Here is a 144179-nt window from a genome sequence, read left to right as displayed (position 1 = left end):
AGAAGGAAAGGAAAATAAAGTTTTCCTAAAATTTTCAGTTATTCTTGTTTAATCTCCCAATTTATATCGATTACTAACAAAGAAGCCACATAAAGGCCTCTGAAGAACTAGATGTTCTTAGCTTGAAATATTTTTCCATTTGTACCCACTCTTCCCAACTACCCAAACAAAACTGCATCTGGTTATCATTCATGAATAGATGGTGAAATCATAGAGGGCAAGAACCATGCTTCTCTTTTCTTCTTTTCCACCTTTCATTGACCTCTTCTTTTTTTCCTTATTTATCTTAAAGCTTGTAGATGTAGCAATTAGGAGGTCTTCAGTTAAGTTTGGATTTAAGACTTTGCTCCAATGATACCTCCTTTGGTTATACTGTCTGTGGGATAATTTATCCTTGAGGGGGAGCAGAATACGTGACCCCAAAATATGCCACTTTGGCATATGGTTGATTTTGAGCTTAAGACAATAAAGACTCAGCAGACAAATTTTTACCTCTCCTTTAACTACCTAAAGAATTTAGGTAGGGAGCCTGGCCCGGAAATGACTGTTATTTGAATGACCTGTCTGTATGGCAGGACGGACATCTACTAGTTACCAAATACCTGCTCTTCTTATCATGCTGTGAGTTACCCTCTTCCCCTTTGAAGCCCAGCCCCCATTCATTCTTTAGCTCAAAATAATATATAAGCATTATTGCCTGGCTGGTCCTTAAGTCCCATATCTATGGGGCCCTGTATATATGAAATTAAATTATTTTTTTTCTACTATTAATCTGGTTTATGTCAATTTACTTATTAGACTAGCCAAAAGAACCTAGAAAGGCAGATTCTTTTTCTTCCCCTATACCCTAAATACAGTACCTAGCATAACTACAAGTTAACTTATAGTCAATACCTTAAAGAGAGTTAATTAGTAAGTAAGTTTCTTATTCTAAATACATGCATAGACATTCTCTTCAACTGTCACATATTTCCCTGAAATCTTGCTGTGCTTTGCAACAAATATGTAAAAAAGCCTTTGCTCTAAAAAAGCCACTCCTTGAGTAGGAGTATGAATTCAAATGTTAAGGTCTATAAATATTTCTCTCTTTGCAGCGTCCAGCGCGACTAGAGAGCAGTCTGGTTTCTGAGTAGGGGCGGCTGGGTTTGAGAAAATGAAAGAGACAGTCAGAGATAGAAGGAAAAAGAAGTGGCCAGGTGGGACAGCTGTCTTCTGAGGAGAGACAGTGACCTGGAGCAGATACAGGGCGTTTACTTTATATAGCAAGATACCAGAAAGTTTTACTAAAGCCCAAGACAAAGGAGATTATGTGCATTCTTGTGACTTAATTGTAATCATCACTTCTGGGTGGGCCAGGATAATCGTGTTTGTTCCTGGTGCTTGGCTGGATTTAGATAATAAAACCCATCCCCTGGCACCTAAGCTGAAGGTCAGGTTGACAGCACACCTGCCTCTGGCAAAGTATGTTTCCAGGGCATGGCTCTGCTGGGCACTACTGGATTCAGATGACAATAAGCTCAGGGGCCTTTTCAGGTGCTCTTTACAAAGGTCACAATGGGATACCCTAGTTATTCAGCTCAGTAAGATCTCTGTGACATCACACTTTTGTTAACTATTTTAGGGAGGAAAAAAAGAAAGAGAAAAAGGCCAACACTTGCTGCCTTTATTGAATAAACTTTTGTTTCCTTTGTCTAATTCTCTTATTCACTCTCCCCACCTCTGACCAAGGCCAAAGGAGTGTTTCCCAGCATATTAAACTTATGTTATATAAATATGAGACTGATTAATCCATCTCTCAAGTGTAAATCACTGATCATTGCACCGTGGAGTGGCCTATTTTATAGAGATTTTTCTCTAGTGTACTTTTTCTGGAACACTAGTGAGACAGGTATGAACTTAGTCCTTAAAAAAGAATCTTGTAAAAATGCATAATAAAATTTATTATATTAACCATTTCTAAGTTGTACTCAGTAATGTTAGCTATATTCACATTGTTATACAATCCCCAGAACTTTTTCAACTTTTAAAACTGAAACTATATGCCCATTACACTCTTCATGTTCTTCTTTCCTAAATCCTGGAAGTCATTCTACTTTCTATCTTTATGAATTTGATTACTCTTGATCCTTTATTAAATGCAATTATACAATATTTGTCTTTTGTGACTGGCTTATTTCACTTAGCATAATGACCTAAAAGTTCTCCATGTTGTAACAGGTCAGAATTTCCTTCCTTTTAAGATTGTATTATATTCATTCTATGTGTAGATGTGTGTGAGTGTCTATTTCATATCTTATTTATCCATTCATTTGTCAATGGATATTTGATTTGCTTTTACCTCAGATATTATAAATAGTGATGCTATGAACTTAAATGTGAAAATATCTCTTTGGGATTCTGCTTTTAGTACTTGTGGATATGTACCCAAAAATGAAATTGCTGGAGTAGATGGTAATTCTTTTTTTTTTTTTTTTTTAACATTTGAGAAACTGACATAATGTTTTCCATAGCAGCTGTACCATTTTGCATTCCAACTAACAGCTCACAAGGGCATCAATTTCTCAACAGCCTTGCCAGCAGTTATTATTTTCTGTTTTTTTTTTTAATAAAACAAACTAATTGTTTCCCCAGTGATTAGTATGTTAAACATCTTTTCATATGTTTGTTGGCCATTTGGATATCATCTTTGAAGAAGTGTCTATTTAAATCCTTTGCCCATTTTTTAGTCAGGTTATTTTTATTGTTGTTACTGAGTTCACTAGTAAACTCCACTCTTTAGAACCTGTCTGAAATCCATGAACTTTGCAAATGCAGGTCTTACTCTTTAAAAAGAGACTTCACAGACTCTATGTGTTACACTTCCTGTGCTAGTACAGCAAGTACACCAAGTCCTTGGCCAGAGCATATTTCCTCTTAACACATTAAGTAGAATTGTTTATTGCTTTCTTTAACTGCTTGTTAGAAGCAGTTAATTAAAAAAGGAAGGCTAGAGGTATTGCTAAACACAAATATATTGTTAGCAACAAACAGGACTTCAATGTGGGAAAAGATTTTAAAAATTAAAATTTTAAACATCATTTAATGTTAAACAGCAGGGAGGTATCATTGTAGAAAGAATGTGGCTTTTGGAGACAAACAGTCCTGTGTACAAAATCTCTGTCTACCTCCTGCTGATTAGCTCTATAAACCTAGGCAAGCTATTTAAAATCTCACTGCCCATTTTATCATGTATAAGATGAAAATAATATAGTCTAATTTGTAGAGTGGTTGTAGGGATTAAGTGAAATAACTGCAAAATGCCTGGTCAACTTTTGTTTCATTCTCAGACCTAAAAGCATATTTCTGTGTACACTTCCATAGCTTTCACAACTCACTGGCTTCTAAAGTAGTTCATGCTCATAATGATGACTTATGCTGGACTGTTATGAAAATATTAAAGCTATAGCCAATAAATTTAATTAAGAATTTATGCTGATATGTAATTCATGTTAGAAAAACACATCAAAATGGTTATATGTTATGTATTTCTGGAATGGGTTACCCAGTCCATTTTTCTCTTTGGCTCTCAGAACCACCCTTTAGGGACTTGTACGCCACACTGCCCTCCTTTCAGGACCCAAGGTTGCCAAGCCACCAACACTAGGGGAGTCTTATAGTAGCATCTATAGTCTTAGACGCTTAGCTCAGAAGTCACATATTGCTTCCACTCAAAGAAATATTAGTCTTTCTTTGATGTATTTCACTTAGCACAATGCCCTCCAGCTTCATTCATATTATTGCAAATGCATCATTGGCATATGGTCTTAGCCAACCACAAGGGGTTGGGTTAGATGTGCAGCTTTGCCCTCTTCCCAGAAGGAGGAGGACTAAAAACATTTGGAGAACAGCTGTATGACTAAATTCAAAAGAGATTGATATATAAACCAAATTGCCATTCTACTTATTTATAAGGAGAAAATTCAGGATGGAACAGATTGGATACAAACATTCCTCTGAAAAAATTAGTCCCTTTGCCATCTTATATTTTGAAAATGGGGAAGATCTATTTTCAGCCTTGGCATTCTTAATGTTGGCTTTTCAAGGAACACTCTTACTGGTATCAGAGTTGAGAAGCAATAATCAGGAAGTTGCTTCCTGGGTATAGAATCAGACTACAGGGGTTGGGTAATTTAGAGGAATGATTCAACCATTTTTTTTTTTTTTTTTGTAAAGTATAATGAACTCATTGACTCTCTACAAGAGAGTTGTGTTTCTAGATTCAGTTTCTCTCCTTGATAGATCATGATGAATAATCATTGCCAAATTTTACAATTCTTACTTTGTTTTTAATCTCTTTGATCTGCCTCATCTTTTTTGGACAGTTTTCCTTCAAGTTTATTAATAATTTGGTCAGACTCCACTCAGGCCCTGTTATTTCTGTTAAACCAGTTTTATTTCAATTTATTAACGTATAATTGACAAATGAAATTATAATATATTTAAAGAGTACAATGTGATGATTTGATACAAGTATACATTGTGAAAGGATTCCCACTGTAGAGTTAATTGACACATCTGTCACCTAATATATTTATTTACCTTTTTTTTTTTTTTGTGAGAACACTTAAGTTTTACTCTTCAGCAAATTTCAATTATGCAATACAGTGCTATCAGCTATAGTCAGTATGATATACATTAAATCCTCAGACCTTATTCTTATAACTGAAAGTTTGTATCCCTTATCTGTTTCTCTTCTCCCCACCCTCCATTGTTAGCTCCTGGCAATCACCACCATTATACTCTCTGTTTTTATTGAGTTTGACTTTTATTTTTTTGTAGATTCCACATATACTAGTAAGTGATACCATGAAATATTAGTCTTTCTTTGATGTATTTCACTTATCACAATGCCCTCCAGCTTCATTCATATTATTGCAAATGCTAAGATTTCCTTATTTTTAAAGACTACATAATATATTCTCTTTCTCACTCTCTCTGTATGTATCTACATTTAAAAAAATATTTATTGTCTAAAGTTTTACATATGTCTCCTTTTTCCTCGCTTGACCCCTCTCCCCAAGCCATTCCCATCCCGGGCAAGCCCCCATACATTTTCTTTTTTAGAATATATTTTTATTGATTTCAGAGAGGAAGGGAGAGGGAGAGAGACAGGAACATCAATGATTAGAGAGAATCATTGATTGCCTCCTGCATGCACCCTACTGGAGATTGAGCCCAAAACCTGAGCATATGCCCTTGATTGGAATCGAACTTGAGACCCTTTAGATGGCAGGCTGACACTTTATCCACTGAGTCAAACCAGCTAGGGCTCTCACATTTTCTTTATTCATCCATCTGCTGACAGAGACTTAGATTGTTTTCATGCCTTGTCTTTTGTGAATAATACTGTAATTATTATGGGTGCATCACATCTCTTTGACATAATTATTTAATTTTATTTGGATATACACCTAGAAGTGGGAATGCTGGATCCAATAGTACTTTTATTTTTAATTTCTTAAGGAAATTCCATACTTTTTTTGCATAGTGGCTATACCAGTTTACATTCTCACCAACAGTGTGTAAGCATTCCCTTTTTCCACATCTTTGCCAGCATTTGTTATCACTGTCTTTTTGATAATTGACATCCTAGACATTGTGAGATAGTATCTTATTGTGGTTTTAATTTGCATTCCTGACAACTAGTAATGTTGAGCATCTTTTTGTGTACCTGTTGGCCAGTTGTATATCTTTTTTTGGGGGGAAAATGTCTATTCAGATCCTTTGCCCATTTTAAAATTATGTTATTTGTTCTTTTACCATTGAGTTGTATGATTTATTTTTATATTTTGGATATTAACTCTTTGCCAGAAATGTGGTTTGCAAATATTTTCTCCCATTCTGTACCTTGCCTTTTTATTTCATTGATGGCTTCCTTTACTATGCAGAAGATTTTTTGTCTGATGTAATCCCACTTGTTTACTTAGCTTTTGTTTTCTTTACTTTTTGTGTCAAATACAAAAAATCATTGCTAAGACCAGTGTCATGGGGTTGCCCACCAGCTTTTATATTTTAATTGTTGGTTGTTTTGTTTTGACCAAGGTATATTTATTTCACTTCAAAGTTGGCTCTTGAATATGTCTGATACTATTCTTCATGTTTAATTTAACTAGTCTTAATTTAGCTTTGGGATATTGCTCTATTTGAGAGTAATGAAAAAATTAAATTGATTTTTAATAATTTCACATGATGGATCTGTTTACTAGGTCATGGGTACTGAAATTATTTGGTTGAAAAGGATTCTTTAGTCTGATCTAGGATCAGATGGATTATTATGAGGCCATGAAATCAAAGGGGGTGATGACTATATAAAGGCCTCATATTTGCCATGTCAGGCAAATAATGGAGACAGATTAACTGTGTCCCCACATCATGTCTCCAGATAATGATGGTATTGTCAGTCACCAGAATTGTCAGCTCAGGAGGAGGAGAGGTAGTATAATTTTGGAGCAGAAAGGGCATTATTGTCACCACTCAGAATTATTGTGAACATTTTTATGTTCATGACAATGATTAGTAAAGGACAAAAGACATGCTGATTAAGTACATTTTATTTTGAAAAACAAATCATATTTAACTTACCACATTTAGTTATATGATTGTTAAAGAAATTTAGAATGTTTCTTCTTGTATAACTCCAGAGATGAAATAAGATCTAAAAAGGAACCCAGTACTTACAAGGTCAGTACTCATTGATATATTTCCCCAAAAAATTCTCAACATTATTGCACAAGAAAAAAGTTTTTACATTTCATTGAGAAAAAATAAACAAACTGCTCTCTTGGGAGCTGATTGTCCTTGACTAGGGAACACATTCAAGGATAGAATGATCTGCACTCAGCTTTCCTGCTGACACAAGGGCTTGAGGTATGGGATATGATAGGATATTGCCAGTATCCCATACTGTATATCCCATCCTCAAGCCCTTGTGTCAGTAGGAAAGCTGAGTGCAGATCATTCTACCTTTCTTGAGGTCCACCAGCTGAAGCACCTTATATAGGGCAAGCTTCTACCTCTGTGCCGGAAATGTTGGGGAGTAGGTGGTCAGGATATTTGACTCACTTCACTGAAATTGTCATGAAGGAGGTTATATGCAAAATTATTGTGTGGTGAAACTGAAACAGTGTCAGTCCTAGTTCTTAAGTTTTTAAAAACATTCTCACTGTCAATGTATAAGAATAAAGTGTTCGTAAATTATCGAACAAATATATATATACTGCTTCTTCAGGGATTTGATTGTCCTTGGATAGGGGGAGATTTTCTGGGGAAGAATTGTTTCTTTTCACTCTAGGAGTTTCTTGTTTCCAACAGTTCTAAAGACAACTTAATGTGAGGTTGAACAGATACTGGATCAATTAATCATTGGCTGAAGTTTCCACCTTTAGGCATTCAAATTCATTACCCTGTCATGTCCTATGAAGAAAGTAAGAACAACAGTCTCAGATTTCCCTGAAATGGCTTAGTCATATGGGTTTATAAAAAATCATATTCTATAATTTGCATGTGAACCAGCCTTCTGATGAGGCTGCAGGAAGAGCAGAAGCCTAAAATTTTGAACCAAATGATAAAAACCTCAGGGTGTGTTCTCTCTCCAGCTTTCTTTGTTCACAATGCCTGAGTCCAATGTGATGTTGGACAGCACTGTGGGCTTCATTGTCATTAATCCTACCCTAAAACTGATATGGTCCAAGTCTATTTTGGGACTAGTCATTCAACCAAAATTTATTTAACATGTACTTTGTGCAAAGCCCTACTTAGAATGTATTGTAGAGATTTTTAAAAACAAAAGAAAAAGATGCAAGAGTATAATGATTTATTGAGGGAGAAGGACAGACATAAGGAAACAACTATAATAAATCAATTTATTTAGTTAGGTTCACAATTTGGTGGGAATCCAGGTAATTGGGATGTTGGGCAGGTTTCCATGGGAGAGGTGATGAAGATGAGTAGGTGTTTATCAGCAAGAAAAGGTGGAAGACAAATTATATCCAAGAGCCTGGAGTACTAAAGAAGAGAAAATAGGAGAGAGGTCAATGAACATTGGAAGCACTAATGGGAGTAGTTGAGGAGAAACAGGGGCTAGAAAAAAGGTTCAGATCATGTCATAAAAGCTCACAGTTCCAAGGGAAGGGTTTGGACTCTATTCTATTATTGTTCTATTGTCAGCGATGAGGGAGCCAGTGTAATTCTGAAGCAGAAAAATGGCAAGAACAGACTTTATCTAAAAACAACCCTCAGATTTACATGGAAGGTAGACTGAAGATGGGTTGGAGCCTGAGTCAGGAAGATGGGTTAGAGGCCATTGCAGTATTTCTGTGAGAGTTGACAGAAATTTGGTAATTGGCTGCTTAGAATACTGAATTGGCAGGGCCAGATGACTAAGGAATAAAATACAGCCTTATATTCATCCAGTAATTATTCAAAGAACTCTTATTCTGTGCCAGTAAAAAGACAAAGTCCTTGCTCTCGCAAAGTTGCATTCTGGTGAGAGAGTCAGAAATAAGTCCACTAATGTATATCATCACATCACATCAAGAGATGTTAAGTACTATGAAGAAAAATAAAGCCCTTGGCAGAAATGACATTATGCAACTTCTGAGTTTGGAGTACCTGCTTTTGGCCTATGGGACATTGTCTTAGATGGCCATGTAAGGAAGCCAGTCTGGCAGATGGGAGGATCTAAGGGTATAAGGTAGGGTTGCCTGATAAAATACAGGCTATTTAGTGAAATTTGAACTTCAGAAAAACAATAAGTCCAATATGAAGTATAACTATGTTTCATGTAAAGAAAAAAAAAATCTCTATTTGAAGTACAAATTTCATTGGACATTCTGTATTTTTATTTGCTAAAGCTGGCAACCCTAATGTGAAAACTATATACTGGCCCAGCCGGCATGGCTCAGTGGTAGAGTGTTGACCTATGAACCAGGAGTTGGTGGTTTGATTCCCAGTCAGGGCACATGCCTACGTTGTGGGCTTGATCCCTAGTGTGGGGTGTGCAGGAGGCAGCCAATCAATGATTCTCTCATCATTGATGTTTCTATCTCTCTCTCCCTCTCCCTTCCTCTCTGAAATTAATAAAATATATTTTTAAAAAACAACTATATACTGTATAGGTCAAGGTAGTGTCTTCTGTCCTGAAAGGTTTTCTCTGAGTTCAGGGCCCTGCTCCTGCTTAGGAGTTCTCTTTCCCTCCACACAGTGTGAGCACAATGCAAAAATTAGGGAGCAGTAGTTGACCCTCAGAGCCTCAAAGTTACTTTCCTACCTGGTTTGCTTTCTTATAGGAGCCATACAGACACCTTACTTGCATGGCTTTTCTTCTTGTACATATTTGGTCTCATAAAATATTACCTTATAAAGTCATTTCTACTGAAAGATGAATGACTGAGAAAGTTCAAATGTTATTTCTATCGGGAATTTATTCTATAAATGAATACCATCAAATAATTGATAAAAAAATAATTTTGAGTTGTAGAATTTCTTTGAGTTGTTATTGGAGGTGGTCTTAGAAGTAAAAATCATGTTCTCTTTAAATTAAGCATTCAGTGTATAACTACTATAACCTCTCAGGCATGTAACATGTAAATCTGGGGTTCAGGCTCCAGAATCCCGAAATTTTTAGGGGAAAGCAGTTACTCTAAATTATTCAAGCTTCTTTATCCCATGACCAGAGAGGAAAAACAGACTGTGTCTAACTAAAAATAAACACACTTAAGGAGTGCCTTCCCTTTGTTAGTGTTCCTTCTGCTAAGTGCTCTCACATGTCATTCTTGGAAAAAGTTCTGTGAGGTGGATTATATTATGTCCAGGTTTTAGATGAAGCAATTGATGGTAAATGGCAGAGCTGTGATTCAGATTCAGGCGTTATTTTAACATGAGGACAGTGATCTTTTTGTGATACAATGGTGGCAACCCACCTCCGTAGCCCCCTCTTGGGAAGTCCCAGGATCCCCCTGAAGCTGTTTAGGGTGTGAGCCTAGAGTGTGGTTGTTGGGTAGTAAATGCCCTGTGGTTAAATGACTTTTGATTGCAAAGTTTTAAGAAAAAGTAATAATGTCAGATTATTCAGTATCAGAGATGGGAAAAATGATTCAGAAACACATGCTATTGTGAAACCAAATTTGGTTGCAAGTTTTTCTTTTTAAGAAGCTTATTTGTTCTTTATCTGAATAAAGCAATCGTAGAGGGTAAACATGACACTACTATTGAGAACCATTTCCATGGCTGTTGGGCAGTTAAGGGGAAGTGAAGCAAAATTGTGATGTAATGGTACTTGGTCTTTGGTGTCCTCTCACTAATTCTTAAGGCAACTTTTAAATTACTTTTTTAGCCCAGAAGAGCCTGATTAATAGTTTAGGAAGAATCCAAAAGATTGCTCTACTATTGTGTTAGCTAGTGGAACTTTTTGGGATATGAGAACTTTAATAAGGATTACATTAAAAAAGGAATAAAGATTTGAATTTCTTAATGGCATCCTAGCATGTCAATGAGGAGGGTCTTTTAGGATGGGAAACCACTAAAACCATGCTTCCTAGGCAGTATGAAAGAAGAGTGGAAATTAGAATTAGATATATTAAGTGTTGGTTACTATTATTTAATTAGTAAGCGAAAGGCAAGGCTCCTTAATTAAAAGTTGTGGAAATATAGTGAAAATAAACAGAAAAATGGAAAATATGAGCTTAAATGGCATAAAGCATAGATTATTAGGATCAACATTTGGTCTGTGGGAAAGAAAAGAAAAAAATTCCCATATAAAGTAGTAAGAATTTGGTTGGTATTTTCATCTTTATGTCTGAGAAAAGGAAAAAAGAAAAAAGAAAAAAAAACATGAGTGAGATTTTGTGTAGAAAGAATTAATAGGGCATTTTAATGTTGGATTTTTTTTTTTTTTAATAGAAAATTCTCTGGAGACCCTGGAATTTGCTACTATACACTTATCACTTAGACTAGGAGGTGTGTGATATAATAGAAGCAGCCTGGTTTTGGAATCAGACAAATTTGGCTTTGGTTCTGACCTTACATCAATTACTTAATTTCTTTGAACCTCAGTTCCTTTTTGGTAAGATGAGAACAGTAATACATAACTGAGTTATTCTAAGAATAATCCAAGAACTAAATGAGATTCATAAGATATGTAGTAAATCCTATCTAATAAAAGAGTAATATGCAGCCAAAACCGGTTTGGCTCAGTGGTTAGAGCTTCGGCCTGTGGACTGAAAGGTCCCAGGTTTGATTCTGGTCAAGGGCATGTACCTTGGTTGCGGGCACATCCCCAGTAGGGGGTGTGCAAGAGGCAGCTGATCCATGTTTCTCGCTCATTGATGTTTCTAACTCTCTAACCTTCTCTTCCGCTCTGAAAAAAAATCAATAAAATATATATATTTTTAAAAAAATAAAAAAAAAATAAAAGAGTAATATGCAAATTGACTGTCACTCCAAGGCACAAGATGGCCGCCACCATGTGGTCAAAGATGGCTGCCCCCATGTGGTCACAAGATGGCTGCCACAAGATGGCCTGCAGGGGAGGCCAGTTGTGGGAAGTTAGGGGTAACCAGGCCAGCAGAGGAGGGAAGTTGGAGGGGCACCAGACCTGCAAGGGAGAGCAGTTATGGGGGATCAGGTCTGCAGGCAAGGCCAGTTGGGGGGGGGGGGGAGGGCAGGCCTACAGTGGAGGGCAGTTGTGGTGGGACAGACCTTAAGTGAAAGACAGTTGGGGGACCCAGACCTGCAGGGGAGGGCAGTTGTGGGCAATCAGGTCAGCAGGGAGGGCAGCTAGGGGTGACTGGGCCAGTAGGGGAGGGCAGTTGGTCGGGGACAAGGCCTGCAGGGAAAAGCAGTTAGGGGGGATCAGGCCTGCAGGGGAGGGCAGTTGGGAGCCAGTAGTCATGGATTGTGAGAGGGATGTCCAATCGCCCATTTAGGCCCGATCCCAGTGGGCAGTTGGACATCCCTCAAGGGGTTCCAGATTGGAGAGAGTACAGGCTGGACTGAGGGACAACCTCCCCTCCCCCACCACACAAATTTTGTGCACCGGGCCTCTAGTGTATAAATAGAACTTTAGTGTTATACTTCTCTTTCCCTTTATTTTAATAAACAATTTGTAAATAACTGCCTTAAATAATAAATCGATTAGGTGGTAGTTTCCAAATCAAAGCTATGACTTCTAAGAGTCAGATAACATTAAAAAGGCTTGGAAGTTAAGAACAGTGTGCACACAGAATTAAAAAGACAGAATTGTACTTCCAGTTGCAAAAGAGTTTCTACCTTTGTTTGGTCACACTATGTTTTTACATTGAGATAGGAAATAGGCATATCACTAGGCATGTTTCTCCTAAATATTTAGGAGAAATAAAATCCATGGACCTTCTCTCTCTCTCCCAAATTTTTTCTTTTGGGAGGCAGCTAAAATTTTTGGCAGCCTTGCTTTGACAAGGCTTAAAAAAAAAATAAATAAAAATCCATGGATCTTAAGTCAATAACCAGTAGTGCCAATATGAGCTATCTATATAAATTTTATGATTTTAAGTCCCCAAGATCAGCAAATGTTTATGCAATATTATATACATATATTGTAATATATTTTATGTTATATACTAGAGGCCCAGTGCACGAAATTTGTGCATGGGTGGTTGGGGGGGTTGTACCTCAGCCAGGCCTGCACCTTCTCCAGGCTGGGACCCCTTGGGGGATGTCCAACTGCCAGTTTAGGCCTGATCCCTAAACCGGCAGTTGGATATTCCTCTCACAATCTGAGACTGCTGGCTCCTAACCACTCACCTACCTGCCTGCTTGATTGCCCCTTAACCACTTTCCTGCCAGCCTGATTGATGCCTAACTGCTCCCCTGCTGGCCCGATCGCCTCCAAATTCCCTCCCCTGTGGGCCTGATAGCTCCCAACTGCCCTCCCCTGCCAGCCTGGTCACCCCCAACTGCCCTCCCCTGCTGGCTTGATCACCCCCTAACCACTTTCCTTCCAGCCTGATTGATGCCTAAATGCTCCCCTGCCAACCTGATCATCCCCAACTGCTCTCCCCTGCCGGCCTGGTCACACCCAACTGCCCTCCCCTGCCAGCCTGATTGCCCACAACTGCCCTCCCCTGCTGGCCATCTTGTGGTGACCATCTTGTGGTGGCTGTCTTGTGGCAGCCATCTTGTGGTGACGTAGGTGTGGCCATCTTGTGGTGGGCATGTTGTGATTACATGGGATAACCATCTTATGATGACATGGGGCAGCCATCTTGTGACAATGTTGCATGATGCCACCTAGACTTTTATTATATAGGATTGTATACTGTTGTTTACATGTATATGTATACTATTACATAAGAATCTTTATAGCTATATGTTTATGTAGTTAGCTGGTACATAAAGCAAATATACCTCAATAAATATGCTCTCATTAGATTCATATAGTATTAAGAGCAATAATGATAACCTATTTCCTGAATGAAGGAATCCCTTTTGGAATTGTAAACTTTGCAAACCCAATAAAGGATGTTGTACTGAGATGGGGAAGTCTGTGGAGGAACAGGACTTTGAAGGAATAGTGTGAGTAAAAAAATAAGGAATTTGATTTTAGTCAGAGTAAATCTGAGATAGTTATTAAAGTACTAGAGGCCCAGTGCATGAAATCCATGCATGGGTAGGGTCTCTAGTGGCTGCTGGCTGCCGGCTAGGGGGCCTTCCTTCCCCTGGCTGCCTGCTGCCATCGCCAGCTCTGCCCCCTGGTGGAACTCCTGGTTGAACTCCTGGACAGTTTGCATGTTAGGCTTTTATTATATAGGATTAACTGGGAAGTCAAGAGTCAGATGGATAAATAAACCTGGGGTTCAAGAACTGGAGGGAGAAATTTAACACTCTTAGAGAAACAAGCCATGAAACTGATTAAGATCACCCAAAAAATGAGAAAAGCTTTTAGGATTGGTCTTTGGACCCTCCAGAATTTAGAATCTGGGAAGCTTGGGAGGGGCCCTTAAATGAGATTGGGAAGAAGTGGCCAGTGAGGAAGGAGAAGGGTTAAGGGAGAGTTTTATTCTAAAACCAAGCAAAAATGTATCTCAGAAAGCAGGCAGAGAGGTCAACTGTGTCAAATGCTGCTGGTCAGAGGAAATGAGGACTCGAGCTTTTTTGATTTAGCAATGTGGGAATGATTTGTTGCTTTGATTAGTGGTTTCAGTAGAGGGATAGAGACAAACAGGCTCACGCTTAATCTTTGCAGGCTCCACAACAAAAATGCAATTTGAGTCCATAAAACATATACTGGTAGCTACATTTTAAGAATTACTGATCATTATAGCAAATAGTAGATATCTTCTGATCGCAAGGCCATTTTAAAAAAGGTCAAGAAAATAGTAGAAATTTTGGCCTGATGTAGTCTAGCCCCTAAACCAATGCTAGTAGCCACGCCCACATACCCAGTGTTGGCAAGATATGAGAAGGACCAGTTCTCATCTTCCCATAATCACACTTGGAAATGTGCAGGAGCCTGGCAATGTCCAGAACATGCACTATGGCTCTGTACTCTTCCTTTCCTGAGAGTACAAACATTGAGTGTAAACTTCTTAGTTGGATAGTAATCAGGCTAGTTATCTTTGAGGATGTCAGGTGTCATACAGGAGCCTCTGGGAGTAGAGCCGCCTTGAGGTTCATGAGATTAAGGAAACCATCTCATGGAGAAAGCCATGAGTTCTTTGTGGGGCCAAGACAGGGTACAACCCCTTCTGCTGATAAATAGGGGAGCCCCAGTCTCAGGTGTTTTGTTTTATAGAGTGAGCTCCCAGGTACTTTTGAGCTATCCTGATCTTGCACTATGAGATTTTCTGTTCCTCACAACTGAATGAAATCTACTTGATCTATAGGCATTCAATAATTATTCATTAAATGGCTGAATGAATAAGAAAACATACAGCCATTAATTATGGCAAATCAGAGCTATCAAATGATGTTATTGTTATTTCATTTATGTATGTGTGTTTATATATGTGTGTATGCATGTAATATATGTCTAGAATGTGTACATATTCTAGACATATATTATCTCTTTTCACCCAGTATAGTATTTTGCTGCTAGAATACTAAAATACTAATTCAGAGTCCCAATCTGAGAAACAGAGTAGGTTAGGATCCTCTTATCAACTACTAGGTTCACTCTAAACATCAACTTTTCCAGCCTGTGCAAAACACCTTTACCTTTAAGGCCCCAAATATTTATTCTAAAGTCTCTTTCCAAAATCCTGCTCAAAACTCTTATTTTGCATTTTTCTCTACCAGTGTTCATTAAGTGCTTCAGGAAGTGCTTACTTGTTTTCCAAATCCATTGAGATTTGTGCTTGCCAGGGCCGTTTCTGATGATGGCTCTGGACCTTTTTGCTCTTTGCATCCAGCTGCCTCCTAGGAGCCCTTCCACGCTGCTGTGACTCCCCATTCTCAGATCTTAATTCCCCAACTGACACTGAATTGTGGTTTAAACTTAGCTTTCATTAAGGCTTTAAGGACATCTGGGGAGTACAATGCAGAAGAGACGTTAACGCTGCCTTAGTAGTCACTGGTCTATGCAGGCTTCCTCAGAGAGCACCCTCTACTGGTTGTACTTCTCCTGAGTCCCTACAGATGGTGAGGGAACAGGCAGCTTCTCTTCCCCAAAAAGGGGAGTCCTCTTTAGATTTTCCCTTCTTTTCTGGGCCACATTAGAGCCCCAAAGTCTTATGCCTTTAGACTAATCCAAAGGAGGAAAGTATCACTACAAATAGCCAAACAAATAAACTAGAACAAACAACCTTGTAATTGTCATCAGCCATAAGGCATCAAATGAAAGCTGCCTTGTTATATTAAGGCACAGATGGATTAAGGATTTAGTATGATAAATTTGTAGCTAGATACTTCTTTCCTATGGATTTTTCTCTATGGTTCTTTTGTTGTTGTTGTTGGACAAATATTTATTGTTTTTCTATGTGCCAGACATCTGTCAAGTATTTGGGCCAAGAACCAGGACCCATTTTTACTCTAAAATGCAGAAACTACTTCCATCTTCCTAATAGCAATTTCCTAGCTTTCTTGCTCAGGTGCAGACACATCTCTAGCAATAGAAAATGGTTTCTTGCTACATTAGTAATGAAGAATACTTGTGAAGGCAAATGTCTGAATTGTGTCAGTAATAAAAAATTTTTAGTCTAAGTGAAGTATTTTTCCAGTCCAAGGTCCACAGACAGAATGTAACAAAACCACTTGGGAGTTTATACACACACGCATGCACACACACACACACACACACACACATACACACACACACACATCACATATATACCACACTCACACATACAACATGCATAAACCATCCCCCCTTTGCCCCCACAAATGACAGAGCCACATTGCTGAAGTTTCAAAAGATAATATTAGGCATGAGGTGGTGGTATGGAGGAAGAGAATCTATTATACTAAAAAAAGCGATTGGAAATAATAAAAATCTGCCAGATTGGGATACCAATCTAACATAGAGATCAATTGATAGGGAATTTGGAGAACTTGATTAGAAAGATGGTGACCATGTTCTCTGAGGTAGTTGATAGGGCTTGGTGAGCTAATACCCCTTGAGGTCCTCTGTCTATATAACTGTAAGGCTATCCCCACCCTGAACCATAATTCAGATATAATTACCATTACTTTCCCAGAAGGAAGCCTTGCTTGTCTCCCTCAGACTATATGCACAGAGTAAGTATCCTTTCACTAAAGTGCAAGAAAATCTTATGTCTAATACAGCATAGGAATTCCAGAAATCTTGATGTTTTGTAAATTGCATATTCTTATATTTGCTAAAATGTAATTCTAGCTAATAAAAGAGTAATATGCAAATTAATCATCACTCTGCTACACCCACAAGCCTCACCCACCAGCCAATCAAGAGCGAGTATGCAAACTAACCCAACCAAGATGGCTGTGGCCATGGAGCAAACAGGAAGCTTGGGTTTCTCTGGCAATGGAGGAAGCCAAGCTTTCCACACACCCTGGCGAGCCCAGGCCTCCACTCAAGGCTACAAAGTTTCAATTATAGAAGATAAATAAATACCAGATACCAGGGCTTCCGCTTGGGTCACTGGGGGGCATGGTCGGCCTGCAAACCACTACAGGCACCTTGCCCAGGCTGCCCCATGCCCCAGGGGAACCTCCACCCTGATCTGGGACAACCTTCAGGGCAAACTTGCCAGCCCCCACCCATGTATCAGGCTTCTATCCTATCTAATAAAAGAGTAATATGCAAGTTGACCATCACTCCAACACACAAAATGGCTGCCCCTATATGGTCAAAAATCCTGCCCCCATGTGGACATAAGATGGCTGCCACGAGATGGCTAGCAGGGGAGGGCAGTTGGGAGGGACCAGACCTGCAAGGGAGGGCAGTTGGGGATGATAAGCCTGCAGGGGAGGGCAGTTAGGGGTGACTAGGTCAGCAGAGGAGGGAAGTTGGGGGGGGGAACCATACCTGAAGTTGTGGGGGGACCAGGCCTGCAGGGGAGGGCAGTTGGGGGTGACCAGACCTATGGGGGAGGACAGTTAGGGGTGACCAGGCATGCAGAGGAGGGCATTTAGGGGCAATCATGCTGGCAGGGGAGCAGTTAGGCATCAATCAGGCTGTCAGGGAAGTGGTTAGGGGGTGATCAGGCTGGCAGGCAGAAGTGGTTAGGGGCAATCAGGAAGGCAGGTAAGCAGTTGTGAGCCAGCAGTCCTGGATTGTGCCTAAATGGACAGTCCAACATCCCTCAAGAGGTCCCATATTGGAGAGGGTGCAGGCTGGGCCGAGGGACAGCACCCCCCCCCCCTCCCTGGACGAATTTCATGCACCAGGACTCTAGTCTCTAATAAACCCAAAACGCAAGTTCGGAAAAACCTGCAGCATGCTTCTTGATCTTATAGATCTCTCCTTCAAATCTCCATTTGATATCTTTTCGCCATCTTTGGGAAAAACTAAGTGTGGACACAGGAAGAAAAGTTTCCACCCTTGATACTTTCTCTTTGCCAAGCAAATTCCAGAGCCTGGAGATTTGTTTGGATTCTAATAAGGCTCCTTCTACCCAGGCTCTAGTCCCAAAAGGAAAGAATTTGATTTTTCACCAAGAGGCTAAAAAGTAAGCATAGATTGCCAAAATGAGGGCCTTACTTTTTGCCCTGGAGACTACATATTAAGAGAGTGCAGTGCTGTTGTGTACAAGTCTTGGATAAAATTCTTGGCTTAAAAATAACTCAGGCATGACTATGTTATGGAGCATCTAATTCTTTTTTTGGGCCTGGCTTATTTCAGAAGTCACCCCATTAGCTGTGCTGTCTTAGCAATCCTGATGATGGCACCAGCTGTAGTGAAATTACTTTTTACGTTTCTAATTAAAAATCTTTTAATTACAGTGTACTTCAACATACAGAATATAACAGATGATTATTTTTCTGTCACTCAGATCTTACAGTTCTTTTAGTTTGCCCTCTTTTTCTTATAAAAATATTATAGACTAGAGGCCCCGTGAATGAAATTTGTACACTCCATGGCAGGAGTCCCTCAGCCTGGCTTGTGCCCTCTCGCAGTGCGGGAGCCCTAAGGGGATGTCTGACTGATGAATTAGGCCTGCTCCTAGGCTGTCAGTCGGACATTCTTAGCGCTGTCACGGAGGATGGAGAGGTTCCCGCCACTGCTGCTGCACTCGCCAGCCATGAGCCCGGCTCAGGGCTTCTGGCTAAGCTGTGATCCTCCTGTGGGAGTGCACTGACCACCAGGGGGCAGTTCTGCATTGAGCATCCGTCCCCTCATGGTCGGTGCACATCACAGGGACCGGTTGTTCTGCCATTTGGTCAATTTGCTATATTAGCCTTTTATTATATAGGAATACAGCTCAGGAAACCTCCATCTCCATAACATACATAGTAAAAATAATAAATCCCAATTATTTGATGTGTTAATACACAATATTTAAACCTGTTTTGTATTTTTAAAAAATCTTTATTGTTGAAAGTATTATATAGGTCCTACTTTTCCTCCCATTAACCTCTTCCAGCTTGTTCCCATTCTCCCCCGCCCCCAGGCCTTTACCACTCCATTATATGTTTTGTGTCTTAAAGTTTAAATAAATAAATAAATAATAAACAAGTTTAAATTTAATTAGATTTTCTTGAATTTGATTAATATATAAAACATAATGTCTAGTTTTTAAAAATCTCTATTAAAAGTAGCAGATTGGTCTTGATTTTTCCATTATATAGAGTATTTACTATACATTCAGTTTAAGGATGCCCATTTTCTAACATAAATGAATCATTTACAATATCATATTTGTGTATTTATAATGCCAGGGGGGAAATTCCATCCTCAAAAACCAGTAAAGAAAGGAAATACACTTTGCCTAGCTGCCCAAGACCTAATAGCATGATGGCTAAGACATGATGACAGCTGCACACAAGTAGGAAAGTGCTTCATCTGAAGGTGCCTCAGAAGTTAGCAAATAGGGATTTGAGTTTGGGAAACCCAAAATGCAAACTCGGAAAAACCCGTCATCATGGAGCAGTTACAATTGCCTCATGATCTTATTAGATTGCAAAACATGAAGCAAAATAAATTCACACATAAATTTTTCACTTACCCACTGGGAGATTTTGTTACTGTTAGACATATGAGCATTTTGGTAACATAAAAAGTAGATAAAATAATGTTAGAATAATTTGGAAATACTTGCATAAAGAATAAGAAATACTTGACCGATGGTTTGACTTTGTTTCCTCTTTAGTTTTTTTTTTTTCTAATTTTAAAATTTATGTGTATTCCTCATACAAAATGTAGAAGATATAGAAAATTATGAAGAGGAAATAAATTGTTCACAATGTTTTCATCCAGAAATTAACACCATTAATATTTTTTTAAATTGACATAGTATAATTGTTCACTTATGTAATTATTTTTTACAACTTCATTTCCTTTAGTAATTTAAAAATTATTAAATATATGATTATGATAAAAATTTCAAGCAACACTCACATGCACTTAAAAAAAAACCCCTATTTTTCACTACCACATCCCATGGAAATTTCACTTCACTGTTTCAAACACCATTTGTTTTATATTGATTGTTACAGATATAGTCTATGCAAACACTTTTAAGACAGTGGCTATCCTAATATACAATTCTGCTTTTTCACTTAATAATTGTGGTAAATTTTACATTAGTAACTCCCGATAGATTATGCTTCCTATAATTCATACCCTTGTGTACTAACTAGTCTTTCATATGTGTCTGGGCTTGACCATGTGTCTTGCTTTGGCCAGTGGGACATTAGTAAGCTTGATACCAGCAGTGCACAGTAGGGCTTGTCCTTTTGGCTCACTCCTTAGGACCTAGCTATCATGTTCTAAGGAAGCTGATCTATATTTCTAGGTGGAGAGAAGCTTCATGGAAGGGGGCTAAAGTGTTTCAGGTGTCAGTCAATACCATATGGCAGATATGTAAGTGAGGTCTTTTTGGATGTGCCCATCCCAGTTCACCTGGCAGCTGAATGCAGCACTGTGAGTAGCCCCAGACAAAACCTGGAGTAGAAGACTACTTTCAGTCAATGTACAGCATCCAGGGAAATAATGAATAATATCTTTATATTTGAGTGGTTTGTTCTGTACAAATTATTAACAATAATATATCAGTTTATTTTTATCCACCTCATTCTTTTGAATTTCCACTTAGTGTAAAATTATGTGAATATACAATCATTTATTTAGTTCCCACCTGATATTTTGTTTGTTTACACCAACAGTATAGCAGTGAACATCATATTTAACTTACTAAGGCAAATTTCTTAATATATAAATTTTTATGTATTTACACCTCTGAATATGTCCTTAGAATAAATTTCTAGATACCTCTGAATCAAAGGTTAGTCAATTTTTAAGGCTTTTGATAGATTTTTACCAAATTTGCTCTGGAGAAGAGTTGAGAACTCTTTAGTTTTCACGATGGGCACACTGAAGATAAGAGAAGCTACATTTAATCAGCTTTGACTCTGATCTAATTAGCTAATTACTTGGGTTGAAGGAATGAAACATAATTGTGGAAAAAGCAAACTTCTTTTAATGTATTCTAGAATGAGGATCCACCTAGAATCAAGCATTATTGGAGTTGAAATTTATGTTTGTATTATCTGTTTAAAAAGTTGAGAAGGACTGGCCAGTGTAGTTCAGTGTTTGGGCAGCAACCTATGAGGTCATGGTTCCAATCCCGGTCAGGCTCTATCCCCAGTGTAGGGCATGCAGGAAGCAGCTGATCAGTGTTTCTCTCTCATCATTGGTGTTTGTATCTCTCTCTCCTGCTCTGTTCCTATCTGAAATCAATAAAACTATATTTAAAAAAAGTTGAGAAGGATGTGAATTTGACCTCTTTTAAAACAATTTTTCAATATCTAATCTAGTTGAAGGTGTACATACCTTTTGATCCAGAAATTTCACTTCTAAGTGTAGCCTAGGGAATCTCTCATGTGATCACAGGTATAAAAACATTAGAATAATATTATTTGTAATGGCACAGCAATTCTTTTGTCAATAGGAAAATGGGTTATATTGATATATGGGTACAATGGAATCATGCAGTGGAAATGTTATTATAGATAGTTCTATATTAAGATGGGTGACTCTCACAACTGATCATAAAAAAAGAAAGAAAAAAGTTGCAAAAGTGTCAAGATTGTTTGAAACATTTAGTTTTAGAATCATGAAAAGTCTATGATATGTGTTGTTTAGGAATGCATACAGATGGAATAAAAGTATCTATATTAATAAAAGGGTAATATGCAAATTGGTCAGGATGCCCTCACAGTAATGACCGAATAGCAGGCTGCTTGGGGCGACAAGGTTGGCAGGGGAGTTAGTGAGGGACGACCAAATGACTGAACAGCAGACTGTGGAATGACCATATTGGCAGGAGGGTTAATGAGGGATAACCAAATGACTGAACAGCAGGCTGCATGGTGACTGGTCGGCAGTGGGGGTAGTGAGGAGCGACCAGGCTGCCAGGGGGGGCAGTTGGCGGCAACCAGGCCGGTGTGTGTGAGGGCAGTTGGGGGAAACCAGGCTGGCGGGGGGGGGGGGGGGGGGGGAGTGGTGTAGAGAGGAGGGGGATTGGGGGTGACCCGGATAGCAGGCAGATGCAGTTAGGGGTGATAAGCCTGGCAGGGTGGGCATTTAAGGGCAATGGTGAGCAGTTAGAAGCCAGCTGTCCCGGAATGTGCAAGGGATATATGACTGCCAATTTAGGCTTGATCCCGGGGACATCCGGCAGTCAGATATTTCCTGAGGGGTCCCTGATTGGAGAGGGTCCAGACTGGGCTGTAGGGACCTCCCCCATCCTCTGTAAACAAATTTCAGGCACTGGGCCTCTAGTCCTATATAATAAAAGGCTAATATGTAAATTGTCCCCATGGGCGGGAGTTTGATTCAGAGTTAGATGTACACTGACCACCAGGTGGCGACAAGGAACATGGTGGGCTTCAGCGATGTAGCACTGGCAGTGGGCAGCAGTGGAGGCACTGTTGGCCCTGATGGGCCCCGATGAGAGCAGGACCACAGTGGGATGGTGGAGCAGGTGAGTGGGCAGTGCCAGGCCAAGGCTGGTGTGAAGGGAGGCCCTAGCTGGCAGTTGGCCGCTGCTAAGGACTCTACTCATGCATGAATTTTGTGAACTGGGCCTCTAGTAAAAAATAGGTGGAAATAGCCCTGGTAGAGTAGTTCAGTTGGTTGGATCATCTTCCTGTACACAAAACAGTTGCCAGTTTGATTCTTAGTCAGGGCACATACCTAGGTTGCAGGTTTGATTCCCAGTACTGGTGGGTATGGGAGGCAGCCAATCTATGTTTCTCTCTTGCATTGATGTTTCTTTTTCTCCATTCCTCTTTCAAAAATCCATAGAAACATATCCGAGGTCAGGGGGTGGGGGGAATATATATATATTTTAGAGGGCTCAGTGCATGGTCTGGCTGTGGGGATCGGACTGAAACTGGCTCTCCGACATCCTCTGAGGGATCCTGGATTGCAAGAGAGTGCAGGCCAGGCTGAGGGACCACCCTGGTGCACGATTGGGGCAGGAAGGGACCACAGAGGGCTCCAAGGTGTGTTTGGCCTGTTTTGCGCAGTCCTGATTGGGCCAATTAGGGCCATCTTGCCCAGTCTTGCTGGCTGGCAGGGGAGGGACCCTGGGAGGGCTCCAGGGTATGTCTAGGCCATCTCACCCAGTCCTGATTGGTCAGACCCCAGCAGCAAGCTAACCAACTGGTTGAAGCGTCTGCCCCCTGGTGGTCAGTGCACATCATAGCTACTGGTAGAACGGTTAGTCAGACACTTAGAATATTAGGCTTTTATTATATAGGATTTATAAAATCAAATTCAGAATAAGTTAAGCTCTGAGGGTGTGAGGGGCATGTGATTAGGATTAGTTCTCAGAGACTTTCAAAGTTTTGGTAATGCACTATTTCTTTTTCTTTCACGAATATGATATTAATTAATATAACATAGAATGGCAAATCTTGACTTTGGATAAAGATAAATTTTTACACATCTCAGTGTCTTCAGCATATTTTATGCAAATAGTTGTTAAAACAAAAATTCTAATTTCCAATGAAGAAAATTCATGACATGCATCTTGGATTGCAGTTTAATCACTATATACCCAGGAAAGTATCAACAGTTGTCCCGTGGAAGCTATTAAAGTTGCTGTCCAAGGTGAAATGAAATTGCAGTTTATCAGAGCAGCATGGAGAAAATAAGGAAATCTGTTCATGGCTCTTGATTAATGCCAAGCATGGTCAACAAAAGGAGGCTCATTAAGCTACGCATCATGTGGGTAATTAACTTGTTATTGTGCCTGCTATGAGCTTTGACTGTGCACAGCCCTGAGTTTCAGAGTTGTACCTCTTGACACCACAGAGTATCTACACAGAAGCATCCCTCATCTTTTGCTGTGCATTTTCCATTATGAATACTTATTTTATAGACATTTTTAGACATGTTAAGCATTTCATATAATTTTTTAAATGTGATTTGGGACAAAAATGTATATTAGCTTTTTAATGAGTTAAAAATATATGTAATAGAAGTTATAAGGAAACTTTTCTCCATTTGAAATTTTCTTTTCCCTAATCATATTTATGTCCTAAAATAGTATGTGATCAATATGATATTTCTTAAGTTGGGAAATAAATACCTGGTTCTATGTTGCATTATTTTACACACATTTCATATGTCTTAAATATTCTACATATACAAGTTTTAAAGATGGTGTTTGGGTGGTGGATAATTTGAAAGGTGGTAGGTGTTTCTTCTGTGGTATAATAATTCTGTGTCCTGAAATGGGGAAAATAAAGGTGATGGCTGGGGAATCCCCTGTCATACATACAATCAGTTCTTTGGAGTCTAGTCCCTGCTGACTGGGTACAGGAATCCCCAGTATCTTGGAAATATTTAGAATATCAAGAAAGTTTCCTGTGGACAGGGCCTCTTCTCACTTCCTTTAAAGTACTTCCTAATATCTCTGTATTATGATAATGCATTTTTGACTCAACTGGGAAAGTAATCTATGGCTTATATCTTTGCCCATTGAAGGGTCATTTCTTCACCTTCCTTTACAAGAATATGAGGGAAGGTGGTATGGTGTAATGGACACAGCATGTACTATGAAACCAAGCCTACGTAAAAACACATGCTAGCTTGTTCCCCTGCAAGCTCTGTAAACTTGGACAAGGGATAAGACTCAACTTTTCTGGTTTATTGTGAGAATCAAATGAGATACCCTTTAAAAAAGAGCCTCCTGAAACATTGGGACTCAGTCATCCTGTTTTCCACTTAAGGATTCTATAATTTCTGAATAATTTTAGTGATATTTGGAATAATGCAATTGAGTTATTTTATTAAAACAATAGATTAAATGTCATGCATTGGAACCAAACCCGAAGTTCTCAGGGTACATGTTTTTTTTTCTGGCTAAATATTAAAATGATATGCTGAAACAATTAATTAGGCTACTGTGATGTTATTGTTGAGTGATGTTCCCCTCTTTTGGAATGGTACAGTGGGGTTCTTTATATTAGAACAGATAAGAATATATGTCTTGGCATTTATATCTTCTATTTGAAAACTGGTATTTATGATGCATATTTTCTTTTTTTATATTTTTTTAATTATTATCTGTGTACATATTTTACCATTGTCTCCCCTCCGATACATACCCACCCACCCTAAAGTTTTGTGTCCATTGGTTGTACATATATGCATGTATACAAGTCCTTCGATTGATCTCTTATCTCCCCAGATCTCCCTCCCCTCCCTGCTGTAATTTGACAGTCTGCTTGTTGCTTTACTGTCTATATATCTATCTTTTGGTTCATCAGTTTATAATGTTCTTTATTATCCATAAATGAGTGTGGTCATATGGTGTTTCTCTTTCATTGACTGGCTTATTTCACTCAGCATGATGTTCTCCAATTCCATCCAGGTTGCCACAAATGATGAGAATTCCTTGTTTTTTTATGGCAGCATAGTATTCCATTGTGTAGATATACCATAGTTTTTGGATCCAATCATCTGCTGACGGGCACCTAGGCTGTTTCCAAATCCTAGCTAATGTAGATTGTGCTACTGTGAACGTAGGGGTGCATATCCTTTCTGATTGGTGTTTCTAGTTTCTTGGGATATAATCCTAGGAGTGGGATTACTGGGTCAAATGGGAGTTCCATTTTCAGTTTTTTGATGAAACTCCTTACTGTTCTCCATAGTGGTTGCACCAGTCTGCATTCCCACCAGCAGTGCACGAGGGTTCTTTTTCTCCGCAACCTCACCTACACTTGTCATTTGTTGATTTGTTGATGTTGGCCATTCTGACAGGTGTGAGATGGTACCGCATTGTTGTTTTGATTTGCATCTCTCGGATAATTAGTGACTTTGAGCATGTTTTCATGTGCCTCTTGGCCTTCCTTCTGTCTTCTTTTGAGAAGATTCTATTTAGATCCATTGCCCATTTTTTTAATTGGATCATTCATTTTCCTTTTATTTAGTTGTATAAGCTGTCTGTAGATGTTGGAGATTAAACCTTTATCAGTGATAACATTTGCAAATATGTTCTCCCATACCACATGTGTCAAACACAAGGCCCGCAGGCCAAATCCAGCCCGCCAGGCCTTGCAATGTGGCCCGCACCACGCTGTCATCACTGCACTCCGCTGTCAGTTTATGACATTGTCAGTTTATGACTGTTCAGTAAACCATTCGGCCCACGATTTAGGCTGGATTTTAGATTTTGGCCCCTTCTCTGATTGAGTTCGACACCCCTATCCCATACAGTGGGCTTTCTTGTTGTTTCTTTGATGGTTTCTTTTGCTGTAAAAAAGCTTTTTATTTTGATGTAGTCCCATTTATTTATTTTCTCTTTAGCTTCCATTGCCCTAGGGGCAGTATCAGTGAAGAAGTTCTTTTGGCCTATGTCTGAGATTTTGCTTCCTGTGGATGCCTTTAGTATTTTTATGGTTTCCCATCTTATGTTTAAGTCCTGTATCCATTTTGAGTTTATTTTTGTGTATGGTGTAAGTTGGTGATCTAGTTTCATTCTTTTGCATGTATCTGTCAAATTTTCCCAACACCATTTATTGAAGAGACTGTCTTGACTCCATTGTATATTCGTGCCTCCTTTGTCAAATATTAATTGAGCATAGTGATTTGGATTGATATCTGGGTTCTCAATTCTATTCCGTTGATCTATATGTCTGTTCTTGTGCTAGTACCAGGCTGTTTTGAGAACAGTGGCTTTGTAATATAGTTTGAAGTCTGGTATTGAGATCCCTCCTACTTTACTCTTCTTTCTCAGGATTGCTGTTGCTATTCGGGGTCTTTTATTGTTCCAAATGAACTTTTGGAGAGTTCTTTCTAGGTCGGTGAAATATGTCGTTGGTATTTTAATGGGGAGTGCATTGAACCTATAGATTGCTTTGGGAAGTATGGACATTTTGATGATGTTGATTCTACCAGTCCATGAACATGGTATGTTCTTCCATCTGTTTACATCTTCCTCTATCTCTTTTTTCAGTGTCGTGTAGTTTTCTGCATATAGGTCCTTTACTTCCTTAGTTAAGTTTATTCCTAGGTATCTTAATTTTTTTGGTGCGATGGTAAATGGAATTGCTTTTTTAGTCTCTGTTTCTGTAAGTTCATTGTTGGTGTATAGAAATGCTATAGATTTCTTGGCGATAATTTTGTATCCTGCTACATTGCCAAATTCATTTATTAAGTCAATTGGTTTTTAAATGGGGTCTTTGAGTTTTTTATGTACAATATCATGTCATCTGCAAATAAGGATAAATTTACTTGTTCTTTTCCAATTTGGATGCCTTTTATTTCCTCTTCTTGTCTAATTGCAATGGCTAGTACTTCCAGTACTATGTCAAACAGGAGTGGTGAGAGTGGGCATCCCTGTCTTGTTCCTGTTCTTAGAGGGAATGGTTTTAGTTTTTGCCCATTGAATATGATGTTGGCTATGGATTTATCATATATAGCTTTTATTATGTTGAGGTATGATCCTTGTACTCCACCTTGTTGAGAGTTTTTATCAGGAAAGGGTGTTGGATTTTATCAAATGCTTTTTCTGCATCAATTGATATGACTATATGATTTTTATCTTTCAATTTGTTTATGTGATGTATCACATTTATTGATTTTCAGATATTGTACCATCCTTGCATTCCTGGAATAAATCCTACTTGATCATGGTGTATGATCTTTGTGCTGTTCTGCTCAAGCTTATTTGCTAAAATTTTGTTGAGGATTTTGGCATCTATCCTGTTTCCCCGAAAATAAGAGCGTCTTATATTAATTTTTTCTCCCAAAGTTGTGCTAGGTCTTATTTTCAGGGGATGTCTTATCTTTCCATGTGCTAGGTCTTATTTTCAGAGGATGTCTTATTTTTGGGGAAACACGGTGTGTTCATGAGGGATATTGGCCTGTAATTCTCTGTCATTGAGTTGTCTTTATCTGGTTTTGGTATTAGGGTGATGCTGGCTTCATAGAAAAAGCTTGGAATTGTTCTTTCCTCTTGAATTTTTTGGAATAGTCTGAGGAGGATAGGTTTTAGTCTGTCCTTGAATGTTTGGTAAAACTCTCCTGTGAAGCCATCTGGCCCCGGGCTTTTGTTTGCTGGAAGCTTTTTGATGACTTTTTCAATTTCTTCCCAAGTCACTGGTCTATCGAGATTTTTAGATTCTTCCTGATTGAGTTTTGGAAGGTTGTATTTTTCTAGGAATATGTCCATTTCCTCCAGGTTGTTCAGTTTGTTGGAATAGAGTTGTTCATAGTATTTCATAACAATCCTTTGTATTTCGGCGGGGTCTGTTGTTATTTCACCTCTTTCATTTCTGATTTTTTTTATTTGAGTCCTCTCTCTTTGTTTCTTGGTTAGCCTGGCTAGAGGTTCATCAATCTTGTTTATCCTTTCAAAGAACCAGCTCTTGGTTTTGTTGATCTTATGTATTGTTTCTTTAGTCTCTATTCGTTTATCTCCACTCTCATTTTTATTAATTCCTTCCTTCTGCTTACACTGGGCTTTTATTATTGCTCTTTTTCTAACTCTTTGAGTTGTAGAGTTAGATCATTTGTTACCATTTTTTCTTGTTTTTTGCAATAGGCTTGCAGGGATATGAACTTCCCTCTCAAAACTGCTTTTGCTATGTCCCATAGATTTTGGATTGTTGTGTTTTCATTGTCATTTGTTTCTAGGATGTTTTTAATTTCTTCCTTGATTTCTCTGGTAACCCAGACCTTGTTTTATAGCATGCTGTTTAGTCTCTATGTATTTGATTTCTTTGGAATATTTTTATTATAGTTAATTTCCAGTTTTATGCCACTATGATCTGAGAAGATGCTTGATATGATTTCTATCTTCTTGAATTTGAAGAGACTTTGCCTATGTCCCAACATGTGGTCTATCTTTGAAAATGACCCATGCGTACTTGAGAAGAATGTGTATTCTGTGGCTTTGGGGTGGAATGTTCTGAAGATGTCGATTAATTCCATCTGGTCTAGTGAGTCATTTAGGATTGATATTTCTTTGCTGATTTTTTGTTTAGGTGATTTGTCCAAAGGTGACAGTGGTGTATTAAAATCTTCTACTATGATTGTATTGCTATTAATCTCTCCTTTAATGTCCTCCACCAGTTTATTTTTTAAAATGTATTTGGGTGCTCCCGTATTGGGTGCATATATATTTACCAGGGTTATTTCTTCTTGTTGAATTGCTCCCTTTACTATTATGAAGTGGCCTTCATTATCTCTTGTTATGTCCTTCACTCTGAGATCTAATTTGTCTGATATAAGTATTGCTACCCCAGCTTATTTTTTCATTTCCATTCGCCTGGAAAACCTTTTTCCATCCCTTCACCCTCAGTCTGTGTGCAACTTTTTTTCTGAAGTGGGTTTCTTGTAGACAACAGATATATGGGTCTTGTTTTCTTATCCAATCTGTTACCCTATGTCTTTTGATTGGAGCATTTAATCCATTTACATTTAAAGTTATTGTTGATAGGTACTTATTGTTGAGGGTAAACCGAAAGAATGGGGAAAATCTAGAGCAGAAAAGGGTTAAGATAAACAGGGCACCAAAGGTAAAGGTTAGGAAGAGAATGATGGCATAAAGGTAGGGTTGATATAGAATAAAGCGTTGGAGAAGGAAAGATAAATATAGACTGTAGAACAGTAATCCCGAACTAAAATTAAAAAAATAAATAAATAAACAAAAGAAAATAAGATAAAAAAGGTAAAATAGTAGTAGTAATAATGTTGATTACGTATACAATGTAATAATTAAAAATTTACAATCAAGTGAGGAAAAAGAAAAAAAATTGTTTCTTGAGTAAACGTTGCAAATAATGAAAAAAAAAACATTAAAAAATTAAAAAAAAATTTAAATAAAATTTGCAGTCATGAAGGTCATTTGCTTCCTCTATTGTTCTGTTTGGCACGCCTGTTTCCCAGTCCAGACAGTGTTGTAGTTCCCTGCGTTTCACTGCTCCTCAGTGTTGTAATCAGGTCCTGATTTTTAAGCAGGTCTTGCTTTGATTTTATTATAAGTACTAGGGTCAATTTGTGCTTTAGCCTCTGGGTGGCAGTGTTTCTAGGTTGATTTCCCAGGCTCTCTAGCTCCCCCCCCCCCCCCCCCCCTCTGCAGCACTGATCTATGGAGGGGGAGAGGGGGCAAGTCCCAGGCAACTGTAATCTCCTGTAATTCTCCGATATCCCTCCGAGTCAGATCCAAATGTATTGCTCTTTAGATATCTCCCCTATTAGGAGCCCCATCCACTTTCACGGGTGACACCCACCCAACAGTCAGGGGCTTCTACTTGTACTCACCGCCCCTGTTCTCCAGTTTCCGCGTGCCAGGCGCGCAGGCTTTTGTCTTCCCAGCGAGCACTAACTCACCCTCTCCCCGCGAAGTCTGACCTTTTTGCCGTGCAGTGGGGTACTCCTGTGAGTCCAAGTGTTCACACTGCCTGGGATCAGCATTCTGGGGGTCACAGCTGCTTGGTGATCACTGCAGCTATGGATATTCAGGCTCAGACACGATCCAATTTCCCTTCAAGATGGTGAGATTTCCCCGTCCAAGCCAGTAGGTAGCTCCGGGAAGGGACTTAGCCCTGCTGTGGGTACTTCCCTGTCAGGGGCACCCTGGTCAGCGGTTCCCCAGTTTCTTCTGGTGTTCGGCTGTCTCTTTGCTTGCTAATAAACACTCACAGCATGACCCTCAGCTGCTCTCTCTTTCTGCTTCAGGACAAGGCTCAGAATCCGCCTATCTATTCTTCCGCCATTTTGTCTCTCCTCTATATTTTCTTTTAATTGAAAAATCTCAGCATTTAAATCCATCAGAATTTTAAATGTTTAGGGGTCTTGAGAGGCCATTCTGAGCCTGTCATTGCTACTGTTCCTTGGCTCCTCCCCAAAGTCTTTTAGGATCTACCACAGGGAGGGTGATCTCTGAGGTCTGCTCAGCAGAAGAATTGATTGATGAATCCCCCAAAACATATTTATCCTGTCTTCCCTCTCTTAACTGTGAGGTAGAGACTTAATTCTCTACTCATCATACTCACTGTCTGTCCTCTTTCACATCTGGCTATGGTTTTAAGACCTTAGGAAAACAAAGTTACTCTTCTTTGGGAGGAATATTGACTCTACTGACCTCATTTAAGCCCCTTTAGCTTCTGATCAGTTTGTTCAATGTCTCATTCTTCACAGTTGCCATTCTGCTTTGACCCCCATTATAAAATTGTTTGACTTTAATTGCCTCTTATAGGAAGAATAGATAAACAAAAGTTTAATAGAACCTAAATAAGGTTAAGCTTCTTTTGTGGTAACAAATTTGAATGGCAGTAACATTAATGCTTTTTACATCAGGAGGGTACTTATGTCAACAACTATTGCAGCACCAAAGCACCAAAACAAACTGAAATAAGACTGAAGAGGAAGCACCACAAAGCAAGATACCAATCAGATCAACAAAATTCCATTATTTTGATTTACTTTCCAAAAATTCTGGAAGGCTAGCTCAATTCTAGTTGGCTTATAAACAAAGGAAATACATGTCCACATCTCATAGCACACATTTCCCTCCTCCCTATTTTTATATCCTTTGGTTACAATATCATTGTGATCTATGTTTTCATTTTTCCTTGTTGTTCTTTACATTTTATTTGATTAGATAGTGTTATGCCTTCCATTATGGTAAAAATTCCAGAAAAGGAAAAATCATCAGATGAAATGAAAGCAAAATGGAAAGAAAGAATGACTATATGTGGCCCATTCAATAAAGTAATGATTAAAAGTTCCACATATTTGAGGTAAAAAAACAATTGGTTACAGATACATTTTTTTTAAATCTGAAGAAAATATTAGAGAAAACATTAAAGAAAATATTTGTTAAATATATTTTTAATAAATGTATATTTCACATTATAAACAGCAATGAATTTTTTTTATAATTTGAGGAAATAATTATGAATCTAAGTTTTTCTATAAGTGTTCCTGTAGAGTGGCCACTACAGTAAATGGGCCAAATTTTAGAACTGAGGTGTATTTTTCATAGATTTTTTTTTCTCCTTAGATTACTCTCCAATATTTATAAATGTTTCCCAATTTGCAGAGACTAAGTTGAGACAATGTAACATGTCTAACAAATGTGCCTGGTATATTGAGTGAGTCAATAAATCTTAATTTCTGAGAAGTTATTTATAATTAGATATAGAGTAAAAGTAGATTGATCTTGAAGATTCTTGTATGAATAATATATATATATATATATATATATATATATATTATTCATACAAGAATCTTCAAGATATATATACTATCAAAGCTTTTTCAGTTAGTAAATGCTTGAAAGACATGAGGTAGATTTCTGTAGGGAATAATACAAATTTTTTAAAACTAGTCCTCCTAAATAATGTAAACTTTTATGATAACTGTAGATTAGTACTCTGCCCTTGCCAGACTACTACTGTCACAGTGAATCTCTGTTAATGCAAAAAGTGTGTAGTTAAGATGAGATAAATTAGATGTTGCTTCATGTGGTTCAAGGAAAAAGGACAAACTTATTGCCAATTAAGAAATAAGAGCTAAAAGTCCAGGAATTATATTTATGTAATTATATGTTTTGTGTAGTTTTTTATTGGAATTCCATTTATAAGTATGTAATCATTTGTGGTCCAAGTTCAGCATCTAGCAGAAAAAGAGAAAGAGCCAAAATGTCTAACAGTAAGGGAATGAGTAAATAATTTATGATACATACTAGTATATATCTGTATATATATGGCATATATTAAAATTAATTAGTTTTAGACTAATATTTACTAAGAGGAAAATGCTCCTGATGAAATAAAAAGTGGAAAAGATAAAAATGGGATATAGATTTGGATATCAATTTAAAAATATAAAAATATACATATGCATAGAAAACCAAAGAAATAAAAGAGTGGATGATAGTTATGGTGAATTTAATAATTTTAATTCACAGTTTTTCTAATATATATTATATATATCATATCTGTAATGCATGTGCCAAATATTTAATATATGTATATGCTATGTATATATACACATGTATTATTGAGGGCCTACTTTAAGTTAATAGGCAGCTAACATCCACATACTACTGCTACTACTATTGCTGCTGCTTTGACTACTACTAACTAGTATTTATGCAGAGTTATTACTGTTCCTATCCCCTTGCATATGTTAACTCATTCAACCCTTCCAACAACCTGTTGGTGACAGTCCTCCATGTGTCTCTTGCATTGCTACCCATCTTTGCTGGGAATGCCAAGAATGCAAGTCACTGATGTAGTGACAACCTTGGGAGGTGAGGTAGTAATCTTGCTCTGGAACAAAGAATAGGAGTTCTAACAGACTGCCATAAAGCAGCAATTTCCCCAGGCCCAGTATTCCTCTTCTGTAATACAATGCAGTGTGTGTAGGCATTTGTCTAGAACTGCGGCTCTTTGGCCCCTTGAGTGTGGCTCTTCCATAAAATACCATGGCCTGGGCGAGTCTGTTTTGAAGAAGTGGCATTAGAAGAAGTTTAAGTTTAAAAAATTTGGTTCTCAAAAGAAATTTCAATTGTTGTATTGTTGATATTTGGCTCTGTTGACTAATGAGTTTGCCGACCACTCTAGACAAACCTTCAGTACCACGAGAAACTTGGGTTAGGGAATTGACACAGTAATGCTGTTGCTGTGACTATTGCTGTAATAAAATAGTTTGTCTCTGATCGAGGGATCTTGTGTCTTCTGTCAGTATACATGAAACTCAGCAAGTTTATTTGTGAGCTTGCAAGTAAGGTAAGATCTAGAACTCTCTATAGTCTTTACAAAATTCCTTACTGTCCCCCATTATATAGATGAAAGAGAGACACAGGAGGATAAGTAACTGGCTTGAGTTTGGATAGCTAGTTAGTGGTAGAGTCAAATGTGAACCTGGTAGATAGGCTCCAGTATTCATGCTCTTAAATAAGAAAGACTTTGTAGCAGCTGAAACTAGGTACTTTGAGAAGTCAAATGTGTACCAGCTGCCCCCATGCAGTTGATAGTCCTGCAAAATAAGGCTGAAGGGTTCCTAAGAGTTGCCATGATGATACTTTCTTCCTCTAAAATGTATAAATATGGCAAACTAGAGGCCGGATGCATGAACTCTGTACAGGTAGGGTCTGCCAGCCTGTCCTGATTGGGGCTGATCAGGCCAGTCTGGCTGCGGGGAGGGGCCGCAGGGAGTTGGCTGGCTGCCCCCATCCCCTGGTCCAACTTCACTTCCCTGTTTGAACTGCTGGTTGAACCCCAGGTTGAGAGGACAATTTGCATATTAGCCTTTTATTGTATAGGACTGTCACTATGAGAGCCTGGGAAAGCAAGTTCTATATAGGCCCATAAGATAAACTAAATATAAAAGCAAGTGAGTAGTGCCAAAACTGGTTTGGCTCAGTGGATAGAGCATTGGCCTGTGGACTGAAGGGTCCTGGATATGATTTGGTCAGGGGCATGTACCTGGGTTGCAGGCACATCCCCAGTGGAGGTTGTGCAGGAGACAACTGGTTGATGTTTCTCTCTCATTGATGTTTCTAGCTCTCTATCACTCTCCCTTCCTCTCTGTAAAAAATCAATAAAGTATATTTAAAAAAAAACACCCCACAAGTGAGTGGGTTAAAAACAGAAACTATTATATCTTCATATTTTGTATTATATTGTTGTATATTTGTTACTTTGCAATATCTCTGTTAATGACTAGAAGAAACTTTCCTCAAAGAGAAAAGACGTTCTTATGTTTACACATCATCACTTTTAATTATCTCCTTATAAAAAATGGAAGTGGGTCTCTTTATTACTTCAAAGCAGTTAGGAGGTTCCATTTTTAGAGCTTGACTCGGAATGAATCTCTAAGTTGCACTGAATCTGGGGCTGCTGCTTGACAGTTTCTGAGGGCACCATTCATATACACACATCATGAGTGGTCTCTCTTAGAGTTGTGTGATACAGTTCACAAGGAGGGACATTACTGGTAATGAACAAAAACAGTGCAGGTAATACCTAATTTTTACTTGATGCCATCTTGACGTGAAGTAAAAGGATTTTGTTGGAAAGTGCATCTGAATAAACTCTCAGATTTCTTTCCCCTTGCCTCTGATTTTCAAATAAAAACTTTCCATGTAATGGAAGCTATTTTTATTAAAATATTATAGGAAGATCTTGATTCACTGGGTCTGGGGAGAGTTGAAATGCTATGTTTTTAACAAGTTCCTAGGTGATGTAATTGATAGTGATCCAAGGAATCCACATTAAATAGCAAGATCAACATTTCCCAAACTGCTCGGTGGTAAGAATCACCTTGGACAGCTAAAGTTTAAAAATACTACTCAGCCATAAGAAAGGAAAAAATAGTGTCATTTTTAACAACATAGATGGACCTTGAGAGCATTATGCTAAGTGAAATAAGTAAGTCAGAAAAAGCTAAAAGCCATATAATTTTACTCATATGTGGGATATAAATCTGAAATCTGTGGACACTAACAGCAGTGTGGTGTTGCCAGATGGGAGGGGGTGGGCGAAGAAGAGGATGCTAATATATGGCGATGGGAGAAGATCTGACTTTGGGTGGTGGGCACACAGAGAAATATTCAGATCTTGTAATGCAGAACCCCACACCTAAAACCTATATGTTCATGTTGACCAGTATCACCCTAATAAATTTAATTTGAAAAATAAGAATAAAGATAAAGATAAAGATACTTTCAGGCTACACCTTTAGGGTTTCTAATTAGGTAGCTTTGAGGAATGCTTAAGCTCTTTTATTCCTTCTTCTTTTTTAAAATATGCAACCCAGGTTATCATTAGGAAAGTGTGGATATGCCCTTCTACTAGTACATCAATGGTTACCAAATATGGCTGTGTTTGCTACACACACACACACACACACACACACGCACGCACACACGCACACACGCACACACGCACACACGCACACACCCCAGTGCTGAGACCCAGTCAGCTCTGTTAGGAGTTGAAGAAATTGTTACCTCAAGGACTAAAGTTGTTTTTTCATTGCATTATATAAAGGACTCAGCAAAGTGTCTGACAAAGTGAATACTCATAAAATATTTTCCAATTGCCTTATTCTGGGCTCTCCACAATCTAGCCCTGGATTAGTCAGTGCTCTTGTGATTTCAAATGACAAAAACTCATCTTAAGCCAGTTTATGCCAAATAAGGGAATTTTGGGGTTAACAAAACATGACAGTCTAAGGTTGTTCTGATTTCATAGATATAAGTGGATTCAAACGTTCACATTATACTATTAGGTATCAAGTTTTCTTTTCTTTCTCCTTCCTTCCTTCCTTCCTTCCTTCCTTCCTTCCTTCCTTCCTTCCTTCCTTCCTTCCTTCCTTCCTTCCTTCCTTCCTTCCTTCCTTCCTTCCCTTTTCTTTCTTTTTTACTTCAACCTCTGATTTCCTCTGTATTTTCAGTAAAATTCTCTACATGGGAGAAGATGTCCAGAGGTGTCTCCAGTTTTACATGGTCTTTAATCTTAAATATCAATAGAAGAGAGAGTCTCTTTCCCTGATCATGCCAGCAAAATCCTAGAGAATTTTAGTTTTTCAAGATAAAAATTTTTTAGAGATTGGTATTTCACAGCAATGTGAATATACTTATCATTACTAAACTGTATGCCTAGGAATGATAAAAATGCTAAAGTTCATGGTATGTATTTTTATCACAACTTAAAAAAATACTTCAAAAAGATCATTTTTAATTGAACAGTAAAATGAATTATTATAATAAATAGACTTGAATGAGGAACAATTCTAGGGAATCTTAAACCAAGAGAATACTTTGGGCAAAGAGATAGAGATGAAAGGATGCAGAATAGTCACAGACCAGCATCTAGTTCAGAGTGAGTTATACTTCATTGAGTCAAACAGTGAGGCTGAAAATACAGATTCGAGCCTATGATGGACATTTGCCTGCAAAATAACAACTCCCAACTTGAAATGGCTTGGCCCCCTAGTTTTCCACTTAATCTTCCTCAATTCACAAGGTATGTATAGAACTAGTCACAGGTTTCAATAAAGTATCGTGCCCGCCCCAAACATATATATCCCTACAGGAATAAACCATTTAGACTGATCTGTAGGATTTTGTTGGCACTCTCTGGGAAAAAGACGCTCTCTTTCATAGATATTTAAGATTTAAGGATCATATAGAGCTGGTGATGCTCCTGGAAATCTCCCATATAGAGAATTCTACTGAAAATACAGAGGAAATCAGAGTGAAGTAGAAAAAGAAAGAAATAGAGTGGGGGGGCAGGGGGAGAAGGAAGGAAAGAAAGTAAGGAAGGAAGAGAGGGAGGAAGGAAAACTTGATATGTGATAATATTATGTGAACATTTGAATCCAGCTATGTCTCTGAAATCAGAACAACCTTAGACTGTCATGCTTTGTTAATCCCAAATTCCCTTCTTCAGCATAAACTGGCTTAAGATGAGTTTTTGTCATTTGACATCACAAGAGCACTGACTAATCCAGGGCTAGATTGTGGAGAGCCAGTATGTCCAGATCCTCTTTTTAAATTAATATTATATAATAATAATTACTGGGCATACTCTGACTTTAATGTGTCCCAACTCCTTTGGTGAACAAGGAAGGATGTCAAAGAGCAAATAGACCAAAAAAATAGGAATATAGCCTGGGAGATACAGGAAACACAAAGCACAGAGATTTAGGTTTACCTAGGGTGTGTTGAAATTACTTGTTCAAAGTGCGCATGACTTTTACATAATATGTTCAACTACTTTTACAAAGTGCATATGACTGCTTCTCAGTTCCTCATTTTCTTGTACCCTTGCTGTAATCAGTTACTAGACGCAAAAATAGCGTGAGAATTAAATAGCAGAAACATTCACTAATATAGTCATTCAGTTCATGCACATTAATCTCACAGGTTCATCATTTTTAGCAAGTAGAAAGCAAAACTTTTCTGTTAGACTGCTTTTTGAGCCAATATAAAAGACATTTCATTTTCTGATCCTACTTATTTGAAATTTCATCTAAAAAATCAGACACATGTGTTTCCTTTTCCATGGTGGGGGAAATGCCAGGATCTCTTTTTTTTTCTCACAATGAGGTCTTCTTTGAGAGCACTACATCCCTTGAAAAGGGAAACCATTATATAACTAAGGAGCATTAAATCTAATGTGTTTCTTATCAATAGCAAATTACTTCTTACAGCCAAAAGTTTGCATATGTTGTTTACAAACACACATCACATTTTATTGATTTTTAGAGATAAAGGAAGGGAGAGGGACAGAGAGAAAGAAACATTGATGTGAGAGTGGAACATCAATGGGCTACCTCCTGTACTCTCCGTACTGGGGAATCACGCACACAACCCAGACATGTGTCCTGACCAGGAATCACCCAGCAACCCCTTGGTGGACTCATTAAGCACAAATGGCATTTGTGCCCCAGAATAACTTACATATTTATAATTACACAAATAATTTAAAAATTGGGAACCTGAACAAACAAACAAACAAACAAAAAAAGGATGCGGACAACAGTGTGTTGATTGCCAGGGAATGGAAGTGTGTGTGGGAGGAGGGCATAAGGAGGGTGTAGCGGGAATAAATGGTGATGGAAGGAGACTTGATTAGGGGTGGTGAACACACAATACAATGTACAGATGATGTGTTGTGAAATTATGCATCTGAAATCTGTATAGTTTTATTAACCAATGTTACCCCAATAACTTCAATTAAAAAATCATGTAATTTCTGATTAAATTAGTCAGGGACACTGACTTCTTTTCCCTTAAATTGTAAAAAAGAGAGAGAAAAAAAGCCAACACAACCATAGCAATCTAGTGTGAATGAGTAAAAATTATATCTATTTTTTTGTCAGATCAGCAAAATTGCTGGGTTGCAGAATTTTAGTAATTACTTTTTGTGCTATGAGATGAAAAGGTTGAAAATCACTATAGAAGAATGTCATCTGAAAGTGATATGATTTCAATTAAAAAAGGACTGCAGTGGATTATGAGACTCACTTGGTCTAACTTCACAGATTAGGAACACAGTCCTCCATGAGATACCAGCTCTACGGGGATTTCAGGCCACTGACACAAACCAACAAGCTAGCCACAAACTCAGGGGTTCCCATTACCTGCTGAGGTTTGACAATTAGCAGAATGACTCACAGAACTCAGGAAAGAGATACGAATAAAGTTTTATTATAGAAAAGGATCAAATTCAATTCCAGCCGAAGGGGAAGATACATAGAACTGGGACTGGGAGGGTTTTAAACACAAAGCTTTGGTGTCCCCTCTCTGTGGAGTCGGGACATGTTCCCTTCCCAGTACATCAGTGTATGGCAATATATGTATTGCCAACCAGGGAAGTTCACCCCAGCTTTGCTATCCAGAGTTTTCATTGGGATTTCATTTTGTAGGCAGGATTGATGGAATCATTGGCCACATGATTAAACTCAATTTCCAGTCTCTCTCCTTCTCAGAGGACCAGCAGATATCACTTGGTTCAAAGCCCTAACCCATTAAACATATGGTTGATCTTTCTGGCAAGGCCAGTCCCCATCCTGAGACACTCTTTAGCATAAACTACCAAAGGGAGAGACACTCTTTAGCATAAACTACCAAAGGGACTACCTTTGATAGTTTATGCTAAACTATCAAAGGTAGTCCCTTAAGGTGATGTCACCTTGTTAACATAAACTCAAGTGCGGTTCCAAAGGCCCAGCGTGAATGTCAACTTCCAGTAACCAGGGACAAAGGTCAGACAAATTCATTATTAAACAAAGGGAACCAGAATATTATAGGAGAATGGCCCTGAAGAAGTTGAAAATGTGATAATTGCACTTCAATGTTTAGATTATTTGTGTAATTATAATTACATAAGTTATTCTAGGACACAATGTCGTTTGTGCTTAGTAAGTCCAACTACAGGGTGAAGGTATTGCTGTGCATTTTCCACACTGACTGGTAGCAAAATGAATTTTTAAGAGCTCTTTTATTTTTTCGAGTTTCAAGTATTCAACATCCATTTTCACTTTATAAAGAATGTCAGGAATTACCAGGACAGCACAATATATTGAAGGTGTTAGCTAACTATGTGATAGAATAAGGCATTTTTTTTTTTGATAAAATGTGGGGAAAAAACACCTTTCATTTTGATTCAATATCAACTTCCTTGTATAGGTAATTTGATTTTTAGAAAGGAAGTCAAGATTAAAATTCTGACTTACTTTGAGTTAATTAACATTTTGTAGGTTACTCAAAAACTACAAAAAATTGTTGGAATGAACAAATTTAATAAAGTTATAGGATGCAAAATCAATACATAAAAATCTGTTCTGTTTCTCTACATTAATATTGTACTACCAGAAAGAGAAATTAAAAAAACCCACACACCTCATTTACAATTGCATCAGAAAGGATAAAATACCTAGGAATAAATTTCACTAAGGAGATAAAAGACATATATATTGAATATATATATATATATATATATATATATATATATAAAGCCATGAAGAAATTGAAGAATATAAAAATAAGTGGAAAAATATTTCTTGCTCATGGATTGAATCAGTATTGTTAAAGTACCCAATATACCCAATGCGATCTACAGAGCTAACACAATTCTTATCAAAAGTCTAATGGAATTTTTTAAAGAAATAGAACAAATAATCCTAAAATTGATATGGAGCCACAGAAATCTCCAAATAGCCAAAACAATCTTGAGAAAGATAGACAAAGTTGAAGGCATCATGTTCCCTGATTTTAAAATATATTAGTTATAATAAGAAGTTCCGATAAAGGGCAGTAAACACAATATTAATATAATGGACTTTAGAGACAGAAATGGATACATTAATTGATTTAAGATTTGACTGTTTTCTAGTTTTGTAACCTTGTGGAAACTAATCATGATAAGTCTAAACTTTCTTATCTGTTTAAAGGAGATAATAAATCTTCTTACTAGTATAAGGTGTTTTGACTATTAAATAAGATTATCTAGATAAAATACTCTGCAGAATGCCTGGAACATGACAAGAGTTCAATGAAGTATAATTTTAAGTATTCTTTCTTTTTTAAAAAAATATATATTTTATTTATTTATTATTAATTTTTAAAATTATTATTATTATTTTTTTGCAGAGAGGAAGGGAGAGGGATAGAAAGTTAGAAACATCAAGAGAGAGAAACATTAATCAGCTGCCTCCTGCACACCCCCTACTCAGGGTGAGCCTGCAACTAAGGTATATGCCCTTGACTGGAATCGAAACCGGGACCCTTGAGCCTGCAGGCTGACACTCTATCCACTGAGCCAAACCTGTTAGGGCTAATTCTAAGTATTCTTATCTTTACAACAGGTTTACATATTTTATAAATAGCAAATCCTTACAACATTTTTTAAATTAAATTATTATCTTTGTACATATACCATTGCACCCCACCCCACCCCCCAAATACATGCCCTCCCTCCCCAGAGTTTTGTGACCATTGGTCCTTACAACATTTTTTATTTTTTTATTTTTTCTTAATTAAAATTTTAATGAATGACATTTTTTGAACATACCATAATATACCATACATTGATACGATAAATAGAAGGTCTCTTCACAAATGGCAACGCCATGAACTTGACCGAGAAACAAGAAATCCAAAAGAGAACATTAACAATGATGGCATCATCTGGAAAGAAAATTACATGAAGAACTTGCAGAAAACGCTTGTTTGTGACTGACTGGGATGTACTCTAGCTTCAGCTACACACAGAATGTTCTATTATGGTACCTTTTTAAATTTATTTTTATTTATTTATTTATTTATTTATTTATTTATTTATTTATTTTAATATATTTTATTGATTTTTTTGCCCCCCTCCCTCCCATACATACCTCCCTCCCCAGAGTTTTATGTCCATTGGTTGTACTTATATGCATTACAACATTTTTTAAATGAAGATGAACATGTCATAGAGAAATAGAAAACAAACATGTTAAATTTAGAAGAGAAATTCAAATCATTAAGTTCTAGGAATTTATTATAAGCACTGTACATGCACTCATTATTTTAATACATTAGCCTTATAAGTTAGGTACTATTGTTATTTTCATTTTAGCAGGATGAGGAAACTGAAGCATAAAGGGTTAATAAACTTGCATGTGATCACATAACTAATATTTGTTTTCCAAAAGAGTTTCAGTGATTATTTAAAAAATATGATTTGAAAATATAAAAAACGTTTTTAATAATTACTTTCTCATTAATAATAAAATACTGTAATCTTTTCCTGATGGAAATTGGTTAAATTATTCCCTCTCATCTTTACCAAACTTGAGAATAGTGTAAAAATTAAATTTGAGTGACTCAAATTATTCTATTTTATCTAATTTATCCTACTCAAAAACTGAAAATATTTGATGTTTATGGAGAAGAAAACTGGTTGACTGGGGACAAGAGTGGGGGGAATTAATAAATAAATTCAATAACTTAATAAAAAATTTCCAATAATGGTCTAAATAGTGAAAATTATTTATGATATATTATAACTACTAATGCAGTAGAATACTGGCAACATAAAGGTCAGAAAAAAATGAGAGAATATATGCAAAGAAAGTCAATCTACTTATAGTGTAGGGAGATACTTCATTATTTAGGCATAAATGACAAGAGGTTCTAAGTCTGGGAAGCTCAGCAGCAAGAACCTTGTGAAATCCTTAAGTACCTGTTATTGCTCTATCCCATTCTTGGCACCAAGGCTCCTCAACATCAGAGGTGGTAGGGGATGGTGTTTCATATGGGAAATTACCTTGGTACAATGGAAGCTTACATGTATCCAATAAGAGAAGCTTTCCCAGAGCTCACAGAACAGAAAAACTCAGAAACTAAACTTAAATCACCAAAGTGGCTAGTTTATTGAATCAATGTAAAATAAAGAGTGAGAAAAGCAAAAGAAAAGAGATGGGGTAGTTTAACACACTTAGGAAAGGATAGAGGGTTACCATAGTGCAGAAGGACCACACTATGGGAATTTTATGTTACACAGTATTGTTCCTGTGTCCTATCTTTATGCTTCATGAGCCATCCCATCACCAGTGTGATTACAAGGACCAGAGTTGAGATTAAGCACAAACTCAGCCAATGGAAAGTGCCTGGAGTGTGCTATAGGAGAGACATGGGGGCGGGGATGCTTTACCACAGCTGTAGCTTGCTCCCTATCTTGCTGAGCAATTGCATGTCTCAAGTAAAGGACACGTGAGCCTGAATGAGTATCATCAATGAAAGGGGGGGGGGGATTTAAAATCTCATAAATATTAATGATCTCATGAATATCTGGTATTGTTTTGACTCATAAATATTTAAATAGAAAGTGAATTTTTGGTTTCTCATGTGCCATATGAATATTTGGTACTTTTGTTTTTTCCATCTTCACCTATGTTTATCTTTTATGCTCTTTTTACTTTATTAATGTCTAAGAAACCCACTTCATGAGTTAAGATCTTACTTTTTATGCATAACACAAATTAAGGATTTCTCTTGTGCCTCATAAGCTACTTATATATTTGTTGTTTATATTTAATGTTTCTTATGAGTTTCATTGATTCTATCTTCTATAGGAAAATGAAATATTCTCAAGTAATATGGCAAATACACTTTACAAGGGGAGGATGTGAAGAGCTAGAGGGATAAGGGGATTATAATGAGGGAAGATTTCTGAGTGTTAGTGGAGATTAGTTTCTCAGTGTGGTATGGCTCTGCAGGAGCTGGCAGAAGGTGAACAAGGTACAGTACTCCTCTTCTGGGTACTTCCTACATTCCCTCTCAGCTCAAATACTTTAGATTTTCTATCCTGGTTCTCATGAATGATTTATAGAAGTCTTCTTCAAGGAGACTTTTTATATAGTTGTAGACTTGTAAAACATTCCTTTTATAAGTTATTTTATGCTGTTTATTCTTCTCCCATCACATCTTTTCTAGGACTAATACATTGTTTAGTTTAGGATGACAAAGCTTAACTGGAAAAACATACCAAAGAACAGAGTATCAGAGGATAGAAGAAAGGAGAATACATAGATTTTCTTAGGCGGATGGCACTGAAATTATTCCAGGTAGAATTAAAACTTGTATGTAGGATTAAAACTTTTATGTTAACCACTTGATTGTGGTTAACATAAAACTGGCATTCATAATTTATTCTAATCTGTAATTCCTACTGCAATTAATGTTTGTTTGTAGTTCATGGTATACATTTGACTTTGACCATTGAGTGCTATAAATTCCAGCTGAACTTAGTTAACTGGGTTCTAATACAAGGGAGAAAAATCCCCACTATCACTTATAAGACTTTCTTCTTTGTTTTTCGTCTTGGATCATGGAAATCACCAAATTTTACTGCTGTGTTTTAAGATTCTGATCTGGGGGTTAGGGCAGAAGGTAGTGCTAATCCAATATTTGGCAATTTCTGTTTACCCAGGCAGTTACTATGTACTATGTCTTCCACACTAAGGTAAATAACTTTTAAAAGGATGATTTAACAATTTTTAGTTCCTTACCCAGGTAATTTAATAGTAATCTGGAGACAGTTATGAAAGCCAAAACTTAAAATGTCTGAGAGCTTAGGTGGCAGAATACTGCCATGGAAACAGGTGCCAGTTTTATCACAGGAAATCCTGACAGCATCAGAAGCTGCACTGTTCCAAGTTCCCATGCAGTTTTAATTAGAAAAGCTGGCTTTCACCAATTCATTTTTAATTTTTAATGAAAACCAGTTTTCTAGATTTTTAACTGGGATTTTTTGTCAAAGATGAGAAAATATTCAACATGATTTTTACACGCTATTTTATAACTGAATGAAACTGGTTGTGTAAAACTATGTAAAATAGTGCTAAGTTGATTACATTTTAATGTAATCATGTATTTTAGTATTTGTGTATTGAATAGCATTTTTTTCATGGCTGAAAGGCAGCTGAGTGCGTATGTCTGGGGTGGTGGACTACAAAGGAATAGGGATTTCAAAACAAGAAAGAATAAGTATGTTATGTGTAATTTAAATTTAGAGATGTCAAACAGGTTTATTTTTGTATCTCCACAAAGCTTAATAGTGTTTCACTATTAAGAGTTTCACTTTTGAGCATTTATTGAGTAAATAAATGTAACATTCTATCTTATTCTTTTACCCATATTTTTACAAAAGATTTTCAGAGAACAGTACAGTATCTTTATCTTTGCAGTTCCATCAAAACTAAAAATAAAAATTGAGTAGTCTTCCAGAATTGTTCCAAGAGCAGTAAGGGTGGGAGGAGGATTGCCTATGAGTATAACATTATTGGAATCTCCCCAGAACGAGTACAAGAAATTCCCTTTGTAATTGTACTAGGAGAAAACAAATCAGTTGTAATACTCAAATATTCTTCCCTACCTTCCCAGTACTTTCTCACATTGACTCTTATCTCCACCCATTGATCCCTAACAGTTTCTTTCTCTTCTTAACATGGTTTCTTGCTAATAAAAATGGTTTGGAAGAGTGCTCAAATTCAAATGATTGGCCCAGGAAGAAAGAATTTAGAATGGAGAGAGGTTCCTGGAGTAGGTGGAATTAAATTAAACCTTGAAGAGAAATAAGGATCCAGATAGTGAAGGGAAAAGAGCATTGTGGGGCAAAGGATGAATATTATTCAAGCAAGATAGATAGGATTTGTGATTATACCTTGTGCAAAATATGGTTGAATATGTAGAGTGAAATTATATGGTGGGTCTTAAAAGCAGATGAGTTATGGTGATTAAAAGAGGGAAAGGGGTTGGAGAAAGGTAGAAGAGGATATAGGGGGATAAATGATAATGGAAGGAGACTTGACTTGGGGGGTGAACACACAATACAATGTACCTATGATGTATTATAGAATTATACATCTGAAACCTATATAATTTTATTAACCAACTAGAGGCCTATGCACAAAATTTGTGCAAGGGGCTTGGCCCTTGCAGCTGCGGCAGCTTACCTTAGGCTTCACAGCCCTGGCTTTGTCTGGAAGGTTGTTTGGTTGTTCGGTCTAATTAGCATATTATGCTTTTATTATTATAGATATCACCCAATAAATTAAGCAAATAAATAATAAACAAATAATTGCAGAAAAAAGTAGCTGGGTTAATTCAACATTTAAAACAATGAGTGAATGTAAATCATATCAAAAAGCTTAAGAACGACATGTCAATAGATGCAGTAAATACATTTGAAAAAAATCAACATCCATCATGAAGTAACTCAGCATATGAGGAACAGAAGGTAATTTTCTCAACTTCATAAAGGGCATACATATAAAATCCAATAGCTAATAACTTAATGGTGAAAGATTGGATGCCTTTACCTGAGAGTTGCAGGCAGTGCAAAGTGCCTGCTCTTATCATTCCTATTCAACATTGCACTGGAAGTCCTAGTCAGTGCAGTAGGGTAAAGAAATAAAAGCTATACCATTTGGAAAAGAAGAAATAATATTATTTTATTTACAGGTCATATAATTGTCTACAAAATTCCCCAAACTATGAAAAAGCTATAAAACTGATAAATGAGTGTAGCAAGGTGGCAAGATCAAAGGTTAATACACAAAATTAATTGCATTTCTCTATACTGACAATGGAAAATTTAAATAGATAAAACAGCACTATTAAAGCTGCATTAAAATATAACATACACGAGGATATTAAAAATATGAATAATTATAGGTGAAAGCTATAAATCAATGAGATAAATCAAAGAACATTTGAATAAATGGAGATATATCTTTTTATGGACTGAGGAATTTAGGTTCCTCAGTCCATAAAAAGATTTATATCCTTTAAGATTTTGATTCTCCCTAAGTTGATTTATATTCAATAGAGTCCTAACCAAAACCTCAGCAAGATTTTTTATAGAAACTGAAAAACGTATTTTAAAATGTATGTAGAAAAGCAAAATATCTAGAATAATCAAAGAAATCTTGGCAATAAAAAACAAAGCTGGAGAATTCATACTAACTGATTCAAGATTTATACTCTATAATTAGTGCAATAAGGCCAATACAATATTGGCATAAGGATAGACAAACAGATCAATGGAATGGAATGGAATCTAGAAATAGATTATACATACACATATAGTCAACTTTTTTTTTTTCAAAGGTGCTATTTTATGTAATGGGGAAATCATGTTTGAAACAATTAAGTTTTCAAAAATTGAACTCAAATGAGTTATACAATATATCTAAAAAAACCCCTAAATTTATAAAACTTCTAGAAGGAAGCAGAGAAAAAAATCGATTGACCTTTCATTAGGCCAAGAATTTTAAGCTATGACACCAAAAACATGAATCATAGAAGAAAAAATACTAGTAGACAAATTGGACTGCATAAAAGTACATTTTTCCCCCTCTTGAACAATTGTATTAATATTAAGAAAATGAAAAAACAGGCCAACAGTTGGGAGAAATATCCTTGAAGAACACATAGGCTATGAAGGACTTATACACAAAGGATATAAAGAACTCCTTAATAATAAGACAAATAATCCATTTAAAAATAGACGGAAAAATTGAACAGACATTCTATCAAAGAAAAAATACGAACAATGTATTACCTGTAATAATTTACTAAATGTTGGCTTAAAATAATAATAAACATTTATTTTATAAGTTTTGCAGGTCAGGAAATCAGAAATATCTTAACTGGTTGTTCTGGTTTTATAGCAGTCTTCTAAAACTTTAACTGGGGACTTGAGAATATGCCTTCAAAATGGCTTACTCACCAGTTTATGTTATTCATTATATTCCACAAATGAGTGAGATCATGTGATATTTATCATTCCCTGACTGACTTATTTCGCTTAGCATAATGCTCTCCAGCTCCATCTATGCTATTGCAAATGGTGCTCAAACCTCAGAGGGATTAAAGGAGGATGGGGGTAAAGGGGAGAAATCAATCAAAGGACTTGTATGCATGCATATAAGCATAACTAATGGACCCAGACAATAGGGGGTGAGGGTGTGGGCATGATTGGGGGTAGGGAGGCAATGGGGGGATAAGGACACATGTAATAACTTAATCAATAAAGAAAAAAAAATGACTTACATTGTTGGTAAGTTGATGCTGCCTAGTCAGGAGACCCGAATTCTTTATCATGTGGCTCTCTCCATGGTGTTTTTTTTTAATGTCCTTATTACATGGTGCTGGTTTACTTCAAAGTGAGTGAGCCAAGAGAGATCAAGGAAAAAGCAGCGATGGCTTTTGTAACCTAGCCTTAGCTGTCACACTATCGTTTCCACAGTCCAGTTGTTACCCAGCCCTATTAAATTTAGGAGCTAGCTACTGAGAGGCGCGAATACCTGTATTTAGGGATCATTTGGGGGGCATCTTTAATGCTGACCAATAGAGATAGCAAAGAAGTACTGATAAGTTTCACATCGTTAGTCAGCAGGGAAGTGCAAATTAAAACCACAAATATAGAGCAATACATATCTACTAGAATGGTTTTTAAAATCCTGACACTACAAAGTCTTAACAAGGATGCAGTGCAATGGGAACACTCATATATTGCAGCTGGGAATGTGAAATGGTAGAGCCAGTTTGCAAAACAATTTGATAAAGTTAACCAAATACTTAACCATTTAACCTAGCAGTTTTACTCCTAGGTATTTAAAGGAGAAATGAAACATATGTCTGTGCAATATTTTATGAGAATGCCTACAGCAATTTTACTCATAATAACCAAAATCTGGAAGTAGTTCAAATGCTGTTCAACCAATGAGTGGGTCATGAAATTGGACTCTTACAATTCAGCAATAAAAAGGAATTACTTATACATGCCAACATAGCCGAACCTCAAAAGCATTATTCTAAGGGAAAGAAACCATATACAAAAGGTATATATTGTATAATTCCATTTTTATGACACTCTAGTAAAAGGAGGCTATTGGGACAGAAATTAGATTAATGGTTGCCGGGGGCTGAGGATAGGGAGAGTGAATTGACTATAAAGGGACATTGAAAAGTTTTGGATTTGGTGGAAACATTCTGTATCTTGATTGTGGTAGTGGTTATACAACTTATGTGTATGTTTGTCAAGATATTTCTGAAAAGAGTGTAGTTTTCTATTATACTACAGTAAACCTGACTTTTCAAAAAGCAAGTGTAATGTATTTAAATATTATGCTAGCTTTCATACTTTAGTATTGCCCTGAGAAGATTAGGTTTGGGTAAATGTCAGGCGAGTGCTATTAATTCTGAGGGAAATGACAAGTACGAAAGTTGTTTAAATAGAAAGAGACAATAGACTGACAGTTGTCGGGGGTGGGGGTGGGGGGCTCGGGGGGTTTGGGAAGCTGGGTAAAAAAGATGAAGGGATGAAGCTTTACAAATTTATAGTTACAGAATGTCACACAGATGTAGATTAGAACATAGGGAATATATATATTTCATGATAACCATATATGGGGCCAGGTGAATACTTGAAGCCATGGAAAGGAGGTGCACCCTGTAAAGTACAGGATTATCTAACCACTTTGCTGTATATATAAAACTAATCCCAAATAATATTGAATGTGAACTGTAATTGAAAAAGAAAAAGCTGTTTGGTTATGGTAAGAGTGATTGTATTGAAGAGGAGGTATACAAGGTTTTCCAGAGGAACAGAACTGAAAGGCGGTATGCATGCTTGTATAACTAAAAGGATTTATTTTAGGGAACTGGCTCATGTACTTGTGGAGGCTTGATAAGTTCATTATACAACTGGGGAGGCAGGAGACTCAGGAAAGAGCTGAAGTTTGAGTTCAAAGGCAGTCTGCTGGAGAAGCAGAAGGAGCTGATGTTGCAGATGAAGTCCAAAGAGCTGATGTTGCTCCAAAGGCAGTCTTCTGGAAAACGTTTTCTTGCTTGAGGGAGGTTAGCTTGCTGTTCTGTTCAGCAGTAGAACCAACTGATTCAACTGAAACTAATTAGATTAAGGCCATTGTTGAGGGCAATCTGCTTTACTCCAAGTCCACAGACTTAAATGTAAATCACCCTAAAATGCCTCACAGAAATATCCAGAATGGTGATTGACCAAGTATCTAGGCACTGTGTCTCAGTCAAGTTGACACATAAAATTAACCATCACAGGAGGGGATTTTATTGACTGGAGGGGACATAAGGAACCTTCTGAAGGGACAGAAATATTCCATATCTTAATTGGGGTGGCGATTACATAGGTGTGTACATTTATCAAAACTCAAGTTGTAATCTTAAACTCTGTGCACTATATTGCATGTAAATTATACATAAGAAAAAAATCCTAAAGAAGTGCTGGGCAGCTGTGTCATGAGGTGTTATCTCATAGAGTAGATGTGTGTGAGTGTGTGTTTCTGTGTGTGTGTGTGTGTGTGTGTGTGTGTGTGTAAGGGCTGATAGATAAGTGATGAAGATTTTCCCTGCTATGACATTGTCTTCCCCATTTGTCTCTCTATTTTTATTGAAGTACCCACATCCACTATAAAGACTCACTGACACTTTCACTCACCATCATTTTAAAGAATGCATTACTTTCTCCCTAATTCTTTGGAAGTGTATGGATTTCTATTTTCAAATGTTTACTGACTAGGCAATTATCTACCCATTACTAGAATAGAGAGTTAAGATACATGCTGTTTTTACTAAATGACTAAGGAACTAGGAAGAAACTTAAATTGAATACTTATCTTTTACTAATAAAGGCAATTTAAAAGATGACATATATAGTTACCATTCTAGTCATCTGATTTTGACATATTTTTTACTCAGACTCAATGTCATCAGATTGAAATTAAATTTTGAAGCTTAATAATTGGTCTTTCACAATTCTTCCAAGGGCAAAAGAGAGCACCTTTTATATGTTAGTGTGGTCGTTTTATTTTATTATTTTAATTTTAAAATTTGTTGTTGTTAATTCTCACCTGAGGATGTTTTTTAATTGACTTTTAGATAGAGTGGAAGGGAGGAAGAGTGAGAGAGGCACATCAATTGGTTGCCTTCTGCATGGACTCCTACTGAGCCTGCAACCTACATACGTGCCCTTGACCGGAATTGAACCTGGGACCCTTAGTCTGCAGGCTGATGCTCTATCCACTGAGCTAAACTGGCTAGGGCTATTGTCAATTTATTATTATTATTATTATTATTATTATTATTATTAATTATTATTTTTAACCCTTATCCAAAGATACCCTTCCATTAATATCCACAGAGAGTGGAAGAGAGAGGGAAAGAAAGAGAGAAACATGGATGTGAGAGAAGCATGTCAACTTCTTGCCTCATGCATGTGCCCCAACCAGGGCCTGGTAGGGGATAAGCCTGCAACTAAGGCATGGGCCTCTGACCAGAATCAAACCTGGTACTCTTCAGTCCCCAGGCTGATGCTCCATCCACTGAGCCAAATCAGTTAGGGCTCAACATTGACGTTTCTATCTCTCTCTTCCTCCCTCTCCCTCCCTCTCCCTCTTTGAAATAAATAAAATCAATAATACACACACACATATATATATATTGTAATATTGAAAAACATCTTGTCTTCCTTCCTTCCTTCCTCCCTACCTTCTCCCTCCTTCCCTCCCTCCCTTCTTCCCTCCCTGCTTCTCTCTCTCTTCTCTTCTCTTCTATTTCTTTCTTTCTTTCTTTCTTTCTTTCTTTCTTTCTTTCTTTCTTTCTTTCTTTCTTTCTTTCTTTCTTTCTTTCTTTCTAAAATAAAAGCTCTTAATCAAACAAAAAGAAGCTAGGAAATTGCCAAGTGAAAAGTAACCTATATTTGCAAAATCAGTCTGTAGATTAAGGTGAATATTTTTATGCAGAGTAATCTCATAAAATTTAAATACCCTACAATATAACAATTAATTAAAGAATATAATAAACAGTATTATTGAACATTTCTTTTAATATATACATTTTTTTTTCAGATTCTCTGGTCAGGTGAGAGGGAGTTGTTAGATCTAAAATAATTCTTGAGAACAATTATCTACATTAATAAAAGAATAAGATGCAAATTGGCCATACCTTTCTGATGCCCACCAACCAATCAGGAGTGAGTATGCAAATTAACCCAACAAAGATGGTGAGTTAATTTGCATACATAGGTACTGAGTGGCCGAGGCAGGGTGGGACACTTTTGTTACCATGGCAACAATGCAGGCATTACACAGTGCCCCACTCGTCTGGGCCTCTGGGGAGCATGGGAAGGCAGAAAGGCGGCTCTAGCCAGAGCGAAGGCGGTGCTGGCAGCCAGGGGAAGGAAGACCCATTCTTGCACAAATCTTCGTGTATCGGGACTCTAGTTTTGATATAATCTGATATATAGTCTGATATTATTTTGATATTTGAAAGGAAAATGGCATTTATTTATTTACTTCAAATTATAGTTTAACCTACAAAATAATGATAGACAAATTTAGTATAGACACACCTAGTCCTGGCCATTCATCCCCTTTAGTTTTTCCTAGGAGATAGGACCCAAGTAGCCTTATATGTTATCAGCACTAATCTATGACAAAGCTTCTTTTTCTGGCATGAGCCAGACATCAGACCTCTCTCTCTCCCAGGTGTCAGTAATACATTTTAAAACTCCTAGTGGTTCCCATGAAACTCCATTAGGCTAGAGGTTAGGAATAGCCCTTACCCAATACTTAAAGAAAGGTGTGGCAGAGACTTCAAACAGAGATCTCTCAAAGAAAAAAAAAATAATCTTTTTTCCTTCCTACCCCTGCTGTCGCTTTATATCCAGAGTCCCAGAGTAGGTTCTCAGTACCATTTCTTATTCTTTGGGTCTACCTTATCCTTGCATAGATAATATTTTCTTTCTCCTTTACTATTTATTGGCACCATAAGATTTTTCTTCTTTTTCCAAGCCCAGAAATATTACCAAAATAAGTGCAAAATTTAGTGGACTAGAGATAGATTTGGATGCATGCCCATAGAGCTACATTTTTTTTTTCAAGATGAGATAAAACTGGATCTAGGGCAAAGAGAGAAAAAGATTAAACAAAAATGATTCCTCAAAATGTGACAGAGCAGAAGGATTTTCTACTACAGTGACCAAGAAGTGGAAGGAAGGGATGCTGTGTCCAGCTGTCCTTGGTGTGACTGTCCAGTTGTATTCCCTGAAGACAACCAACAGACCCAGACAATCTTTTTGTTATTAATTTTAGAGAGAGAAGAAGGGAGAGAGAGTGAGAGAAAGAAACATCATAAAAACCAACTGTACACAGAGATGGAACCTGCACCCTCAGTATGTGCCAGGACTAGGAATCAAACCCACAGTCTTTTGGTGTATAGGATTGCGCTACAACTGAGCCACCTAACTAGGGCCAGACCTAGACAGTTTTAAGTGTCTTCGAAGGAGGAAGGAGAGAAGTTGTATACTTTGGTGATGATGAGAAATTGTAAGACTTAGTCCTCTAAGATGGAACTCCACAAACCACGTTAGGAATTTCTCTATTATTTATGGCAGTAATGGAGCTCCTCCAGCTGATTCATAAACACACACACACACACACACACACACACACACACACACACAATCTATATGCATGTAACCTTTTCAAGAATAGAGAAGGTTTAAAATGAGACCTGGCTGTGGATAATAGGATATTTAATGTAAGACTCTACATATGAGATGTATCTTGTTATAAAAAGTAATTGAAGTCCACCTTATTTTTTTAAGTGACATTCAGATAATGATTTTATTATCTTGATTTAAACTATAAAAATACAAACATTTTGAGCATAATATTTTCTCAGGGACAGGTCTGAGGGGCTCATAGAAAAGAAAACATTTTTGACTGACTCAACACTTATTTGAGTACTGGATATTGAGTATCATGTATTGGCGTAGGTGCACTGGTAAGTATAATCTACAATATAACTAGTCTCCTGATGCTAGTTTTCACTCTTAGTGGAAATGGCTCTCAAACTTTGGCAGGCATTACAATTACTTAGAGAGTTTGTTAAAATACAGATCACTGGGCCCCATTCCCAGAGTTTCTAACTCAGAAGATTTGGGGCAGAAACCAAAAGTCTGCATTTCTACCAAATTTTCATGTGACACTGATGCCTCTGGTCTGGGGACTACTCTTTGAAAACCATAATATCTCAAATTTAATGGGGGGGAAATGTATAAAAATTGTTGATAATGGTAAATTAAGATTTTCTTATATGAATGATTATCTCTCGTGACTTTAATGATGGCTAGAATATATTTTGTAGTCATAACAATGTTAAAACAGCATGGAGAATAACAAATCCCAATAAAGAAAGAATTCCCCTTTCATCACTATAGTCTGAAACTGTTTTTAGACCTAAAGGTAATTCATTGGAAGCAGTCTAAACAGTATTAGGTTCTAAGGACTAAATAATATTCCAGTCCAAAATAATACTGAAAGATTACCAAGTTAAAGCCAAGGTCACACTTGTTTTTTGCAAGCAGTCCACCATTGATGCTAATTATGATAAAAATATTCATAGATAAAAAGAAGTTACTGTATGTCTTTTTAGATGGGTTTATTTTATAATATTGAAAGCATGATAATTGATATAGTTTAAAAATTTACAGCTTTAGTTTTGTCTGGCCAAATGTTTTGATCAAGTTAGAATTTAGTCTAATAGTCATGGATTGGCCAGAACAATGTGGTGTGTGAACAATGTGGAAATTTTATCCAATTTGGATAGAAGTCTATAGTGACTTTCAGAGTTGGCATTAGGATTTTCTTTGACTAACTTCTTTATCACCTATATCTAGCCAGTCCCTAAATTCTCTCACATCTTCTTGCAGCTGTAGCTCATATTCCCTCCCTTTGTTCTTTTGTCTAGAATTTTCTTCATGAAAACTCTCAAAGCTCATTTGACTGACTTCTCTTTGTCACAATTTGAAATGTTCCCCTATTGTACTTTAGACCAATCTAAACTTTCCTCACATAAACATTTCTCTCTACATTTGTTCATTTTCCATTATAAATATGTGAATCTTTCCCATTCAAAAAAGTTTATTTAACCATCTCTTGTTAAATGCTGAAATTCTTAACCAATATTTTATACTTGGTATCATATCCTACTCATTCTTTTTCTCAGTGCATTTAAGAGCTATGATTATGGCACATTCTTCGTGGGATATATCCACCTAGCAAAATGATTGTTTCAATTCTTGACATGGAATTCTAGCGTGTCCATACTCACCTTTCTTCCAAGGCCTATAAGCCAAATTTATCTTCCATGGACCCTGCTGCAGTCTAACTCAAGCATCTGAGTATGCTTAGCATTTTGTTTTTTATATTCTAAAGGTCTGTTTACTTTTTCCTATGTAGTATTTGTACACATATATTAGCTCAACTTTCTTTATTACTTTTTTTTTGTGGGGTGGGGGATAGAGACATAGTTAAAATACTAAAACTAGTTAAACTAGTAAAATCTATTCTCTCATAGTATATGGTCACTCCCTTATGGAGAGTAAAGCAGATCTGGCTATGAATCTTCCCTTGGCCACTTGCTGGCTGCGTGCATTTATTCGCTAACTTCTCTGTGCCTTGTTTTTCTTATTTGAATATTTGTGGGAAATAGGATTTTGTATTGCTAAGGATTCAGTGAGACAATTATTTGAATAACACAGATTATCTGATATAACATCGAGCGCAGTGGTTTAGCTAAAAAGAAATTGTTTTCCTACCAGGGATGTCTTGAGGTGAGCATTTGATGACTGAAGGGGAAGCGCTGACAATTTTATTAGCACATGGCTTCTTTTGCTAAGGCAGCTGCTTTAGTTGATCCAGACAACAAAAAAGTTGTGATCTGGGGTTGCACATATTTCCTCTCTCATCCTACTGACTAAGATTTAGTCCTGTAATCACATTTAGCTGCAAAGGAGTCAGAGTAGCTAAGTCAGCTGTGTGCTCTACTGAAACTCAGGCGGAGGGGTCTCAGTTTGGGGAAGATTGGGGCCAAACAATATTCATAATGAAATCAGGATTCTGATCCCAAAAGACTGTAACTCATACTTCTGAGTTGTGAGGCCTCCTGATAGTTTCCCTTTGATATCTCTAGCCCAATCCTATATTTAGATTTGTTACACATACCTTTTCCTTCAAACCGTTAAAACTCCTAAAGTACAGGACTCTGTCTACATGTCTTATTTAGCTTTTAATGTGTCCCCTCATCTGCTTTACTACATTCTCTACACTAAATTAAAAAAAAAAATCACAATTCCAGGGCATTTTATAAATTTCAGTAGTTTAAACATGACTCTAGAGAATGTGCGATTGAAGTTTGTGAACATTCATATTTATATCAAGGTTCTACTTTTTCAGTTCTTTGTAATTAGGATAGTCATTCTGCTTCCATCATTGGGCAGCAATCAAAAGGTAAGTAGAGCAATTAGGATGGCCTCCACCCTATGTCTTTGGCCCTACAGTTTTCTAGAAGTAGTAGTTTTTGGAATTATGTAATGTCCTCTATCAATGACAACATAAGAATGTTATTACATTTCCTTTTGTGACAGTGTGCTGTGGTCTGGTAATTGTGAAGGTTATGTAGGGGCACAATGGTAAATAAAGGCAAAGTCTTAAATTTTTAGATTTTTATTTTAAAACAAATTTTATAGTAATTAACACCTACATTTAAACAGAATGATGCATTAATTAAATGCCTTGTCATAACTATTATAAGCTCTGTTAGAAAAATAGACATCTTACATCTACAGTGTCAGCTCTTTAATAAATACATAAAACAGCAGTTAGTAGTCAACCAGAATTATATAAACAGCTTCATAGTATATTATATGAAATTGTCATATTCCCCAATCTTCTGTGTCCTTTAAGGAGATTTAATTTTATGTATAATTCAAAGCCAGAAATAATAAGAAACTTGCTTAATGAGAATGTTTCTTAGAGCTATTTTATATTTAAATATTTTAATTTAAAAATACACTCTATGTTAAAAATTTTTTACAAAGGCAATATTAATTAAATGAAACAAGGTTATATCATTGATAATTTAAAAACATTTCTAAATTTTCTTTGCAGAGGTTTAAAAATGAAGTAGCTATAAATGTAAAATAGTTCTGAAGTTATGTTAAATATCTGAAAATGAATATCTATATTAATATGTGCAAATTTGTATTTTCCCATAATTTAGAATGAAAGTATTTGATATTCAATATTCGTAATAAAATTTATGTACCCTATTTGTCATTGTGTGAATTCTTATCAAAATCATATTTATCTATGGTATAATATAAAGTTAATAAAAGTTCTTTAGACAAATCACAGTTTCTATCCTTGGTAACTGCAGTGTGTGTGTGTGTGTGTGTGTGTGTGTGTGTGTGTTTATTGTTAGGTTAAATAATTTTAAACTGAAATTAGATTGTAGAGGTTCAAACCTGATTAAAAGAGTTAGCTTAAAAGGTACATTTTATGTAGGAAAGTATTTCAGGTAGATAAAAGAGTAGTGTTGTTACTCTCATGCGTTTTATTAACGTCTGCCCAGATAGCTGAACAACTGTTTCAAATAATTAAAATAATTTAAATATGGATTTTTTTATGACAGTCATTACATAGGCTTGAAGGTAAATTTATCAGAGCCAAAGGAAAAAAATTACTCAAAAGAAGAGAAATGTTAAAAAAGAATAAAAATGTAGGACTCAAAGAGAAAGTTATTTTTCCCCCAACAGCACTGATTGGTTGTATCGTATTTTTCTCCTGTTGCTGATGTAACATGTGCAAGATGGTGCAAAATGTAATTATAATGTTTACATATAATAGTCTTTCACTTAATTTTGTTTAACAGAGAAATGATATTATAGAAATATTCATTACAAAGGAATAGAAAGAAAAAAAATTATTAACAAGACTGGGAGAAACCCCCTTACTCTTATCAGTTAAACCAGGCTTTGCAGAAATCATAGTCACTGGCAGAAAGAGGAGGTTAAAAGAGCTTTAATAATGTAGACGTCTGCAGGATGTGAGCTCATAATCATACAATTAGGATCCATGCTGAGTTGTATGTGATTCAATTGTACTGAAAACTGGCTCATATGCCATCATAAATGAATATTCAAATACTTGTAAGAAAGCAGTGTCCCTATACTCATTAACATGTAGTTAAAAATTAGTGTACCATTTATTTAAGCACAACTTTCAACACTGCATCTAACATGCCAACAATTGTAAGATACATCACAATTTCAGAGATGTTACTGAAAAAGCGGATGTGTCAAAATAAATGAAATATGAATTTGTATAATCAGCTACCCACTGCAAATTTTCCATAGAGGAATTATAAAAGAGAAGGGAAATGATCTGAAAACTAATTCTGTATTTCTTTGAAAGATGATATATTTCAATTTGCATTGCATGAAATTGAGTTATTAAGGTCAGTATATATTGGTAAGGACAGTCATAAATTAAATGTTTAGAGCAAATAAAACAAAATACATTATGCACATGCTTGAACTCCCAAGTAGTTATATTTCTCTTGAAACTTTTATTAAAGTATATAGGCCTCAAATCCTTTAAAACCGAATCTCTAACAGTTATGAGAACTTAAAATGCTTAATTTTCAATGGATCTGTCTTTGTTCAGGTACATAGATTCCAATGAGTTTTAAAATTATTAAGAGGTGTTTGGAAATAAACATTATTTCATTACATCTGGTTATTTTTCATAATTGGGCTTATTGAGTTTGAGGGCAATCCCTTAGAAAACTGAGTGGGGGGAAAAATAGGAGTAAGAAAAGGAAGTAAAAGGCACTGAATCTAATTTGCTATATCAGGTACCCGGAATAAATAATTCTATAGAGAAACATTTCCATAGTCCCTCATAAAAATATATCAATGTCTCATGGAAGCCATAAGAATATCTTCAATGGAGATTAGGAAATATTAATAAATATTTGGAATTTATTCTTTTTTTAATTTAAGTTCTTTATTGTTTAATGTATTACATTGGAATTTATTCTTTAGTGAAGGATTATGTCTAATGCAGTAATTTTAATAATGATTTAAAAAAATTTGCCTGAAGACAAAAAAATCCATTTTGTTTATTTTAATTTTTAAAATATTGATTAACTAAAACTGCTTTGAACATTTAGGACATAATCAGATTTTTAGTGAATTTCTGAGTCTTGCAGAGAATATGTATGATTTCATATACGTTAAGAAATTTTAAAAAAGATATCAAATGCTTAAAAACCCATGTACACTGCAGTGTGAAGATTTCCCCAGAGAAATCAAATGCATACAGTTATGTTGTAGTGTTATGTCTGGCACATTGCTAAGTTATTACATGGCACATATAATTTAAATGTAAGTCGTTTAGGGCACAGAAATGTTGTCGTACCAAAAGTATTCAAGTTCCCAACTTTGTTAATCATTAAAAATGTCATTACTTATGTTTGATATCAGTGAATCTTAAAAGGCTCCTGTGGTCATAATGAAAATAGGCTCTATATACAAATATTATTTAATCTAAGAATACCCTGTTTTCCCTTACCTTTTAATTCTAATTAGTCAAATATTAATTCTCTTCTCACAAACCATTATACATGAACATACCAATTATTCAAGTAAAATATAAGTTCAATAACCTTTAAGAATTAGATCATTAAGTGGAAAAAAAGAAAGAACGCACATAACAGTCATCATCTAGCTTTGAACAGCGTATCAGGAAGTTTGTCTCTCCCTATGATAACAGCTTCAGTTTGTTATAAATTAGTGCATACTAGTGAGAGTGTAAAAATATAAACTCTGGACTTTCAGGATTTCACTATATTTTGCTCTTTTGGATAATTATTCCACATGAAAATTAGTTTATGAACATCATAATGTTCATTTTTAAATTGTCAGCATTTTAATAAATGGAATTTTCCCACTTTTTCCTTTTGGGACTGTCAGGTATCAATTTATTTTCCTTTTAAAAAGGATGCTACATGTGACAAACTGCAAAATGTGATTTTTATGTTATCCTTGGTGGTCAAGGGTATCTTAAATAAGTGAGTCACAGTACTGAATTATGTCAGTGTCTCCAATCTCTCATGTGGGGAAGGAAATACAGTTCAACTTTGAGTCATAGTTGTTTGGCTATGGGGACTGCTAATGGAGTTGCCCTATTTGTTGGCTCCAGAGCAACTTATGCATTAAAATGCACTTTTGGGTAGAATGTGGGGTACAGACTTTAGTCTTCATTGAAATGCAAATATCTAGCACTTTGATTAACTCAGGTGCTGAAAGACAGTAAATCTGGGATGTTAATTATAAAAAGACATTGTTGTCATAGGCAAAGCTCTGACTACTGGATGTCTTGCCAGTTAAATGAGAATAAATCTGTAGGGCTGTGGTAATTGTGAAGAAGTTTCCATTCTTCTGTATCAATCTCGGGGTGAGCAGTGCATAGTTCTAGGGGGTGCTGTTCACACAGGCGAAGGCATAAATGGATTTCACACCTGTACTCAACTCTTAGAAGTTGATTGGCAGGAAATATTGGAACTAGTCATGGCCAATTCAGTCTGAATGACTCTTTCTGCCTTGCTTTGCAATTTTCTCATGCTCATATACTTAAGACTTCAGTAAATCTCATTTAAAAACACTTGCCAATTGTATATTTTAAAGACTCAAGAGGTAGCATGATAATTGTGCAATGAACACTAGCCTGGCAATAAGATAGAAATTGTCTTCAAATGCTGCCACTTACTGGGATGGTTTTTGAGACATCACTTAAACATGATTCCCTGACTAACTAAAACGATGAATTAGCTTATTTCTTAGATATTGTTTATCTTCCTCCAATTGCATACTTTTAGAATTCTAATCAGTGGGGTTGAGGTGATACTATATTATATGGTCTAATATAACTTTTAATTTTAAAAAATGCTAATATCTACTTAGAGTAAATATCTGAGAAATCTCAGTCAAAAGTCTGGAACTTTGCTTGAGGCAGAGTTTCTAAATATCTTCTGAATTTTAACCGGATGATTAGACAAATGAAATGGTGAAATAGTTTGTCCAGTTAACCAGGTAAGAAGATATCAGACTCCACATCTTCAAACAATGAAGCTGTTCAAATTTTGATGTTACTTTACAGTGTCCCTTATTAAACATTCAGCTTTTTAAAACAGTATTTTAATAAAGTGACATTGTATTATTAAGTTTTATGGCAGTAGTAACTTAGCACTTATTTAATCCAGTCATCTGTGATATATATAAACTTATCCTGTAAGAAAGAAAACCAAACCATAAAGGCAAAGAGGAGAGAATGTTGGAATTAGTATCCATCTTGTAAAGAGAAGAAAACAAACACACATACATAAAACTACAGTTTCAAAAGCAGTAACCCCCAAGATTAATGTTTTATCTGTTCACCTCCTAAGTGAAACACTAATTTACTCATCTAGTTATTCTTGTAGATTCACTGCCAAATGTTGAAGTGTTTGGCAACATTAGAATAAATGCCTGATTATTATTTTTCATTTGCATGTTCCATGCAGGGATTACTGTGCTCTTGCAGCAACACAATGCCAAAACTATCTCAAAAGCATTGCTTCTCCCTGGGAAGCTTAGGAATGGCCAGGTACCTGTAAAGTGTAATCAGTGCTCTTCAGATGATCTACATTCTACGCTGATCTAAATAAGTTATATATTACAGTAAAGTGCTACAATGACACTAGTCTCAAACAGTAGTAAGACACATTTTTTCTCTGAAAAAGTCAGCAGCAATGTGAGTCACATGATGATGAGGATGCTTCAGTCTCCATTCCAGTGAAAACCAGCAACTAGCATGATCTAGAACAATTTGTCTCCTCCTGTGACTTCTAAAACTATAATTTTAGGAGCAATTATTAAAAATCCAGTTTCCAATAAAGTACTTTTAAAAAAATCCTTTTAGAAGTTGCACCTGAAAGTTTCATGAGCATTTAATTTGCTGATATCCATTTTTATTTCTTCAGGCTTCTCTCGTCGGTAGGTCACTGCTCTTGTGCAAACACTTTGCAGAATTGACTTGTCCTTAATGGAGAAGAAATATTAGCATTAATTAAGGACCTAAATATTGGAAGTAGACGATGACATATTGATAGTAATGCTTTTTTTTTTTTTTTTTTTTTTTAAGAATTCACTGACCTTTTTTGAGGCTGACACCCTGTAATCTGCTGAGGACTTCATTTTATTACTATTCCATTGTAATATCACCTGTCTAATGATAAGGACTTTAAGCAACCCAATCAAGAACGTAACTATGAAAATGATAAAAAATATCCTCATGTAGCTTGGACTAGAGAAGCATTCTGTAATGAAGCAAACAAATAAATTGATTAAAAATGTGAAGGAGTAGGTAAAAAGATTCCAACAAGTAAACAGAGTTTACCATCTCAATTAATAGGAGCAGAGATATTTGCAAATTTACATTTTGAAAACAGAGGACTACCATTACTGTAAATTCAAAGAAGACTCTGGAACTTTTATTACACCTTTATTAAAATATTTTTAACATAAAACTCTCCTTTGTAGAATAGCCACAATTAAGTATTTAATAAGAGTATTTATTTACAACTTGCTTGATTCTTAGTAGTATTAACTGGAATATGTCTAAATCCTTTAACCAAATATAATTGTATCCATGATAGAGAGAGGGTCAGTTTTTGTGATGTGTTTTTGTGATGTGTTCCCATGATCACAAGTGGGAACTGGGATTTAAAAAATTATTTAACTGCACCCCCCCATTAGTTTATGTTCTCCTTGTTTTGTTCCTCTTCATTTGATGCAAACCAGTAATGGAAATTAAAGTAAACATCTGCAGAAGCTAAAATCAGTACTACTCTAACAGATGAAAAAATATTTCCTTTGAAATTGCAATGTCACTTCTCATAATTATTACACATAGATTCTCCAGGAAATAAATATTACACATAGATTCTCCAGGGGTGTCCAGTTGAGGACAATACACAAAATCTCTTTCCTCAATGTTTCTTTCTCTTTCTCTTTCTTTCTTTCTTTCTTTCTTTCTTTCTTTCTTTCTTTCTTTCTTTCTTTCTTTCTTTCTTTCTTTCTTTCTCTTTCTTTCTTCTCTCTCTCTCTCTCTCTCTCTCTCTCTCTCTCTCTCTCTCTCTCTCTCTCTCTTAACCAAGTTTTGCATCTAAATATTCCACTTGTAGTTTTTTAAGATTAAATAATTGCTAGCTGGAAAAGGATATGCTGCATTCAGAGGAGGAGCATGCTAGGTCTCTGTTTTAGCACTAGACTTTTGGCAAACTCTAGCTGGAAAGTCTACAGACTCTGTGGCTGCCAGAGGTATTATCCAAATCTAAGAGGAACGTGGTTGCACAATATGTCAGTATTCCACAGAATTTACCAGCTGTTCCAGACTAAAAAAATTACCTCCTGGCCTAAAGAGGCATGTGTTTCTTGCCTATTCTTTGCACTTTGGGGACTTCACCTAAACATCTAAAGATCTCCCTGAGAGGGAGGGATTTTTGGGAGGGGACCTGCCAAGACTTAGAAAAGCAATCACCCACCAGTGGGTGATCTGTGTCTGAATTCCCAGGGATTACCAAGCGTGCTCTTGAATAAGCCAAGAGCTCAATAACAAGAGCAAGTGCTCCTCTCCAAATGGGAAGAGAGAGTGCAGTTTTCTTTTGGTGAATGATAAGATTTCCTTGAAAGAAAGGTTAAAGAGAGGCTGGAGGACCACTAATTGGAATAGAAGCACCAAACACAAAATGCAAGTTTTCCTGTTTTACACACGGAGAATCCAGGATGCTCTGTTCAAAGATGATGCTCTTGGAGTCCTTCACAGCGACCTTAAAGTTTGTGACATGCATGCCTTTTATCCTGACAGATTGTCATTTCCCCTAGCTGATTCAGAGCTATTCAGTCAGCTAATATCCTTATAAGGGGCATGTGGCTTGATCCCACTTACTGGTTTCTCGCCTAGTAGAAGCTTAGCCAGAAAGACCAAAGAACACTCTTAAAGTGTGATTGAATGAATAGATAATAGAGGTGGTTAACACATGCCCTTTTTCTCTCCTTTCACAAGAGTTGTGAAGGGGAGGGGATTTCCCTAGCTACCCATACATTTTACAAATGTTTATAATGGGTTAGGATAGATGACATTTTCGGGGCCTAAATCTGCATGCATTTTTTAAATGTCATTTTGGATCAGCAAACATTCAGCCATGGCCATGACTATCATCTTGGTTTAGGTCAAGTAAGGGCTTTTTCTAAGGAGCTTTAATGGAATACTTTTTGTAACCACACTTAGGTCACGGTAGGTCTGTTTACTTAACATAATAAATGACATGTTGACAGTAAGGGCTCCATTTATTAGAAAAGGCACTTAGCTTTTGGGAGTGATTGCTACAGCCCCAGCTGGCAGCACATGGGCTCTTTTCAGAGCCAAATTCAGTATGGGCTAAAATCAGTATGGATGGGAGGGAAGAAGGATATTTTGTGCTCTCTCTGTAAGAGCTGGGATAATTCTTACAGATTGGAGAGATTATTGCTAATCTCTCCAACCTGTAAGAGAGATTATAGTGGCAGTTAAGAATGTTTTCAGTGAAGTCATAATTTCATTATGTGTCATCTTTTAATTTACATAATTCTTTCATGTTCACTGGCTCATTTAGTCTTACACTACTCTGAGATTGGTATTCCATTTTATAAATGAAAAAATTGAGGCACAGGGAAGTATTATAAGAGACTGATATTTCTTAACTACTATGTCAAGGGACATGGCTTAAGCTTAGGTCTTCAGACTGAAAGTTCCATACCCTTTCCATTGTGTCACCTTTATAATCATTCACACTAACTTTTATTTATATAATGAAAAATATTTGCAAGGAATAGTCCCTTTGAATTTATGCACTTTAGAAAAGCATATCTTGCTACTTAGAATTTTTTGGCTTCATCCGAAATGTGAAAATGTTGATTTGACATGAGGAAGGTTATAACTGGAAACAAGTTTGGTTTATGAAAAATAATTATGGCTCCATAAGTATTGTCTTTAAGGGTGAAATGAACTCCACATAGGAAACCCCTTGGTTCACTGAGGCCTCTCTAGAAAATATGTTTGGTGTACTTTCATGGAGGTGCACAGGTTGGGAACTTACCTGTGTAGTTGAGAAGGGGGATCTAACACTTCAGCCAACTATGGCAGAAACACTCAGCTAATTTTATTGAGTACCATCTCTGAGATATTGAAAACATTGAAGCAGCTAGTCCATTCTTTAGGATGGTTGATTATGGACCCTTTTGAGGAACATGACTCAATACTTTCTCAGTGCTTTGATTACTAAGCTTTGTCTTACCTGATGTTTGGTCCACATAATGCTGTTCCATGAAAGCACATGAGGATTTACACCGATTAAGTATAGCTTGAGACAGATTGTGGGGGTGAAGACATTGCATACAATTCCTGAAGGGGAAACAGAAGTGAAAACATAATCTTTAAAAGGTTGTAGCCTGTAGTATTTTCTACAAGAAATAAATTAGAATAGAATACTGCTTTAGGATAGCAGCCTTGTAAAACTAGGAAAGAAACCTATGACACTTATTTGTAATTTTGGCTGAATTTAATACCATGACAAAGTTACCTTCTAACCACTTAAAATAGTTTAATAACATATAAAATCAAAATAATGATTCTTCTGCCTATTTTTTTTTCTAGGATTTTTAGGGTCCTACATGTAAGCCTTTAATCCATTTTGTGCTTATTCTCTTATATGGTGTGAGAAGGGGGCCTAGCTCCATTTTTTTACATGTATTTGTCCAGTTTTCCCAGCACTATTTATTGAGTAGACTGTATTTACCTCATTGTATACTCTTGCCTCCGTTGTCATATATTAATTGACTACATAAGTATGTGTTTATTTTTGGGCTCTTTATTCTGTTCCACTGTTCTATGTGTCTGTTTTTATGTTAATACCATGCTGTTTTGATTACTACAGCCTTGTAATATAGTTTGATATCAAGTAGCATGATACCTCCAAACATGTTCTTCTTTCTCAAGATTTCTGTGGCAACTTGGGATCTTTTGTGGTTTCATGTAAACTTTTAGATCAGGGGTCTTCAAACTACGGCCCGCGGGCCACATGCAGCCCCCAGGGGAGTCTGATCCTGCCCGCCAGGTTTTTTGGGCAGTGAGCGCAGCCAAGGTGTTACAGTAGGAATTAGTAGTTCATATAGTCTGGCCCTCCAGCTCTCTGAGGGACCGTGATCTGGCCCCCACTTTAAAAAGTTTGAGGACCCCTGTTTTAGATTATTGGTTCTTGTTCTGTGAAAAACGAACTTTGGTATTTTGATAGGAATCACATTGAATCTGTATATTGCTTTGGGTAATATGGACATTTTAATGATGTTAATTGTTCCTATCCACGAGCAGGGTATATACTTCCATTTATTTGTATCTTCTTCAGTTTCTTTCTGGAGTGTCTTACAATTTTCTGAATACAGGTCTTTTATCTTCTTGGTTAAATTTATCCCTAGGTATTTTATTTTTTGATGCAATTGTAAATGGGGCTTTTTTTTTTTTTTTTTTTTTTTTTAGTTTCCCTGTCTGACAGTTCATTATTGGTATAAAAATACTATGGATTTCTGACCTAGCAGGTATTATGATAAGTGAAATAAATTGGTCAGAGAAAGACAAATACCATATGATTTAACTTACATGTGGCATCTAAAGAACAAAACAAATGAACTAACAAAATAGAAGCAGACCCAAGGATACAGAGAACAGACTGATAGTTGCTAGAGAGGATAGGTGTTGCGGGATTAGGTGAAAAAAATGAAGGGGTTAAGAAGTACAAATTAGTCATGACAAAATAATTATGGGGATATTAAATACAGCCTAGGGTTATAGTTAATAATATTATAATATCTGTATGTTGCCAGGTGAGTGCTGGAAATAACAGGGGGGAACATTTTGTAAAGTATATGATTGCCTAACCACTGAAACCAATACAAAACAATATTAAATGTAAACTGTAATTGAAAAATATTTATAAAATGACTTTTCCATCTTGAGAAGAAAATCTATAGGAAATGAATACTCTCAACACACACACACACACACACATACACAAACACACACACACACTACATAAATGTTTTAGAAGATGAATATTAAGACACTAATAGAAAAGTTTAGCAATCAATGCACAGTTCAAATTTTTGTTTAATTCATTAGAATTAATTCCATCATTATATTTAGGAAATGCATTTCTAAGAGACATAATTTGCTATCCATTCTTTAATAAAAAATTTTACTTGTACTATTAATCCAAAAAAGAGAAGGTTATAAAAATTTGAATAAAACAAATTGGAAGGCACAGTAATGTTTAGAGTAGTGGCTTTGAGCAGGGCTTAAACTGTTATTGGGAAATTAATTATTGGCACAAAACAATAATGCTATCTTCATTTAACATATCACCTTTTATTTATCCATCATTTGTTTCTTTAGTGCTTCATAACCACCATCATTCAGTGATACTATCTAACATTTTTTCTATGATTACAGTGTATAAGTACAAAGTTTTTTAAAAATATGAGTTATCTAATTTAATTCTTTCACAGAACTATAGCAAGGTATTATTATTATCCTCATTTCTGAATATTGATAGAGGAATATTGATAGAGAATATCCTCAAAAAATTCACAGAGAATTTCAACAACTTGCCCTAGATCAAACAGCTAATTAATAGTAAGCTGGGAAGCAAACAACCCCTAAATCATCACATTATAAACCTTAAACTTGCATAAAGTTATAGGCCAATTATATATCTAAAAAACTGGTGGGGAAACCAATGAACCATTATGAATACTGAATATTATTATTAAAAAAAGCAAACCTTATTCTCAAAATTGAAGACAGTGAATGCTTGTTAAATTCTGATACTCCACAGCTACCTAGTGGCCAAAAATTGGAATCTAATCTTAAAATCCCCAAATCCCCCACTCAGTTCTCTTTTAGGATGATGATAATTAATTTGGAGGAGGAGATGCTGCACTTCTAGGGTTATGAAAGGCAGAATAAGAAGGACAAGCATAGCTGTAATGGAGTACTGCTTTATGCATGTTTGGAGTCAGAGAACACTTACCAGTTTTCATTGCACCCTATGTGACACGTGGGGCAGTGTTCACAGAAGCGGCCAATGCTCCTGGGGTCAGTGCACTCACACTTGCCACATACACACGTGCCTCTTCCACTGCACACCTGGCCCTTGGGATTGACACAGTGTTGGGCTGATGTTGATGGGCACTGGCACCGATCTCCTTCCCAGCCGCTGAAGCACCGGCATCTGCCTGCTTCACATTCTCCGTGCCCTGCAACAGACACCAAAGGATCTCAGTTATTGGGGCCACCGACTTTGGGAAGCATTTCCAAATGTGAATTCCCTTCCCATTTCCATGGAAACACCCTGAGAGTGAGGTGAGTGCAAACAACATCATTTTCTACTTGTCTGACATAAACAATGCCAGGATACAGTGTCTATTTCTAAAGCTGTTCTAGTGTAATCTGATGCTGTTGTTTTGTGCTGACAATTGTGAAGTCTGCCCAACTGCTTGAAAGTCACTGTATATTCAGTTTTAAATTAAAAACACAAATATAACTAAGCTATGAAGACTGAAGTAATGTTAACTGCCTGATTTGAAAAGAGGGGTATTTGATTAATAGCTTCCATAATTTATTCTCTTGTCTCTCCTTATTGCTAAGGACCTGGAATCACTCTGAAGGTTCCTGAGGCAAACCATCTAGTGCTTCATTTCTGCAAGTTTAAAGATAAGATTTCTAGAGAAGCCAAACTAATCGTTTCAAGTCTTCAGGACATTAGTTGTCAGGGAACATCAAAAGTACTCTGTGCACTATTATTACGGGGTATTGAGAGAAAGCAAGGTGGTAGATGTGTATGTTTGTTGGGATTGAGGCATTTATGCCAACAAATAAGTTGAGAAAAAACACGAGTAATATGTAGTTAATGCATTTTAGACTGCAGAAGTATCCAAGATTTAATATGCTGATGTGAACTAGAAGTCTTCAAGAGGGGGTACATTTTATAGGATTATGTAGTGTTTCTTGGGCTAATTTATCCACAGGATCCTCCCTCCCTCCCTCCCTCTCTCTCCCTCCCTGTCTCTCCCTCCCTCCCTGCCTTCTTCCCTGTCTCCTTCCCTCTATTGCAGAACACCTCACAAGGTAACTGTTACATAGGGTGTACTTTTGGATTGGCTCACTTTGCTAAGCTTAAAACTGATGAGATTCAGGCCAAACAAATGCTTGCCAGACCCTGTTCCCTGTAAGCAGGCTGCACCACTAATCCTAAGCAGCCGACCTGTGAACATGTGTTTTTATTCTCAAGGGAGACCAGTGAAGAAAATGCTTGTCAGTCTACAGTTTGCACTTACAATTTATATACAAATAATTCAAAGCAGACTCTTAGTTGCCTGTGTGTCAGTAGTATCATAGTCATATAGAAGAGCGTCAGTACATTAATTTTTGATATCTACATATATAAAGAGGTAATATGCAAATTAGCCAGGACACCTTAAAGCATCACCACTGGCTCAGGAGGAGGCTGCATCATGACTGGCTCAGGAGGAACTGCATGTGCAGATGGGTGGGAGGGGACTGTGTGCTGCTCCAAGCCCCACTGGCCGTGGGGAGGCTGGGGCTGGGGCTGGGCCAGAGCAGAGACACAACACCAGGGGCGGGGGCATGCTCTGAGTGGTCAAAGTGCAGAGCATGCCCCCACCCCAGCAGACACACACCAGGGGGGCCTCTGCGCGTGAGCTGCAGAGGAAACACCTTTTCTGAAGGTCATTGGCTAAGCTCCCTGTACATCGCCACTCACAATGTTCTTGGTAACTTGGATAATAAGAATCCAAGAAGGTGATGTAAGGTTTTTCCACCTCACTCCTGGAGGGAAAAACTAAGGTCCGCTGCTGGAAGGGCTAAGAAATGTCATATTCTGCCCTAGCCAGCTGGGCTCAGTGGATAGAGCCTCAGCCTGCCGACCACAGGGTCCGGGTTCGTTTCTGGTCAAGGGCATGTACTTAGGTTGCAGGCTCCTCCCTGGCCGGGGTCCAGGTCAGGACTCATGCAGGAGGCAACCAATCGAAGTGTCCCTCTCACATTCATGTTTCTCTCTGTCTTTCCCTATCTCTTCCCGGCTCTCTAAAAAAAAATATCAATGGAAACATATTCCCAGGTGAGGATAAAAAAAAAAAAAAAAAAAAAAAAAAAAAGGTCATATCCTATGAAAGACACATTTTGAAAATGCCTAAAGAAAATTGTCAGTTTTTCATGGTGAAGAGACTGGAGTCTGTTGATGAAAACACCTTGGCAGCTGCAACGGCCAGTGGTGGCAGCATCAGTGGGGTGGTGGGGGTGGCACCTTCCCCTGATCAGCCCAGTCACCTCCTGTAGAGGGAAGCCAGACTGCAGTTTAAGCCATCAATAGGACATCTCCTGAGAGCTCCTGGACTGTGATAGGGGGCAGGCTGGACTAAGGGACCCTCCCCCCCCCACACTCCAGAGTACAAATTTCATGTATCGGGCCTCTAGTCTATATATATAAAAGGCTAATAGGTTAAGTGTTCATCCAGGTAATGATATCACTCAGCAACTAGCCTCCTTGCAGTTTCTTCAGACAAGGCTTTATAGCCAGGTGAAACATTTCACACTTTAACCAAATGTATGTGAAGCATTTTCCCATCCCTCATCTCATTTGATGCTCACAAAAGTATTAGAGTAGGTAGGTAGGAGAGTTGGTAGGATCCTATTTTCATTGGCCAGAAAATGGAGATGTAGAAAGCTTAGAAACTCGACCTGACGGAAAAGAAGTAAGAACTGGTGAACCTTGAAAATGACTTCAGGTTTTCTCACTGTGCAGAATATATACAAACTCTGCTTCAGTTAAATATTTTACCCTTTGTTCTCCCTGTGTGATCTATAACAATAATCTGCTTTGTGTTGATACTTAGTGCTGTGTTGCTCACAATTACCTGAAAGAGAAGTTGGGGTGCTTCACTGGCCTGGAAAAAGTTTAGCTACATCAGAAAGCAGGTCTAATTAATCAAGTTTATTCTCTCTCTACATAAAACGCTAAGTTGACTCATGCATGTACTATACATATAAAGCTCTCGCTTGCGCCGATCACATACATGTGTTTTGATCTGTCATTGTTGATTGTGAATTTGGTTGACACTTCTATTATAGAGAAAGGGCAAATAGCCATATTAAAATATTCTTCAAATTAATTTCCTTTCAATGTACACAAATTCGTGCACCGGGACATTATTTTTATTATAAACAGAGGCTGGGATTTTTCAATGCATTTCAAATTTCTTTGATATATCAACAGCTGTGGAAAAGAATCTCAGATTCTTTCTCTTCCCTCTCCCAAACAGGATTAGTTCAAAAAAATTAGCAGATAATTACTGTTTTGTTCTAAAGTCATCTATAATCCATTTTACCTATGATAGCAGGTTGAGCTGAATACATGTTTAAAATATAAAATATTTTGTGTATATAAAAGAATAAAAAAGCCATATGCCATCACATATTTTTGTGATATAGGACAAAATTTTAGCTTACACACACAAAAAAATTATTTTGTATAGCTTTTTTACTTTCCATATGCTTATTGCAATGAAATATTTATCAATAATTTAATTAATATTTGTTTACAAAAATGCAAAGGCATTTTAACAATAAGTGGATTTAGTGCATTGTCACAGAAAAATTAATTCATTGAAAAAAATGATTTGTATTAATTTTTAAATGCTGCAGATTTTCTGGACTCTAACCTCCAGATGGCAGTAAACTGAATTAGCCAGCAAGTGCTTAGGTTTCTGTTTTTAAATTTGGTCTGTGGGGGCCTCTGGGACTAATCTTCTAGATTACTAATGAAACCACTATTTTCTTGAAAAATGCCATCTCTTGACAATTTTGTGTCTGGTATTGTTACAAAAATAGACTGGAGAGTTTTAAATAACTGCAACTTCCTAATATCACCTATAATAATGCATTAAGCATTTTCCAATGAATAAAAAGTGTATTTTTAAAGTTCACTATCCTCTGAGCAAGCTGGAGGGAGTGACCACTTATGAGAATGAATCAGATCCTTCTAGAATACCCTGATTATAACAAGCTTGTAAGACATCATCTGTAATTTTCTTTCTGGCATATATCTTCGCAAGGGCAAGGCATACTTGAGAATAATAACTCATTTTTATTTTTTATTTTTAACTACTTACTGCATACAATTATTTCAAATATAAAAATCAGAATCATGTGATATAAATTTGTTGTTATGCCTTAATTTCACGGACTCTGAAACTTTAAAAATTAAATTCAGATTCAAGGTTAATAATTATAAAGCTGTGATTTAAAGATACTTAAACATATATGCTAATTTTATAGTGACTAGTGAAAACTGCATGTATATTTGTATATTTATACTCACCGGCACATAGATTTCCTTGGTGATATGGACAAGAGAAATCATCCTTTTCACAGTATTTTCCATATACTTTTCCAAGCTTAGTTTTATGACACAAACATCTCCCACAAATACAAACTCCTCGACCACTGCAAAAAGGTTGATCCTTGTGTGACTTGCAACTCTCAGAAGGGACTTGATCGTCATCAAAATCACATTTATTCTCATCACATTGGAAACACTTGGAGTCTAGGAAAGTTTCATCTACACACTTTCTTTTAGGTCCTCTGATTTCATCACACTGACAGCTGCAGTTTCTGTGTATATGAATTTTAGTGGTTTCATTGAAACCAATAGGTTTGATTATTGCATAGCTTTTTCCTCCTGTGACGTCACAGTTTTTCATTATAACTGTTACATTGAAAAGAACCTAAATTTTGGGCAAGGGAGGAGAAAAATATATGTCTTGATTATTTTTATTACCAATATTACATCTGTTAATGACATTTTGAATCAATATTCCATATTACAGAAATTAATATTTATAAATTACTCATTCATTCTTTCATACATAGATGTAACATCTCTCTTTAATTTTACTTGTTTCCCAATTAATGAACTAGAGCAATGGTTCTCAATCTTTCTAATGCCGCGACCCTTTAATACAGTTCCTGAGGTTGTGGTGACCTCCCAACCATAAAATTATTTTTGTTGCTGCTTCATGACTGTAATTTTGCTGCTGTCAATGAATCATAATGTAAATATCTGTGTTTTCTGATGGTCTTAGGTGACCCTGCTAGTAGTTCTCAAATTTACCAAAAGGAAAAAAATATATTCACACTAAAGAGAAAGGAAGATTCTCTTTTATTCAGTATTAGGATCTTAGGTCTTCTATCTCTTTGAATAACTCATATTCTTTTTCTCTATATAATGGCATTAAAATAATTAATAACATCATACAGCATTAGAAATGGAAGCAAAGGGAATTATAAATCTTCTAGTACAAGCTATTCACTTAAATATGAGGCAACTGATGGCTCAAGAGGTAAAGGACTCACTGGAAATCACTTCATCCAAGAATAATTCCCTTTAAAAGCATGTTTTGGTGTGTTTACTCTCTGTTATGGTGGTCACTGGAGAATATCTCCTCTGATCCTGTTTCCTGATCCTACCTTAAAAGGGGGCCTCTCTTTCCCACATTTCATCCTTTTTAATTAAATGATGGCACTGCTTTTTTATTGTTCTAACAAATTTCCCTACCTCCTCCTACATCATTATGAGTGTACCAGAGGCCTGATGCATGAAAATTCATGCAAGAGTAGGCCTTCCTTCCCCTGGCTGCTGGCACCGGCTTTCCTCCGGCCCTGGCTTCATCAGGAAGGACTTCCGGAATGGCGTCCGGAAGACGTGTAGTCTAATTAGCATATCACCCTTTTATTACTATAGGTTGGGACAACCCCAAAGTGAAAGAGTTTGGAATTCTTAGTCTTTATCAGCTGTTCCATAATTCCCATTCTTTTCTGTGGCTTATTCACCTTCAGTTTCACATTTGCTCTGAGAATTTTCAGATTTAAAACCAAAAATATTAATGTCATCATCATAAATGCAGATACTACTAATTTGAGGAGATGTGATTTTCTAATATTTAACGGCTGGGAAACCTCGATTTAAAGATATTATCATTGAATAAGTATTTAATATAATATATGCTTATATTTAACTTGAGAGTTTGAGAGAACCGTCAATGAAATTAAAACAAGCAGGAACTTTGCAAAGAGACAATAAAAGTTACTTTGAAATCTAAATAAGATCCTTGGGGTCAGAGGTTAGTAAGGTTTTCAGGATGTTTTGATTTTCTGTGAGGAAGCACACCAAACAGCTTAGTTTACTTGAAATAGGAAAAAACGCGCACCCACATACTTCATCATTGCTCGTTACGTTTCTGCATCCTTCTGTGCCTGGCCTTCTGGTCCCATCTGGACAGATCGCGGTAATGTTTAAATAGATGCCTTTTATCTGATTTTCCACCTGAACTTTCACTTCTGAAATAAGTTTCTGCAGAGACATCATTTAAAATTTTTTTACTATAGCATTATCAAATATAAGCAACTAACTGTTTTATTGTCATTCTAGATTTAACTTAAAGATTCTGTCTCTATTAAAGGATGAATAAAAACATCATTTCCACATAATAACCCAATTATATTTGAAATCTGTAAGAACTACTGAAGATTAAACTAACTGCATTTAATTGCTCTATTTTAAATATATATTGATGCATTTCTTGCATTTTGATAACTTCAAAGATAAGATAAATCTTACTCAGCCTGTTACAAAAATAGTAATTTAATCCAATAATATTTATATTATATAATAAAATTTAAATAAAACATTGAGAACACATACCATCAGAGAGGGTAAATCTTTAAAAAAATATAAATATATTTTATTGATTTTTTTTTTTTTTACAGAGAGGAAGGGAGAGGGATAGAGAATTAGAAACATCAATGAGAGAGAAACATCGATCAGCTGCCTCCTGCACACTCCCCACTGGGTATGTGCCAGCAACCAAGGTACATGCCCTTGATCGGAATCGAACCTGAGACCCCAGGGTCTGCAGGCCAATGCTTTATCCACTGAGCTAAACTGGTCAGGGTAAAAAGGGTAAATCTTGACAGCTTAAAATATGAAACATATTTCTGACCTTTACAGCTGTCAAGAAACATTTCAGTTTCAAATACTTGAGATTATCATGAAGGCTAAAACGCCTTATTAGTACAAAATTGAAAGACAATTTTTGGAAGGCAATTTCTATACAATAGGCAAAAGAATTACCTTCCTAATATGGTCCTATACTAGTCAATTCTCCATGAATGGTCTAGGATTTTTGCCAAGTTCCTGAGGCTTGCTTGTGTCAATCAAATCTGTCCATTTCTTAATACTGAGCTAGATTCCCTTACTGAGCAGAAAACCATCCACTCATTTATGCAAACTTTCAAAAATCATTTATGTAATGCCATTTATGTAGATCATGTGTCAAGCACACATTTCTTCCATTAAAATCTCTGAGTTCCAAAAATTCTAGCTACATTAAATATATACTATAGATCTGTGTGTATTTTCATTTTATAAAACTAAGAGTTTACACATGCAAAAATCCTTAACATATACTTGTAAACAAAAGGAAGGATAAAGATGACATATAGAACTAAGGACAGAGAGTGAGTAGATGGATATGAAGAAAATAAAATAGTTTCCACTGTCTACTAATTATTTACTTGAGTAATTTTTCTTCTTTAATTGTATAATCAATAAAAACATGTATACTAATTATAATTAATCATGGAATTATGATAGTAACTATTTAAAACAGATACTTCCTCAAATTAGTAAATTTTATTTTGGGTTAGGTAAGATTTTATGAGCCACATTTTTTTTTTTTTTTAATCTCCCAAAGAGCTCATACATTATAATCACTTAATTGAACAATTTTGGCAAACCAACAGAAACTTCTAATAGTATACAAATGGGGTTGATATGGTGATGGTTTGACAGATCAGAAGGAAATGCCTCATATTCTGAGTGCCCTTCTGAAATTCCGCTTCTCTTAAAACCTTGAGCTATTATACCAATGTTTTCAAGTAGGGTATTGAAGACAAATATCTAAAATGTTGACCAGTTTTGGCATTTAGAAGTTAAGCTTCAAACACAGTCTTAAGCTTCACTTTTAATGACAGAAAGGCACAGAGGTAGAATTTATTTTTTGTAATGTATAATTGTTATATTCTATATATTTTCCCTTCATTTCAGCTAAATTACTATTGTTTTTAGAGTTATGATTTAAAAAAATATTCTTTAATGATTTTTTTTACAGAGAGGAAGGGAGAAGCACAGAGAGTTAGAAACATCTATGAGAAAGAAACATCCATCAGCTGCCTCCTGCACACCCCTTACTGGGGATGTGCCTGCAACCAAGGTACATGCCCTTGACCAGAATTGAACCTGGGACCCTTCAATCCGCAGACCTACACTCTATCCACTGAGCCAAATCAGTTAGGGCTAAAGTTATGATTTTTATGTCATTTTAATTCTATTGCTGGTGTTGATGTAAAAGATAAAAAATAAAATGTAATTACATTCACCATGTACTAAATTTGTATGTACTTTTTTAAATTCTTAAAAATGAAGTGCAAAAGTGAAAAGTTAGAATGAAAATATTTTTATTCTTTTTTCCATCAATGAATTGTGAGTTGTTTCTGTTGGACTGTGGAAACAAAATGAAATTTCAGAAGAATTTTGAAAATATAGATATATAAAATAATAACAGAATCTCAACTTAAGGAGATTACTTAGAGTAAGTTTTTGTTCGATTTACTAGTATTTTTCCATTGTTTAAGGTTAATCAGAACTGCAATTAGCTTAAGGCTTCACATTCCTACCCTATGCAAATAAGAAACCTAAAACCAAATGCTGCTGTTTCCTTTTCATTGGTGCAGTCTGATATCCAGGCAAGTGTGTCAATTTATATTAGTTGTTTGGGGTAATAAATGGGTTCATATTATAAAAATTAAGATGGCTTCTAATACTCTGAATTCCTTCCTTATTTTGATTATTCTTGAGAACAAACTATGGATGGGAATGAATTGTACACACAGTTGATTTTCTTTGATAAGAAGCTCCGCCAGTCCTAATGTTCATTGGTAACAGTGAGAAAGAAATAGAATTAAAAATACACTTCCTTACTTTAATGTATTTTCAGATATACAAACAACTTTTTGGTAAAAAAAAAAAAAAAAACAACTCACAGGATTTATTTTCCTTTAAAAACTTTTTTCACAAGATTAATTTTTCTTTTTAAAAAAAGGAAGTTTAAACAAGTCCTTCATTTTCTCTCCTTTCTCTTTCCCATCTGTACCTGAGTTGAAGGCAGATGTTGCATGGAGAAAATGAGAAGACTGGGATTTCTCACAATGCTTGGGCTACTATTTCCGCTATTCAACTCTACTGTGTCAGAAAGGGAATCAGAGAAATTTGGGAAGTGAGACTTAATTAATGGTCCTTAAATTTAAGGTATAATAAAGCACATCTTTGGATGCTATGTAAAATGAAAACAAAAAAACAAAACAAAATGGGTGGAATCACTTGGTGCCTGGGGTTAAGGAAGACCTGGATTCTATTCCTGCTTCTTCTGCTTGTTAGTTGTTTGACCTTTGGTTAATTTGCTTAGCTTCTTTGGGGGTCTATAAATGTGTAATGGGAATACTAATCCCTGCCTTATAGGTCAGGTGTGCAGATTAAATGAGGTCACATGTGGAAAGTAACTGGTTCTTAGTGGAATTAAAATAACAGTCACTATTATAACAACATCCTAATAGAGAATTATTTTCAGGAATAACATAGGTTGACAGAGCAGATGTTTCTTTATATCTTAGCATTTGGCATCCACTCTTCACAGGCTGGGGACAGCATACAACTGTCAATAAAATAGAATATCTCTTAAGGTGATCCTTTTGTTCAAACTAGTTTCATAAAACTGCTAAAATAATTGATTGGACAATCAAGTGATTGATTCAGGAAACCCTCTTAGTAATCTCTCTATCCCCGGTTTTCATTTTATTTGACAGGTTGCCACTTCATATACCAGTGTGGGTTTCTTACTTTATCTTTATGATATAGGAAAATGTGAAATTTCTTGGTAATAAAGTACATTCTATAGTCCTGATTTGGTGACTCACTGAATGTTTGATTTGGAAGGAAATTTAGATTGCCTGCAGCCCAACCTGGGTTTATTGTCAGTGAGACGCACTGAGGCACATACCTGTGACTTTCCCCACAAGGTTCCATAGCTCATCAGTGGGAGAGCCAGGGCTGAATTAGGTTCTCAATTTTAAATGTAATGCTCTTCCTACCACACCTTTCAAGATGATACGGCACTAGTTTGTACCTTGTCATAGAAAGTGGGGTTAAAAATAATTTGGAATATATATGTACATACCTGATAGGCTTCTACTACCAAATTATTAAGGTTTGCAGCCTTGGATTCTATTTCACCAGCAATGGTACCAGGCAACAGGGGCAGAAGATCCTGGAATATATACCAATAAAATTTATTAATGACAATCATATGCAATGGTTTAGCAATCAACACGTAGTAAAAATTCTTGTAGTTACCAGTGAGTGGTGATATTACATGAATAAAAAAAAATGAGAAAAGAAAATGGTGTGTATATTATATGTGTATATGCAAGAATGTGTGTGCATGTACAAATTACATGTTGACCTAAAACCCAATCAAAGTACAGACCAGCATTTCTCAAAGTGTATTCCATGGTACATAGTTTCAAGAGATTTTAAACATGAAAGGGTCCTAAGGGAAGATAAGTTTGCCAAATTCTACACATGGTTTCTTTCACTTAGACTCGAGACTAAAAATATACACTTGAAAATTGAAGGTTCAGAGAAGTCTTGCAATTCAGAAATGAGTTAGCATTATTTAGTGCAGCATTTCCTATGATTTCTTTAAAAGAATACACACACACACACACACACACACACACACATATATATATATATATATATATATATATATATATATATATATTTAAGAGAGGAAGGGTGAGGGATAGACAGAAACATCAATAATGAGAAAGAATCATTGATCAGCTGCCTTCTGCATGTCCCCTTCAGGGGATTGAGCCCTCAACCCAGTCATGTGCCCTGACCAGGAATAGAACTATGACCTCCTGATTCATATTGTAGTTTGACACTAAATCTCTGAACCACACCACCCAGGCTCCCACCATTTCTTTAACTACAAAATTTTTTTCTTATGTAACAGATATAAACATTTTGTAGAATGACTGTTTCATGGAATGAGCTTTATCATATGTTGGCCCAGACTGGAGAAAAAAATAATAGTAGGGGAAGCCTCATTTGGTAGGTGTTCTTGATGGATCTTCTTAATTACTGAGTAATTATGGAGAAGACTGTAGGTATTCCTGGTGAGAAAAAGAATTAGCAAAGCCTTAAGCAGGGGTCTTCAAACTACGGCCCGCGGGCCACATGCGGCCCGCAGAGGAGTCTGATCGGGCCCGCCAGGTTTTTTGGGCAGTGAGCGCAGCCGAGGTGTTACAGTAGGAATTAGTAGTTCATATAGTCCGGCCCTCCAGCTCTGAGGGATCATGATCTGGCCCCCACTTTAAAAAGTTTGAGGACCCCTGCTTAAGGGTTTATCTGAATTAGAGATAAAATAAGAAGAGAGAAGAAAACAGTCTGATTAGAGTGAAGGATGCATAACTAACCTACTAGGAACCAGATTATGGAAAGTTTTGAAATCCATTTATACACTAATTTTTATCATTCATAAGTATTAAGTTCTTGCTGTATGCCAGCCACTATGTAGTCACTATCAACTTGGAATTGTAGGTAATAGGAAAAATGTATTACCTGTACATTTTTAAAATCCATTTGTAAAACCTTTGTTGAGCACCTATTGTGTACCACATTGGAAATGCTAAATTGCTAGGCCACTTACTTTCCATTCTTAAAGATCCCACTGGTGAATAAATGACAATTTCACAAAACAATGTCCACATGAAACAAAATAATGAATGCACAGACCCTAATGGGAGGGATAACCTGGAATCATTTGAGGGTTGCGGAAGGTTGACAGGGACTGCTTCCTGGAGGAGGTGACATATGAGCTGTATCTTAAAGGATGAGTAAGATTTAGTCAAGTAACAAGGGAGAAGGGCTTCCATTCTTGGGGGATGTTGGAGAGCCGATTTCAGCCTGATCCCGGAGGCCAGGCTGAGGGACCCCACTGGAGCACAGATTTGTGTACTGGGCCTCTAGTCCACACTAATAAAAGAAAAAGATGCAAATTGATCATACCTTCGTGACACCCACCAGCCAATCAGGAGTATGCAAATCAACCCAACAAATATGGCGGGCTAATTTGCATACGCAGGCACTGAATTGGGGGGGGCAGGGTGGAATGCTTGCTTCATCACTATGGTGATGACTCAGGTGTTCTGCACTGCCCCAGTAGCTGTGGGCCTCTGGGCAGCGAGGAAAGACAGAAAGGTGGCTCCGGGCCAGAGCAAAGGCAGAAAGGCAGCTCCAGGTGGAGGGAAGGTGGTGCCAGCAGCCAGAGGAAGGAAGGCCCATTCTTGCACGAATCTTCGTGCATCAGGCCTCTAGTCTGTTATAAGGATCTTTCCATGGACTAGCACATAAGCAGGACCCTGGATGTAAAGGTGTAGCTGGAGTGTGAACTATTTTTTACAATATTGTCACAGGTAGCACCACACTAAGTATCAGTGCCCACACTTGATTCTAGTTGCTATACAGAAAATTTATACTTCATGCTAACTTAAGACACTGTGTAGTATACATTAGTTCTTACCTGGGATTCGAAGAAGTATTCCAGTTTCAACTACCAAAGCAAACATTTTAATTTTTGTATTTGGGAATGAACATACCTTATACCAATGGAACTGTTTTCCTTGAACTGCAAAGATGACATTAATGTTGTTGTCTATTAACTTTTCTGAGAGTTGGCCTAGCGAGGGATGTTCCTGTTAATGGACAATGAAATAAAGAAGGGAGTGACCTTTAGTAGCTTGATCCCATACATATCCAAACATTTTTTAGGAGGGAAACCACATGACTGACATAAAAATGGTTTTTGTTGGGAAGGGTTATGGTTTTACTGGAGACATTTAAATGGTTTAAAAAATAAGATCAACATCAATGTATTAAAGAATGTTTTATAGACAAAAGCTCCATGAAAGTAAATAGCATTTGTCTAAAGAAAAGGGATGAATTCAACATAATACACAAAGTATTAAGTGCCTCTTTAGATAACATTGTGATCAAAGTGATATAACTGAAAGATAATTTAATATTCAGACAGATATATTAGTGATAATCACATTCTGAGGAAAAATTCAATAAAAAGTGTTTAAAGGCAAATATGTGCATATGCATACACATATATACACTAAGATATATACATATATATCTGTATATATATAAAACATATATATATATATATATATTTGATATATAACATGATATAGTACAAATTCTGTTTAAAAGCAGAAAACTCTGTACTCAAATTCCAAGTTGACACTTTATGATAAAAGTTCTATCTTAGGTCCATCTTTCTAACATGTGAATGGTATCTGATTCTATTATTGCTGTCAAGATGAAAAATATAACAATAGTATGTGAACTATTTAGTGTAGCTTCTTTCATAGAGTAGGTACTCAAACTAATAGCAATTATCATGATTTTACTTCCCTCTGTGGGTTACAGATCTCTCAACATATTATTCTACTTAAATCTGTTTTACTTTGATAAATAAAACGTACATAGAGCCAACTTGACATTCCTGTAGTAGTGAGAAAGCTTGGGATGAGTAAAAGGGGAATAAAATTTATTTTAGCATATATGAGAAATCTGACAACTTGGAAATTTCTATATCTAGTGATATTGTTAAATATTGTACTTGATATTTTTTTTCCTGTAAATGCTCTTCTAGAAATTAAACTCATAATCTCAAATAACAACTTCACACCACACACCTCTCAGAGAGGTGATGTCAAACTTTACCTGAAGTGTCCTCACCTGCCCATTGGTGCCTATTGCATTAGCCATGGATCATGTGACTGAGCCTAATTAGTATCATGTGGCTCAAGTTCAAGTTACTATGTAGTTTTTATTCCCCCGCTAGCCTCCAATTCTAATTGTGTTTGTTTAAGGGAAACTTTTGTTAAACAGTCTTGATTAACATTTCTGTATTTTGACAAATAAGTGAACTTAGTAAAAAACTAATTTTGTTAATTTTGCTTATAGCCTAAGTTCTATAACCCATATATTAAATGTATATACAAAGTCATAGAAGATAGCCTTATGCTTAAAATACTATCACTAACATGAGCCATTGCTATGATCTGAATATTTGTGTCTCCCTCCCCAAATTTATGTTTTGAAATCCTAACCCTCAAGGAGATGGTATTGGGAAGAGGGCCTTTGGGATACGATTATGTCATGAAGGTGGAGCCCTCATGAATGGAGTAGTTCCCTTATAAAAGAGGGCCAGTAGAAAAAGCTCTCTTGCCCTTTTCACCATGCGAGGTTACAGCTAGAAGTGTCGCCTATGAAACACATAGTAGACTTTCACCAGACCCTGAATATGTCAGTGCCTTGTTCCTGGACTAACCACTCCTCAGAACTATAAATTTCTGTTGTTAATAAGCCCCTCAGCCCTAACCGGTTTGGCTCAGTGGATAGAGTGTTGGCCTGCAGACGAATGGTTTGATTCCGGTCAAGGGCATGTACCTTGGTTGCAGGCAGATCCCCATTAGGGGGTGTGCAGGAGGCAGCTGATTGATGTTTCTCTCTCATTGATGTTTATAACTCTCTATCCCTCTCACTTTCTCTCTGTAAAAATTCAATAAAATATTTTAAAAAAACACAAAAGTTTATGGGTTTTTGTTACAGCAGCCCAAATGGACTAAAATAACCATAACACATATGCTTTTTTTTGTATATAATTTATAATTGCTGTGATAGAAGCAAATCAAATTTTCATGAACTGCATTTAAATGTGATATGAAGCCAATTCATGAAGAAGTTAAAAAAGCATTAGCACATGGATTTCCATAAGAACAATTTTGCCCAGAGCAATTCGTAAAATATAAATTTAAGGTAATGGAAAAATAATTCCTCAAATATAAATTCTATCAGATAAATTCTTTTAAAAAATATATATTTTATTGATTTTTTACAGAGAGGAAGAGAGAGGGATAGAGAGTTAGAAACATCGATGAGATAGAATCATTGATCAGCTGCCTCCTGCACACCCCCCACTGGGGTTGAGCCAGCAACCAAGGTACATGCCCTTGCCTGGAATCGAACCTGGGACCCTTCCGTCCGCAGGCTGCCGCTCTTACCACTGAGCCAAACCGGTTTTGGCTCTACCAGATAAATTCTTATTCCTTGTTTCTAATAATATGTATACTCTTAAAATAGATGCATGACAGTTTGCATAATGCTAGTAAATTAAAGACAACAAGTAAAGGAAAGTTAAGTCTAGCTGTATTCGGAGTATTTCTAAATGGCAGCAACTACTTTTCAAATATTTTTGCTTTGACAAAAAAATAATCACAATTTGCCAACCATTCCCCTTCTTAATTTTTTAAAACCATTCATATTTTAAGGAAAATTAAATCCATATGTTTTTTTTTTTTTAAAACTAGCTTATACTAAACTCAGTCCAGCATATAAGCAGCTTTTGAAGCCTTCTTAATCTCTTTCCCCTTCCAAAAACAGGAAGTCCCGTTGACCAAAAGTACACAAAATTAAAATCAAGAAACTTCTAGTTTGGTCAAAAGCTCATTAAAAAAAGGTCAACTGGACTTTTAAACTTAGAAGAACACATTTATTTTGAACCCTAGAAATAAATCTGTTTTAAAAGAAAATTCCAAGTACCTTGATGCAGATTTGTTAAAATTACAAATGCTTAACAGATGTCTAAATAAACCACTGTTGACAGGAGAGTTGTGGATTAATGGCCATGGTTGAAACCCCTGCCCCTTTCCTCCATGAAGCACATTATCTTTTAAGTATTTTATCTTTTATGTCTAGTATTTCACTAGCAGGAACACTCCCTCTCTGCCAGCTGTTGTGGTGACGTCACTGCTCCTCTTCTCTAACTCCCCCTTTGTCTTCTACTCTAACTCATCACACATTGTTTCTCTAAACTCTGAAAATAATTAATAGTGATAACAGGCATTCCTGGAAGAAGGGAAAGCAGTGTGCCAAGACAGCTGTAGTGTAATTAAGGGCAAAAGGATTCTTTCACATTTTTCTTCTTCACCAACACCTTCACTGTGACTTGTGGGAAATGACTTTAAAATGTCAGAGGGAAGAGGAGGTAAGAAAGATTTGTTGAAAGCAATTTTGGTTAAAGAGATAACTGTGTAGTGATGTATGGGAGAATTAAAAAAAAATTTTTTTTATTGATTTCAGAGAGGAAAGGAGAGAGAGACAATGATGAAAGCCCTCCCCCCACCCCCACCCCAACACACATAACACTTAACTAGGGATTGAGCCCACAACCCAGGCATGTGCCCTGACAGGAAATTGAACCATGACCTCCCGATTCATGGATTGATGCTCAGCCAATGATCCATGCTGGCCGGGCTATGAGAGGATTTTAATATGTGCTTATGTAGTAGCAAAAAAGCAACAAAACTGTTTAAGATTCTCTTCATAAAAGTGAGATTCATAAAAAAATTTTGTAAAATAATATAGAATTTGTAGTATTAAATATCATGATATGCCTCCCAAAACCCCAATGTCTTCATTAAAGTTCTCAATCACCTGAACTATTTTTTACAGTTTACTTTTTAGAGGAAAGAGACAACATGAAAGCAATCTTACAACAGAGATTTATTTAGAAATAAAGACTTCACATTATGTACCTTCAGCCTATTTTTTATGTAAATGTCTACACAGTAAAATTGCATAGACCAGGATTTCTCATCAGTGGCACTATTGACATTCTCAAGGCAGGTATTCTGTGTTGTGGTTGGGGGTCTGTCCTGTGTAGTGGAGGAGCTTTAGCAACATCTGTGGCCTCTATTTGCTAGATGCTAATTTCTCCCACCTCTCCCAGTTGTATCAGGCAAAATGTCTCTGGACATTGAGATGTCCTCTGGTGGACAGAATTACTCTAGTTAAGAACCATACCATTAGCAGGATCTCTGAAAACAAACAATTTTGGGACTTCAACTCCTGCTTCTGCAATTACTAGCTATGTCAACACTGGCCAGCTGTCTTAACCTCTCTGTGATCCAGTTTCCTTATGTATAAAAGAGGTATAAATACCAGTATCTACCTCTCAGAGTTATGATGGAAATTAAACGTGTTACCATGTGTAAAGGCTTTTACTTACCATCCTCTAATTATTAAGCTTACATTAGCAGTCAGTAGCAGCTCACATCCTGATGTCACACTGGTTGGCATTTACCATAGGCAGTACTGATTAGGGCTGGCATGTCTGACCCCACACAAGTTCCTGATCCTTTTACTGTTTCCATTTTCCATTTATAAAATGGAGGTGATAGCAATATCTGCACCTCACTGAGTTGTTGGGTGGTGGTGTGTAAATGTAAGGGACAAACACCACACAACAGCTGCCTAATAAAAAACAGCTTTCACTAAAAAATTTAATAAAACACATTTTGATGCCATTACTAACGGCTAGATATTGGGCTATTGCCTATGCTTTGTTTGACTTGTCTGATTTATGTACCCTTGGTAACTGGCCCTTGAAGCATTTGAATTTGTGGCTCCTGTCTGACCCAGTATCAATTGTAATCATGATGTCCTAGTTACCGAGGTGAGGGACATGAACTAATAATTTTTATATGCTTGTCAATCAATGAGTGGTAATAAAATGTTTTATGCTTAAATGTGAACTGAAACATAATTTAATTTGGAACACTGCAATTCATAAATATTTTCATCAAATTTTGTTTTCACTGTGTCACTGAGGCAAACCATTATTTTTTTTTTTCCTCATTATCAGAGCCATTATAAAAGTAGTGCTAGTGTAAGCCTGGCCAATTTGATTCTGTGGGCAACTTTTGCTTTCAATTTAAAAGAAAAAATAAACTAGATATTGTTTGCAGAGATCATTTCCTGGTTACTTACTGGTAGTATGAGAAGCATTCAAAATTAGGTCAGTTCTGAAGTTTCTGAAGTCATTATTGTTCTCACGACATTTACAATTTAAAGCAGATAATTCAGAGAGCAGTCAGCTGATAACAGGCATGTTGTTAGTTTTAAAAGTTGTAACAATATTTTTTAAAAAACCTGCACCTGAACTTACTAGTAAAACTCTTCTGGGATATTCTGCCTGGGGGACAGTTCCTTTGCTTTCCTGATTGTGCATGTTCATAATGCCCAAAAGTGCTAACACTGTAAAATTTTCTCTCCAATTAATTTAGAAAGTTACATTTTATGCAATGTTAAGCAGAGAATAGGAATCATGAAGTAAGGTGAAAATTTTTATTATATGCTTTAGTTTGGCCATATTAGAAATATTGTTATTATCCTGAGACTAAATAGATTATACAAATTCCTGTTGTCATAAAAGCCCTAGTACTTTGTAAAATTCCACCAGAGTTATAATTAATTTCCATCAGGTTATAAGGCATGGCATATGTCTAAGAATTATGAGAGCATTTCTTTGCCTTAAGGAATCCTTCCTAGATGAGCAATAGCATCCTCTAAAATGCAATTATGGAGAGATGACTTCAGTGACTTTGCAAGACTTCAAAAGAATAATGCATTGCAATTTGAGAATAATGTGATTATTGTTTTTATTTTTAAGAAAAGCTTCTCCTTGTTTCACAGTTTCACAATAGAATAATTCCTCTTGTCTTTTCCACTCCCAAGAAAACAAATTGAAATTCCATCTCAGATTAAAAGAGGTTAACTAGAAGGAAGGAAAGATAAGAAATGACTACATTGAAATGGATGGTCAACCAAAGTGAAATGTGGCTGAGTAGAAGAGAATTAACAAAGGGAAAGACAGCTGAAGTAACTCCAAACCCTACCTTTTTAAATGCAAGCTCTAGTTAACTTTTAAAATCTTTAAAATTTGAGGCTGCCTTCAAGAGACTAAAACAGCGTTTTTCAACCGCTGTTCCGCCGCACACTAGTGTGCCGCGAGATGTTGCCTGGTGTGCCATAGGTGCAGACAAGACAAGAATTTTATAATTTTTCACTATTTTGTTTACTTAATATTTCATAATAAAGTAATTATAAAATACTTTCTTTGTGTTTATTTGATTCCTATTCAAGAGAATTACTTTATATATAGTCAATATAGGCACAGAGTTAAATTTTTTAACATTTTCTAATGGTGGTGTGCCTCGTGATTTTTTTCATGAAACAAGTGTGCCTTTGCCCAAAAAAGGTTGAAAAACACTGGACTAAACCAACCAAGGGCTGAACTTGTTTTATGCCATAGTGCAATTGCTCCTCTAGACTGAATAAGTCTGGTAGGATGTTCCACATTAACTAAATTTAAGCAATCTAAATTTTATTCATGGGAATCACACACTTTTCAGCATAATTTATATGCTTTAAATATTGCAGTTCCCAAACTGGGCAGGAGGTGTCTTGGAGTACTGTAGTACACTCACCAGGGTGCCTGGAAATGTCTTACATTTTTAAGGGAAACACAGTGATACTTGGCATATCTCAGGTGCCTGGATGTAGTTCACAGTTTTAAGACTACCTTTGGCTTGGTTCCTTTAGAGCACATGTGTCAAACACAAGGCCCGCGGGCCAAATCCAGCCCGCCAGGCCTTGCAATGTGGCCCGCACCGCGCTGTCATCACTGCACTCCGCTGTCAGTTTATGACATTGTCAGTTTATGACTGTTCAGTAAACCATTCGGCCCGCGATTTAGGCTGGATTTTAGATTTTGGCCCCTTCTCTGATTGAGTTCGACACCCCTACTTTAGAAGACACTGTGTCTTTGTAAAGCTGGGCAGAATGAAAATCAGTGAGAAACAGGAAATGAGGGCAGCCATGTCCAATCTGATTCCAAGGCTTGGAAGTTCCCATTAGTAACTGATTTACTAAGAATGACACAAGTATATGTATATGAGTTTCATAATGTATGTTATATTTTAACTGACTGCTAAGTTTTTAAGACATAAATAGTTAAGGTTTTTGGACTTGACTACTTAAAAAACAGAATGGTCAGGTTTTTTGTTTGGTTTGGGTTGGTTTTTGTTTTGTCTTAATGGCACCAGGGGGAAAATTACTGAGACACTAGAATACGAAGATCTGAGAAAGTTTGGAAGTTTCTGTTTGTATGAATGTATAAATATGTGTCAATGTCAGAAACAAATGATGCTTTGTGCAGTTGATTTTCTACATGTAGCATAAATAATGCTGGGAAAGATATGATACTAGGAGAGTATATGTAAATATGTGACTCAGAGCTAAAACACCCTCAGGAAGCAATCCAGATATTTTCTGATTAAAAAGAAAAGTCCCTAAATATAGATAAGTTTCATAGGGAAGGAATGAGATATAGAATATAGAAAGCTGGCCTTATTTTATCCCCTCTACCCCCCCCCAAAAAAATTTTTTTTTCAGCTCCACTTAGATTCTACCTGCTAAATTGTGAGGCTTCCTCAGGTCAAAGACACTTTTCTTACAAATCTTTTGTATGTTTTTAGATACTAACCCTGAAGAACTAGTTTATTTATGTAAAGCAAAGTTATATATGTAAACACATATATATTTTAGGATTCTTCAAGTGCATAAAAAGTAAGCTCTTCTATCACTTTTATTTTCATAAATATAGTGCATTTATTATAGTGCATCTTTGTAGCACATCTGAAAGTCAGCTAGATGTTGTCAAAGTATTTTAGTTTTATATTAAATTGTTCCAGAATTTCTCTCTCATGGCTTATCCTAACTATGTATGCTGCTCCTTAAGGTAATTTCTTTGGTACAGGATTAGCTGAATTGCCCACTTAAACTTATGCTTCAACCAATAGTCATAACTACTAAGAGGCTACGGCTACATTACCATGCTTGTTGATCTGACGTAGACGTTGTTTTTCAGATGGCAATTTCCATCATTTGGCACCACTATGCCTGCCAATTTGCTATCAAGAGCAAGATGAGATGTCTGATCAGTCATCACCAGCAGCAATCTTTTAGCTTCTTTTCGCCATCCAATATCACTCTTAAAAGAAACATGTAATTAGACTTTGTACAATAACATAGATTTGTGCCATGGTCTTTCTCTCAAGTAAACAATAAACTCACATGCCAGACATCAAGTCAGGCTGGAAGGATGTTCATAAATACAATGCTATCTCATAAATAGAATTAACTTTTATATGTATATTCTCTATTTTACTACAGCCACTGGCCACAAAAACTCTTGGCTACAGATTTCTGTGATCCCCCAGTGAAGACAAGCCAGGTATAAGAAGTCAGAACACCCAACATGACGTGCATAGGACAGCAGGCGCTTCCTGGTGGTGAGTGAAAAGGATTTTCCAAGTACATAAGTCAGTCTTTCCCTTTTATCTTTTCCTATTTATAACCCACTCCAAATTTAGCTCCTCAGTCCTAAACATAGACCAAAATGAGTAACACTGCTGATGTGTAAGAGATATAGATATTCTTCTCTGCTATGTTTTCAGTCCATAAATCAAAAAGAAAATGAAAATCCTAAATTCTTGGGGAGTTTTGCATTTGCACAAACACTCAATGGTGTGAAACTTCTTACCTCACAGACAGCTGCCTGAAGCATAGCATCAAAACCTCCTTCAGGTGTATCGATATTTCCAGAGATCTTCTGCCTATGTACCGCTTTTTCAAACTCAGTGATGTTCTCTGTCAAAGATAGCACATGGATATATCCATGGGGAGGCATACAGTCTAAATTGTAGTCGCTGTGTGGGTAAAGAAGAAATGAAAATTCTATTTTGCTATGCTTCCTTCAAAGTTCCAAAATGTTACTCACAGTAAAATTGTGTGGTTGGTGTGAGAATGTAATAGTTGTTTGTTTGTTTTGCGATGGAAATTTTATTAGATAAAATCTGTACTTTATAAAGTCAACGGAATGTTCAATATTGGTCAATATTTCTTTGCAAGTAGGAAATAGGAATATAATAACTTGGTGTTAAAAAATACTGAATATTAAATATGTTTATTATATGATACTAGTGGCCCAGTGCACGAATTCATGAACATTAAAAGGAAATTAATTAGAATAAATATTTTAATATCGCTATTCACCCTTTCTTTATAATAGAAATTGTCAACCAAATTCAGGATTGACACTGACAGATTGAAACACATGCATGCGATTGGCACCAGCTAGAGCTTTATATATATATCGCACATGAGCGAGTCAACTTAGCCTTTTATATATATATACCAGAGGCCTGGTGCACAAAATTTGTGCATGGGGAGAGGAGGGTCCCCTACCCCAGCCTGTACCCTCTCCAATGTGGACCCCTTGGGGGATGTCTGCCTGTTTCAGCCCGGAAACCAGCAGTCGGACATCCCTCTCACAATCCAGGACTGCTGGCTCCTAACTGCTCACCAGCCTTCCTGCCTGATTGCCCCTACTGCCCTCCCTGCCAGCCTGATCACCCCTAACCACCTCTTCCTGTCAGCCTGATTGCCCCCAACTGCCTTTCACTGCCGACCAGTTGCCCTCAACTGCCCTCCCCTACCAACCTGGTTGCTTTCGACTGCCCTTTCCTGCTGGCCTGGTTGCCCCTAACTGCCTTCCCCTACAGGCCCAGTTGCCCCAACTGCCCTCTCCTGCAGGCCTGTTCCCCCCCAACTGCAATCCCCTGCCAGCCTATCACCCCTAACTGCCCTCCTCTGCTGGCCTGGTTGCCTATAAATGCCCTCCCCTGCCAGCCATTTTGTGGCAGCCATCTTGTGACCACATGGGGGCAGCCATCTTGTGAGAGGGAATGACAGTCAATTTGGATATTACCTCTTTATTATATAGGATAGAATAAACTTGCTTAATTAGACCTGATTTCTGATGTAGCTAAACTTTCTCAAGGCCAGTGAAGCACCCCAACTTCTCTTTCAGGTACTTGTAAGCAACACAACAGTAAATATCAACACAAAGCAGATTATTATTGTAGATCATGCAGGGCGAACAAAGGGTAAAATACTTAACTGCAACAGTGTTTGACTATATCCTGCACAGTGAGAAAACCTGAAGTCATTTTCAAAGTCTACCATGTCTTCTTTTCAGTTGGGTCGAGTTTCTAAGCTTTCTAAATCTCTGTTTTCTGGCTAATGAAAAGAAAATAGGATTCTACAAAGTCTCCTATCCATCTACTCTAGGACTTTCTATTAGGATCAAATGAGATGAAGCATGAAAAATGCTTCACAGACATTTGATTAAAGTGTGAAATGTTTCCACCTGGCTATAAAGCAAGTCATGTTCCTGGGCTGAAGAAACTCCAAGTAGGCTCGCTAGCCACCAGGCTAAGTCACTAGGGAAGCCAGGCATTACTACATGACATCATTACCTGGCACTCACAGTGCCAAGTTTGCAAGCTGGGCTGGGCTATAGGCTGCATTTTGCGCTGTGGGAATCTCAGCAGCATCAGCTGTGATTTGGTTGGGTGTCACTCCAGTGTGGTAGTGGGGTCTGTGTTCCCCTTGGGGGAAGCTGAGTGTTGCGTTGTGGGTGCCAGGTCTGCAGTGCCATTTCTCTGTAAATGGCCAGTGTGCTTCACATCAGCTCCTGTATTGAGAGTCTGCCCCCCTGGTGGTCAGTGAACATCATAGCAACTAGTCAGATGTTAGACATTAGTATATTAGCCTTTTATATATATATAGACTAGAGGCCCAGTGCATGAAAATTCACACACAGGGGCAGGGGAGGGTCCCTGAGCCCGGCCTGCCCTCTCTCACAGTCCAGGAGCCCTCAAGGGCAGGAGGTGACCTGGCAACCAGGGGAAGGTAATGTCCCATCACACCTCTGCTGCTGCCACTGCCAGCAGCGCAAGCCTTGGTTGGCCCTGGTTACCTGAGCCTCGGGCAGTCCTGGGCAGCTGGGCAGCTGCCATCTGCGGCTTGCTTGTGCCTTGAGCCGGCCCTGGGTGGCTGGGGGCTGAGAGGACTGGGGGACTCCAGAGGCAGGCACACGGAGCGGGCCTGGCCTTGCGACATGCCTGCTTCCTGGGTGGGCTGAGGGGACTGAGCACCGCCATCTTGTGGCTGTGGGTGCCACTATCTTTGAAGGCGTGGCAGTCAATTAGAATATTCCCTCCTTATTGGCTGTGGGTGCTGCCAATCTTTGCGACAGCATTGAGGGCCAATTAGCATATTTCCTCTTTATTAGCTAGGATAGGACACTTAAGGAACTTTATTATGTTAATATACAGTATTAATTTTGAAGAGGAGATAAAAATTTGTAGTGATTTCCTATCACATTTGACCATGAAACAACTGGAAAACATTTTTTGGGAAATGTTATTTAGGATTTCAGTGAAAATACTATACTATTATTAAATTATTTTAAAATACTGTGCTATTTGTTAAATTGGTGCTTGGTGTGCAATTATTGATTAACATTCAAAGTTCATTAAAATTGATTTGAGCCCTAGCAGGTTTGGCTCAGTGGATAGGGCATCAGCCTGTGGACTGAAGGATCCCAGGTTCGATTCTGGTCAAGGGCACATGTCTGGGCAGCGGGCTCAATCCCCAGTAGGGGATGTGCAAGAGGCAGCCAATCAATGATTCCTTCAGTATTGATGTTTCTATCTCTCTCTCTCCCTCTCTTTTCCTCTCTAAAATTAATAAAAGTATTTAAAAAAATTGTTTTGAGAACTCCACGGTGTTCCAAAAAGTGGGCGTCATTCCTCAGGTGCATCCCTGCGGGGAGAAGTCTCAGGAACCCCACTGCAGTGTTTCAGTCCAGGTTGCACTATGGCAGCACTCTTTGGTAATAAGTGTGTGTACTTACTATAGAGTGGCCTGGGCTATTTATCAAAGTAGGAAATAAGATGTTAAAATGAGATGCTTTATTAAGGAGGCACTAAACATTTATATTTCTCTCTGAAAACTCAACAGGATAATTAGACTCCTGTGAAAACTTGTATTCTTAAGGTCGGTTTTGTTTTATAGTGGGGCATATGCTATTTAGAATTGCACTTTCAAAAGAAAAAGGGCTCTTTCTAGAATGCGAGTTCTCATTTTATGACCTACCTTCCATGTATTAGCTGAGTTTGCTTAGTAGTCACATCATAAGTAACAACGTAACCCACAGTCACAATACAGTAAGGGGAAATAGATGCAGTACTGGCAACATAAGTAGTATAAATTGAACCAACCTTAATTCAACAAATTGGAAGCAATCAAAAGGGAGAAATACAGAATGTTCAAAGAGGTATTTATATACATGGAAGCTTGATTATTGGAGGTTTGTCCAAAATTACTCATTTATGTTTCATGTGTGACAAAAAGTGAATGATATTTGAAAAAAATAAAAAGACCAAGCAACAGATAATCTCAGAAGTTTTCAGATAGGGATATACTCCCCTTCAAATATTTTCACTTCTCATTTAATAAAACAAAAATATAAACTTTAGTAATTTCTTTATAAAAAAAAACTGAGATTTAATACGAAGAAAATTTCATTTAGCATTATGATATCCGCCTCAAACACTAGATACCTGCATTGATTGTGAATCCTTTCTGGGTGGATGCTAATGTATGGTGAAACTGTTTTATCAACATATGAACCAAATCCGATACGGAAGTCATGGGAGAATAATGCCATTTTTCTAGATAAATCATTTCCAATGGAATTTAATTTTTCAATATTATTGTGCATTGATGCCGAGACATCAACCAGATAATAAAGATCCACAGGATATTTCTTCAGAGGATGAATTTTCAGCATAAAATTAGCTTCAGCTCCTAGTTCAAAGAAAGACAAATATCATGTATTTATTTTACATATCTCAGGATAAACTGTCAATAAATATCATTTTAGATGTAGAACAATAATAACAGATTTGTGCATAATTTATGAAATAAGGAATATTCTGGAGTATTTTTAAGGCAATTTGAAAACCACCCAAATGTGTGAATTTCCAACTTTTACAATGCATTTCTCACAATTTTATAGGGCAAATAGAGATAATATCATCAAATGGACCAGCTCAATACAAATGCAGTAGGAAATATATTTATTATCATCTGAACCAGTAGTTCTAGTATCTAGAAAAGCACAGCACAAGACAGCAAGCAGCATTCCATCTCGAGAGAGAGAGTAGGTGGCTATGGTTCGTGTAAAGGTTGCTTTCAGGTATAAATTCACTCTTTCGGATTAAGGCGTATTTATAGATGAGATGTGAAGCATATGCCCCATAAATAAGCAATTCAAAAACAATTAGTACATCATCAAATTACTTGATATGATTCTTCTCAGCAGTTAGTTGTGAGAAGGAATGAGGAAGTGGTCTGAAGAACAGTAGCCAGCAGTGCCACAGTGAGGACCAGGCAGGGCTCTCTCTCAATAAACACGTTGCGGAGGGATCATGGAGGCAGGGGAGCTGGGTGAGAAGAGGGTGGCCACAAGGAGAGCCGTGGGAGCCTCCCAGGGACAGCCCTGCAGAGTTGGTGACTCTATATTCTTTTTTAAGTAGATGGTGAAAACTTGCCAATTTAAATACAATACTTTGTGAATTTTACTTTTTTAAATAATAAAGTAAATGCTTTGTAAGTAATTATTTGTCCATGGAGAATATTTTGAATGGAAATATTTTTTAAAAACACCAATCTGTATGCATAATTGGTAGTCTGATGTACCGATTATAAGGGATCCTCTAATCTAGCCTATCATACCGATATTTGCAGTTTTAATGTGCTTAAAAGTAGCAATATTTTCTCTTAAATTATTTCACAGACCAGAAGTTTTCCAGCCAGACTAAGGAATGCATTCAAAGTAATGAGTTATTGTTTTTCTGGTACCTAATAATTTTGGGAGAATTCTATTCACTCATTCCTAATATACCAATATGTGGATGAAATCCCTTTACTATAACACTGCTAATTTTTTGGCCCAAGAGTTTGGGGGAGAAATTTGGCATGTGTCGTCTAGCCCAGCCAACTCTCTCAGTCCTTCCATTTAGGAGCGGGGCTCAGCTTTTGGGTACCTGGTGAAAAAGCCTGACCATGTCTAGGTAGGTATCTGCAATCTGGGTAGAGCATTTCAATTTAGGAGAATGATAGAATTTGGCCAACGCGGCTGGATGGGTAAAAAACAGAAATGGAGTAGAGCAGGGGAGTATGGTTCATGAGGAGGAGTTTTAACTTTAATGTGTGGGTCAGTATTGAAACATTTTTATTTTTATATTTTTTACAAATTGCATAGTTGCTTTTTAATCATTGAGTTGGAGATACGGCTGAAGGCCTTAGGCACTGGCACATGTTATTTTCATCTTGGTGGATCATTGCAGTTTATGGTAGCTCTGTCTAAAGATGAATGGCTGTCTGTTTTTTTATAGTCATTGCAAAATAAAACAGTTAAGTGTATTGTTGGTTATCTCAGTCAACAGGCAGAGTCTGTGAAGCATCAGCAAAACACAGTCCTTGGAGGCCTATTCAGGGAGCTCGAAGCAAATGCTAGTCACATAAGGGCCCTTAACACACGCCAGTTGCTCATAGCCCAGCAAGCAAATCTTGGTCTCCCTAGATGTTAGTAATTATTATGATTACTATTACTAGAGCAGCATTAGGGTAAGAACTGTCTATCCATCTCTGAAGCTTCTAGGTTTTGTGCATGAATAACCACTTATAAATATTTTCTAACTGGACAATATTTGAAGGACATTTTTATAGAGCCTTTTAAAAGGCTCACATATTTATTACAGCAAGAAGCTAATATCTATGATTCCTTTCCCACAGTTTAGGGGGGGTTCTTTGTTTCTCTCTTTAAGAAGAAAAAGGATCCTCTAGCCCCAAAATGTTTATGCTACTACCAGGTATATTATTATCTCCAGGAAAGCTTCATTCTCATATCTTTTGAGATTCTAAAGGCTCAGATCCTTTAATGGAATGAGAAAGAGGACTTGGAGGAAAGTTGAGACCTACTTAGAGCTATTGCCAGTATTGGTTTGAATAGCCCAAAGAATTAATTAAAAGTTCTTAGCTTGATTTTGAATCACTCAAATAATGGAGTGAGCATTTCTGAAGTACTGGCTACAACAAATATTACTGGGCATTAAGAAAATATAATTTTAAAATGTTCTTCATAAGGTGAAATTGAAAAGCCATAACAGAATGTACAAAAGTGTAGCAGGAAGAAAGAGCAGCCAATTACTATTAATTATACATGGGCAGGGGAAGGAGAAGGCCCAAGTATGAGACTGGTTGAAAGTAGGAAAGCACATACACCAGCACAATTTTGAATTTTTGTGGTCGGTAAAATGGGGTATATGTGCAGGGAAATGCATAATTTCTGCACTTTTATTTTTTTTTAAATTATTGAATTTAGGAAGAATACCTGAGAAATCTTACATTTAAATTAAGCTACACTAAATAAAGAACTTTTTTCTTTACAATATTAAAATGAATCAAGATTGGAATATTTTTTTTAATGAGTAAAGTATAGATTATACTAATACTTATCATACACACTAGAGGCCCAGTGCATGAAATTCATGCACTTGGGGTGTGTGGGAGGGTCCCTCAGCCTGGCCTGCACCCCTTCGCTGCCCGGGATCCCATGAGGGATGTCCGACTGCCAGCTTAGGCTCACTCCTCATAGGACATTCTTAGTGCTGTCATGGAGGTAGGAGAGGCTCCTGCCACCACCACTGCGCTCGCCAGCTGTGAGCCTGGCTTCTGGCTGAGTGCTGCTCCCCCTGTGGGTGTGCACTAACCACCAAGGGGCAGCTTCTGCATTGAGAATCTGCCCCCTGGTGGTCAGTGCATGTCATAGCAACTGGTTTGCCCTTTGGTAGATTTGCATATTAGCCTTTTATTATATAGGGTTATATTACACTAAAGCAGACTTAGACAATTCTCTTATTTTTTCTATCTTCCTAAATATTTCATTTCAGTGTTCTTAAGGAACATCAACTAGGACCTAATTCTGTTATTACTTTTCCAAAAGATTGATAGTTAAAAATAAGAAAAAAAGTATAGTTTAAGAAGTGAAAAGTAAAATAAAATGTCATTTTAAAAACTCATTTTAGATATTCATTACATGTTATACATATTTTATATAGTCCTAACATTATTTTAAACATTTAGTCAGTATGTGATGTTACAGAAATATTTACAAAATTTTTAAAAAATTCTTAATGGATGTTATATTGAAAGTCATGAATTTTTATCAGTAAAATAAAGTGATTATCTATAACCAAACCAAATGAATCAAAACAATATTAAGGGATAGATACATTTTACACTTAGGTTTGCATTGTATCAAACACCCAACTCTTTTTTTTATAAATTAATTCTCACCCAAGGGCATTTTCCATTGATTTTTAGAGAGAGTGGAAGGGAGTGGGAGAGACAAAGAGAAAAGCATCAATGTTGACAGAGACACATCAATTGGTTGCCTCCCACTTGTGCCCAAACCAGAGCCAGGTGGGTCGATCCTGCAACAGAGGTATATGCCCTTGACCAGAATTGAACCTGTGACCCTTCACAGGCTGATGCTCTATCCACTGAGCCAAACCAGTTAAGGCAAACTCTCAACTCTTATCATGTATCATGGTGGAATGGACTTAGACATTATGAGGAGTGATGTTTCTAAATATTTGGAGTTGGTACAATATAGCTTTATATATTATGCCCCAAAGCTGGCATGTCTTTGATGTCACAATGCATTATTTAGATGAATTTAATAAACCTAATTTAATGACTCTTTGCTATATATGCAGATTATAAAATACTAAAGGCCCGACACACGAAATTTGTGTAAGTGTAGGCCTTCCTTCCCCCGGCTGCTGGCAATGGCTTCCCTCTGGCACCTGGGACCGGACTTCCCTCTGGCTGCCGGAAGGCACCCAGGCCCTGGGCTTTCCTTGCAGCCCTGGCTTCGTCCAAAAGGTCATCCAGAAAGACATCGAATCTAATTAGCATATTAGCTTTTATTGTTATAAATAGTTATGTCATAGCTATTTTGGAAAGATGATTTACACACCTTAGACAGTTATATTAATTTGCAAACATAAATTCAAATAGAGGGAAATTGAATAAAATCAAGCCCATAATAATTGACATAGACATCAAAACATTTCTCTTTTTTGCTCTTCTACTACCCATGATCTTATGCATACTGCATTCACTTAACATCTCATGCTGACATCTCCCATGTCTCTATCTCCAGTCTGTATCTCTCCCCTGAACTTCAGCCTCATATGTATAAGTCACTACCTCAACCCAAATAGACCCAATTTGAACTCATTACCACCCCCTCTACAGAGGGCAATCCTCCCCTTCTCACCTAGATGCTTGAGCCAGAGCCCATGTGTGCCCACGCTCATCATTAATCACAAACCTCTGAGGATGCTACCTCCCCATTATCTCCCAGTCTGTTGATCTTTCTCCTGCCTGGATACCATTATGCCATTATTATCATAATCATTACTATCATTGTGGAAACAGCACTGAAACAATTTCAACTTTTGAACTGTTAATTAATTTATAGTCTTGGGAGGATTCAATTACCATTATATCTACAAAAGGGACCAAGCTAAAGTCATTGATGTGTATAAATTTAAATGTAACAAACCAGTAGAAAAAAAAAAATGCACCATGTAATTTCAAATCTTCAAATATTTTTTAAAAAGACAGTTTTAAAGGTCATAATCATATTAATTAGAGGAAAATTATATATACACTGATGTGTTCTTTTATATTTTCATTAGGTTTTTTAGGGTTTCTGTGTTTCTTAAGTCAATTTTTAATCACACTTTCTACAAAATTATATAATCAAGATTTTTACCATGGATTTTTGTGTTTAATATTTTCTTAAAGTATTTTTCCCATTATTTGTTTCTTTCTCTGATTATAGTCTATATAATTAGGTTATTTGCTTTTTTGTTCTTTTTAATTAGATTTGCCAACAATTTATCTATTTGATTAGGTTTCATAAAGAATTTGCTCTTGGATTTATACATTCATTTTCCTTTTTTATTTCTATTTTCTATTTCATTAACTTTGTTTTATTCTTAACTTATGAATTCCTTCATCTTTTTTTCCTTATGATGATTTTATTTTTGTTGTTCCTATACCTTTACTTGGATACTTAGTTATTTTTTTTTTCATTCTTCTTTAATAATAAAATCATTTAAAATTTTGACTTTTTCTGAGAATAGTTTCAGTCACATACCATATATCTTGATGGGTTTTGCTATTATTATTATTACAAAATAGTCTATGACTACAATTGTTATTTATATTTGAAGATAAAAATTATTCAGAAGTTTTTATTAGGTAATCTGTTATTTAATATTTGTTCATCCTCTCGATTTCAAATTTTATTGTACAATACTCAGAGATATTGGCCTGTAAAAACAATTTCACTTTTTGGAAATCAGTTTTCTTGTCTAAAATTTGATTTACTTCTGAAATTATTTCACCTTTGAAAATATTATTTTATTTATCAAGTGCTATGCACTAAATTGTGCCCCTCCCCATTTATATGTTGAAGTCCTACATCACAATGACCTGGTATTTGGAGATGGGCCTTTTGGAGATAATAGGTTTAGTTCAGGTCATGAGGGTGGGGCTCTTATGATGGGGTAGTGTCCTTTTAAGAAGTAACACAATGAAGCTCTTTCACTCTATCTTTACCTCTCTGTTACTCTCTCTTCCTCTCCAGGAACTGAACCAGGTAGCACATTAATCTTGGACTTCCTAGTCTTTAGAACTATGAGAAAATAAATTTTCGTTGTCTAAGCCACTTTGTATATGGCAGCAACAGAAGGTGGCAAGCATCACAATCTTACTTTCATTTTTTTGTGTATCCTTTTCCAACTGTTGCCCATAATATCCATACTTTGTGCTGTATAATTATTTTATAGGGTGACGAGCACAGTTTTAATTGGAAGCTTGGAATATGCTATGGTCAAAAAAGAAATGGACTTTGTTTCTCTGGTAATCCAAGAGTGTGGAAGAAATAGTTCAGCTTTGGAATAGGGAGCTTTTGTGTCAGTATGGTTATTTAAAAATTTAATGACAGGACAAGACTACCCAGAACAAAATAAAATGAAGGTTAGCATATTAGTTAAAACTAAACATATTTAATTGAGTGATGCACACCTGTGTATCTGAATTTATCTTGCCATATGAGGTTGTATACTGGGATTCTCTAGCACTGGCAGAAAAGGAATAATTTTAGTGGCCTATTACATATGCCAACTGTGGAATACAATGTGATGGAAGGGCAAGGACAGAAGAAATATAGAAGGTAGAGTGTGTATTAGTTTCAGGGGCCATCACAAAGCTGCTCAAGTTAATTATGACAATTATGAATTGTAGTTTTGTGTCTAAAAGTTTATCACAAAGGCTCTAAGGATTTAGCTTAATTCATATCTCGTACTAATTAATTATTCAACCAATAAATTCAATAAATACTTATAAAATGCTTACTATAAGCCAGCATCGGAGGAACAGAGTGGAATAAAGTATGTTCTCTTTCTTCCAGGGCTGGCAGTAGAGCAAGAACACAATTACACTACAGCATGATCAAGTCTGGAAACACATAATTATAATATAGTGCCGTCAAGTTTGCTGGAGTGTCTGAGGCCACACAGCTAGCTAGGTATAGGCACAATAAAGGCTAGAATTCTGATTTCCTGATTCTGAGCCTACTGTTATTTTCACAACAATACTGCCTGCCACACATTATTAAATATGAGCAAGTAAAACTAAGTATAATTTCAAATTAAGAATCATCATAGATTTATTTGAAAAATCATCAAACCTGGTCGCAGCTGGACCGATACTTCTCCTGGTGTCACCTGGGTATTAATTTCATTTTCAGTTGGTTTTACATTCACAGATGGGTATTCTATTGAATCAATCAAACATCCTTTGCTTATTAAATTGGCAACAGTATCACAACGTCCACTCCTTGATCCACCTGAAATGAAATCCTGTTTAAAAGAAGGAAAATCACTGACATTTTTAGTGCATATCATCTCAATTAAAACCAAAGAAAACCACATAACAACTTTTGCAAAGAAGCCATCTTCTAATATTGCACCACTTATGCAACTATTCAAAAGAGCCGCATGTTTCCAATTAGAGTATTGGCAAATTTGTTTTAAGTAAAGCTTTAATTTCTAAATCTTACTTAAAAAGAAAATGAATATTAGAGGAGATTTAAACCAAGTACTTTTGTTAATTGATCACTGTAAAATTATACCAACTTAATATTTTACTTTGGAGAGACTGCTCCAGAATAAAATTTATCCAAAATAGACCATTCAGTGGTTCCAAATTTAAGCCCCAGTTCTTAAATAACTCAACTGGTATGTTTATTACATATTGTTATGTTTGGAATACGAGAGCAAGTCCTCAGAAGTCACATGCTTAATTAAGTACAGAAAATTCATAAGAGAATGAATTGGAAATCTGCATTCCTTAACCTATGAAATCTGCCAACTTCTTATACCCACAACAGTAATTCAATAATCAAGTACGATCAATTCTCATAATGAGGTAGGGAAATAAAATGGCAGCTCAAATTCTCCTTATTTTGCAACTAAATCTAAAATGTTCATTATCATTCAGCATTGGCTTGTTGATGTTTATCCAAGAGCTTGGAATTAATGGAGCAACCTTGAAATTTAGTTTATCTTAACTATGAAGAAATGATATTTTTATTCTTCATGTAATCATCCAGGTTTTTTCCTAAGAACAAGATATGTATTAAAAAGTACAAAAATATGTTTTATTATATATAATGTTGGCCTGAATTATATGTGATATTTGCTTACACATTAGCTAGATATTTACTTGCTCAGTGATCTTCCTGGCTATTTCTTTTCCTTTTTAAAAATATATTTTTATTGATTTCAGAGAGGAAGGGAGAAGGAGAGAGATAGAAACATAAATAATGAGACACTCATTGATAGGCTGCCTTCTGCATGCCCCACAACTGGGGTTCAAGTCTCAACCCAAGCAGCATGTGCCCTTGACCAGAACTGAATCAGGGACCCTTAAGTCCTCAGGCCGACATTCTGTCCATTGAACCAAGCTGGCTAGGGCCTTCTTGGCTATTTCCATCTGGCATTCAGGCATTCCTCCTTTAGTTCAGCTGATTCAGAGAACTGGATTAACAATCAATTAATCATTCATCATTCAATCAAAGACAGAAGTATTTTAGGTGCAGAGGATACAGAATAGAACAAGATAGACATAGTTCCTATCATCAAAGAGTCAATAAACCATCAGTGAATTCAGCAATGAAGCAAGGAAATGTAATAATCATGGCTATTAAACTTAGGGGAAGCACAGACTGTCCTAGGGTTATGGAGATTATTAAGTTTAATATTAGTTGATTATGAGATCACTCACTAATTATGAACAGGGACATCCCTGGCAGTGGAAAGTAATTAGATGGGATGGTGGTAGGCAATATAAAAACATTCATATAAAGATTTTAATTTAATTCCCATCTCAATTTAGAACAAGGATTGGAGAACTAGGAACAATGGGACAAACAAAACCCATGTTTCCCCCCCCCTATGGCTTTAATGCTAAAAATGTTTGTTTTTTTAAAAATAATTTTAAAATGCTATAGTACAATGAAAAGAACATGAAACAGAAAAAGTATGTTTACTATGTGACCCTTTACAGTACTGAACACACTTGTAATATAAATATAAATATAATGAAAAGACAATAGAGAATAATATTTCCTTTTCAATCAAGTTTTTTCAGATATCATTTGGTAAATGACTTCATGGAAACTTCAGGAAAAATGTAATTTGCTTTTCTATTGACCATACACCTAGAGTTTAAATATTCAAAGTCTTAATTTTATGTATTCAGATTTATCCTATCTACTGATAAAACTTAGAGGTACTAAGAATGTGAGATTTGGTTTATAAACAACTTAGAGTTCCTCAGAGAAAGGTGGCATATACTCTTATTTTATGTGTAACTTTTCATCAGAAAGCCTCAGGCTAGGTGGGGGTGGGGAATCCCACCTGTGCCAAAGCCTGGTGAATATCTGCTCATTCGTGGCTCACATGAAAGGACACAGACCAAGGGCCACATGTGTTTTACAGATGTAAAAGCCCCAAGCCTTTAAATCAGGAAAGGGATAAAGTACAAATAACTGACTTTTTTTTTTTTTCCAGCTAGGGGTTTTGTTGTTTGCATATACAGAATTGAAAAGAAGTGAATGTGATTGATTCACTGCAAGTATAGATCATGCTCTGCCATTTGACCTTTAAAGTTTGCTGATAAAGGCCAAATAGTCTCAATTTTCTGCAATGTCTAAATCAGCCTGGTTGATTTTACTCCAATGTAAAAACAATGTTGTACACTTGAAACGAATATAACATATGCCAGCTATCCTTAAAATTTTTTTTAAAAGGATGTGAAAAGGAGATGGGCTCTTGTTTGCATTTTTAAATAGCATGGTCAGATGACATTTGAACAAAACTGAAGGATCAGAGAGTGAGCTACAGGGATTTCTGGAGGAAAATATAGGAAGAGGAATCATAGTGTATAAATGCCCAGGCAGAAAGAACTATGTCTGGCTTAGGCAAGGCCAATGCAGAAGCCAGAAATAATAATAGGAATAAAGTAGCTAACTTCTATTGAAAAAAAAAAAAAAAAAAAAGCAACACACATAATTAAGTCATAAAAACATTGCCAATTTGACAATTAGGGTTGAAAAGGGAAGAACAGACCATGGCATCAAAATAAAGAATGGAATGCTGCCCCTATTCACTGTGGCCTACTTTCCACTTTGTATAAAAGAAAAGAATTTGAAGCCACACCCATTTAATTTTTGGTGTTTTGTGGCATTTTAATTTCTTCTACTTCTTATGTTTTACTTTTTCTACAAGAAGCACTCAAGCAAACTTAGCCTTCAACTGTCTACATCTAAAACCTATTTGGTGATGTTTTGTTTAGTTATAAACTTGAACCCTGCATGGTTTTGTTAATTGATGCTACCCCAACTAACTTGACAACAATGAAACTAGAATCAAATGTTGAGTTTTTAAATTTGGCATCAAATTCTATAGTATAAATTTAATTATTTTGAGGTTATTAATTGAATTGATATTACAGTCATGGAAATTTTATGTCATATAAAAATTTCCTCTAAAGTGTTTCTTTGTATTTATTATATAACGAGTGTATTCTTTTTCTTTCTAAAATACATTACTTTATCTTTTCAATAAGTAAATAATAAAATCTATTTGGAATGAAAAGGCCATGTTGAAGTTACCCTGGCTGGCTTTTCTTCAGTTATTACTTTCACCCATTTAATGGAATAAACTGGGGAGATGCATAAGAAAAGTGTTTTATCCTCCTCATTTCTGAGTCCTGAGTTTCAGATTTGGCAGTCTGCACAGAAACGAAAGAATTCTATCATCTTCTTTTTGACAGTGAATGCCCTTGGTATCATATTTTAATATAATTATGCTCCAGGGTGCCCTCTAAACTCTGGCTATGAAATCACAATCTGTATCTGACATATCAGGCAGGAGAGGAAGAGACTAGTCGAGTCCTTCACATATGTTAAAAATGAACATGAGGCAAACTAGGTAATACTGATAAGGTTCTATTTATCCTCAATATTTTTCAGTTGCTTTTCTGTAGCATGGAGAGAGAGAGGAGGTAAATTATATATATAATTTAATGTATACACACATATATCTATAACTATATCTATAACTATATCTATAACTATATCTATATCTAAATATCTATATATCTATATATCTATCTATATATCTATCTATATCTATATCTATATCTATATCTATATCTATATCTCTCTCTATATATACACACACACACAGATTTACATGCTATACAAGAATGTAGGCAAATTGAGTATATTTTCTAGGAATCTTTTATTTTTTTATTATTTAAAAGAAAGAGATGGATGGGGGAGGGGAGGAAAAAAGAGAACAAAGGGAGAGAGAGAACACAGAGAGGTTTTTTCTTGTTTTTGCTTTCCTTTATTGATTGCTTTGTTATTTATAGTACAATTGTCATTCTTAGTACTGGTTAATATATATGTACTATATGTTCATAGGTTTAATTTTATTCAGGTCATAAAAAACAGCTAAAGTGGTTATAACAAACTGATCATTAATTTAGCATCAGGACATGAATATTGAAGAAAAATAGATACAAATTAAGTTTCTTTAAACTTTTTAAATTTTATTTTTCAATTAGAGTTCCCATTCAATGTTATGATTAGTTTTAGGTATATAATATACTGGATAGACATTTATAATAACTTGTGAAGTGATCATCCTAATGAGTCTGATACCATACATAGTTAGTACAATATTAGTAACTATATTCTAAGCTGTACTTTATATCCATAACTGTTTTGTAACTACCAATTTGTACTTATTATTCTCTTCACCTTTTTCACTGGGAGCCATCAGTTTATTTCTGTATCTATGAGTTTGTTTCTGCTTTGTTTGTTTTTTCTGCTTTTTAGGTTCCAAATATAAGTGAATTCATATGGTATTTGTCCTTCACTGTGACTCATTTCACACAAGACAACACCCTCTAGGTCCATCCATGTTGTCCCAAGTGGTAAGATTTCATCCTTTTTATGGCTGGGTAATATCCAATTGTATATACAGGGTGTCCCAAAAATGTACACACACTTTGAATAATTATAAAAGCAGTGTTTATTAAAATGCATTTCATTTTCAAAATATAATCGAGTCAGCTGTTAAAGTATATATACATTTTTTTGGACATCCTGCATGTACCAATTCTTTTTTATCCACTTGTCTTTTGATTGGCCAATTTAATCCATTTACATTTAAGGTAATTATTGATAGGTATGTACTTATTGCCATTTTATTAACAGTTTTCTGATTGTTTTTGAAGTTCTCTTATTTTCTTAGTTTTTGCTCTTTTCCCTTGTATATTGGTGACTTTTTGCAGTGTTGTGTTTGGATTGCTTTCTCTTTATTTCTTGTATATCTCTTGTAGATTTCTGGTGTGGTTTCAATGTGCTTCATATATACCAAGCTATGATTATAGCAGTCTATTTTAAGTTAACAGTCGCTTAAGTTCAAACACATTCTAAAATCACTACCATTTTTTCCTCACCCTCTCCATGTTTATGTTTTTTTTCTTCCAATCTATTCTACCTTCTTTTATGTGTTTGTGGTTATCCCTTAATTTACTGTTGTAATTACATATGATCTTCCTACTTTTGCCTTTTAACGTTTGTACTGGCTTAGTCTTGGTTGAACTGCTGCTTTTATTATGTGTTTGCCTTTGTCAGTGAGAATTTTCTTTGCAATATTTTCTTATTCATAATTTTTGTTCTTCATTTTGAAGAAACTCCTTTATCATTTCTTGTAATATATTTATTGCTTTGATGGTAATGAGTTTCTTCAGCATTTCTTTTTCTTTGACCAGCTTTAAAAATCATGTAAGCCAGGCTTACGAACAGATAAAACCACATTTTCCTTCTCTGTCCCTATACCCTTGCTGATTGAAGAATAATAGACATCAGCTGCATGTTACCCAAGCAGTGGGTGATCTTTCAAAACTAACCACTGCATTCTTTCTCTTGATGATGTCAAGTCAGCCTGTAGGAGTGGACAGCTCCTTCTATTAATGATGTGGTTAGAGGCCAAGTCCTAACACTGGTTGTTTCACCTAGGGTTGTGTTCTTAACACAGGCAATACTGATTTTCCTAAGCCTGAATGAATTGCTCCAGAGTTTCACCAAGTTCTTATAATAACACCTCCTATTTCTTAAGCAATGTCTGTTTGCCAAATGCTTCCCACACACAGTTTCACTTAATCTTTACAACCGTGTGTCATAGGGCAGTTAATATTTCCATTTTAGAGCTAGTGAAAACTGAGGTTCAGAGGACATGTTAATATGGTTACTATGGTTAGAAATGAATGGAACTAAGATTGGAATCCAAGGTGATCTAATTTCAGAGCCTGCTTTTTCAACTTCTAAATTAGACTATCCTTCAATACATAGAATATTTTGAGACATAAACAGCCAAGTCATTTCTGAATATTTTCTGAGACCCCTTTATGGGGATTTGATCAAGAGCATACACAGGTTTTGTCTTCTCTGCCCTGGCAGCCACCTACCTCTTCCCTTGGTTTACCTCCTTCCATTTGACTGGCCATTCCTCTGAATACTCCCTCTGAAATCCTTCCTCCCCTGGCAGGACTGACATAGCACCTCCCATAACTGTGACTCTCAGATTTTTCATGCCAGCAGCGGTGTGAGATGCAGGGGGGGTCCTATTTGGAACCAGACCTTCGATATGGCTGGCATGGTGCTTTTAGCTGATAAGTGGGTTTCCAAACCATCTTTTGAAATATCTTCTAAACTACACACACTAAAGTTCTCAGCAACTGATGTCAAGTTGGCCCAAACTCCATGACTAAGGATTTTCCTTAGTGATACAGTAAAAATCTAAAATGGAGTATTGGGTAGGGTCAAGCTATGACGCATTCTTGACAGAGAAACTCTAGTTTTGAGTGACATCTGATTTTTTCAATGGTAAAACCTAGGCTGCATTCAGAAGCCTTGAGGCTGTCAGTAGAAGGGCACTTACTTTCAGACATGGCTTCTGTTCCATGAACCCCTCCCCTACCACTTTCTTGCCTTACTTCATGGAATAAAGTAACATCCACTATCTTTTGCTATGTTCCACCTTTCTTTTTTCCTCCTTGGGGCTGCATGAGAGCAAGCAGTAGTAGGAGAGGTTGGAAAGACGATGGTAGGTGCAGTTTTTAAGCTAAATCAGAGGAAGTAAAACTAGAGATTTATCTTCAGCGCAAGCAAAGGCTATTAAAGTTCTATGTGTTCTAATTCCCAGGGGCTACATAAATAAATACAAAATTACCTACGCAGTCTCATAAATGAAACCCCAAATTAGAAGATGGCTTCTTCATTACAACTTATGTAATAGGTGGTTCTAACTAGAGATTACCAACACCAACACCCACAAAACTACTTTAGAGACGCATTATAATTATTTTACTAAGATGATATTGGGATATGTTTCTCTTGTTAGAATATAAAATACAAATTTTTAACAATAAACATTTCTTAATTATTTTCTATACCACAGAATTTAAATGTACACACTATCACATGTCAAAAGAAAAGCACTCCATTTCCATAAGTAACAAACGAATTGATACAAAATATTATGATAGAGTAAATCACTTATCTCCAAGTATTAAAAAAAAAGAAACAGACCAATAAATTAGTTTGCTTTTCGCTAATAAGCAAGTATAAGACAATGATCCAACTTGAATATATAACCGAATGCCCCAAGCTGCAGCAAGAATTTCACACAAAGCCTTCTGACCCAAGCAAAAGTTACTAGTATCTGCGTTTGCCAATTTTCTCTATAGAACAGATGGAAAACATAAAATGGTTTGCACTTCATTTCAAAATTACCATAATTTTCCTAATAAAAAGGTTATACTTTATATTCAGCCAGATATGCTGTTTCCAGGCATAAAACCAAATAAAATTTTCCTGATGCTCATCAGTATCATTTTCCTGATGCACCTTCAAGGTACGGAGTTTCAGGGCAATGAAATTATGCTAGAGAGAAGGGCAACTGTGAGAAAAACAGAAAAGAGAAAAAGAAAAAAAAAGAATAAAAAAAGAAAAAAAATTAGACACACCTCTTGAGCACACCATCCACATTCTGGATCCAGCGCAAGGCACTTGGTGCAGGATGCTGCATTCGAAGATGCACATCTGCTGTTTTCTGAAATGGAAGACAAAATGAGGGGTTATGGCTTATTCTCCTATTGGGAAGTGTACACAGTTCTAGACCAAAATGCTTTTTGAAAACTGAAATAAGATGACAATAGTTTTAAGTACATGACATTAAAAAATACACAACTTCTTTTGGGAGGAGTTAATCTGCTGATTGCTATTAATAGGTACTGCATTTCTTGAATAGTTATTATTTGGTTTTATTATTTGGGGGAAATGAGAGTGGTAGAACTATGATTTTAGCTACGTTTCAGGGTTTGGCTTGAATTCTGCTGCAATAGTAGACAACCCTCCAAAGTGTTTAATGTGTTGAAGTTTCACGGTATTTATATTATCTGAACCAATGAGGTGTTTTTGGATCTAGAATTTTTCCTATAAGAATAATCAAATACAGACCTCAATCTCAACAGGAAAATCCACATTGAGTTATAGTGAATGGCCTTCCTGAGAAATAATCTTGAAGGGTATATATTATAATTAATTTGTGTTAATATTGATTATTTTGACTTGAAGAATATCAGAACCAGACATGATTCAGTATTTTAAAGGTAAAGTAGTTAAAATGAATGAATTGTTTTAGTTCATTTAATTACTCTAACTGGACCACTTTAATTCATGACCAATTCACTTTCCGTAGATACTGACACTTGGCTGTGACATTTTAATAACATAATTGTACTTGGAAACTATTTACCTTTGTCCCTCTAGCCATAAACTACTTACACCATTAAAAAGAGGCTCATCATTATAGACTTAAACACATAAAATATAATAATGAGCCATAAGTCACTTTGTTATGAGTTTTTAGTGGAATAATCACACCCTTTCTTTAAAAAAAAAATATTATTGATGTTGGAGAGGAAGGGAAAGGGAGAGAGAAACATCAATGATGAGAGAGAATAATTGATTGGCTTCCTCCTTCTCACCACCTACTGAGGATCTAGTCCACAATTTTGGTATGTGCCCTTAACTGGAATCGAACCTAGGACCCTTCAATACGCAGGCTGATGCTTTATCCATTGAGCCAAACCAGCCAGGGCCACATCCTTTCTGTATTATCCCTATATGCTTCCTATATTTTATTCTTTACTGTTTACTCTACAATATCCCAAGGACACAGGAAACCACAGCATACTGTCTAACCCTCTCATGGGCACACAGTAAATAGCATTTACATGCTAGTTGTAAGTACCTCACAGTGCAGTTGAGAAGAGAACTATATAAGCAGACAGTGTGATAAGTACAAGGGAGAGACCACCAGGGAACTATTTTTATTTTTATTTTTTAAACATTTTTTATTGTTAATAGTATACAGATTTCTCCCATCCACCTCTCCCCCCCCCCCCCCCATCACACTGCTTTAGAGGAACAGTTCCCCAGAGGCAGTCATATCTAGTATGTCTCTTTACCACCTCTCTTTTCTTCTAATCTTGTGTCCATCTCTTTTAAAAATGTAACAGGCATGAAAGAAGACTCTGTGTGCATGCACAATCACCCATGGACATGATGGCTTGAAAGAGAATAGAGCCCACAAAGTCTCTAGCTGTCTCCATCCAATTGGTTTCTCTTTTACAACTTGCCCCAAACATTCTAGGATATAGGGCAAAAACATTTCTGACCTAGAGGTGGTATGGTGTGGGTGTTGGCAGTGAGAAGAGAGAGGAACTGTAGGAGAGTAATCATAGCAGAGAGGTGCTCACTGGGGTGGTAGTGAATACTCCTTCCCTGTAACTCCCCAGATAGCAATGAGTTAAGCTGCAAGTATTCTTCCCTAACATCCCCGCTGTTCTATTATCTCCTCTCTGTGTCCCCTTGCACCCTTTGTCCTTGGCTTTATACCAACTTTTAAAATACATTATCTAAAACTCTCCCACTAATATAGATGCACTGGCCTGGAATTCCAAGGACAAAAAGTAAATACTGTTCTGGGCTCTCTTTACTACCAGTGTGGCCATCTGACTAGGAAGACTCCAAAAGCCTAAAATCCTTCCAACTGGCTTAGCGCAAAACTGTAAAAGATGCTTATTCCTAAAGTAGTTAGAGGGAGTGACCTTTTTACTTGTTGCCAGAAAGAAAACCAATTTAGGTCCAGGAATCAAGCACATTTGCAGATCCAACTTGACCTTTACTAACTCTTTACAACTCTTAAACTTAACCCAATTGGAACATGGAATTAAGTTTACTGCAGATCATACTTGACCAAGACTTTTACTGACTTGTAGGACTTTCACTCTGGCAGTTAAGATTGCAATCTCCTGGAAGGGAAGCAGCAGACCCTACAGTTCTGTTCCTCATGTTTGTAATGGTTTTCTCACTCTGTCCTAGGTCAACCCAAATTCAAGTTCAAGTCAGGCTCCCACTTCCATAGCACATGAGGTAAATAATGAAGATACAAACAAAAAATCTGTTTTCTTTATATTCTGCTTTCTGGCTGCGTTCCTTAAAAAGCTCTAGGCCGACCTTTGTTCTGACACTTCAGACACCTAAGGATGATGACTATGAGGGATAGAGACTTTGGTTCTGTCAATACTTCCCAGGTTTAAAAGCTTACATTTCTCAGAGAGTATAGGACTACCGAAAATTAATCCTATAAATGGATATGGAGGAGGAAGGTAGGCCTTACAGTCCTGCAGAACTGGAGGAAGGCCATAAATGGAACTCCAGGGGAACAGTGTTGAACGTTCTTGCTATAGAATGTCATGGTTAGAATTTATAAAAGACAAGCCAGATACACTTCGGTAAATTTTAAGGATTTTTTCTTAAACTTTAAAACATGCAATTAAGTAAAAACCTAACACAAAAATGTTACACCAATTATAGCAATTCTTTACACTAAATGGATAAGCTACTATGGGGCTATTGTCACTATGTGTTAGGAATGTGTGTGTATATACATGTGTGTGTCTGTCTCTCTCTCACACACACACTTCTGTGCAAGTAGAAAGCTTTACACTGACCACAAATCAATGTATGACTTCTGTTTACAGACACTGGCCGTTTGTCGTCAGTCTCTGGGTCTACTCAGTTCATTCCATCCCTGATTCAATATCACAGGAAGGCGACTTTCCAGAGGTGGTTTCTAGCAGCTCTCATTGCTGATACCTCATTAGAGGGTGTGCCTGAGTGGTTCTTCTTCCCTCCAGGACAGTGGGAGCTCCTTGTCCAGTGTTGTGGCATTAAAGACCTTGTTCTTTATGTTCTAGCACTGTGCTTTCATTAAAGATAGTTTTTAAAAATGGATTATACTGGAAATTCTTAAGCCAATAGAAGCAGAAGGATAATGTTTTAAACAACATAGCCTCAGAACCCTCTTTTGTACTTTTTTTTTTTTTTTTTTAAGTCCTAAGTGCCTCACAAATCACATGTCATTAAAAAATGTGCTGTCTTGACAGAAATCAGTGGAGGATTTAATATCCTATCATCAGTATGTTTGTACTTTTTGAATTTTAATTTTATTCCTTCATAAGCATGTGCTATGAGTCTTGCTTTTCTCTCATTTTGTTTCAACTGTAGGTAACAAACGTGATGGTTTAGTATTGCTAAATGAATACTGGGAATAAGGTTCCAAGTTTTCATAGCACGGCTCCATAGCAGCTACTATGTGCCCCTAGACTGGTTACCTACATTTGCTGGGGCTCCATTTCTCCACAGCAACACTGGGCTAACTACACTTACATAAAATACCAATATGAGATGAAATGAGCATGTATACACATGCCAAGAATAGTACTTAGGGTATAGTAGACCAGTGTTTTTCAACCTTTTTTGGGCAAAGGCACACTTGTTTCATGAAAAAAATCACGAGGCACACCACCATTAGAAAATGTTAAAAAATTTAACTCTGTGCCTATATTGACTATATATAAAGTAATTCTCTTGAATAGGAATCAAATAAACACAAAGAAAGTATTTTATAATTACTTTATTATGAAATATTAAGTAAACAAAATAGTGAAAAATTATAAAATTCTTGTCTTGTCTGCACCTATGGCACACCAGGCAACATCTCGCGGCACACTAGTGTGCGGCGGAACAGCGGTTGAAAAACGCTGTAGTAGACACTCAGCAAAGGGACTAGTGTAGTGTTATTATAATTAATATTATATGAATTAATTGTATATATACATATATTCATACATAAATGTGTATTTAATTCTAGCTTTTAAAAAAAGGAAGGCATTATGTGTCTTTAAGTTTGTTGTAAATGTAATAGGCTGTCTTTAAAATAAAGTCACTTGCGTCATAACACAGTTATGACCTTTAAAGGTTAACAAAGGTTTAAAAATATAGCTAATATATAAAAAATCCCTATGAAGGTAAAAGTTACTGTATTTTAATTATTTAAAAATGATTCTTTAGATCTAACTTAGTCAAGTATACACACATCAGTCCAATCTATCACAGATAAAATTTTGGCACTACTATCGATTATAATTGGGTTTCTGAAAATGTTTTAGAACACCTTCATTTTGTTCACATTTTGCAAAGTGAACATTGACTTAATCTGAATAAAAGTTATCTGGAAGAAGAAACAACTACAATAAAACTGATAAATATTGTAGTCCTTGATATTAAGAATAAATCATTCTGGATTCTCCTGTTACTCCTAGACAGAATGATTTGTGAAAAAAGCAGAAATGCACTTTCCCCCCAGGCAGTATTCTCTTCCTAATTACATTTACTCTACAAATTAAATTAAATTTGGGTAATTATAAAAGCTACTTCCTTGAGAAAACAACAGCAAAGTAAGCACTGTTATAATGGGTCCATAATATACTTTGATAGCACTCAAAACCAACACATAGAATAAAGTTTGCAGTATAACTTTGGGTATTCCTGGCTCTCGATGTGTACCATGGTCATTTTACAGATACCTTTAAAACATACTATTACCTGATTATTGAAAGCTCTCTTGTATACAGAAATTTAACATACGCTATCATTTGATTAAAAAAATCACAGTGAACAAATAATTTGCCATTACCTAGTTATTCCACTTTTTGATTGAGGAACTGTTTCCTAAAAGCTCCTACAAACACGTGGGAAGGGGAGGGGTGGTTAGGGCTACTTCTTGGAAAAGCAGACACAGGAAATAAAACCGAAGACAATTCAATTAAGGAAAGGGGCCTGGGAGAAAAGGTGGAAGCATAAGGACTGTCTGGGAAAGGTGGATCTGGGCTGAAAGCTCAGAAGGTCTCCAGATGGATTAAAAGGAAGATAGAGCCTGAGGCAGTGTCTCAAAACACAGGGAACAAGGAAATAGGATAACTACTGGTATTTCTCTCTTCCTTCTACTTATTTCCCATTGAATGTCATATAAACATAATACAAAACTGCATTCTTCATTTATTAGCATTTTTTTCATTTGCTCTTTTACTTAGTATTCAGAACATATGAAATATAACTCTACTGTTGAAATAGACAGAGAAGCAGATATAACTAAATTAATGTATTTGTGGCAAAACTTCAGCTTACTAAAATATTTTTTGCAACAAATGCATATTTCAGCTATGCTCATATACAATTAATTGAAAAATTCATTTTAACTATTGTAATTTGCTATAAAATTATACATCACAAAGTACTATTCCTTAGCAACACTCAGCTGAATATTCCTCTTCTCTACCATAGCATTTGTTTCAAACTTACAGCAAATAAGTATTCGGCTCATGAAAATGAAAATGGGTATATTTATGGGGAAAACGATTTTATCTAAATAGTTTTGCCTCTACTTGCACTTGAAAAACATACACCCGTATTTATGTTTAGTGGAAAACAGCTTGGATTTGTTTCTTGTTTTCTCTGTCAGCTATTCTAGGGATTAGGTTTGACAGTCTAAAGTTGTATTTGGAGGAATAGATGGTGGTATGATAATGTTCAGTTCTTATATAGGGACTCGGAAGAAAAGATGAGGGAATGAGGACATCATAAGAAACATTGTCTTAGCTTCAGAGAGGAAGAACCTGAGATAGAGATTCTTGACAAGTGATTTATTGAAAAGGGAAGTAAGGTTAGAAGGTCAGGACTGGGCAAGGTGCCAAGCAAAGATGTAATTGCAGTTGAATCGACCTCAGCCTGATTCCACCCAGAACTCCGAGCACAAATGGTGTGACAGTGTTGTGTTACTTTGGAGCTGTCAGGCGGTGGAGGGGAGCTAGGAGGTGAGGATGGGTTAACCTCCAGACATCCCTGAGCCATGTGGCTTGCTTTGATGGTGGCCAATTCTTTTGAGAAGGTGGCAGCTCATGGCTATTAATGGCCAGAACTCAGAGCAGCTGAGGATAGTGCATCCACTGTTTGGAAGGATGTCTAGACCAGCAGCAGCCATCTTCAGACCTAAAAGGTCCTTTCTCTTCGAAGCTAATGCTTAGGGTGGCAAAAGGTAAAAAGAGTCTGAATCATTCACATCACCATGGAGTTGCTGATCTCATTCTGGGTTGTCTCTCAGAATTGTTTTTGATGTAAGAGGAAAATTCACCTGAGTTTTGATAATAAGAGGAAGACTTGAGCAGGATTAATGTAAATGCTTTTTTACAAATTTTAAGCAGAACATTAGTTTACATGAAATAGACCATACACTTTGAAGAGGTGTTTTTTTGTTTGTTTGTTTTTCATTTTTTTTTCTCTTTCCTTGGAAAAGTAAGACTACTAGGCTAGCAGTTCTTGGAGGAAAGGTGCTTATGTGTGTTCTTTAGGCCCAGAATCTGAGCCTAATGCCTGAAACACAATAAATGTCTGATGAATAAATGATATCCTAAGTTGAGATAAAGTTGGCAGTTTAATTTCTTACGTTTATAACTCTTGATTATTTACATTTTAAAATGATCATTTCCAAAACCCAGTTATTGAACAAAGCAATATAATTGCATTTGCTTCCCCCCCCCCTTATTGCTGAGATCTAAATCAGATTTCGATTGCCTCTTACTCCCTCGCATAAGATTGAGTAATTTCTTTTTGAGAACTTTCATATAATGCCAATGTTAAGAAATAGCACTTTATCTTTGCTTCTCACTAAGCAGGTTTATTAGGCTTTTATTATATGTAATTAGAGGCTGATGAACGAAATTCCTTCCCCCAGCTGCTAGCACTGGCTTCCCTCTGGCACCCAGGACCCTGGCTTCTCCCTCTGACCACTAACAGGCACCAGGGACCTGGGCTTCCCTCGGAGCCCCAGCTTCGTATGGAAAGTAGTCTGGAAGGACGTCTAGTCTAATTAGCACATTACAATTTTATTATTATAGATCTTTATGTTTCAGAGACAAGTTTCAACTTCCCTTGTTACATAGCAAAAAATTCATGAGAGTTCAGGAGGATTTTATGCTTGGCATAAAGGTTTTTGGGAAGTAAAGCGGGGAAAAGCCACTTCTAACATTGGGCAGGTTAAGAATTGTTGGGACAGCGCTGTACATTCCATCCTTCTGCCCTGCCCTGTTTGGGGCAATCCCGGCTTGAGTCAGAACTTAAAGTGGGCTGAGATGGCATAAATCAAAACTCTGTTCATGTTGGAATTTGCAGTAAGAATCACTGAGAAACCACTAATGATTTGTGTTCAAACAGGTCATCCCAAGAAGGGTGCTCAATCTTATTCATTTACACACTTTCTAATGAGCTTTGCACCATACCCTGGATGACTGTAGAGCTCATGCTCTGCATAGGAACAGTTGAAAGGGGGAACTATTCATTACATTGTACAGCAGGTGTATACTGGAATTGCTCAGGTAAGCAATTCACCCTAAGTGAGCAGTAATGTGGTGGTGTAAAACAGGAAATAAAACAATGAGCAAGGCAATCCATGCTGAGGTGACAGGAAATGTGACAGGAGAAAGAGAATGCCAATTAGTGATGAAGTCTCTTCACATTAAGGAGGGCCTGACAGGATTTGAAGGTACCATGGTACCATAGGTACCATGCTGAAACCTGGTTAAAATTTATTGGTTCTTAGATTACATGCTATCTACACCTTGATATATATACATATATATTTTTTTATTGATGTGAGGAAGAGATAAAAGAATATTAAGAATATTTGTCATTTACATATGAAAATGACACCGCAGTTCATATTATTTCCTAGACAATGTAGTTTCTCTTGGTGGGCCAAGCAGGTATCCAGCATATAGCAATAACCATTCCTGAAGAGGGTCACATTTAGTTTTGCAGTTGCTCCTTTACATGAGTACATCAGCTTGTCTTCTGACCCTCACTCACCTGGTGGGAATTTGGGAGAAAATGGGAGAAACTCAGGAAGAAAGAAGGGGGTCAAAACACAGCACCTCTCAGTATAACGTTGGACTTGGAACTTCAAAAGGGATCAAAATCTCAAGATTCAGGGAGGGCTCTGGAGTGCCCCCTGAGGCAAAGTCTGGTTAAAGCTGCATTTGTCTAACTTGGAAAAGCAATATTAGTCATGTGCTTTGTGTCTTGTTTTAACTGGAACTTTTCCATACATTCCAACTGTCCTGTTTATGAGGTACACTCCCTTTTTATAAAAGCCAAAATATTCACCGGTTTCCCATTCTGTTGCTCTGAATAATGTTTTTAATCTAACATACTAAAGTTCCAGGGGCTCTTCCTATTTTCCTCTCCGACTCTTGGCAGGTATGAATGTCCTTTCCCTCCCTAAAAAAAGAAATCACACCACAATTCATGTCAAAACCACAAATGCCATAGCTAAGGAGGTAAAAGAAATGCCTCAGGGTAGTAAAAATGCATGTTCTACATTATATTTTTTCAAGCTCAAGTTGCATCACAGGTGTGCACTTGATTAGAGCAGCAAAGGAACGCCCTATATCGTAAAGGCTTGTTCTAAGTAAAATAAATACATTAAAACTTAAAGTGAATTTTAGTTCATTTAGCATTTGGTTTTCTTGTAATTACATTTGAAAGACCAGAAAGGTATTTATATTTATATTTTACACTGCCACTTGAAAATTAAATTTATATATACAATAGGTTAAAATTAGAGATAATAAAAAATATAATTTACTAAGTAATTACTCTGGGGGCCTGCTTTAAGCACTTTATATGTATTATCTCATTGAAACTTTGTGAAAATCCTATGAGGAAAGCATTACTATGCCCTTTTAACAGATGGGGAACTAAAGCTTAGGCAAAGTATCATCCCAAAGTCATAAAGCTGGTAAGTACAGAGACCAAGTTTGAACCCAGTTCTGAAGAGAGCCTTTTTTTTTCTTGAACACTATATGCAATAGGAAATACCATAAAGAAATAAAATTGTACCAAAGTATGATTTAAAGCCCTTGCTAATTGTACTATTATAAGTCCTTAAGTGATGATTCAATAATAATCCCCATTTAGGTCAAGAGAATTCTTTCACATAAGTAGCAAGTTATTATTTTTCCTCTCATCAGTCCCACTTTATAGATGAAGATGTTAGATTCTCCCCGTAGGATTATTTTCTATCTGCAGTGCCAAAGACCTCCCTAAATGCTTCAGTGCCCTTTTCAAAATTCATTTTGTTTCCACATACAAGGAAACTTTGAGTTTTAACACCAAAGCCCTAGCCTGAACATTTCACTAACTGCCTGAATTAGATTGGTTGGCACTTGCTCAGTATGGGGGAACACTTCTCCATTTACAACCGTGTTTCCCCAACCTCTTGCCAGGGGATGTCTCTGGCCTGCATGTTAATTAGGCAGAAGCACTTGAAATGAAGTCTGTAGTTGCTGTTTCCATTTGTGAATTTCCAGTTCTGTACTGGAAGCCAAATCTGGAAAGAGCAGCAGGCAACTTGTTCTATTCTCTGCCTGTCCTCTGACCTTGGCTTCATAATTTAACTTTGCTGAGGTTTTGTTTCCTTGCTGATGAGGTAGGGAAAATGCTCCCCTTGTGCATGTACTGTACGCATCCACTGAGTTGTAAAAACATTTTAAAAAGTAGAATGTGAGCCCCACCAGCATGACTCAATGGTTGAGCATCGACCTATGAACCAGAAGATCACAGTTTAATTCCTGGTCAGGGCACAAGGCCAGGTTGTAGGCTCAGTCCTCAGGGGGCATGCAGGAGACAGCCAATCAATGATTCTCTCTCATCAGTGATGTTCCTCTCTCTCTCCTTTTTCCTTCCTCTCTGAAATCAATAAAACTATTTTTAAAAATAGAGTGTGAGTTAAATGACATGATGGGTGGACAACATGTGCTTTATAGCATGTGCAATTCTTTTTAATTTATGGGAATTTTAAGATGCAAGGTATTTAAAATATGAAAGGTTTATTTTAAAAGGCCATACAAAACCTTCTCTGCTAGGTGTATCAGCTGCTCAGTAATGCAGACTCAATTACTGTTTTATGTTTTAACATTGTCAGCAAAGAGGCACCAGCAAACTTTTTTTGGGATGGAATTGTTCTGTATGCCAACTATGGCAGTAGTTTCATAGGTCCGTCTATCAAAATCCATTGATTGATACCTTAAGTAGATGCAGTTTATTGATGTAAGTTATATCAAATTTGTTTTAAATTAGTATTTGAAATTTTATTTTGGGGATCAAAGGAAATTCTGAATTATAATAAAAAGATTATCACCTAAATATTTTATAAGATAGAAATGTAATTTTCTATAATACTTTAAATTATTTTAGATAATTGCCCTATTAAATTTCAATGGCTGGAAATTTACTAGATACTTGCTTATACAAGTATATCAATTTCCAGTGCTTTACTTCATCATCTTCAGTGTGTACTTCCTAAGACCAAGGATATTCTCTTACAAAACCACCATAGACCTAGTTAATTTAGGACATTTATTATTGATACTATATCATGAGCAAATCTTTAGTCCACATTATACAATGAAATTCTTGTTCCATATTATTCATATTTCCCAAAACAGTCTAACTACTATTTCTCCTTCTTAAAAACTCATCTTTGTCAGAGTTCATCATTGTTTGGGTAAATCTTTAACCAATGCTTTAATCATCTTGTTCTGTCCCCATGCCTTACCTCCCAAAAGTATCAACCTCTATTCTTTAAAGTTCAAAGCTCATATTTAATATGCTCTTCCATCTTTGTTATCACCAGAGACTTTTCTAAATTTTACAATGTATTCATCACTTTGCTGATGGTTTTCTGCCTCACTAGCTGCCATGTAATCATCCAGGTTATGCCCTCATCACACTACCTTCACCTTGGGAATTCTTGGGGCCAGGGACTGTGGCGGGGAATTCTCATGAGGTAAAGGAGCTACTGGATCATGAAACCATGAAAGAGTTCTTAGGTCCAAAGGCCAAAGAAAAGCAGAATGAGTGACAAATTCCAGAGGAGCAACAGCATGGGACAGAAGGAAGGCTTCTGACCCAGTAATTCTAAACATGAAGTTGAATAAACAGAATTAGATCGGTCACAAATGGGGTGATGCAACAGCATACATCTTAGTATTTGGAGCTGCCTTTATGAGTACTGTCATGGGCATATTAAGGATTGTGTCTCTTCCAAATTCCTATATTACTTCACTTAGCTCAGAGGCCTTGCTTTTATTTATCTTGTTGACTTTCCATCATCATTTCTCACATTCAATTATTCTAATTCTTTCTCCTCAAATCCCCAAACACTTCTACAAGTTTGAATACTTAAGATATGACCCTAATCATATCTTTGTAGTACCCAGAATATCTAAATAACTTAAAAAACACACACAACAAACTTAAAATTGTCTTTGTTCTCTTTTCAGAGGGAGGAGAGCTCTCTCTTTTGCCAAGATCATTCCCTCTATCTGTTTAGTGAATCGCTCACTCAACAATGATTTCCTAATTTTATTTAGCAACTAGCATTTAGCAATGTTTAAATATCCTCCATCTTTTAACGGTGGGAAGACACTCTATCACTTCTTTCATTCTCACAACTAATCATCTTCTTATATCTCTGACTATTTTTCCATATCTCTAGACTTGATGGCTTCATGAATTAACATGACTATTAGTACGTCTCACCTTCTTGCACATGATCACCAATTAGTATCCGTAGTTCTAAACTCTTATGCAAGTTACTGTCTTGAATTCTCAATCTGCTGGAAATTCCACTTAGATTCACTAGAACTTCCAAATCTGTAAGTCTCAAGTAAAAATCATCTCCCTACCTCTCTGTAGCTCTTCCTGACTTGACTGATGTTTTTGCTAATTATATTATTTTTCTGGTTATTCTGCTCTAAATCTTTGTAGTGACCTTAACTCCTCCCTGTACCATAATCCCAACAACCTATGAATCACCAAGACTTCTTTACTTCTATCTAGATCTCTTTAGCATTCATATCTTCCTTAGTTTATTGTAACAACTTCTCACAGTCTTTTACCTTTGTCATCTACCACTAAGATTCAATATACGCATTAGTGCCAGATTCACTCCCTGATACACTGTCCTTAATAAATCACATTACTACCCTACTAAACATTAAAAAGCTTTTGGTGATTTATTTCCTGCCACCTGAATAGTAAAGTTCAAACAAATCTACCTATATCTAACTTTGTATTCTCTTTCACTTCTCTCCTGATGCCCTACGTCCTGACCAATATGTGTGTTCTCTCTCTGCTTGCTGGGCATTTCATGGGCATTTCCCTGTATTACAACCCTTCCAGTTCTCCAGCATGCAATTTAGACACTTATCTCACTTCCACATCTCTGCCACCAATTCCTTCCTGCTCCCTTCAGATGTAGCTGATCTCTCCACTTTTAAAAAATTTGTGTTGTGATCTTTACATTCTACATTGAAATATAGTTATTTGTATTATGTTAATTAATTACTTTTGTTTTATTTAGTTGTGTGTTTGCATATGTGTATATAATTTACATATTACACATGTGGAACTATAGTTAGCAAGAAGTAAATTCCCCCAGGAGGATGTTCTTAAGTAGTCTTCAGTAAACCCTTTCACTTCTAAAACATTGCTGGTATAATCCTCAGGTATTGTGCACCTCCGCAGGCAGTCAGCTTCATCGATCCCAAGGCATTCAAAGAAACCCATCTCCCACCCGGCAGATCCGGTAAAGTGAACCCTGTCAAACCACAGCTAAAGCAGGCTTCTTCAGACCTCCTCCCTACCTTCCTCAGGAATCCAGATCAAGCCCCAGAACCTGCCCCTCCTCCTCACCACTCACAGCCTCACTACCACTGTCTACCTTGAGTACACAAAGACTAATCTCTCTTCTACTCGTTTACACCAGTCCTTCAAGGAGGCTGAGACTTGCAGAAACCCTAATTTCCCCCACATACTCTATTCCTAGATGGCTCTACATAATCTCTTCTTTCCCCATCTGCACTCCTTTACAACCTAGAATCCCCTCGATGTCCTCTCCAAAATTCATAGTCCATTTCCAGAAGAATTCCCTGTATTAATTTCCTATTTATCTCCCCATTCTTTCTTGCTCTGATAAACCCTGGCTCTCCCCTGAGAACTAGGCTTCTCTTGCTGACCTCATGAATAATGGCTGATGTTTCTTCCAAAGTCTTCAGGACACTGGGCCTGGAGGCAGATAGCTGTCCTCAGCTCTCACTGCCACTTCCAGGGTATTCCACCTCTCTCATTTCTAAACCCTCCCAGCTTTCACACTCTGTCCTCAGGCCATATTGCCAGAACTCTGCATTACTGCAGGCATTTACTGCCCCAGGATGACACCTTCTCATTTCTAGAGAACTTTTACTCTTTGCCTATTACCACATTCTCCAGCAGTACTCCTATATGTGGATCATCTTTGCAATACCTAGATGCCTCACTTCCTTGTTCTCTTCACCAATTATTTTGTCCTCTACTCTGATTTAACTACTTGCTTCCATGATTATAGATTTAGACCTTGTAATTACCAGTAACTGCAACCCCTCTTCAATTTCAATTTCCCATATTACCCTCTCCGACCACCTCCTCCTGTCTTTTACTCTAACTCACTTCTAGGATCTAGACACCAATAATCTGCCACCTTCAGTCCTTCCATCCTCCACCTGTTTTACCTCATATCCTGTGATATCCTCTTTTCTCGACTCCTCCAGTTATCCATAAGGCAACTTGGTCACTGCCTTCAAAACTTCGCACAAACATCCCCTTTCTTAATTAGATCAATTTTGTCTAATCCATTTAAAATGTCAACTCCTTTCTGTCCCCCTAATCCTGCTCTACTATTTCCCACAGTACAAATCACTTTCTAACCTACCACATAATTATAAGTAATTATGTTTACTTTTTATTTTATTTCTCCTGCATCCAAGATATAAGACTCATGAGGATGAGGTTCTTTGTCCTTTGTTTCCTAAGGTCTTTTACTCAAAGACCAGTGCTTTACACACAGTTGTTGGTGAAAAATTATTTGTTAAGTGACTGGCAACTATTGGATTTCAGTTTATGTAATATAACCTATTAGATAATAAATGCCAATCTCTGCCTTTAAAGTGGTATGTCATTGAGGTAGATGCTGTTCTGTTCATATTTCCCTCCAAGTTTAGGGACTGGGCTCAGATACCACATTCTAATGGGAGAGGGCAGATCATAGAAAAAATAAATAGAATGTATAGCAAACTATAAGTTGCTGTATGTTTAGCACCTTCTGTAGAGAAAAACACACTCTGATGGGAAGTAAGAAGTGCTGGGCGGCAAGTCAAGCTCTATACTATAATTCTCTGCTAAAGATAGGAGATATTATAACTAAGTGTTAATATTTAAAAGTTTTTCTTTTGGCATCAGGACACATTTGACCTATATCCTGTCTGAATCGGAAGTCTAAAGCCCTGCAGCACTAACGGCCCAGACCACCCACATCAGCCTCACATCACTCTCTTGTGTTGTTTACTCACACCGTTCCCCAAGCTCAACTATCCCATCTGTGTGAAATCTTACTTCCCCTCTGTTCCCACTGCAACTAGTGCAAGTCAAATGTACTGAGTAGGTGCTTGATTGAATGATAACTGTGGGCTTTCTTCAAATCTCAAAGGCTGACCTTTTATCATGACAGGAAATTTTACAAATATATCTTTAAGAGATTTTCAAGAGTCAAAATATGAATGATCATGGATTTAATTAACTACAATACTATCTTTTGCATGCACTTTAAATAAACAAGGTTTTACTTTAACTCTTTTTCACATTCTCATGGGCGTATCTGTTAGTATTATTACAAGATTTCTTGATTACAATGAAGAGAATAGGCAAAGACTTGGTCAAAAGAGGAAAGGAATTAACATCTAGGAATAGAAAGCAGAAAATTCCATGTCTTACGGAATTTGGAAGTTGTATTGATTTGGATAGCATTCATCCATTCATGATTATCTAGGAGCTATTTAGAACCTGCTATCACCATGCCATTATGCAGTATATTAAAAATAAGGTACCTATCTTGTGAAGTTTACGGAATAACAGCATAATTGACATATGACAGAGCCTTAACAAATATGCTACAAAAAGGACCAGACAGGGTGCTATTATATTACAGCAGATGACAGAGGGATGTCACCTCAAGGGGAGACAGGGAAGGGTAGTGAAAACTTGAGGAATTTGCCAGGTCTTTTTATTACATGATTGCCTCTCTATTCTGTCTGGCTCCAAAATGCTGTCTGTTAGAAATCACACTGTATTGTTAGGTTGTTATCTAGAGTCATCCCAATTAGCTGGATCAGTGAAATCTGGCAAATTATCAGCAATCTACTCAGAGAAATGAAATCATTTCCCAGCATCCAACAGCCCAGGTCTAATCTTTGTTACTGAAGAACTCCTGTTTTCTACTCAGCTTTCTTTTGTACTTCAGATCTCTTTTGTCTTCCAATTAATTACCGTTTTCACTTCTGCTACAGACTCCCAAGCTGTCTTTAAATATATATGTACAATCACGTATGATTATATTTAATGAGTCAAAAGGAGCTATGCCCTTGCAATGACTGAGGCTATAAAGAACCCCTCTACTCCATCAGACCTAAGTTATAGATCCATTGAGTATGCTGAGATAGGCTAGTTTATCTAATCCTGTTAGCTTGGAAGACTCTGCTCTCTTCCCCAATGACAACCAGACTCCAAACTCTGTTCCTAGGCTTCTGTGCTCTCACCTGTGGCCTCACCTCCTGAACAACCCCCCAAACACCCAGATTTCCAACACGCTTCAACTTTGCACGCCAAAAATTTCGAAAGGGAATGAATGAACTTTTTGCAAATATGCCATGGGTATGTAAGTTATTGGTAATATGCCCTCAGATTCTGGAATTTCCTGCCAGTCTCCCAGTATTTATGTGATATCTCCTGTGATCTTCTGGATGGAGGGGGTCACATCCAGCAGCCTGCCTTATTTAACCAACTCATTTGAACCATTCTAGGCCATTTACTGTACAGCATCCTGAAAGCCCTAGAAAAGTGAGTTTGTGCTATGATGAGTAAAGTTCTTGAAAACCAGAATTCTTTCATATATAGATAGGAGTGCCACTATTCTGGAGAAGTAGACCTCCAAAGTTTGTATAAATTCCATATTTCTTGGGATTTTCTGGACCCCTAACAAATTGCCACTATGGCAGCTCTACAGAATTTGAAGGCCCAATTCTGGTTGGAGCTCAAATTCTTTTTTCTTTTTAAAAAATATATATTTTATTGACTTTTTTCAGAGAAGAAGGAGAGAGATAGAGAGTTTGAAACATCGAAGAGAGAAAAACATTAATCAGCTGCCTCCTGCACACTCCCTACTGGGGATGTTTTACCCGCAACCAATGTACATGCCCTTGACCAGAATAGAACCTGGGACCTTTCAGTCCGCAAGCTGACACTCTATCCACTGAGCGAAACCGGTTTCAGCTCAAATTATTGTAGAGCTAGAAGCATCTAATTTAGTCAAAGGGTCAAGAAAACCCTGGTTCCATATGTGGGGTTTCTTGTTTTAAAAAATAAGCCCCCCAAAATTGTTAAGTACCCAGTGTAGCAGAAAAAAAAAAAAATGTATGCTATTCGTCAGTATTTTAGAAGTTGATCCTATAGGGAAGAGGCATATAACACCCAGTGATAGTTTTAACTGGTTAAACATTTCTGTACCTCCAAGTAAATCAGTAATTTGTCCAAAAAGCCCTGATACCTGAATTTTCATAATGCCTACAAACAAATTTCTACTCTAACAAGTCTGTCACCCAGTAATCTAGTCTGCACCTATGTTCTCAGAGAGCAGTGACCTCTAGCATCAAAGCTGCGCTGACCTCTATGTAGCTGAAGGTTAGCCCTGGACATGTATATCAACACCATGTGCATCCTTACAGGGAGCACTGGGCTTCATTCTCCAGCTGTTCTGTGCTGCCCTCAGTAGGGCATAGGTACATGCTCAGGAACTCCCTCCCCTGTTTCCACCTCATCTTAGTTCCATCAGATGTCACCAGCATCCTGTGGCCTGGGATCCTTTCAGAGGCATCAAGCATCTTACCTCTTCTGAGTTAGACTCATGCTAATAAGATTTAGTCCTCCTATTTCTATTACCAATATCAGCGGTCAGGCATTGTGATTCTGTATACTGGCTCTCATCTTTAGTGCTCTGATTCTATGTGATTGTGGTTGAAACACTTATCCAAAGAGACCTTTTTTAAAAAAAAAAAAAAAAATCTTTAATGTTCAAAGTATTACATATATTCCCCCCCCCACCCCCTCATTCATTGATCCCCTCTAGCCTGAATCCTGCCCCTCACCCCAGGCCTTACCACACTATTGTCTATGTCCATGGGTTATACATAGATCCACAGAAGTTCTTTAATCTCTTCCCACCCGCCCACTCCCTCACCTACACAACCACCCACCCGTCCTCTTCCCTTTGAGATCAACAGTCTGTTCCATGCTTCTGTGTCTCTTTTAAACCCAAATTCATAATGCCTGAAACTGTCTCCCTTCTTGGGTATGTTTTACATTGTTAGTGTCTTCCAGATACATTTTCTCAGAACTTGAGCCCCAGGTATCATTTTTAGAAAGTTTTCTTTTGCAAATTATGGTCTACTTGACTTAAATTCCATAAAAATCCAAACTAAATGCACAAAAAGACAACAGAGCAATACCTTGGGAGGTATTCCTTTTACTAAGAAATAAACTGGCTAGATCATTTTTTTCTGCCAATAATACAGTTCTGCACAATGAGTTCTTTGTTTCCAACCAGAACAGCCAGTCCTACAGCAATTCCAGCACACCCCGAAACTTTCCTGCGTTCTTTGTTCTCCTGCAGTTAATGAATACCTTTACAACACGAGGTGTAGCCAGCCTGGCCTCCTAGCCCCACTCAGGCAGGCAATTAGGAACAATATTCCCTAGTTCGGCACCCCTTAAGGTAGTTCCTGACAACCTAATTTTGTAGAATTTTGAACTTTTCTTTTAATTATTTTCTTTATTTGAGCTCATAATATTCTGAAGTCCCTTTGAAGCATAGTGGTAATACCTCACTCCCTAAGAATGAACCTGTCCACTAGGCTCCTTTCCCTACCCAGCATCAGTAATAGTTTCCATGGAATTGTACTAGATATCTGGCCTTCACTGAAATCAGAAAAAATTCTGTACCTGGGAAAATGTGGTTCAATTTCAAGGGAAGGACCCTGATATGTGGAACAACAGTATCTCAGCTCTGGCTACATTTCCCCCTCATCATATCTTGAAATAATAAGTATTTTTGTTATAAAAGAAATTTGGATCCAAAAACCATGCAAAAGACTAAACATTCTTGGCAAAAAAAAGCCACTGCACACCTCATATTCTTTATAAGACATATTTCTAGTCTTATCCTCCACTTGCAAATTAGGTCTCTTCCTTGGACCTTGGCTTGAACTAGCCTTTGGCAGCTACTGAACTACCAGGGGACTGTGAATTTTGGAGGCAATTCTCTAGACCAGTGTTTCCCAAACTTTTGACATATGTGTACTCCTTCTGTAATTTTCGTAATGCTGAGTATCCCTCGCACTCATGAGAATGTAGAATTAGGTGCAGCTAAGCACGGTGCAGTGCATATCCCCACCAAACTCTGGTGCAACGCATACCCCCACCAAACTTTTCCCGTACCCCTGGGGGTACGCGTACCACACTTTGGGAAACTGCACCAATACTGATCTGGAGTGGCAACAGACTCTGTCTTTGACAAACATGACAGCATTTGTTGAATAAAACTAAAGAAAACAAAACAACAAAAATACCAGGGAAAGAAAGATAACTCACTAGAGTAATGATGGTTGGCTTCTTGATTGAGACCTTATATTCTATCTTAAAACGTGAACTTTTAGTATTTTGACTAATAGCACTCAAAATAAAAGCATCTTTTAAAGTCATCTTAAGAGTATATATCTATTAAGACCACCATAATTTAACATTTCAATTTTAATTCAATTATTTTACTCTGACTTCCTAAATTCATTTTAGTTGGGAAACTTTTAAAGTAACTCAGTAAAGAGAATTTTTTTAAAGTAATATATGTACTTCTTTACTAATGCAGTATATAATAAAAATACTTTTAAAAAAGCAACACATTTAAGTTTATTTTTAAAAATCATATTAGGGTGTTTCATTACATTCAACTTAATATAACTACTTGAATAATTATATAATTATTGTTATTAGTTTGAATAATAATATTACTTGTGTAATTACATTCAACCATGGGGTGGTCTTTGGCAAGACAAATGCATATTTTGTTAGGTATGAAAATACAACTATAATTCTTTTCCAAAACTAGTTCATGGGCACACTCAACGCTCTGTGGACCCAGCACAATATGATCTAACTCTCTGCTCATAATCCTTCAGATCTCCTCCCTCACCTACTCACTTCTCTTGCTCCCCTCTAGCCATACTGTCTCTGTTGCTCTTTTTCCAATATTCCAGGCACATTTCTGCCCCAGGACCTTTGAGCCTGCTGTTGTCTCTATCTGGACTCTTCTTGCCAATATATATATGGCTCACTCACTTCAGGAAAGATAATTTTAACTTATGTTTTATATTAATAATTTCTGAGCAAAATTGACCCTATTAGTTTTGTTGATAGATAAGACTGTTTTAGGGGCGGGGTGAAAAAAAAAAAAAAGACTGTTTTAATTAAATTATAAAATTCCAATATAAACCACTTTGACTTTAATTACATTTTTCTTTGATATGCAAATTATACCAATTTACTGTGAAAACAGAAAAGAAGTCACATTAACATAGGTTTTTTAAATTGAAAAAAAATCCTTTTAGTCCCTAAAGGCAGTATGGTAGTTTTTTTTCTTCTACATATTCATGTACTTATAGTCAATATATGATAGCTGAATGATTCAACCAAATTTGGCTAATTTGTGTCGATAAAATGTTCTTTTCTGTGACATGTTTTAAGTTAATAAGAGGTTATAAAAATAAAAATAAACCTAAAATATGCATATACTAGAGTCACTATAACATTATTTACAAGAAAGTGTAATTCAGTGTAACTGATATACATCTTAGAACTATCTTAATATGAGGTAGTTCTCCTTATGCAATGATCTCTGGTGCTTTCAATGCTTGTCAACCTCCCAATAATATTTAAATTAATAGGAAGTCTGCTCCTAACTTTTTCAGGGCCAAAACAGGAATATATATTGTGGTGGGCTTAACAAGACTAAATATTTATAACCCAGGCTAAGAAACCAGTAAGAAAAATAAGCTCTATTTTCCTAATATACATTTATAAAGTCTTAGAAGGCTAAGTGTGAATTTAGAATTTCACACTTTAGATTTCTTGTTGAGAAGTTGGCAGTGTGTAAGATCATTCCTTGATCTGCCCCTCTTCTTTCTCACTTCTAGCTTTATTCTGTATTAAAAGTTGCCTATCACTTACCTGCATGGACACTCCTGCCAGCATGGCCAAGTTCTATAAACTTCCCCTTTCCTACCGTTTTGGCATATGGGTGGCAGAGTGAGACGTCAGTATGGCCTTGAAAGTAGTCTGGGACTAGTATTTGGGCAGAGAATTCTTGAAATGATTTAGAAGAAATTATCTAGAAGAAATGATCTGGAGGGGCATGCCCCATGGGTTCCTTGCCTGTGGGGAGAGGCAGAAAAGGATAGGGATCCCTTTAACCCTGGAAGGTAGGCTGTAATAGTGACTGAGAGTACTGAGTCCAACCCATGGAGGTCTGAATTCTATTTCCATTACTTATTAGTTAAGAGATCTTGAAGAAGTTATTCAATGTCTCTTTAATGAATTTACTTGCCTATAAAATGGGGAATAATCAGAGTATATACCTCTGAGGGTTGTGGACATAAAAATATTTATTTTTATACCACATGTTCAGGAGGATGTCTGGCAGAGAGCAAATGCTTCACAATATGAACTATTGTCAAACCCAGAACAGTGCCTGAATCAAGGCTGTATGTAGGTATTTAAAGAAAATTCAAATGAATAATAATTGAATGGTTTAGAGTAGTTTGTCTTTTTATTTATTACCTTTCTTAGTGTTTTCTTATTAACTTTCTTAAAAATGACTACAGCCCTAGCTGGTTTGGCTGGATGGATAGAGCGTCAGCTTGGGGACTGACAGGTCTTGGGTTCAATTCCGGTCAAGGGCATATGCTTAGGTTTCGGGCTGGAACCCCAGTGGAGGGCGTGCAAGAGACAGCCAATCTATGATTATCTCTTCCCCTTCCTCTCTGAATCAATAAAATATATTTTAAAAAAAGACTACAAATTCCAGTTTATATAGTCCAAATAGAAACCAGTTTTAAAATACATATTGAGGTAAAAGGTCAGGATTACTTTTTATACTTAATTTTCAATGAAAATAATTATCACAGAAATTTTGAAAGCAAACAAATTTGTAAAAAGTCGATTAAAATTTAGTATTTATTTTGATCTTTGCTAAAGATTTGCCTATGAGGTCAAGAGCCTGCTTTCTGGGGTAGACTGAGAAGACAGAAACAAGTGTCTTATTGTGTTAAACCATTTATAGTAGAACCCGCTTCTGTAGGACACTATAGTTCTTAAAGTGCAAATTCAAGTGTGAATTAGAGAAAAAGAGAGATCAAGGATACCAACAAAGTGTAATCCTAAACTACAGGAAGACTGATTTACTACTTACTCAATGAGGAAGAGTAAGAACGGCGCAAGCTTGAAGGTGAAAATTGGAGGTTTTTTAATACGTTAGGGTAATTCTGCCTTTAGACATACCGTGGAGATGTTGAATAAGTTTGCTATACTGTCTGGATATCAGATAAGAGGTCAGGGTGTAAGTTGTCATCATAGAAATGGTACTCAAGACCCAAGAATGGATTAGTCCACCTGAGGACTTTATAACTAGCTATAACATAAAGTCCAGTCCAAGGACTGGGTCCTGAGCCACTCCTACATTTGGAGGTTGGGACATGAAGAACTGACTCCAGAGATGGAGAAGGAACTTAAACCAAGAGCATGTGGGTCCATGAAAGAAGTGCTTTGAATGAGGGAGTCTAACAGTGTTAACCTACCGACAGATAATAGGATGAAGACTGTGGCTTGGCCCTGGGATTTGGCAATAGGGAGCTCACTGTGATTTTAACAGAGCAGATACTTGTAGAGGTAATAAACAAAGCCTGACTGCAATGCCTTCAACAGGCAGGTGAGGAGAATTGGAGACAAGTATGACAGCTCTTTCAAGAATTCTGGCTACAGCAGAGAGTGAGAATTAGAAGAGGGATACTATAGTGTGTAGGATATGCATATATTATAAATGATCCAGGAGAAAGGAGAAAAAATGATGATTCAAGAGACCGATAACAATCCTTCCAACAAACTCAAACAAGGTATACTTTCTGTGATTCCATTGGGATAAAGTAATTAGCATTTAGCTGGGGAAGTAGATGTATTCATGTTATTTTTTCCTTCTTCATATACATGCATATCAAAAGGCCTGTTACATATGTTTAAGAAAAATATTTTTTAATGGAGCCATAATAGAACCACTGAAAAGTAAGTGAGGGCTCCTGGCCCTCACTTCTGCATTCCTCCCATTAAAGATAATGAAAAATCTTGTGGCCTTAAAATTCAGCTAAAAAAAAAAAAAAAAAGTCATGCTCTTGCTTAAACTGATTTGGCTCAGTGGATAGAGTGTCGGTTTGCAGACTGAAAGGTCCCAGGTTCAACTCTGGTCAAGGACTTGTACATTGGTTGTGGGCACATCCCCAGTGGGGGCTGTGCAGGAGGCAGTAGTTCATGATTCTCTCATCGATGTTTCTAGCTCTCTATTCCTCTCCCTTCCTCTCTGTAAAACAAAATAAAATATATATATTTTTAAAAATTCATGCTGTGGGATTAACGAGTGTGTTACTTCTCCAGTAGTATTTTGATTTATGGAAATATTTAGGATAAAATGATATAAGAAATTTACTTCAAAATAATCTAGTTGGGGAAAAGAGATAAACTGGGTGGGGAGAGAGATAAAAAAAAATGTTGGCCCTGAGTTGATAGTTCATTAAAGCTGAGTGATGGGTATATGGCAATTCCTTATACCATTATCTCTCCTTCTGCATGTGTTTCAAAATTACCATAATATAAAGCTAAACTTTAGGAGAAACATAGTATCAATACCATGCTTAATCCAAATAAACCCATTAAATGGTAAAATTTCAGATAATTTGTTAACAGGTAAATTTTCTGGGGCACATGATTTTCTTTGGCTTTTTCTAATCTTATCAGTTACTTTGCTTTTATATATAGTACAAACTTATTTTTTACTTAGAAGGTGTCTCAGTTGCTTTAAGATATAATTCATTTGGATTCCTTTTGCACAAATAATTTGAGACTGGATTTTTATAAACAAAGGTTTGGTTCTCTTAAATATCTTCCCTTTTTAGGTAACCATAAATAACTTGAGAACACTTATGTTACAAAATATGTTCTGAGGTAAAGTAATACTACAGTAAAAAAACAATGATAATCTAGTTGGTTATTCCTTAAAAGAACAAATAGTTTATTATACACAGAAGGTGAAATCATAGAAGGTTTGATTCCTGGTCAGTGCACATACCCAGATTGCGGGTTCTGTATGGGAGGCAACAGATTGATGTTTCTCTCACCTCTTTTTTCTCTCCCTTCTTCCCTCCTTCCTTTCCTCCCTCCCTGCCTCCTTCCCCTCTCGCTCCCTCTCCCTAAAATCAATAGAAACATATTTTTAAAAAGTTTTTAACCTGCCCTAGCTGGTTTGGCTCAGTGTTTAGAGGGTTGGCCTGTGGACTGAAGGGTCCCAGATTTGATTCTGGCCAAGGGCATATGACTGGGGTGTGGGCTCGATCTCCAGTAGGGGGCGTGCAGGAGGCAGCTGGCCAATGATTCTCTCTCATAATTGATGTTTCTATCTTTCTATCCTTCTCCCTTCCTCTCTAAAATCAATAAAAAATATATTTTAAAAAAGTTTCTAACCTTTCAAAACTAGCAAATGTAGAAATAATACTGTTGCTATCTTAAGTCTTCAAATATTAACCACTAGGTATTCTTTAGTGTATTCCAGTTACTCATTAACCACTCTTTAGTGTTATTGGTACTTGAATTTGTCAGTAACTTCCATCAGGGAAAATTGAATAACAAAGTCCAATAAATTTTCTAGATCAGAAGAATATTCAGATTTTATTAGTAGCATTCTTCTTGCTCGTGATAGTCATTAACAAAAGTCTGCTATATAATTTGGGACCTATACATTCTAATTCAAAAACTAAACCCAAAGGTATGTTGTGCTGTTTATGGTTTCTTTTGTATGGCTTTAATGCCCTCAACATTTCCTTGGTGTAAACTACTGAGCAAGGGAACAAGATTTCCTTTGTAACTGATACCGAAATTTCTATTCTGCTTTAAGCGTCTAATTTGCACTGTGAAGACATATAATTTGAGCCTTGTAGCTATATCACAAAAGTACAACAGTTTATGCTGATCTCTAATTTTCTGACTTGTGCTGGCTGTAATTTAAATTTTTTGCATGCTTTTAACTGCAATGCAAACCAGTATACATGAGAAACCTTTGTATATTGACAGAGGCTGGGAAAAGGATGCCTTGTTCTGATTTCAGATAAGCATTCCCTTTTCACAGCTGCAGGTGCAAGGGAGCCCATTCATAGTATTTGCTTCAAGTCAGCTATAGTTACTGACGGGAAATGTAATGCTGTTACAGGAGAACTTGACTAATCATCACAAGCCCAATGAATGAAAATTATTGCTATTATTAACAAATTCTAGAGGCAAGTAGAACTTCTTCCTTCGCCTACGTATTGGGAACATAATATATGCTGTTGACACAATTTTGGTCATTTTACAATAGTGTGTGTTTTACTATTGTATCTGTTTATTAAATCTAGAAAAACACTTTGTCACTTATTAATACAGAATGGAATTATGCTCAGTGGAAAATTTGCTGTAATAAATGCATGTTCCACTTAAGAGATAATTGATAATGAATGTTACTCTTTCCTTTGCCTTAAGTTTCACTTATTTTTAAATCAACACATAAGGCAAAAAATAACCACAAGATCAAAATTTACTCTAATTGCTCTCATTTCACATAACTGGCAAATTCCTTTTGAAACATATATGAGACAACTATATGAGCAACCAATAAGTGAAGTTAGCTGGATGTTTCCATTAGAAACCCTTATTTATAAGGTTATGATTTGACCATTTTAATTAGCTTCAGGCAGAAACTTGGCATATCAGTTCAAAGCATGGGAGAAAATTTTGGTCTGCAAAACAATGATAATTCTCCTTCAACAGGAGAGATCAGAGAAAGGCTCTAATAGAACTTAAGGACTGGATGGCCACACACAGATAAAGCAAATTAAAACATAAACTGCAGCAATAATCATTGCATTGGCAAAAATAACTATTTGGCTTATGTATAAAACCAATAACAACGCATCCTAACTTGATGATTACTATTACAATATGTTTGCTAGCAACCCAGTAGTGTCATCTAACATTTGCATATAACTCAAAAGTGCCAAAATGCTTTTGCACTTTTAATTCATTCAGGCTGAGCACTGTGACAGAAGAAACTTGTATGTTGCCATCCTTTTCCTTCATGTTCTCAAAAAACAGAAGACTCACTCCTGTTACACCCATTTATCCTCAGCCTTGAATCAGATGCAAGCTAGTGTTTAGACCCACATGCTAGAAAGATGTGGAGCATCTCTAAGGATAGGACTAAACCCCTAAGCTGGCTTCTGTAAACACCACTGCCCACACTTGCAAACCTCCATTCTATTACTGCGTTCCCAATATCCAGGAGCAACACACAGGATCCTCACTTATAATTAGTGATTGATGTTACTCCAGAGCGTTCATGCTGGACACCTGGCCTCCCTCAGGCCACATGGGATGCGGGATAGTGCCACACACCAGCCTTTGGCAGTTCTAAGGACAGATGGAGGGAGACTGACACCGGCAACTTAAATGGCCGGGATGCTCCTTGGCCCTTGCAAGACCTTTGAGGAGGAGAAGAATACAAAACACAAAACACACACACACACACACACACACACACACACACAACTTACCACTTTGGCCCAGTCCAAGAACAACTGAGAGCACCCAGGCGGCCCGGAGGAATGGGGCAGGACCGGGCCGGCAGTTTTGCAGGCAGACAAATGCGGCGCTAAGGAAAGCCAGGGCCGAGCAACACATAATGCAAAGCAGCCCGCACAGCGCCCGCCGCTCGGCTGCTCTCCGGATGCGCGCTCGCGCCTCCCGGGCGCACCTTGGGGCCCGCGGAGCGAGTGTCGCTAGGACGTCTCCCGCAGGCCCGGCAGGCGGACCCCGCGGCTCGGAACGGGCGGTGCAGGTACGCTGGCCCAGGCGCCGCTGGGCATCTCAGGGCCCCCGCGGCCCTCCCAGCTCGGCGCGGTGGGTCCCCGAAATCTCTGCGAGAAGCACCTCCTCCGACTGCCAGAGGCTCCGGGCGGCAACGCGAGCGCTGCTCCGCAGCCAGCGCCGGGACAAAGAAAAGAGCTTTTGTTTCTCCCCAGCCGACGGGAATTCTGCTGCATAAATCAGCTTCGCGAAGAGCCAAACACAATCAAACCCAAACAAAGCCCGAAGCTGGGGGGAAAAACCAGCCTAATGTACATTCACTGGGTGATGCTGCCTCTGTGGGAGGGGACGCCGGGGCGGCCGGAGGGGAAAACAGTCAAGGTCGCATCAGTCAGCCAGAGCTTCTTCCACAGGTGGGCAGGCAGGCCAGCTCCGCTCAGTTGCAGCTTTGCAGCCTCGTGAGTGGACCAGCGGGCAGAGTCGAAGGGGCAGCGTTCTGGCTGGCCGCGAGGAAGCTCGGGGCGCCCGCAGCCCGGGGAAGCGGCTCCGGGAGCGCCCTAGGAGCCGCCGCCGGCGCCGGCGGACCCGGAGCGAGGCATGGCAGCTTCCCGGCTCGGGGAGGAGTGGAGCGCACCGCGGCGGGGGTGCCAAAGCCCGGCCTCGCGGGGCGGGAGCTTCGCGCCCCGGTCCTCTGACCTCGGCGTACAGCTCAGATGTCCGGCCGTCCAGAGCCCGGGCTGCTGGCGCGCTCAGGGGTGCACCCGGCGAGGATGAGTGGGAGGCCAGTTGGTGGGGAGCGGGGAGGTGTGGTCCTGCCCGGGGCCCGCGGGTGCGAGGGGTGGGGAGGTGACTCCCCGCGTGCTGATCGCTGGGCGCGCGCAGGGCCCCGAGTTGCTAGGAAACCGCCCCACGCTATGGAGCGCCGGGTCCCGGCAGCCGAGAGGCTCCGAGGCTGCTCTCAGCAACAGCAACGCTCCGAGTAGCGTGGGCGGGACATTAGTGAGGCATGAAGTCACCGCGGCCCACACTCGCTCTTTGTTTTGCTCACTCCGGCTCTTTCTCTGCCCCTTGACTCTGCTGGTTGCCATTCCCATAGTTCACATGAACTCCTGAAGCGTAGCCGTACAGCAGGACTCGCACGCCCCGTTCTTTCACCTCCCTCCCCGAATTCCTGCACCCTAACGCGCGCCTACCGGGGGCAGAGCTCGCTCCGTGCGAGCGGCAGCTGCGCGCTAACCCCAGCCTCTCGCCCCCGGCTCTGCGCACTCCTTTGTTTGGAGATACTCAGCGCTCCGCAGCTGCCGCCTGCAGAGCGGACTCCGGGAGCCTCCCCCCACCTCCAGCACCCTCTGTTCTACGAGCGCGCACTGCCTACTTTGCTTGCAGAGTTAGGAGCTCATCCTTTCTCCCACCCCAAGACTATCCCGCGTCTCCCAAACCCTCGGAGACTTGACCCGTCCAACCAGGTTAAGGTGAAATATGCTGTGGTTTCCAGTCTGCAGGAACCGTACTGGAAGCCGCTGGCCGAAATTTCTCGGAGGATCTAGCCTGGGCTGGGCAGCCCAGTTCTTTCCAGGGTCTGGTGGTGGCGGCTCTGGGCATTTGCTAGTTATCTGGGGTCTTTTGACCTAAAAGTCAACTTCCCAATAAACATAACCAAGAAGTTACAAAGGCCAGCGAAACGGGAGAGAGAAGCGATGGAGGGAGGTGGGATGGCATTTCTGCTGCTTGCAGATCAGAAATGTAGCTGCCTGCGGGAAGGGGTGTTTTGCTGCGCATCTGTCCAGAAGCTAAGCACCTCATTGGGTCCTGTCACTAACTGGCTAGGCCGAGGGAAAAAACCCAGTCCTCCGCATTAAAAACAAGGCATTGTTTCCAATCTCACCAAGAGTGATGCTTCTCTTTTACCTCTAGGGGCAGGAGTGGTTCGCTCTGGTGCAGTCTGGCCTCTTGTTTCCCACTAGCTGCCTGCCAACCTCTTTCAGAGCAGCCTCCCCTTACAGGCATCAGACCCTTCCAGCCAGGTCAAGGTGAAGTATGCCGGAGTTTCCCTCTGTACTCTTGCTTAATAGTTTCCATCTCCATATTTGAGTAAAAAAACAAGTAGGAGGCTTTTTCTCTCTCTTTTTTCTTTCTGTTTTCTCTTTGTTAACTGAGTGAATGGAAAGTACCTGATTAATAAGCCACAACATTGAAAACTCCCCCTTTTCAGGTGTGGATTGCACATTGAAGCCCACAGAATTAGCTAAGCAGACCAGGAACCCAGTTGGAAAATTACAAGTGCCCTGGATCTACAAAGCAGGTTTTTTGTTGTTGCTTTTTTTTTTTTTTTTTTTGAGGAGACCAAATGAATAGTTCAAACCTGAAAAACTGGTACTTGTAAGCACAGCTCCACTATAGGCAATGTATTCTAAATATGTACAGTGAAATCCAGCTCAGCTTCATTATTTATTTTCTTTCCTTAGTTCCAACTTTAAACAACTATAGTTTTGCTTTTTGTGGTCTTAAAGGGAAGGCCGGAGAAGTGGCTGGATGGGGGTGAGGACTTGAAATTTAGACACAAAATGAACATATTCAAACTCTAATTAGTACTCTTCAGGGGGATAGCATGTGTGTTTCCAGAGATTATTTTACAGTCCAAAGGAATGCAGCCACCCTTGAGACAGTGAAGTGCTGTAATAATTAAATGATTAAATTAAAATAACTACCAGAATTGAAAATTAAATACCTAGATACTGCCCTAGCTGGTTTGGCTCAGAGGAAAGAGCATCAGCCAGCAGACTGAAGGGTCCTGAGTTCGATTCCTGTCAAGGACACATACCTTGGTTTCAGGTTCCCCAGCCCTGGTCGGGGTTCAGACAGGAGGCAACCAATTGATAGGTCTCTCTCACATCAATGTTTCTCTCTGTCTCTCCCTCTCCCTTCCACTATCTCTTAAAATCAATGGAAAAATATCCTCAGGTGAGGATTAACAAAAAAATAAAATACCAAAATAACATCACACTTCTATTAGAATGGTCAAAATCTAAAACATTAATAGGACCAAATGCTGGTGAGGATGTGGAACAACAGATACTCTCATTCATTGCTGGTGGGAATGCAAAATTGTTTAGCCACTTAGGAAGACTTTTGTGGTTTCTTATAAAACTAAACACTTGCCATATAATCTAGCAATTGCTCTCCTTGGTGTTTATCCAAAGGAATTGAAAACTTATATCAATACAAAAACAGAATCTTTAATTCATAGTTGCCAAAACTTGGAAATAACCAAGATGTCCTTTCATAGGTGAATGGATAAATGAACTGTGGTATGTCCAGACGACGGAATGTTATTGAGCACCAAAATGAAATGAGTTATCAAGCCATAAAAGACATGGAGGAACTTAAATGCATATTGCTAAGGAATATAACCCAATGTGAAAAAGCTACATACTATTATATATGATTCTAACTACATGACATTCTGGAAAAGGCAAAAAAATAGAGATAGTGAAGAGATGTTTTCCAGAATAAGGGGGGTAGGGATAAATTAATGGAGCACAGGAGATTTCTAGAGTAGTGAAACTACTCTATAATACTACATTGGTGGATACATGTCATTGTACATTTGTCAAAACCCATAGAATGTACAACATCAAGACTGAACTCTAATGTAAACTATGGCCTTTGAGTGATAATGATATGTGGTCTTAAAGGAAAGGCAGGAGAAGTGGCTGGATGGGGGTGAGGACTTGAAATTTAGACACAAGATGAACATATTCAAACTCTAATTAGTACTCTTCAGTGGGGTAGCATGTGTATTTTTTTTTTTTGTAGGTTCATCCATTGTTATAATACTGCTTTTATAGGATGTTGACAGTAGAGGAGGCTATATGTGTGGAGGAGTAGGAAGTATATGGGAACTCTCTATATTCAATTTTGCTGTGAACCTAAAACTACTCTAAAAAAAATAGTCTGAAACACACACACACACACACACACACACACACACACACACACAAACACACAAACACACTACCAAATAAGATTATTGTGAGAATCAAAGTGGAGGTCATTGATGAAACATTATAGAAGTCATCATATATTTTCTCAAGGGTTTTTGCAATGCTAATTTAGATTATTTAAATTTTATACTATAAACAACTTTGAAAATGCATAAATGCTTACTTCAAGACTTCCATATTGTCATAAAAATAACATCAAATATCTTTGCTTTGCTTTGCACATAACTTTCCCTTTCTGGTAACTATACAATTCTTTACCCACATTGATAGATGTAATGAGCATGTCTTTATATAGAAGCCTGTAATCCTAGCATTCTTTATGACAGTCTAGTTTTATGTCTCCTTAATCAAAGCACATTGTTTCACAATCTTTTTGGCCTGAAGTCATCCTTGTACAGTTTGACATAAAAGCTTTACTAATTTGTACATGATAGAGATGACATACTTAATACTGCCTTTTATTTATAATTTAACATGTTTAAACTTTCATGTAGTCAAGAGGTTAAGTAAATATATATGTTTTTAAAATTATTACTTTATTGCTCAGTACTCTGTGTAGCATTTTAAGGATCCATGACTAGTTCTCTCAAATAAAGGTATCTGCAGACATTATAAATACAACATTTCACTATTGACATAGTTCATCTGTTGAGCCATGGTGGTATGTGGTCTGATTTGCACATCATTATACTGTTAAAGGTCTTTGCAAACTTCAATAACTCACAGTTAGTCCACGACTAACACTCCCCCTTTCAGCATTTTCTCATGATCACATTGCCTCTGGAGAATGAAGTCACTACAAATTTTAAATTATTCTAATCAAATTCACATGGTATTTTTATTCTTGGAATGCTTCCATTTTCAGCCCCCTTCTCCAATTTCAAAATTACTTCATGTTTCACCTTAAAGAATGTGACCTTTTAACATAGTGAGGAAATTCTTTGTAAATTAAGCATAGGATATTCAATTTAAACATCCATTTAATAAATATGTAAATATTTATTGAATGTTTAGTATGTGTAAAGTGATAGGTCCTATGGAAAGTACAAGCATCAGTAAAACTCAATATTTTCTCAAAGATTATCTTACTTGGAAGTAATATGTAATAATAAAAATAGATGACCAAGTTGGTAAACAGAATAGCTCAAAATATATTCTAATATCAATAATAATTTAACATTACACAAAATATACTTTGAAGTCGATGAAGGAGGAATAAATAATTTAATAATTTAATAATTTAATAAATGATGTTGGGACAATTTGTTAGCTATTTGTAAAAACACATTAATTTAGAAAGTTACTTTATACCAGAAGACATTCTTGATGGATTAGTGTAATATAATTTTTATTACTAATAAAACTTTTTTCTAAATGTGAAAATGATTTATCCACTTTAAAGAACAGATCAACAAATTTGATGATTTCTTTAAAACTTAGATGTTTATAAATATTTCAGAAGCAGATAAAAATACATACCATAGAATATGCTCCTACAACTAAATCAGAAGATGTCTCCAGTAGATAAATGGGCAAAAGAACATGAACATATGATTCAAGAGCAGGAAATACAAATACTTAAAACCTAGGAAAAGTTCAGCTTCATCATTAAAAATATATATATTAATTTTAAAAATGGAAAGATTTACCCATTAAACTTTTCAAAATGACAATACTTAATGCTAACAATAGAGGGTTGAATAGGAACTCATTTATAGTGGAATGGTAAATTGGCTTTCTTGCAATCAGTTGCAACATGTAATTAAACCTTTAAAGTATTTGAGACACTAATCTTATGTCTGTGAAGTCTGTCCTCTGAAAATTCATAAATATAAGAAAATTTTATAAAGATGCACATTTCAATATGATATGCAATCACAACAAAAATGCAATTGATATTTTCCATCAATCGAAACCTTTTCAAGCTAAAGTAGCAGAGATTATAAAGTTTTTTAGTATGTCCTAGGTATTATTCTGTCTAACCCCTATCTTTTATTAGTTTACAAATTACATTAAACCCACCTCAGTGAAAGGTCTCTAGTCTTTTCCTTTTTATTTAAAGATTTTACTGCTCCTGTAGTTCAGACTTTACTCTTCCTTTTTTTTTTTTTTTTTTTTAATTCCCAGTCATCTCAACTCCACATTGCCAAGAGATCTTTTCTTCTGAAACACAAATCTAATCTTATCCTTAAAAAACAACAACAAACTTCTATGCCTTTCCCCAATCGTTCTGCAGGTCTTTAGCATCAGCTATGAAACCATAAATATTCTGGCCCCACATAATATTTCAAGTACCATTTTCCATGACATCTTCCTTCCCTCCGGCCAGCTCCATCTACCATGCTCTACAGAACAGAAACCTGATTTTCTACAAGCACTTTACCTTGCCTTTTCATAGGCTTTAACCTCAACTCAGCTGACATGTTTTCCCCCAATTTCCTTCTCATTTGTCCTGTTTGATTGTCAAGAATCATTTATAATGACATGCCTATAACTGCTTTCTGAATTTCTCTAGACATAACTACAGTGCCTTTCATTTTTAAGTAATCTTAAATAAAAAGGTTTTCATTTAAAAAATAATGTGTTTTTAGTACAGTAAATTTGAAGCATATATTGCATTTTCACGGGGAATTTTATTTATTTATTTAAATAGAGCTTTGCTCATACTGGATTCACCATTTTTGTTGTTAATATGCAGGTTGGGACAAACATAAGTATATTGTTGTGAGAATGCTAAACACCGAGTTTATTCATGTGTTTTTGTTTATAAATTTTTATAGTATTTGCCATATGAACAACTGTAAATCTACTTTTGCCCCACTCTGTAAATTCTTCATGAGTATCTTTCTATGTTATATGTTACTAGAGGCCTGGTGCACGAAATTCATGCATAGGGGGAGGGGGTGCCCCTCAGCCTGGCCTGTGCCCTCTCACAGTCTGGGACCCCTCGGCAGACATCCCTCTCATAGTCTGGGGCTCTCACAGTATGGGATCTCTTGCTTCTTAATGCCTGCCTGCAGTGGAGGCAGGAGAGGCTCCCCCCACTGCCGCTATGCTTGCTAGCGATGAGCCCAGCTTCTGACTGAGCAGTGCTCCCCCTGTGGGAGTGTACTGGCCAACAGGGGGCAGCTCCTGCATTGAGCATCTGCCCCTAGTGGTCAGTGTGCGTCATAGTGAGCGATCATTCTGCTGTTTGGTCAATTTGTATATGAGGGTTTTATTATATAGGATTTCTTAATGAGTTTGTTGTTCAGTTTACTTAAACACTCTCCTTGACTCCCCCAGATTCTTGGCATACTCAAAATTTGAGAATTTATTAATCAAGGGGCTGTTTATAAACATGGGGACAGGGTGTTAGTGACAGTGCTATATCCTTGAATTAGAAACTGTTGGGACACACATCACTATCTTTAGACTTCAGAGGGAAAAAGAAGGGTGCATTACTGAATTCTAGAGGTTTTGAGTGCGTGAATACCACCTCACAGCTTCTGTCACCTTTGTTCAAGAGTTATAGTAAGTCTGAAATAAACTACCCCTATTTCATTATTTTCCACTTTTCTGATTTCCTATCAAGACATGCTATTGGTCAAGCCTATCCCTAAGCCAGAGGTCTTGGAGCCATAGCTAGAGTCCAGAAAGGCTGGACCCTCAGGCATAGAAAGCAAAAAGTAGTGGGAAGCTGGTGCAACAAATGAAATATACCTGGCATGTTCTTAGTATGGGAAGTGGATTGTTTATCATTTTGACCAGACTATCTAATAAAAGAATAATATGCAAATTAACCATCACTTTGCTATACCCACAAGCCACGCCCACCAGCCAATCAGGATTGGTATGCAAATTAACCCAACCAAGATGGCTATGGCCACTGAGTGAGCAGGAGGTTTGGGTTTCCCCGGCAATGGAGGAAACCAAGCTTTCTGAATACTCTTCCAGGCCCAGGCCTCCCCTCAAGGCTACAAAGTTTCAATTATAGAAGATAAATAAATCCCAGATCTCAGGGCCTCCCCTTGGGTCTCTGGAGGATGTTGCTGGCCTGCAAACTGCCACAGGCCCCTCACCCAGGCCATCCCACACCCCAAGGAAACTCCCACCCTTATCCTGGATACCCTTCAGGGCAAACCAGCCAACCCCCACCTGTGCACCAGGCCTCTATCCTATCTAATAAAAGAGTGATATGAAAATTACTATCACTCCAACACACAAGATGGCTGCCCCTATATGGTCAAAGATCTTGCCCCCATGTGGACACAAGATGGCCACCACAAGATGGCCAGCTGGGGAGGGCAGTTGGGAGGGACCAGTCCTGCAGGGGAAGACAGTTAGGGGTGACCAGGCCAGCAGAGG

General features: G+C 37.0%; 1 protein-coding gene across 3 annotated transcripts; it reads right to left on the bottom strand.

Moving 5' to 3' along the window:
* Positions 1-59077: 59077 nt before the first annotated feature.
* On the bottom strand, positions 59078-136554 carry ITGB8 (integrin subunit beta 8). Of its 3 annotated transcripts, none has more exons than XM_084897116.1 (14): positions 135576-136554; positions 109035-109120; positions 101116-101287; positions 93842-94088; positions 89914-90079; positions 89203-89361; positions 81053-81148; positions 78565-78654; positions 74490-74624; positions 72594-72999; positions 68226-68451; positions 65439-65545; positions 62257-62420; positions 59078-62142 (listed from the first exon to the last, which is right to left on the bottom strand). In XM_084897116.1, the coding sequence occupies exons 1-14, from the start codon at positions 135700-135702 to the stop codon at positions 62020-62022; spliced, it is 2304 nt and encodes a 767-aa protein (XP_084753242.1). In that variant the 5' UTR covers positions 135703-136554; the 3' UTR covers positions 59078-62019. The 3 variants fall into 3 exon arrangements, with proteins under 3 accessions (XP_084753242.1, XP_084753243.1, XP_084753244.1); XM_084897117.1 differs by having other exon boundaries at positions 101116-101274; positions 135576-136143; XM_084897118.1 differs by lacking the exon at positions 62257-62420 and having other exon boundaries at positions 59204-62142.
* Between the last annotated feature and the right edge of the window lie 7625 nt (positions 136555-144179).

This window comes from Pipistrellus hanaki (assembly GCF_964339955.1).
Source record: "Pipistrellus hanaki genome assembly, chromosome: 10".
In the NCBI taxonomy this organism is placed as follows: domain Eukaryota; kingdom Metazoa; phylum Chordata; class Mammalia; order Chiroptera; family Vespertilionidae; genus Pipistrellus; species Pipistrellus hanaki.
Note: the sequence above shows the minus strand (reverse complement) of the source record. Positions and strands in the feature narration are given on the sequence as shown.

Coding starts and splice junctions, on each gene's coding strand:
- ITGB8 (XM_084897116.1), bottom strand. CDS start 135,702: ATGTGTTGCTCGGCCCTGGCTTTCCTTAGCGCCGCATTTGTCTGCCTG. Junction 68,452..72,593: donor CCAAGGAAATCTATGTGCCG/GTGAGTATAAAT, acceptor TGTCTGTTGCAG/GGCACGGAGAATGTGAAGCA. Junction 62,143..62,256: donor GGGTGTCAGCCTCAAAAAAG/GTCAGTGAATTC, acceptor TTCTCCATTAAG/GACAAGTCAATTCTGCAAAG.